The sequence below is a fragment of the Nesoenas mayeri genome (assembly GCF_963082525.1).
Source record: "Nesoenas mayeri genome assembly, chromosome: 16".
Taxonomy (NCBI): Eukaryota; Metazoa; Chordata; class Aves; order Columbiformes; family Columbidae; genus Nesoenas; species Nesoenas mayeri.
In genome coordinates, this window is record NC_137562.1 from 6445898 (window position 1) to 6590076 (window position 144179).

At 42.3% G+C, this 144179-nt stretch overlaps 4 protein-coding genes across 8 annotated transcripts; 2 read left to right on the plus strand and 2 right to left on the minus strand.

Moving 5' to 3' along the window:
- Positions 1-3060: 3060 nt before the first annotated feature.
- LOC308046525 (serine/threonine-protein phosphatase 4 regulatory subunit 1-like) lies at positions 3061-28525 on the minus strand. 3 transcript variants are annotated; one of them, XM_080354424.1, is made up of 22 exons: positions 28415-28525; positions 28254-28298; positions 23566-23698; positions 23099-23205; positions 22401-22543; positions 21767-21913; positions 19016-19123; positions 17804-17869; positions 17087-17245; positions 16423-16616; positions 15658-16082; positions 15114-15346; positions 14041-14133; positions 13334-13519; positions 12887-13048; positions 12352-12452; positions 11079-11199; positions 10801-10935; positions 9890-10031; positions 8883-8999; positions 5250-5354; positions 3061-3109 (listed from the first exon to the last, which is right to left on the minus strand). In XM_080354424.1, the coding sequence occupies exons 1-21, from the start codon at positions 28419-28421 to the stop codon at positions 5323-5325; spliced, it is 2856 nt and encodes a 951-aa protein (XP_080210550.1). In that variant the 5' UTR covers positions 28422-28525; the 3' UTR covers positions 3061-3109; positions 5250-5322. The 3 variants fall into 3 exon arrangements, with proteins under 3 accessions (XP_080210550.1, XP_080210549.1, XP_080210551.1); XM_080354423.1 differs by lacking the exons at positions 3061-3109; positions 5250-5354 and having other exon boundaries at positions 5916-8999; XM_080354425.1 differs by lacking the exons at positions 3061-3109; positions 5250-5354; positions 17804-17869 and having other exon boundaries at positions 5916-8999.
- A 187-nt stretch (positions 28526-28712) lies between these two features.
- On the plus strand, positions 28713-68415 carry RAB22A (RAB22A, member RAS oncogene family). 3 transcript variants are annotated; one of them, XM_080354429.1, is made up of 8 exons: positions 28713-28849; positions 30650-30729; positions 34543-34624; positions 38443-38514; positions 38647-38753; positions 40589-40698; positions 42152-42282; positions 68335-68415. In XM_080354429.1, the coding sequence occupies exons 1-7, from the start codon at positions 28814-28816 to the stop codon at positions 42247-42249; spliced, it is 585 nt and encodes a 194-aa protein (XP_080210555.1). In that variant the 5' UTR covers positions 28713-28813; the 3' UTR covers positions 42250-42282; positions 68335-68415. The 3 variants fall into 3 exon arrangements, with proteins under 3 accessions (XP_080210555.1, XP_080210554.1, XP_080210553.1); XM_080354428.1 differs by lacking the exon at positions 68335-68415 and adding an exon at positions 45465-49269; XM_080354427.1 differs by lacking the exon at positions 68335-68415 and having other exon boundaries at positions 42152-49269.
- Positions 52820-83566, plus strand: VAPB (VAMP associated protein B and C). The gene is made up of 6 exons (XM_080354426.1): positions 52820-53104; positions 68335-68487; positions 76099-76202; positions 78468-78548; positions 79672-79848; positions 81913-83566. The coding sequence occupies exons 1-6, from the start codon at positions 53047-53049 to the stop codon at positions 82069-82071; spliced, it is 732 nt and encodes a 243-aa protein (XP_080210552.1). The 5' UTR covers positions 52820-53046; the 3' UTR covers positions 82072-83566.
- An 8502-nt stretch (positions 83567-92068) lies between these two features.
- On the minus strand, positions 92069-109289 carry APCDD1L (APC down-regulated 1 like; the record flags this gene model as incomplete). The annotated part of the gene is made up of 4 exons (XM_080354884.1): positions 108602-109289; positions 96359-96488; positions 94937-95495; positions 92069-92833 (listed from the first exon to the last, which is right to left on the minus strand). The coding sequence occupies exons 1-4, from the start codon at positions 108636-108638 to the stop codon at positions 92069-92071; spliced, it is 1491 nt and encodes a 496-aa protein (XP_080211010.1). The 5' UTR covers positions 108639-109289.
- Positions 109290-144179: the final 34890 nt, after the last annotated feature.

The following is a 144179-nucleotide window of genomic DNA, read 5'->3' on the forward strand; positions in this document are numbered from 1 at the left end:
TGGAAGCTTGAGTGCAGATTAGACAGTCTAGACAGACAATAGGAAAAAAGAATAAGGGATTTCTAAGGATTTTTCTGTATAATCCTGCTTGCAATATTCAGCTGGTCAGAAAAATGCCAGAAGCATCATATTTTTATATCTTGTCTACTGATCACCGATATAATTTGTGATTTTGTCATTCTCCTAAGCATTTATTAAGAAGCCTATATATTTAAGTCACATAGAATTAATAATCAGCATAAAACCTGTTCAGGTGAACTTTGTTTAAACAATACCATGAATGTGTTGCCTCAAACCAAAGGAATTCTGCACTTATTTGTTCAGGCTGATGTCGGTGTGTGTAAGCGTTGCTACGTGTCCTCCTGCATCACAGTAACCAGCTTCAGAAGTGGTACCTCCTGTAGCCTGAAGTTCTGGACCTTGGTTTATTATGTGATTAAAATAAGGAATGGAAAGAGGTATCTGTCATCTTAGATTTGAGACACTTTACGTACAAATATCAATTCAGAAGGAATACAGGGCTGCTGCCTTTGAAAGGCTGGGTAGGTTGGCTTCACAGCTGGACGCAACTGAGAAGATGAGGCTCAAGAAAAGCAAATAGCAATTTTTAATACAGGAATGGGGAAGAGAGAACACAGGCGTCCCGCTCCCGCAGCGCCCTCTCCTGCCCCCGCACCACCGTCCCACTCCTGCTGTTTCTGTGTGTAACCAGGCAATACCAAACACCAATTGCAACAACGAAGTAAAACAATCACCCCAAAGCCCTTTCAGTTCCCAAAAAAAAGCTGAAGTAAAGGGATATTTTTGTTTGATCGCTCTAGAGATTGAATCTGTGGGTTTCATTTCTCCGTCCCCAGCTCCCGCACGCTGTTCTCAGACCAGCGCAGGGTGCGCCGGCAGGGAACGCCCGAGGCAGGCGCAGAGCCCGGCTTCCAGACTGGGCATCCAGCCAGCTCTACACCCTGCATAAGGCAGGCAAGTGTTTAGGGGATGCAGCTGCATTTCTAAAACATTCCGGGTCAGTATTTTAACATTACTAACATGGAAACTAGGCTTAGGGACTCACTTCCAGGAAGCTGAGGATTGCGAGTGCAGGGAAACAATTCCCTGGACGGACTAAACTATCCATCTCTGAGCTGGGGAGCCACATGCCTGGATACCTGCCACGTCACGTTTGCTGTGCTCACCCCGAGCAACACACCATATTTCTGTCTGGGACTATCTGACAAGAAACATACATGGAAACCCTATTCAGATACTCTTTTTCTGGGAATATAGGGCACCTCTGCTTGGGTACTGCAATGTCCTGCTTTGCAGCCCTTCCTACAGCACTAAGTCTATGTAACTTGCTTCCATTCATTCTGTGCACACGAAGCAAAGCTGTGAGCAGAGCATTTAACTCGATTCTTAGTCCACATCATTAGCCACAAGCTCTCCCTTAAGAGATATAAACTAAAGGTATCCAAGTTCGCAGCCAGCATCTTTTGGATCCACATTTCATCTATTCCTTCGAAACAATGCTGCAGCACAGGACACTGATTTTTACTGCATTCGGGATAGAGCTACTCCCAGGCACTGATCTGGAACATGAACTTTAAGTATTGAGGCCAAAATTCACTAATTACCTAAATATTTATGTAGCAATCCTGGTATCAGTTAAAGAACGTGTTCCAACAGAAGGAAGCAAGACCAACCCACTGGTAGCCTCCTGGCTGTGCATGGGGCTTTGCAAGCGAAAAGGCAGCAGGGCCAAGTTCTCAGGAGTGCTCGGTTCCCACTGGAACCACCACTTCTGTGGTTAATTGGAAGGTAAGTTCTGAGCTCTTTGGAAAAATGTCTCTAAGCAACGCAATGGAAAATGCTCAAGATTGAGCACTGAGTCCTTGACTAAGCCCTCAGGAAACAGACCAGCAGCTTGGCTTCCTTCTACTAATGGTCTCTTCATGCCTCTCTTGAGTACTATTTTTAAAGCATTTAAGGAATCTTTGGTACTACGAAACTTTGAAAGCAGATGAGCAAGTCTCTTCATCCCATCACTGGCTTCAGGAAACCCCAACCTGCGAAGTCCTGAGGCTTAAAATGTTGGAGACACTAAGCAAGCCCTGGGCAATCATAATTAGCCACAAACACACACATCAAATTCGCCTGCACCCTCCCATGGCAGACAAACTGCCCTACTTATAAAACAACCCTTAACTGATCTGCCAGAGGCAATAAAGCCACAACTGGATTAAAGATCTAGGGATTTCCAGTCCCCTGAAATACCCATTAAACGATATCACCCTGGTCTGTTGCCAACTATTTGGAAATTACCTTAGCAAGGAGCATTCCAAAGAGAACCTGCAGACAGGCTTGAGCTCTCCCACAAACTGTATTAACTAAATGGCTACTTTGGCTAGAGAACAATATTATAAATACTTAAGCTACAAATTAAGAGCATGTTTGAGAGCTGTGCTGTCAAGCCAGTTGTCAGCCACAGCATCACCAGTACATGAGCTTGTTTCATAACTAAAACCTGCAAATCACGCCCAGTGACCTATATTTGAAGCGTGGGTCTCTAGGAAAGTTACTGACTGGCCCTTGAACTGTGTGTATTTTAGGATGTGAGACCAGACACCCATTGCAAGGCCCAACTGGCCAGGCTGAGTCTCAATGTGACAAGGCACAGGAGGGGAGGCAATGCCACCTGCGGGCCACAGCGTACAATTCCTTTCTGAAGGCAGCTGCAGTTTGCTCCAGACACATCTAATCAGTGGAATTAACAACCTGCCTACTGAACAAATGCTCCAGCCCTTTGCTCATACACAACTGGACATTCCTTGTTCCATTCAGGGGGACGTTGCTGTGGCCATTCCCTTTGTTCTGGGAATCACTGCAAGATGACACCGTGATTCAGAGACAAGCTCCGAGGAAGCCAGGCTCAAAACGCTGGATTGAAGGGAGCACTGTCAGAGAAGGCAGGATTTCCTCCTCACTCTTCAGTGCTCACTTTGCATGATTTAAAAAAGCAGTTAACCAATGTCCTTTCATTAACAAATGTCCTTTCATTCAGGACAATCGAGTAAGCTCAGCCAGCCCAAAGAACTGCCCATTGTGCAAATGCAGGTTTCTGGGGAAAGAAGAAAGAAGGCTTATTTAGTTACAAAGCAACAAAAAAAGCCCAAATATCAGAGCCACAGAACTGGTGCTCACAACTCCTGTTGTATTTTAGTGGCTGATAAAGCACTGCACAGAACTGGTAAAAATTAAGCTTTTCTAGATACAATAACAATAAATAAAAGAGTGAAATGAAAATCAGAAATCCTGTTTTCCCATATGAATTTCTCCAACACCAGAAGTCATTACACTTAGCAAGAACAGTGGTTTTCATTGTCTCCAAATCTACGTCAGAACCGATGTGTTGAATACACATGGCGAGGCCATTTGGGTAAAATTCTGTGGCCTGAGTAGGCAGAGGGTGGAATGCTGTGCAGTCTCAGCCAGGTAACAATTGTTCTGCCTCAGAATATTACTGTCTCAGGAGAAAACTTGACAGTTTCAACATGACCGGTGTGGCTGGCAACAAACTGCCATGAAAGCTCACTGTGCTACCCACTCCTTTTCCTGCCCCAGTCCCAGTAACTCTGCCTATGGCGCGGTGCCCCAGCTGCAGAATGGACACAAACTCTATCAAAAGAGTAGGCTGATTCTTTATAGGTATTAACATCTCTTATTCATACTCAGAGGATACATAAATCACTCCGAGATCATGTAAATAATACCTACTTGTTCCTTATTCTTCTGCCCCATCTTGATTCTCTAACAATGCTTATTCATAGAATCCCCTTGGATGAAACATTAATTTGGGTTTTCCTTTCATACAGTTATTAAGCACCATAAAAATCTTACAGAAACTGTTTCTCTTTGTAATCCCTGTACTTCTAAGTTTGTTGGAAGAAGACCCAAGTTTTTGGGGAAAACTAACAAAGAGACAGCACTGGCCATGTAAGCCCAGGTTCCTTAGCAGCTAGGTGAGACTTTGGGCCTTAATTCCAGCAGACAACTCATAAACCTAGGCTGCCTCAGGAAACAGTCCTGTACCACATTCTTTTCCAGAAGGAGCGTTGGTTTTTTTTTTTCCTCTTTTTTTGCAATAAAGCCAAACATATGAGTTCTGAAGTGTTGCTGAGAGGCCTCTTAGGAACAATTTTCAGGTGCCTCATGCTGCTGTTCTTCCTGAGAAATCATTTCCATGTTGGGCTACATCTTCCACAGTGCACCATGGTTTTCTCATCTAGTAAGTGGAAGCACTTTATTACAGCAGCTGTACGGTTATTTCTTGATTTTTTTTTTCTCTTTTATTTGAAAAATCAGCAGTGTCAAACTTCTTTCTCTGGAACTCCTACTCCAATATATCTTTCATTTCAAAGGGGACCGCTTGCTTTTGTTGCACATCCTTCTATTTTGTACTCTACACTGAGAAGAATCTTCACCACACAGGGAACTCAAAACATGGAGAAAAAACTACACCAAGCCGCCAGTCCAATTTGCCCAATACCAAAACACAAGCCATTTGTGGCATGAGGCAGAGGAGCTGCTTGCCAACAAACCACAACACTACAAGAGATAATGGAAGGCAGCAAAGAACCCTGCAGTGCCCATTTGCAGTGGCCAGGGAAATGCGGAGGAACAGAATGCGATTAGCCAGGCTGGAGTTTGGCCAGGGAAGCAGAGATAATGGCTCTTCATAAAAGGTGCCAAAGGATATTTCATGACCACATCGGTTCAGGCCTGAAGGTTTACAGTACAAATCAGCTCGAGTACCTCGTGTTTCTGCTGAGACAATACTCCAGCCCTAAATCTAGAAAGCAGCATTACTCTTTATCAAAGCTTTTTCTTCTATACAAATCAAAGCTTTCTTACTAATTGGACTTGAGAGGATCACAAACTCAACGTGTCTGTAAGTGAGCACCATATACAGTGGATGAAACAGGGAACGTCTGCCGATTCGTGACTTTGGTACTGTCACACATCGAGTCCCATTCTTACTCTGGAATCAGTATGGCCAGAGGAGGATGGACTACAGTAAATACCCAAAGTTGCCTGCATTCTATGTTCCTGTTTTCTTTGTTTAAGTCTAGATCTCAATCTACAAGCTTAGTCTAACGTGTTAATAAAAAGATCATATGGCTGTTTGTGTTTCCAGTTTACTACATAGCAGCTTGTGGACAGGCTTTCCTGGGGGTGCAGGGACTGTTTATTCTCCTCACCTTTTCATCAGCCAATATCCTGCAGAGAAGAGAGGGGAGGTCAGGAATTCTTTTGCAGCATCTGGCAGTTGTTCTACAGCACAGGATGGAGCAGCCAGGGAGTGTCTGAAACAGCCAAAAGGGTGATTGCAGCAGCAGAAGATAGAGAAGACTCTTGAGATTAGAAGCAAAACTACCCAGCCAGGTGTTGATTATTCATTCCCATCCCCACTCCCCAGGGCCTAAAAACTACATGGAGTTAATTAATGTAGGATGTCTGAGAGCAACACCACACTGAACAAAACAGTTCAGAATGTCCTCCCAGGCTAAAGTTTGGAGAGGGAGGGATTTAAGATAAAGATCCAATGTCACTCTCACCCAGCATACACAAGTTCCCCTTCATTTAAGTATATGTTGTTAGAGTTCCAGTTCCAACAGAACCATTTCAGTTGTGAAGCACTTTTGGCACACTCACATCAAGGAGAAAGTGCAGGAAGAGCAACTGCAAGTCTCTGCGCATCTAATGGAGTTTTTACTGCCCAGTATGATGAATTTCCACACACAATCCTGGTTTGAGAGATGACAGTGTTTACACCCTGTGGAGGCCCTTCATTACCCAAAAGAATACACTCACACCCAACAAAAGCCAGTTACCACAAAGTTGGTTTATAAAACAGTCACAGGATTTATTGAGATAAATACAAAGTTACATAGATTCTCTCTTCTGACACAGGAATGACACTTCCAGAGTGTCCCCACAGAACTGGGCTCTAAACACCTCTGCACAGACAGAACCGCCGCTACATATCGGTCACACAGACCCCAGCCGCTCCGAATTCCGAGCAACATGACTAACACGCTCTGGCTTCCAAGCGCTTGATCATTTCCTACAGCATCCAAGCAATATTGCACCCACTAACGTTATGTTCATGTTCCTTCACTAGATATGTTTAAAAGTTATATTCTTACTGCTGTTGTGAAAGTGGATCAACTACTTAACTTTGTTCCATCTGGCTTTTAAAATACTTTTTTTTGCATAATTTAAACAACCCAGAGAACTGTACCTGAACACACCGCTCTACTCATCATTGCATACCTTTGGCTAGTACAAGACAAAGTGCGGTCTTTAGTCGTGCTGAAATCATTTCTAGTTTAAAACTAAAAAGACAAACCTTATAGAGGGTAAATGTGTTTAACAGACCTGCACACTGCCTATAAAAAAACCACCCCGAAACTATGATGTCCACCTGTTAGCGCATGCAGCTGTAGAGTTGTAACTAAAGCTTTTAAGCGTTCTACTGAAATCATATAATTTAAACCAGAAATGATTTCTGGAGCCAGAGAAGTACCAAAATAGTGTTCAAACCAAGTAACTTTGTTTAGACTTTTAGTCAACTTTTCTAGCTGGTGGCTTACTGCTTACACATATCCCAATGAAAATCTCTAGTGAACACTAACCAAACATGCTAAAACATACAGAAGCTTGTGTTTTCCAGTGGATTATTGCAAGTAAATGTAACTATTTAAGACTATCTGACAAACAAACCTGCATTGGGTTAAATTTCAAAGTATTTAATTTATATACAGTACATTTCAAACATACTTACATATACACACACTTAAAATTGTTCAGTGCTGAGAAATTTAATAAATTGAGAATAGAAAAACAAAAGTAAAACCTTGTGAAATAGGCCTTAGAAAATCTGAACTGTTAGAAAATATCAGTATAATGCCAGCATTAGAAAAAGATATTAGAACTAGAAAAAATTAATTTCAAAGGTCTTCTTGTTAAGAAATGCAATCATAAAAAGTCTGTACTGAAGAAACATTAGTTTTAAATTATAAAAAAATCGTAAAAAATGAAATGTAGAATGTTGCAGAGTTTACAGAGCTTACACTGCCTGCTCTAACAGCAGTGGTATAATTCTGCCTGGAACTCCCAAAACACATTTTGTGATTTCACAAGGAAACAATTTATTACAAATACTGTACATATTATAATACAAGAACAGTTAAACAAACTTATACAAAACTGAGCCCTCCAAAAATACAGAACCCAGCCGAGGAACCTACCTGCGGTATTGCAGATAAGCCAACTTGGAAACAAAACAAGAACGAAAAAGTGACCTTCCCCATGTGAACCACTTAGTGTAACAGTGAAATACGGGGAAATATTTACACAGGTCTATTTATGATAAAGTATTGTGTTCGCAGACAAAGTAACTGTTATTACACAAAACCATTTCTTTAGTATTTAAACATCAATCTTTGAACGGGACAAAGTTCCAATCCACAATCTAAAAAAGTAAGATCATTTATCCTCCAGGCCACACATTATCTGCAGATCTGGGACACAGCAGCAGACAGGACCCACCAAAAAAATATTAGCTTTATAATTCTTCAAACTGATCACAAGTTATCTGATTTTGCTAACAGAACCATGTTCTAGCTGAATATTCTTTCTCTCTTCCAAAACACCTGCTTAAATACACAGATGTCCTACTTAAGCTTCAGGATCTCCGTAACCTTCATTTACTGTTTGTCCCTGTCCTTACAATCAACACAAGTTATAGAGCAACAAATTGCATCACCACCTTTCCTCTGAACATCCGTTATTTGGGGTTTTTCAGAATTTAGAGGGCCTTTGTTTCTTTGGAACAAACTAGCAGGCTCTTCAGGATTTGGACCAGTTAAAGGATGTTGTTTTTTTTTAAATGAGGTGTGTAAAACAAACAAGTGAAAACTTAAGCCTGTAAAATTCTGTAATATCCTTCTGCAGGTACAGCACCCACTGCAGGAAGTGAATCCCTGAATAGCTTCCATGCAGAGAACTCTGCTGGGGCAGAATAAGCAACTGTCACTTTGGGAAATTCACTCTCTACCTACCAGTACCAGAGCCAGCATAACTAAACCAGACATGGGAACGCCTGTAAGGATACAGCTCAGAAATAACAAATCAATAGAAAAGTCACAGTATACAAAGAACATTGAGCTGTGCTTTGAAAAATATCACATCATGTTAAGTAAAAATGAACCATGCCTTAATTGTAGCAGAGTAACTACTTTATAAAATGAAATGATTTTTGAGCTTTTTTCTGCTGATACAGAATTAAGTTCATAATTTTTCGTTAAAATTCAAAATTATTCACATATATACACTTTTTTCACTTAAAACGCAATACTTGAAACCATACAAAAATGATAGTAAAAATGAAGAAAAGAATCTTTGTGTAAGTTTCCTGTAATCAGGTTTTAAGATTTAGAAACAATTTTAAGCTACAGCAGACTGCTCTACTACTGGAAATTTTTTGTAAAAAATGAAATGTGAATTCAAGTTATACTGGAACATTGTGTACGGTGTAACGCTTTAAGTATTGTATTGTAACACATTAAGTATTATATGCAATACTTAACCCACATTTACAAAAAAAAAACCACCTTAAGTAATTACTCACACATATCAGACAAATAAATGAACATCATAACTTTTCTCACAGACCCTTCCCAGCTCTAGTAGGTAAGAAAAACGTTCTTATTTGTCTACATTATTCGTACTAACCGCGAACATAAGGTGAGTAACCATTCTGATGTTCAGTGTTTACTGCAGAACAAGACATTAGTTTTGTTTTTCAAGGGTAGTATTGTCCATATTACCCTGTTTTAGTTTTATGGTGGCAAAGAAGGACACATCTTGATCTCTGTCAGATTGAAGGGCTAGAATGGTCTCTTCTGCAGCTTCCAGATGAGGATTGCCAACACTTTTAAAATAAGCTAGAATAAGGGGAGAAAAAGACAATATTAATCAAAGCCAAAAGAATAAACCCTAGGAGTTAAGTAGTGCAGAAATACAGAGGATTCCAGAAACATCTGGGGTGGCTCATCTGATTTCTAGGCTCCTTAGAGAAACTACAGCAAGCTAAGGAAGCTCACAGAGAAGGAGAAATATGCTGCTTCTTACTCATCTTATTAGTTACTTAAGTATTTCTAAGATAAACTCTTTTTGCTGAGCCCTAAATAGAAGTGTATCAACCAGTAACAGCGAGCGCAGAAAGCTGCCTCTGTACAATGCTTTACAAAACATTCTCCATACTTCATTCTGAAAAAAAAATAGTAGAGGAGATTTCTGTGCATCTTCCTTTGGATAACCACAGATAAGCTGAATTTTTGCTTTGAAGGAACTGTAATACAGGACACTGCAGCAGCACACAAAATGACATCCCTTCCTGGTACAGCTGGGAGCTTAAGACTAAAACGGCAAAGGAAGACACTTCAGAAAGAACCCAAAGACGATAAATTCATTAACGAAACGGTTTGAAAAGTATCAAAATGATCTCAAGTGACATCACCCGGCCCGCAGCGCCTCGCGCTCAAACCACGGACGCCACCGCCCCCTAGCGGATGAATCAGGACACTCGTTTGGTGCTCGATACCGGTTTGGGCACTTGGAGATGATGCTTCAAGAGCTGCTGCAGCAAACACAGCCCTGCACCTGCACTCCTACACCTGAACTTAAACCCAGCATCCCGAGTTATAATTCTGTTTTGAGTATAGACAGAACCAAAAAGCCTTTCAGCAGCTGGGCCAATTATCAAGATCCGCACCAGCGGCAGAAAGAGCATTCGCCCAACGTTGGTTCTCCCAAAGGAAGCTGCTGCCCGCACCTTTCTCCAGCAGCGTCTGCCGCAGGGCCTTGGCGAGTAGGACCCTCACGTTTGGCACAGGATCAGAAGCCAGACTCAAAAGACTGGGGAGTAAGTGTTCAACAAACTGCTCAACAGGCATACATTCTTCTTCTACTACAGCCTGCAGGAGAAACACAGTACACGAGAAAGCAAGATTTCTGTTAAAAATACAGTATTTGCCATGCCTTTCCATCTTGTCCTTTATTTGACCTAATTAAAACAGTCACTGTTGAACTCTGAACAAATGCACTCTATTGTGGTGAAATAAGCACAACCTTGAAAACACTGGTATGAAAACATGTCTTACCGTTCTGAATTTTGGCTGAGGATGATCCAACAAGAGTAGGTAACTTACTTTCAGCTCTACTTGAGGAAATCCTGCTCTCTTGCCTGTCATCACCCTTTTACCTTCCAACATTCAACCCCTGCTCCTCATTGCTAGTAAAGTAGCAGTTTTGTTTTGGAACAGGGAAGGTAAGTGGAAATAAAGAGGGAAACAGTTCCCGGCATGTAGCACCTGTCGGCAGTTTGAAGAGCTCTTGTGAACCTTTATCTGAGCATGTCAAAGTTCCACCAAATGCATCTCTGTTTAAGGACTTAATTCTTGACTTTTCTACTGGGACAGCAGAAACTACAAGGATCAGCTATTTCAGCTGGAGGCACACAACAAAACAAGGAGCACAGTTTCAAAACTGGATGGTCACATGCCCCTATTGAGACCAGACCAACTCTGCCACTGTCTTTTATCAACCCATAGAACCATGGAACCCAAATAATTACGAAAAAAAACCCCCTTGAGTCCAAATTTTGGTTTTGCCCACGTTGCTGAAAAGCCTCAAAATGGCTCAAAATTAAACGAACACACTGAAACAGAGAGAAAATATTCCAACCTGACAAATGAAGGCAAAAGCTTGTCTTCCAACCCACTTGGAGCAGTGACGAAACCGCACTACAAGTTCATTAATGAAATTTAATCCCAGTGCATTTGCGTTGTTTGCGTAGAACTTCCGTAGTATCGCTACAACCTGTGAAGCACGGGAAGGGGAAAAGGAGGAGAAAAAAAGAAGATAATTTCATTTGTAGCCTTTAGAAAATTCAAAAAGCATCACTGCATTTGAATCCTACAAAAAGAGACCTCTCTTGCCAGGGAGTGAACTAAATCCCCTACCAGTTTGAAGGAGATCCACCGAACTTCTGAAACTTTATCGGAGCACAGGGTTAGTGCAATATGTCGTAAATAGTCATAGACTTCATTGGGACTGTAGAGCTCCAGTATCAGGATCAGCTGCCTGGAATACACAAAGTGATTAACTCCAGCAAGTGCAACACTAACCTGATCTGATTATATCATCTATTAAACATAGGGAAGGATCACTTGGAGCTTCAAAAATACCGTGGTTGTCACAAAGCACGTGAACAGTTTGTTCTTCTCTTTACACACATATTAAAGAGATACATGCTTTAATCCATCAAGAAGACCAAGAGAAACTTTTATCCAAACTAGATGTACCAGTAAATCAAAATTATCCCAAATAATAACAAAAGCTACCAACAGAAGTAGAATGAAAAAAGTTTTCTTAAAACTTCAGACCAATATCCTGCACATTCTCAAAGTAAAAATGAAACATTTACTTCGGTGTAGAAATCTGCATTTCAGAAAATGGTTTGTATCACCAAACTCATTCTATCCCCAGCACTGCCAGTGTGTAACCAGCAACCGCGCGCAAACCAGGCGCAGTGACGGTCTCCACTAGGTGTCAGGGAACCGCTGCACAACGTTCTGCCACCCCAGTGACAACTAGTTTGTTGTGCCAAACTGCAAAGGGAGAGTGAATCCTCCATAGCCCAAACAAAGCATCGAAATAAACATGAAGGTCAGATTTTAGCTGCAAATGATTCCTACAAATATTCTTTGGGTGTTTCGAACATCAACAGGCCTTGAAAAAGAATTGTGGGATGTTACTCTTATCTCCATTATACACCCAGTCATATGAAAATAGCAAATGAATAAACTCATTTTTTGAGAAACGGTTTTTAGTTTGATACACATTAGAAAAATCACTCCGTACATGTATTTCGCCAATTTTTACAAGGCAGTCTAGAAATGAATAAAATTTGAAACCGCACTGCATAGTATCTATCAGATTGTCTTATTTTGTAAGGGGCAAGTGAACCACATCTCCATTTAGTATAATCATGTATAAGTTTCATTCACAGCTGATTACAAGGCAACTTGCCAAATAAAGACCAAAACAAACAAACCCATACCAAACCCCCTCAAAAAAAACTCTCAACAGCCAGTAGCTTTTAAGTTCAATTACTTAATAAAGAACAGTCGTAACCTTTCAGGTCCTAATTAGGGTGTAACCTCTGAATGCAATTACCTATTTCAGAGTTATTAACATAGATTAAAAAAATCAAAAGTTAACAAAATGACATACTCTGCCAGCTCGTAACGAAACCTCCAGTTCCTGCTGTTATCAGTCACCACAAATTCTTGAAGTTGGTAAAGATACTCCCGCCTTTTGTCTGCATGAAGTAACTAAAGAAAAAACATTATTAGTATAAAACTGATAAAATTCAATACTTGCAGTTCTCTGGTGGATTAGTCTATTTACACCTATCTGCATTTTTCTACTTGAAAGCAAGGGATTATTCACAAGAGGCTTACTAAAAATTGCCCGCAATCAATCAAATGCCTGGACACGCAAAACTGATATCCAAAAAATAGATTAAGTCACCACTTCTGCAAGAACACCCGTCAAAGCATTATCTCTGGGCATACGACTGAGCAGTTGTGGTATGAGACAGAAGAGGAAGGACCTTAAACAAGCAATAGACACACACACAAAATGGCAGTATTGCACAAAACTAAACGTGTAAATAGATACTGATCCATGCACTTCTCATAAAAAACTCTTAATGCAATGGAGTCAGAAAAAAATTATCTTAAGAAATTAAATTACACTTTCCTACCTTCAGAAAATCATATAGGTGTTTAAGGACGCCAATACGCACTTCATCCAGATCTTTCAAGAATCCATTGAAAATTGGCACCAGATCAGCAGCCGTTAGCTGATCCCCCAGAATCACGGCTAACTCATGTATGGAGAAAGCGAGTGTCCGACGGACCTTCCACTGCAAACAGTTTGAGAAGGGAACTAGATTAGGGACCATAACTGAAATAAAGAAGCTGTTGAACTACACATGTATGAGGATCGAGAGAGCAAAAGAAGCAGGGCTAGCTACGTAACAGTAGAATACTTAAATCAGAGCTTACAAATAAGATTAAAATCTTGAATTTTATCTTTTTAGTGCACATTTAATCCCTTATAAGAAAGCATATGATGTTATAACTTCAGCGCAACAAACTAAACCGAAAAACTACTCAGAGTTCTGATTTATCAATCTTTTTTTCCTTACCTGTACATCTGAAGCCAGTGTCTCATATGTGTCTTTCAGGCAGTGCCAGTTCTGCCTGCCCAGCGTTAAAGCCACCCCAGGCAGACTATATGCACAGTGTTTGGCGATTTCAGTATCAACCGTCTGGGCTCGAGCTGGGTCAGTCATTGACAGGTACTGGTCTAATAAAGGCTGAGGTATGATATCCTATAGAGAGACAGCACATCAGCAAAACATGCTTTCCTTTATTTTAAGATCAGAAAGAACATAGGCCTTTTGTGCTACAGTATTCTTCTGCTCCTAAGCATCTGGCAGCTAAACAGACAGTGGCAAGACATGGCTTCTGTGGGCTGGCTTTACAACATGTAAACGACCCCTGTGGTTCTCTGTCCTCTCATTAGGACACAGCAGTCAGCAATGAACAGTAACTACTACTTTTCAAGATGTTGCATCAAACCAAACTGAAAATTTCTTCTTTGCTGAAGACAAACAGTAAATCCAGTGAGAAAACAGTATCGTCAGTGCCTACCTTGGTTGCACAGATTGCCTCTAAAGCACCAAAAAGGCAACAGAATTTCTCTAGCTTTCCCATTTAAAATAGGGTTCTCCTCAAATACGCACAACATTTTTTCACCTTCTGCAACTGATCAACTGCAAAAGCTATCACTGCATTAAAGTTTAACTGTATCCAGTATTCCACTAAAGCAGTTAGATGCTATTTTAATCACCTGTAATTTTGACTTGTCATCTTCAAATGGCGGATTATTTTCTTGCTCGCTCTTTAGAAGTACAGTGGTTCCTCCATGTTGTTCCTCTGAGTCCTGTAAAAGTACGTACTGGCTAGTTAAATGAATTAGACTTACTGCTGTTTGGGACATTTCAAAGCATCACACAACAGAACAGCCTTTTACAGGTAAAGCCTTAGTGTGTTCATGCAAGTACACAAAGAGTTGTATAAATACTGTTAAGATTGTAGCAGCAACTAGGGGAATGGTAACTAGATTTCTAAAACATTTAACTTACCACAATAAACCCAATATTCATCTAGATTTTGGATGGTTACTTTTACTACACTCTTAAATAGCATTTCTTCTTGGCATGAATTTAAATGATATTAAACAAGACAGGTTAGCAGTTACACCAAGTCAATCAATACCATAGATAAAAGAAAATTATTTCAGAACATACTGCTAGAAACTCCAGAGCCTACCAAATTATGAAGCATACACCTCTCCCCAGAAGAATTATACGGCTTAAAAGACGACAAACATATAAGGTTAAAGTTCACACAATATTTTACATTTTTGTTTGTTCAAGTTGTGAGATTTTTGTTCCTAGACAAGGAGAGCTTTTCTTTATATTTCACAATAAGCTCCAGCAACATTAAGAATAGTGCAAACAGTTCTTTTTACTCTTATCTATATATTATAATCATGAAATAGTAACCAGGAACTGTCTATGTGTCACCACCTGATTCAGCTTCCTGTTTGGAGATGAAAGACTAATTTTAGATTCATTACGGGAAGAGGTGAGACTGTGCTTGGTACATTTCATATGAAAAAAAAAAAATGACAAGACAACTCCAAAACTTTAATTCTTAAGTAAGTTTTGTGCAAACAGAAATAACAGCCCTCAATGGCTTTTTTTTACTTAAAATGAGTAGCGTATGATCGTTACGGTGTAGTGGTATTCAAAGGCTTTAGATCAGAAGTGGGTCAGTTATGCCAGAAACTACATGAACACACACTGAACTTGAGCTGCTAAGAATTAATTTCAGACATGGAGCACAATGGACACTTACTGTGCTTTTCAGCATACTGGTGGTAGACTGGTCACTGATGTGATCCTGAGAGGGCGGGGATGAAAGTGTGTCTTCTTCCACCTGTTTGCAGGTAGCATCTGAAACAGCCATTTCATCTGAAATAGTTTTGTTCTGAAGTTTGCCACTGCTTTCTTCCATTTTTTTGGTCTCGTAATCACCAACAGAATCAAACTGAGCAGCTCTGAGAGCAGCAGACAACACTTGGACCTGAGCTGTATAAAGCAAAAGATGACAATTTAGTCTCCCTACTGCTCTTAAAAGCATTAGTGAATTAAGCTGAAAAGATAAAGAGAAGCCCAGAGGTTTTTTTTTCTAAGCTGTTTCTTATGCAAACAGGAGCTAGGAACACTTCCCAAACGTTCTAGAAATCATTCCGGTCTTGTGAAAAAGAGGTGTATCATTTACTACTCATGGAGTCTCATCACCTTATGAACACCACGTCAATTGAAACACAGTCAACGGGTTTGTAAAGGCCAGGAAAAAACCTGCTCAAAGGAAAAATGATTTATTGTTGGAGTCTCACCTTGAACATCTGGATCATCCATGTGCTCCTGTAAGCTTTCTAGAACTTTTCTTATTTCACTACTAGCAACACAGTTATTACATGGCCCAGAACAGCTGTCTTTGTGCTTTTCAGTCTTGAACTGAAGCAACTCCAGATCCTGACTTATATCAGGCAGAGGAGGGCGCCAGTACAGAAAAGTATTAAACAGGTCCTCAGAAGACTGTAGCTCTGAGTTTGTTCCAGGAAAACAGTTGTCCTTAGTGACTTCTGTGACACCAGCAGCAACTTTGTCACCCTGAGATAACTGAGACACATCTTCTCCAGGACTGGTGCAACAATCTGAACTTTCTTCATTTATGTTCTCAACTGAGAGCTCTGTATTGACTTCAGCTGAAGCCTCCTCAGTCGCTGGTTCTGGTTTGATTTCCATTGGTTGTTCTGAACTGGTAACAGACACACAGTTATCCAAACAAGACTTGAAGTACTCTGTCACGACAGCTTTCAGTGAAATACTTCATAAAAGATGGCAGCTTATTTTTTCTGCAGAAAGACAATCTACATTATCACTATGCTCTACTTCACCAGTTTTCCCTTTACCCGCCTATGAAACCAAAGTGAATTTTTCAATCACGTGGCTACACTCTGACACGTGTGACCTCACTCTTCATACCTTTTCTGGAACTATATTCTCAAGCTGAGAAGTTTGTTTTTAGCCCTGAACAGCAATCAAAAGAATTATCTTGTTTCTTCCCCTTTCCACCACACCTTTCCCAATGATTTTACCTGGACAACGTAGTGTTTGTACTGGAGGATGTTAAAGTTATACTGCTGCTTAGCTGACAAGAACTGGAATTCACATCTTGTGTTGATGGTCGGATACTCAGTGTCCCATCTTCTCGAATGTAAAGACCAGCACTTGAAGGGTTTGCAAAGGTAGAAATAAATGGGCCAAGAGACTGAAAAGCAGCCTGACGAACCTGTGACAGTACAAAGACAGGATTCATGCTGAAAAATAAAAATCTGGTTCGATTTTTTAGTAAGAATCAATTGATTCTTACTAAGGCAGCTTCATTTAATACTAATTATCAACTACCAAATAAGTGACACCTAAGCAAAGGGTATTAGAGTATTAAGCATGTATCTATACAATCATAGTAAGATTTTTAAAGTTATAAATTTGAAGGACACTGTCTACTTCAATTAATACCTTTAACACAAGCAACCTATTCTCAGAAGAGTGTTTACACTTACAGCAAAGTGTTGACAGAAATTCCAAGTAGTAAGAGAGAAAAAATAAGACACTATCTTATATTAGAAGAAATTGTATTTTAGTAGGTTAGACTCCAATCCCAGCAAATTTACTTCAGAGAACTTCCACAGCACACTTGCCCATTATTTGTGTATGATCTGCCTGGGAAGATCATCAATTACAGAGGGAGTCACTTACCCATCTGCAGGTGTCACTAATGAGACTGATGAACAGCGGGGACAGTTTGCTTCTGCGAACTTCTGGAGATGTGGTGTAAGACACTGCCATAAAGCATTCAGCACACGCTTTTCTCATTCCCCAAACACTATCAGAACAGAGTTCAAAGAACTTGGGGATCTGCCAAAAGTAAGCAAAACCAAGATTAAAGACTAAACAAAGACTGTTGCAACTTTCTATCAAGGTATTTATTTGGAAACTGGAGACAACAGTAACTTGGAATAAAATGAGTGAAGAACAGAAGAAATAGAGAGAGGTTAAAAACATGCATTAACTTAAGAAATGGGGAAAAAAAACCTGTCTGCCACTTAATTCACTAGGATTTTACGTATAACTACAATATATGCACTAGGAAAAGATAGAAGGCATTATTAATGGCCTATTTTTCCCGAAATTGTAAATTGACTGATTATCTAGTGCAGGGGAAAAAGAGTCAGTAATTCTGAAGTGTGTGTGTGTATTTTTATGTATGCCGTCAATTACATTTGCAAAACAAGAACTTTCCATTTCTATCTATTCTTGGGTTTGCTATATAATTGCAACCAAAGCCTCAGCCAAATCAATTTACAAAAAATGTATGCACACTGATTCATTTACAGAGAAGACAAAAGAACTCATTATTAAACTTTGTGAACTGAGAAATACCAGTCTTGTGAATGGATTTTGATATTTACGTACCAGCAGTCTTTCTGTGGCTTCTTGCCCAACTGCATTACAAATGTCACCAAAATTAGCTGCACAAATCTAAGAAATAAATAAAAGCCATAAATAACATTCTGGCTCTTTCAAGTGCATTAGTTTTATTATCAACTTCACCATGCATTATTGATCCCATGTAACAGCTGCACTTGCTTGGCTATTCAAATTTCAGCCATGTAACAACCACCTGTAATATTAACTCATACTGAACAAAGACTCTTTAGAGGAAGCTTCCAGAAGCCACATGCCTTTGAAATCAATAGTAATGAAGGTTTCTGCATGAAGAGCATCATCTACCTCAGCAACCATTAAAAGGCAGTAATAAGCCTACTTGACAGCTTAAATTACTTTGAACAGCAGCTGTCAAAACCAAAGTAGACTAAAATATGATACTAGGGTCAGGACTTAGGTGTACTGACAGAACTATCTTTGCTATGGCTGAGACCGGCTTAAGTACTCTGCTGAAGTAAAGTTTAATTAAGGTCTCAAGTTAGTGTCATTTACAGTACATTGCAAATAATACAAATAAGGCAAAAGGGACATTCCCTCATGTTGGAAAAAAGAGGCTGCCTAAATCAGAAATCAGTTAATATAGGACCATATTAATTTAGTCATTCTATAGGCTTATTTAGAAGGCTATAATGCAGCTCAAATCCCAACAAGTGCAGCTTATGTTAAGGACCAAGCTGAGGCTCTGAATGACCCTTAAGCCTACTAAAATATTTTAAAACTTCTTATGCAACAAGTTCCCTTTTGTACTCAAATATGAACCAAAATAAGTCCTACAATTTTAGGATTTCTCCTTTCAGTACTACCAGATTTTCATTTTTTTTATTAAAGGAACGGTGTCTCAAGTATCTATTGCTTTTGAATTTCTGGCTTTGAAATAAGATGGTGGAGATGAGGTGACTTGTTTGCATCCTATAATCAAGCATGGTAGCTTAAAAAAATGCTGTGCAAAACTATTAATGTGCAAGATCAGTTTAACTGCGAAAACAAAGCTATTCACTAAGGACTGTTATTGATTTCTTTACTGAACTACAGAAACTATAACCACGCCAATAAATTAAAACTACTCTTCCATACTCTTTCAAAGTTAACCAGCTAAAGTTATGACTAAATTATTCAGGAAGGCATTTGAACAGCAACAAAATTCATTTTTAAGTAGTTTAAGGTTGAAAACACACCAACCTTTCGGACTTGGAACAACTTCCCATCACTGCACAGTTCACAGAAACGAGGAAGCAGCATGTGCTCAACTGTTGTTCTGCTCAACATAGAAGCCATTTTACAGATTATCTAAAAAAAAATAAATCAGGAAGTGGATATGCATAATGAAAACAAAACTATAAAGCTTGCACACACAGCCAAATACTCCTAAAAATTACTTCCAAGAGCAAGAGAGCAACGACCATCAAACAGATTTAACCACTACACATTGTCTTTTCATACACTTGTTTTATGTGAAGAATAACCATAATTCTTATTTAAAATCATTCTATGCCATTCTGCCTGAATACAGTATTTCTGATTATTGTATTTTTTTATTCAGTTAAATAGACTTTCATTAATAAGCACATTTTCTAGGTGTTTTACGGTGTGGCATACACTGGTATTTTGTGTGGAGAAGAGACAGAAGTTCCCTTGCACTAGCCAACATACGAAATCACAATCTTTAAGAATATTAGAAATATCTCAGGCTTAAGCATATGAGTCCCTTGGCTTTAACAGGACTGTTCAGACACTTAAAAACATGCACAGTCCCAGCTCTTTATAGGCTTAGACAACATGGTAAAACAAAAGCTTGCAGTACAACAGAAAATTGAGAGGAACACCAACTAGCTATGCATGTGAGCTAATGCAGACTTCACAGGAAGCATCCTCGGAAATTTAATGAAATAACATCACAGAACAATTAATGAAAAGTAGTAACATGATCATGAACTTTGCTTTCTCTGAGGAACTGTCATTTTCAACTACCACTACAAATCACGTTTCTGCTCTGAAAAATCTGGTGCTTTGGATAGTATGTTTCCTTTCAGCTCCCACTTTCTCAAATAATTAGCTATAATTCTTATATTTTCAACACTAAAACAGTGCTCTCATGTACCTTTCTACTCAACTGTTCTGCCTGCAGCATCAGGAGTTTAATGCTTACACTAGTGGTGTCAGATTAACAGTGCTCATTTTGCTATTTTTATTAAAATAAATAAATCAATAAATAACTGAAGCTTCCAACCTCCACAAAAACAAGCTTTACTCCTGAAAACATTTGCCTTCCTAATAGAATGCTAAATAAGAACTAAGAAAGACACCATTCAAGGACTTTCCTACTAATTTTCAGGCTCCTAAAAGGCATCTGCTGCTCAGTGGTCACCCTGGAAAACTGCCTCAGCAACACCCAACTCCCAAACGAGGAAAAGGAAAATCTAGCTGGTCAAACTATTTTACAGGTCAGGTGTCAGATATCCATGCTGAAATGTAATTACACACCAGCACTCTTCTGTGGAGTCAACTGATTTCTTGAAAGTGAGTAGGGAATGTCTTTTTTCAAAACATTTACAAAGTAAGATCAGGTCATCATTCATACTTCTCCAACATTATTGTGCAACCTGGTAGTGCAAACGTAAAGAAACTGTAAAGCACTTCATTGACGCAGAAACCCAAATTTATCTCCTTCTCGCACAAAAGGTACAGGACCTAGAGAAAGCCTACCCAAAGTACCTCCACACTTAGCCAAAGGCATTCATAAGTAGCGCTCAGTACATCAGCAGTCAGGACAACCTTGAATGACCTATTAGAGAGCAGCATAGGGGAAAGGGACCTGGGGGTCCTGGTGGACAGCAGGATGACCATGAGCCAGCACTGGGCCCTTGTGGCCAGGAAGGCCAATGGTACCTGGGGTGGATTAGAAGGGGGGTGTTTAGTAGGTCGAGGGAGGTTCTCCTGCCCCTCTACTCTGCCCTGGTGAGACCACATCTGGAATATTGTGTCCAGTTGTGGCCCCTCAGTTCCAGAAGGACAGGGAAGTGCTGGAGAGAGTCCAGCACAGGGCAACAGAGATGCTGAAGGGAGTGGAGCATCTCCCGTGTGAGGAAAGGCTGAGGGAGCTGGGGCTCTGGAGGTTGGAGAAGAGGAGACTGAGGGGTGACCTCATTAATGTTTACAAGTATGTAAAGGGTGAGTGTCAGGAGGATGGAGCCAGGCTCTTCTTGGTGACAACCAATGATAGGACGAGGGGTAATGGGTTCAAATTGGAACACAAGAGGTTCCACTTAAATTTGAGAAGAAACCTCTTCTCAGTAACAGAACACTGGAACAGGCTGCCAAGAAGGGTTGTGGAGTCTCCTACTCTGGAGACATTCAAAACCCACCTGGACACCTTCCTGTGTAGCCTCATCTAAGTGTTCCTGCTCTGGCAGGGGGATTGGACTAGATGATCTTTTGAGGTCCCTTCCAATCCCTAACATTCTGTGATTCTTCTTCAGTTCAGTTAAGATCATTTTTATCATCTCAATATGGTGCATCAAGTCCTGACCTTGCTCAAATCCTTTGAGAATTCACATTATTTCGGTGGCGCTCAACACTACAAACAACTAAGAAATCTACAGATTCAAGGCTAAACAGATTAGCACCTTTAAGCTTCAATTGTGTCACAACAGCGGTTTCTCAATTCACAACAGAGTGACTAACAAGCAGAGAAGGAATAGACCAAACTGAAATAGTAATGTTCTAGAAAGTTTAAGTTCAATTATTATGTAAAACTCTCAGGACGCTCAGAATGCAAGTTCAATTTTTATTTTCTGGGTTTTATGCTCACGGAAATCTCACACAAAGTCGTTATATTCTAGTAGAGCTATCTAATAGGCACTGCTAAAAGACAGGGAACAAAAGTGACTGAAAAATGGTTTAAAATACAATATTTCTTCCAAATTCACTTACATTCACAGCTTCCACCTTGTATTCATCATCACTGTCAGGAGCAGAGAGGTCCAACAGAATTGGACACACCTTATTTTCAATGTCACTCTGAGAAACGAGATCTTGTTCTAGCAGAATAAGCAGTGCTTCTTGACCTGCCTTTCTAACCTATTCATATGAACAAAGAAAACAAGTATATCATTATAAAAAAATTTAGTGATCTGAGAACCACTAATAGTATGTTTTCAGTGAAGACACAGGTACAAGTTAAAAACAAAGACAGCAGCACAAAAAGCCTCTGGTTTAACAACATAAGGAATTCATAATACTGAAGTTTAATATAACCATTAGATTTCTTTCATCAAATTCTGATTAAAAGCAAAGAAAACGAAGTAGAAGACAACAGTTATAAGTCACGACTCCTGGAACAGACTGTGTCAACATGCTGCCAGATAAATCCTGTAGATTTCCCTTTATCTGCTAACAAAAGTATTTTTATATATATATATATATTCAGGCCTCCCTAGCAAAGTGTGCTGAATCACACATGGTATCAACCAACACAGACTCTCCTATTATCTTCTTCTCATGCCTCAAATTCACTGAACCACACAATTCTTCAGCAATTCAATTCACATAGTCTGATTTTTCTTACCTGATTGTTAACATCTGTGAGGTATCTTACTACTATGGGCATAAGGTATTCAAAAAATGCTGTTGGGAATTTTGGTCGACTTTCTTGCAGAAAAATAGCAATAGGAGGTATTTGTTCCATCAGCTCTGTACGTACAGTTGGCTCTAGTAATAAAAACAAAGTCAAAACTACATCGGTAAATACAAAATTAAGATCAAGAACCTTAAGAAAAAGGCAGTGCTTTTTGTACTTAATCTTTCACCACAGAAAAAAATGAATATACTCAAAACATACAAAATATCACAACTGAGACTTTATTCTTAAAGGAAAGGTGAATAAAAATAGAACAGCATTGTATTCATCATCACAGTCCAGAGACTTGGGATCAGCAGGAATGTATGCACATAAAGCATTAAAGCATACAATTGTTCCATGCAACATACACCACACATTCAGATGTAATGAACTGCTTAAAAATATTACTTCGGGCCTCATGCTAATTAAGAGGCTTTCATTTATACACCTCCCATACAAAAAAGTTCACAGAGAAAAAATTTGTCATTTTCACTGACAGATATTGCTGTTAGATAATTTCATTTCTTTAGTTCAGTCATTGCTTTCTCAAAGTTGAAAGTTATTGCCTTCTATAATGCAGCTTATGTAAAATAAGTTAATAAAACAAAAACAAAACCCCAACAAAACAAAACAAACTTTCAAACCTGCATCTTCAGAGAGTCTGACTACTATTTCCATTACAGTCAGGAAGTCTTCTTCATTACTACTGAAATCTCGAAAGACATCCAAAAGACCTCTGGCAATAATTTGCCTGTGGAGTGAACAACATATTAATTGCCTTAATATCCTGCCAATGACATGGAGATGTGATGCGAGGGGAATTTATCAAATCTAAATGAGAACCTTAAAAAAGATAAAGCTCTTCTTCAACCATTCAGGCATATCAGTTACACAGTTTCTCCACGTCCCAACAAAACAAAGATGGAGTTGAGAAATCTTATTCAGACAACCAGGAATGAAAACCTCTTTTTATGGAAATGTTATATAAAAGCTATTCAAACAGAAATAATACCAGGCGTGCGCTTAGAAGAATGGCAACAGAAGTTATGATACCTTAACATCCACAATGCTATCAGACTCAAGCTACCAAACATAGTTGTTGTGCCCATACCTGTTAAATATGTTATCACTGAATGCATATTTTTCTAGACGAGCCAGTGGAGTTAAATTATCCTGTCCAGGAATATCCAAGAATGCCGTTATCCTCATGCTATCGCAGTCTGGTCCATAATCTTCAAACCCAACTTGAAAGACAAGAAGAGTAGCCCCCAAAAAATATTAAAAAAAATAAATCCAAGAGTCAGCAAGAGTTGTTACAGTATAAAATACATTATATCAATAACTATTTCTTTTTAGAGCTATTCTCCAAAGGAAAATTATCTGTGCATCACTGGAAACTGCTTACAAAAACATCTTAGGTTGTACCTAATGAAGTCAGGAGCAACATTTGCACAAAGATCTGTAAATTCAAGCTTTGAAATTTAATTCAAGTGCCATAAAATCCTTGGCTTTTAACACATTTTACTTCACACTTTGAGCGGACTAACCACATGCACTATGAGTTAAGAGGGCTCAGCTGACAAAATGCATGCCAGAAACTCACAATTTCAAAAGGAAAAATCAGTCCCCTTAAAAGGAACAGAATTTTTAGCAATGCTAAAAAATTCTGAACTATATTGCTTTAAAACAGTAAATTCTTGAGACTGTTTCAGAGTTACCAAGGTATTTTTCTCACTGGAGTTACTGGGTCCTGTACTTCTAACTCAGACTGATAACCCTGGGAAAAAAATTGAACTTTACCTTACTTATGAACATATCGGGAGCTTTCTACTACAGCCCTATCAACTACAGACTTTCCCATGCAAATCTACTCTTTTCTAAAACTTGGTTGTATTTTCAGTTTGAGACTTTTAACCAAATATTACCATATCAAATTTCGCCCCACCAAGTCTTACAGTCACCTACTCCAATAACATGCACTTGATTACAGACTGCAGGCAAGAAGACTGTGAAGAGAAGAGGAAACGGGGTAACTACACTGCCAATTTTTTTGTAATCCTTCATCCTTAAAACAAACGCAGTGAAATAGCCTGCCTGCAACACAAATTCTCTCATTTCAGCAATGGATATACATACAGCAGCCAAAGCCACAGAAAGACTTGCACTAGGGTAGCTGGGTAGCTGATACTCCTGCTCTGGGTTTACAACTTTCCCAACCAAGCACTCCTAGAATTATACACACTCTATTCACATAAACAATATAGCAACTGTGATCATACTGAACTACATACAAATTGAACCAACACTGCTTCTCAGCAGCATGCAGTAGCCTCTCAAACCAGCGTATGTTCTGAGAGTGACATCCACTGAAAACAACAGGCCAGTTTCTGACTTGGCAGGACACAATATTAGATACTTAGATCAGTAAAGAAAGAACAAAACTGATAATAACTTGAAAGCACAACAACAAGCCAAACAGGCTGTATTTGAAACTGCACCTATGAGACTATAATCTGGGTATTGTAGGTTATGCCTCTACATGTAGAGACCCCCTCTCCTGGAGCAACAGAAAGGACATGGTGATTCCATGTGAAGAAACAGCAGAGCTCTGGCTAAGTAACTAAAACCAAAACAGGACTAGTTTCTTTTATAGCACCAGCTTCCCCTATTTGTGAAATGGGAACAACAAGAACACCATCCTCTCCCACTGACACGCTTGCATGTTAAATAAGTTTCTATGTAAAGTGCTATGTAACACCTATGTTCAGCATGCTGCTTTAATTAAAGAAATTAGAGCCCTTCCCAGTGTCACCCCAATCAGTACAAAGCTTTTGCACACCTTAAAGGAAAGCCTGTGTTACTTCATAATGCATTCTGAAACTGCCAGTGGGTTAAATTATGTCTGTATGTAATTCCACGATCTCTGACACTACAATTTCTTCAGAATTGAAGGGGCTGTACCTTAATCAGGATAATTAGGCTTCAGCTCTACCCTCACTCCTACTTCACCAGCTTTATATTACAAACACTCCCCTTTAAAGAACCCCTTAATCTGAGATCTGGCACAATGAACTTTGGCTCTAAACTACATTAATACCCATTATAAATCACTTCTATATTAAAAAGTCCTCATTTACCAAGAGGTACCAAGCCTCAGCTTTTACTCTACAGAAAAAAATTCTTAGATTTTACTACAGATTTTCCCCGAATTCAAAGGAGTCCCCCAGTCTCTCCATTTGTTTCAATGGAACTGATTTTCAATGTGCATAACACTATTTGACCAGTTTAGTTAAGTTAAACTCCAGTTCCAGCTATTTATTTCACTAAGGTTTTCCTAAAATGCACCATGAACTCTTTGCTAGACTAGCCACTGGACTAGCACAACGGTGTCTCAGTCTAGAAGGGACATCTGAACTGCTGTAAATACAAACAGAGAACACCTTTCAGTGAACTTAAATATTTTTAAATCATAAATTTTCAATAGTGCTCTAAAAACGCACATCTATTTACAAGCTTAGCCTGAAACTGATCATTTCTTTTACACAAATTTTAAGTGACCCATATAAAAAGCTTATTAATTACTGCTTATGAGTAAACTTTATCTGAACATTTTTATTAACCTCATGACTCAAACTAGAGTTTTGCCTACAGGCAAACTTCTTAATCAACTTACCAGACAAATCCGTTACTCACAATCTCAAGAGAACAGCCAAAAACTGAACACTACTGGAGAAAGAATACTTAACTCCTAGTGACTCTCACCTCTGGTTCAAGGCCAAGACCGTAACAGAACACTACAGGAAGTTTGCATCTATTTCCGCTGCTTGCACTTTACACACTTGGCAAACAGAGTGCAAATGACCCTAGTTTGGGTGTTTTTTTTCCCTTACTACAGAAAAGAAAAATCAGGAAAGGAACTGGGAGCAATTCGGAAAAACCCAATCAATTAAAATAGCTAAGCATTCATTAGCACCATTTGTTCGGGTTTTTGGGAGCTGTTTTTTAAAATTGGTGCAATGAAAGATATTTTCAACTCTTAAATAAGGTACTACAGCAACAACTGTTGCAGCTCTTTTGCTAGAGCAACCCTCTGCAGAACAGTCTTTAAATCAGCATATGCACATGGATATATATCAGCCAATTTCTTCTCACCTAAATCCTGTTCAACACATCCATACTTTCTGTCACATAAAGTGAAGACATTTACTTACTACAGTTAAGCAATAAATTTTAGTACCTCCTTTTAGGCAACTTCTTACAGTGTTATCAAAATTTTAAACACTTCGATATCAAATACGTGTATTTCAAGTACTATCCTCCACGCTTATTGCATTTTTTTCAGATTTCTAGCTTTTCAAACAGATAAGCCTATTAAGGAAGGAGGATGCTTTTTAATGACAGTTTTACATTCATTCTTTAAAACTCACACAGGTGCAATTTACCTGTATAAGAGAAATATTAAAGATATTACAAAATACAAACATAAACCAAAGAACTCTTACATGCACAATCTCCAAATTTATACATCACTTATATCACAAAATATCCCAACTTTCCTTCTAAAACTTAATCAAATTACAAATGACACACCATTTTTTGATACCTACTAGTGAAATGCAGAATCCTCAAAGACTGAGAGCAACACCTAAGAACTGCCACTAACAAAATCCCACAGAACAACCTCCCACCTGCAGAGGCAATGTCCCTGCACATCTTCCGTACAGAATACTTTAGATGTCACTGGTATCCTAACATTTCCCCTGGCATTCCTGAAGACCACCCTCTTCCTAAATTAGCTTCTTTATGCTAGATATCCACCTGTCACACATTTTCAAGTGCTATTAAACAATGATGGTTTTGTGGTACACATTCAGGTATCTGTTTTCATTTTTGTAATAGAAAAGTCAATCCACCCCATGTGTACAGCTGCTTTCTAAAGCAACACAAGTTCATATAATTATTAGTCAAATATTTATCTCCTTAAGTAACAGCTCTTCCCAAGCTGGCTGACAGGTGTTGAGCTGTGACACAGCTCTGCACTACAGCAGCTTCAGGTGGAACTGCTGTCTGGTCCAGGACCCGCTACACAGTACTTAAAACCTAAAATCACCGGCTTGTATTGGCAACTGGGCTACACGCAACGGCGGGTTTTCTTGTATTCCCACTGCCGAGGAGCAGGACCAGCACAGCAGCGCCCTTACCAGCCTCGACAGATTTAAGTCTTACCCGTTTGCACTACCACAGATAGGAAAACACTCGGCTACTCCAGGCTAATTTCCACGGACAACAACAATAGCGGTGCTAATTCCCTAAACCCCCGCCGGCCAGGCCCCTTTTCCCGCCCCAGCGACCCATCGCTGGCGGTGCTGTTCACACTGAATCCGGTCCAGCGGCCATTGGAAGCAGCGAGAATGGTCTCTGGGAAGGCCGGTTTCCAGACGCCGTCCCGGGCCTGCCCCCCCGTTTCTCCTTCCCCAGCGGGACGGCGGCTGCACCCCCCAAAAACCCCAGGTCAAGGGGCTGCTCGTCCTCGGAGGGCCCGGCCCGCCAGGCGGCAGCTGCGGGCGGGGGAACAAACCCGGTTCCCTGTCAGCACCGCGCTCAGCAGGGACACGAACACACTCCTAACTTGTGAGCCCTGGCGCCCTAGAAGCCTTCACCTACCAATACAAACAGCCTCAAAAATCCTCCCTTCGCCCTAACCCGGATAAAAACGCAGAGAGAAAAAGATAAGAGATAGAAGAATCCCCGAGTGGGAGAGGGCCTGAACAGGGTACAAAATAAAAAACAATTACTCACAATCATCTAAGTCATCCTGCAAATCCACAAAATACAAAGGGATCCCTACAAACAAAAACAGAAGAGAGATAGCGGGGGGTTGGTTTCGGAGGGCTACGGCGAGGACGGTGGCAGCCCCGGGTGAGCCGCCTCAGCGCCCCCCGCCCGCCAGCCCCACTTACCGGCCATCTTGGAATGGACATGGGCGAGGAAGAGGAGGGGAGCGGGAGGGCAAAGGGAGGAGCCGCCGGGACTTCCTGCCCCTGGGTCAACCCCTACGCAGCCGGAACGCCACCGGTTTAATAAACAGCCGCTGCCAGGGGGTGCGAATCGCCCCTCAGCTTTTCCGTGGCCTCCTGAGAGGGCAGACAAACCGCGGGGGGTGCGGTCAGGTGATCCGGCGGGCCGCCCAAGATGGCGCCGCGTCCGCGGAGCCTGAGGAAGGAGGTTTATTGGTAACCAGGGCGTGGGGAGGCGGGGGGCTGCCCCCACAGGCCTCGGCTGGACGCGCGCCCCACGGAGGGCTATGATCGTTCCGGGCTGCGTCTCAGGCGCTCGTTAAAGGTGCAGCTTGCCCGGCCATGGCTCTGAGGGAGCTGAAAGTTTGCCTGCTGGGGGTAAGTGCTCCGCGGCCGGCGCTCTGTGGGGCCCTGGTGCGGGCCGGGGTTGGCGGGACGGAGGGAGCCTGGCTGGAAAGGCTCAGTCTGGGGTTGGAGAGGCTCTGTGTGAGACCGGGAGGCTCTGGGTAGGGGGCTCTCTCCCCGGGCGAAGGGCGGGCCTGGTCCCCGCCGGTTCCCTGAGGAGACCGGGCGGGGAAGCGCCTTCCCCTCCACGGGGGAGGCGGATTCCGGAGCAAATATCGCTCTTATGTTTTTCTGGCTTTTTCTCTTAAAAAAAGAAAAGAGGAAACACGAGCATCCAGCATATGCTTCCCTCTTCCTCGCAAGCTGTTTCGGGCTCGGAGTTCACAAAATAAATAAACGCACCTGAAATCCAACTTGTGAGAGAGGGGGAGGGGCCTGAACTTTTTTTTTTTAAAAACAACATATGTAGGCTTTCAAAGTGCCCCAAGTATTGCAGGTGGTGGAAGGAGGAGATAATGAATAAACTGAAGTAGAAGCTTGAAAAAAATCCAGGCTGTAAAGCTGGTTTGGCTTGGTTTGGTGTGAGGGCTTCACCAGAGGTTCGGGTGGGCAGGTGCAGTTTTCTCCACCTGAACCCAAACCCTCCTGAACAGTGTGACAGGTGGAGTTGTCTCCTGTTTCTAAATGGCCACGTTGCCCTTCAGAGGGAAGGTTATGTGTTTCTGTGCTTTTCATGTCATGAAGGCGTTTGGGGTAACTTCGAGCTACTGTTTGCGTTCATTGGACCTGAGGAAACTTTCATTGTCTAATAGAAGGAGAACGAGCACCCAGCAAAACTGGTCCTTGAACCTGGAGCTGTGTCTATGTTTCTCTTTTCAAGATTTGTTCTGCTTATTCAGACTGCAAATGTTATAAAATACAGAACTGAGATAATATGTTTTTCCTTGGGAAGAAAACAGCTCAAAAAGATAAACACAAGCATACATACTGTGCCCAAATTTACTACAGTATCCAGAAGATTCAAGAAAGTGCGTGAATGGCATAAAACTTCATTTTCATTGAGGCAGTTCCTTTCCTTTTTTCATAAAATTTTAATGACTCTGGAGACGTAAAGCATCTTCACCTGTCTTAATTAGATGACAATTTAAAATGGCCAACTGCTGTTGAGAACAGTTTTACTGGTAATAGTGTATGTTATTTCACTCTTATGTATCTACATGTATTTTTTAACTACGGAGTCAGTGGTGCAAATACACACACAACCCAGGATTTTCATGTTATGTTTCCTCTTTTACCATTTATAGCTCTGTAGAGTTGCATTAGAAACATCAGGTGTGTCCCAGAAGAAATTTCAAGTCTTTCATTAAGCAGGGTGGAACAGTATTAGTCAGAGGTTGAAATGCATGTGTCACAATTGTAGAATTTAATGTGCTCCAAAGATGATGTATCATACTCAATTGCTGTATATTTTACTGGAAGTGGTAGATGGTCTTTCCCTGCTCTTGTCCAAATGCAGTTTGTGCATAACTTTGGGGGGAAAAAGGCAGGTAAAAAGTTTTAATAACTGATAATAAGCATTAATGCAGATTTTTATTGTCCTTTATAAAAACATCTCAACAATTTTATTTGGAAAGCTGTAACTCATCAGAGGTGTTTCATTTTTCTAGTAAACAAATATAATACGTGAAGTATTTCAAAATCTGACTTCTCTGAGATTCTCTGCAGGAATGTGTTTATTATTCGTTCACAGTGTATTGCAAGATTTGAGAACAAAAAGATTCATCTGTTTATAATAAGTAATGTTTCTTTCAACTGTTTCTGTTCTTTTTTTAGGACACTGGTGTGGGCAAATCAAGTATTGTGTGGAGATTTGTAGAAGACAGCTTTGACCCCAACATCAACCCAACAATAGGGTAAGAGACTAAATAAAGTAAATGTGACTTATTCAAGAATAAAACTAAATTGTATGAATATATATTTGTACCTCTGGAATAGATCATTTGAGGATTGTCTATGTGTGGCAGCTCAAAGTGGTAATAAACATTACTGCAGCCTTAATTAGCTCATGAGCTACCTTAGGGAATGTAGGAGTGTATTTGGCACTCCTGCAGCTTCCATTTTCACATGTAAGATCTGTACCCATTTTGAATTGTTAATCTAAGCTAACAAAATCCTGCTAGGAGTCCTGGGTTTATGAATAAATTACACTATAGGTGCTTCTGTTGAAGGAAAAACATGCTTTTCTCATACACTACTGCTAAATTTCAAAGGCTTAATTATTATGCAACTACATTATTTTTTTTGAAGATTAGTTTCTAAAGGGTCAAGTACAATAACAAATCTCCTAGGTTGTTGAAAGTAGTTAACACTAATTCAGGTTGGTTTTTTCATTAATTAGTTCTAATGTTATACAACTGTATGCAGCAACTCATAATGCAATTGGTCTCACCTCAGAGCAGCAATGTTACTGAGCTCAAATCTTCAAATGGATATAATGAAGGGCAAACATCAGGAATTCTTGGAGCGGTTGGATCTTTTTCTGCTTATTTCTTTTGCTCTGAAAGTATCTCATGGGATGCTTTGTTTGGAAGTAATTCTTTACTCACAGGAGAATATGACTTGATGCTGAGACGTGTAGGAGGTGTCACACAGGCTCTGGTACAGCTCTGACCAGAAAAGGTCCTGCTGATAAAGATCAGCCGTGTCTCATCCTGTCCTTGTAAAAAAAAATGTTCTTGTGATCTCTCTGCTGTCTCCCACATCCCACACCTCTTTTTGAGTGTAAATACTCATGTCAAATTGTGAGATAAACAAACAAGCATGCGTCCTACAGATTAAATTTCCCTGTTAACAAAAGTAGACTTCAAGACAAATTGCTAAGTAGTTTACTTAGTTCTTCAAGGGTTGAACATGCTTAGTTACTGTCAAATTAGCTACAGCAGAGGTTCTTTTTTGGAAGGCCTTTAAGGTGTGGATAGTAATCTCATTGCTGCTTGCTGAAGTAGAAGAGCAGGCTATCGTAAATGTTAAAGTTCAGGTTGCATAGAAAGTTCAGACCTACTGCCTATAGTGATATCACGTGTGAGCAAAATTTCTTCTTCAGGTGGACACTATTGAAAGATCTTGTTGTTTTTCATATTGCATGATGTGTTTGAGAAATTGGTTATCAGTTTTCATTCCTAGTCATCCAAATACTTTAAAAAGTGGTGTCTGTTAAATAGTTGGCTCATAATGGGTAGAATCTGCAGTGGCCCAAAGTTAGCCATTGTGTTTGAGCATGCAGTTCCTGAGGAAGAGGGGTGTGGAGAAATTAAAGTCTGCTTAAATAGTAGGTAGCCAGGTATGTTAACACAGGCTTTGCAAACATGAGAGGTGCCTATTTATTTGACTGTGATGCTCTGTTCTGTAGTTAGATGTACATCACCACATATGTGGACTCCATGGGTTAAACATTTGAGTAACCCGATATGGAATTTGCAGTATGTCTCCAATCACAGGCAAACTGCAGCCTCTTCAAGTCTGCTTTCAGATTTTAAATTCTAAAACACTGTTCTGGATGGCTTTAGGCTCTATGTGTCTGCAAGACTGTGTAAAGCTGCAGAGCAAAGATCGTCAGAATTCTGCAACTTTTGTCCTCTCGGGATGCTGAGGACACATTCTGCTTTGCCTGACCCGCAAATATCTCTAGGTACTGTGGAGTACCTGGTCTTTCATCATAGCATCAAAAAGAAACTATGCATGAGCGTAAAACTACTTTCCGGTGCATCTTATTCACGTAGTGACAGTGCTTACTTAGCTGGGAGAATCAGCTAGGAAATTTAGTAGGGATAATACCTGTTTTCTTATGAGAAGTTGTCTGGTATAGCTCTAGTTTGGAGGCTTTTGTGGACTCGAGTGGTTTGTCTGTGAGCTGTGGTTTGTTCGGGTTTTTTTTGACATCTGTCACAATGAAAGCTTCCATTCGTGGAAGAATTTTTAAGAAGCATTTAACCTCTATTGTCAACTACCATTTGGTATGTTTAGTTGTGATTTAAATTAGAGAAACACAGCTGTTCAGTTCAAATTGACTATATAGGAATGGTTTGGTTTATAGAACCAAGTAAGATAAATTTCCAGTGAGAATCTATCCTGTAGGAAATCGTTTCCATATTGGCCAGAGAATTAGAATTCATGCTTAATTTGCATCAGTCTTAAGGAAGTCGAAGTCTTTGTGCTTTACAGCAGATACTGCTATCACTTTATCTTTTGTTACTGATGGCTAAAATACATCATCTAGTTAACTCTGTTCAAATACACTGCAGTTAGACTCTTTCTTTTTAAGGATGCCTTATATTTGGTTTCTTAGAAGAGTAGTCAACTTTGGAGATTGCTGTACTCTTTGGCAAACCATCTGAGCTTAAGGAACAAGCAGAAGGTTACCTATTAATGGTGAAAAGTATTGTGTAGCTGCTCCCTTTCTTTACTTTAGATGTAGATAGCTGGTTTGTCCTCCTATAAAATTGAAACATGTCCAAAGACTGCCATTACGTTAACTATGAAAGTGTTGTGGACATCATTAAAATCTGTGCTGTTTGTGCTTAAGATCCAAGATAAACTGAAGTTCAGAGTCTTGAACTCAGGTGTTTACTGTTGATAATGCTGAAAGACTCGTTCTCTGACTCTGAATCTACAGCAAGGAGCTCCCATATACACAGCATCCAGGATCCTGTCCTCTATCCTGGCCAAAACTGACAGCAGAACAACTTTGGAAGTCTGCAGTGTTCTCAAGTGACAGGAATTAAGCACACAAAATGTGTCCAAGGTTATATTATAGAATCTCCTATGCTTAAAATAATACTGGCATCTGTAGTTCCTATTCTACAAGGATTTTAATTCAGTGTGTGCTTTTTCTAAAAAAAAAAGTGCATACAGTAATAGATACAGCAAAGATGTCCCTTTTGTAAAAGATCAGGTCTCTGAATTCCTGTTCTTGTGGGAAATACAATTCATGTGAAGCAGATCAAGTAAAGCACAAAAGTACTTCATGGTATTTTGCAATATTTTACTGTAAAACATCTAGAAGTTAGGGGGAGCAGCTGGAGCATAGGAAGATGGGTTTTTGTCTTCTTGAAGTCCAAGAGCCTATGCAGACTGAAGTATATAATGACAGACAGGATTTATGAGCTGTACAGAGTGCAGACACCAAGCAAGTTACTCATTATTGATTTCTCTGTCCTCTTAACACCTACCAAAGGTGGTAGGAATCTCCCGTATTTTATTCCCAAGTATGGACTTAACAGCATTTATCTGAATGTTAGTACAGAGATAGAAGATGCTGATACAAAGAGGGAGGATTTTCTCTCTTTCCCTCTGGAAGTTTCCGGTATACACTTCTATGATTTGTTGTGATGACTTCTCCGTTTAGGAAGCATATTGTTAAAAAGGATGACCTTTCTGGTTTTTTTGGGGAATGCATCCTTTATTTTTATCAAAAGTTTATGAACAATAAAAGCTTATTTGCATTTGTGGTCCTTCTGTCATTTTAGTTGAATTTCATCCTCTGAAAGGAATTGTCATCCTCTGAGGCCCTTTGCCTCAATAATTTTAGCCTTTATGTATGAAAATCTTCATCAGTTTGGGGTGGGAAGCACTTTTATTGGAATGTAAACATTTTATAAAGTTCATGGGGATAATGTTCCAAGAACATATTTAGATTCTAAAAAGCATGAGCTGTAATTTTTTTCCAGAGCCTCATTTATGACCAAGACTGTACAGTATCAGAATGAGCTGCATAAATTCCTAATTTGGGATACAGCTGGACAGGAGCGGGTAAGTAGAATCAATATCTGTGATGATAGTTCTGGCCGGAGTTTGAGCTGCTTTTCACCTATGCCTCCAGAAGTCACAGTGTGATCTGGTTTTACAAATATGCATTGGAACATTTATTTATATCAAGATATGGGTGCTGAAAATATGTTTTTGTTGTTCATTGTTACCATGGTTAAAGTACGAAGTAAATTATGATTACCTAAGAAGAGGAGCTTATAAAGCAAAAGACAAGGTTTAGATTCACTGAAAGGGAGTGCCATTTCAAGAGAAAACAAGACGGGGGGAGCCAGCAGCTGTCTCTACTATCATTTCTATAGTTGAGTTTTAAACATTCAGCTGGCGTATTTGCAGCCAGTGCAACCAGCAACATGAGAATCAAAGTTAAATGGAAGATCATGTTTTGTAGTATGTGTAGGGTCCCGATTCTGGAAAAATAGTCAACTGCTAACACATGTTAGCTTCAGTGTTGGGGTTATTAATGTGAGTAGGATGTGGGCTGAGGCTTTCAAAAGCTGCGTTTCAAGCAATGTTATGGGTGATAACTGATCTTTTATTATTTTGTAAGTATTTTCTTCTCAAATGTGATAGTTTTAGAAGCTGTATCAAGAAATCTATTTTGAAATTTATATTTTAATTTGGTAGTTTGAGATTTTGATCTCTGCAGCATGCATAGTTCTAAAGGGAGGCAACACAAATTTTCAAGAAAATGATTAGTCAAATGAAATCCCAGTCAATTAATTGACATGATTTTTACTTAGCTAGCAAAGTCTTCCTTTAAATTCTAACTTGCTTGTTTATGGATTACTAGCAACAGTGGTAGAAATTATAGTAGTCGTATTAACTGTGCATATTCTTGCAGTTTCTTGACTGATAACTACTGGTAACTGTCAATTCCTCATGAGGAGTTTATTTAGGATGTGAGCTGTCTGTAACAAAGGTAGACACCAGACCTGTCCCCAGGAAGAGTCAGTTTGATCAATTAGAATAAGAACTGGCGAATGCAGCTATACTGTTTTTCAGGATTGGCTCAAGAAATAGTGCCCAAACAAAAAACCCTCACCACCAAAACCAACCAACCACAACAAAAAATCCCAACAAGTTCAGAGTCACTTGCCCTTTTGGAGTCCTGGTAGAACTGACTCATTAGCTTTTTATCTTGGTAACAGCCTTGATGGCTAGAAAGTAACTCGAGTATATTTGTATTGCATTTCAGTGCAGTAGATTTTGAATGACAAGTTATTTCCTTCCAGCTAGCACTATCTAAAACAAACTCATGTTGTCAGGGATGTGTCCCAGGGTATGTCCAATAGTATCCATGTTATCAGAAATATCCAAGTCGTTCCATTACGAGCAGTCAGTCAGCATTTGCTGTAAATATTTTGTCTTAAGTGAACATTGTAGCCCATTTTGAAATGCTAATGCTGGAATGTGAGTCTTCTGAGGGGCTGAGTATGAATTTTGAGAGGCTGATACTCTTAAATGCAAAGCTTTATAAACATGCCTGCCACAGCTTGGCAGGAAACATCCATCACATATTAGCATTCCATCCTGTTCACTTGAACTGTGTTTGCAAGCAATGGGTGAACACTGTAATTTGGATTCAGCACACTGCAATCTGAGGAAGCATCTCTGTACATGAATAGCATCTCCTTTGTCTTTCTGTTTTTAAACTGAGTGATACCTCTTTAATTTTCTTCAAAACAAGTCGCATAATATCATTATCAAAATCAAAAAAAAGATGATGTCTTACCTGGGCTCTGACGCAAGAGCTGTGATATCTGTGAAGCCTCTGTTCCACACCTCAGGGAAGTCACTGTGAGCCCCCAGTGTATCCAAAGAAACCAGTGACGTGGAAGCAAGGATATTTACTTTGAAATTATGCCAGTATCACCATAGATGTTTCCTTCTCCAAAGCAGAACAGCACCATCACTTACTATAGTCACAAATGGTCTGTATGCTTGCTCTGCCCTGAAATCCGTAGCACAGTTTTCTTCTGGTCATGCAGCACATCTGAATTATGGAAGGCATCCCCTCCATGGTGATCTGGAATACCAAAAATGTCCACACCATTCTTGCAACTAAAATGTCTCTGCTCAGCTATGATGTGTCATGTTCAGAATTCCAAGTTCTGGCTTCTTGAGGAGCGTTTGCTTTTTTCCACTTCAAAAGCCTAGCAGCAAATAGTTCTACGTTCCACTGGGCAAGCCCTTGTTCTGAGCGGCTGGTGGCGAAGGTGGAAATGTGCCCTAATTCACTTCATACAGCTCATTTCCCTACATGCACACACGCTTTATTTCTTCTCTCATTTCTTTCACACTGAGAAATGTTAATAGGAGATTACTTACAGCAATTAGGATTTCTGCTTCCTTACCTAACAATTTTTACAGTTTCTGTGGATAATTACATTATGTTGTCTTAAATTCTGTCAAAACACAAATTGGAGGCTGGAGGGCAAGTTGAAGGCTTTGGAAAAATAGCAAAAGGAAAATTCGGTGTTGCTAGTAACATCTGTTTTGTTAATGTATTTTATCTGCTGACTGCTCTTAGGTGGAAAAAAGTATCTAAGTGTTAGCAGGCAGGAAATGAGAGTAATACAAAATCAGCAACTGAAAGTTGGTTTATTCCCAATATAAATAGTCAAATAATCAAAAAGCCAGGTTGCAACCAGTCCAAGTGGTGGTTTACCAAATATGTTTCTCTTTACATTTTAGTACTTAGGAAGAAGAGAGGGATTATGTCCCAACATGAACTGCATGCCTGCCCACGTTTCCCTTTCCCACTATTAAATATTTTTATATTCTGAGCTTTGTGTTCAAAATCCTATTTCAAAACAGAATTTGAAAGCCAAAAGTAAGTGGTCTGGAATTCTGCTTTATAGCAAGTTGGTTTTTTTATGATTTATAATATTGCTCTCAGTTGAACTGTAGTAAGCAAAAGGAAATCGGTATTTTATTAGAAGCAAATAAGCCTTTATGAAAAACCATATTCTATTCGTTATTTTTTTACCCAGAGTAGTAAGAATGCACAAAAGCTCTAAATCACATATGCTTACATTAAAGCAGGACATGCAGTTTATTCTCTGCTTTGACTGAGAGTCTTGGTTGCTCAATTAATTGTCTTTTTTTAAATTGTCAGAATATCACACTTTTTAAGAATGCTTGATCAATATCTTTGATGCAGCTTAATCATGTGTCCTATCACTCTTTTTCATTCCTGGATTCATAATACTCTGCCCATGCAAAGGTACAGGCCTGGTGCAAATGCACTACAAACCAAATATGCCTGCTGTAGATTTTATTCTGAAAATTACAAGAAAATTCCAGTACCCTTTACTATTTAGTGTGTTCCTTAAAGCTCTATTTGCAACAGCTCACATAGCTGTGGGCTTTTGCATTTTTTTAGTATTAAACATGCCTCTAATTTTTGAGTTGTGAAGAAAATCGTAAGTTGAATCCTTATATCCCCAAGTTAGATGATGAGGAAACCAACACTTGTAGCATTTGAGAGTTCCATGAGGGATCTGTAGGACTAGAGGTCAACAGCAACTTCTGAACATTTCAGATCAGTGTAAGATTTGCTTATTTTCTTGAGATTACTGCTGCTGATCCCTGCACTATTTATTGGTTGGCCTTTGTAAACAATACTTTGTGGAACTTAAGGTACTCTGCTGCACAGACTCTCTGTAATTGTATATACGAGTTTTCCACTAATGTGAACTTGAAAGCTAATTTCCACTTTATTCAATAATAATAATAATAAGGAGATCCTGGAGATCAGTGGAAGGTCAGATTGATAATATATGGTTTCTTTCTTTCAGTTTCGTGCTTTAGCCCCAATGTATTACAGAGGGTCAGCAGCAGCCATTATAGTGTACGACATCACAAAAGAGGTAAGGGGTTTGATCTTGACCCGACATTATAATTTCTGGTTTGTTGGGGGGGTGGTTTGTGTGTCTTGAGCCAGTTCTGACTCTTAATTACTTCTGGTTTTTTTTCTTTCTTTCTCCCCCCCACCCAATCAGGAAACTTTCTCAACATTAAAGAACTGGGTTAAAGAGCTTCGACAGCATGGACCTCCAAACATTGTTGTAGCCATTGCAGGAAATAAGTGTGATCTTAATGATGTAAGGTAAATAATCATTGACAGCTTGGAGGTTTTCACTTAAGCTTGTAGTGCTAAATGTTTTCAGAGCAGGTGAAAGGTAGAGAGTAATTTAAACTGGTTAGCACTAGTGTTGTGGTTTCAGAAGGGGTCTGAGCTGTTTCTACTGTCAGAAGATTTGCTTAGTCTGCCCTTGGACAGTCTTGCCCAATTCCTCCCCTGTGCTGGTGTCAGTATGTGTGTGATTGCGCAGTAAATCAGGCTGTAAAATGGATCCAGAATTAAAACTAACCATTTTAAAAAAGGAAAACGGATCCAAGTGTATTTGTTTTATTCATACCATGAACACTTACTGGCAGGACAGAGGTGGGATAGCACAGTTAGGAATGAGCAATTTACAAGGAGAGATGGGATTAACCTTTTCTGGTGGCAGTGCCAAGTTACACAAGCCTGGACTGCCTGTGAAACTACAGTGTAATACAAGCTGTTTACCTCACTTTATAAGAAGTACTCCTGTCAGCCTGTAGCACCTCATTTTGTTAGGAAAAACATCAAGCCTGTTGGAAAGCATTGTGTTGGTTTTTCTGACTTGCTTGTTCAGGTGTCTTCCTCCCCTGCTTAAATATTGGAGTGGAATTGGCTGTGGCTGAAATAGTTGCAGGGAGTGGGAAAAGTTCTTGAGAAACTTTATGAACAGCCAAACTTTCAAGAAGGCATGTACTAAAAACAAAAGAAGCCCATTTTTATTGATGTCCTGGTTAAATAAGCCAAAATTCAGAAAGTGTGTGCAAACTTCCTGGTTTTAGATTTCATTAGAGAAGGTACCACAGCTGGTGTCTCAAAGGACACAGATGGTTCTGCATTTAAAGAACCACTGCAAAGCTGCTGCTTAGCACAGTTTTACACATTGTTAATAAATAGCAGTTATCTAGTGAGCTCTAACTTTTTTTAGTAGTAGGTCTGTTGAAGGAAATAGAGCATAAAATGACTTACAAGACAAATACAAGGTATAAGGCATGCAGTATTAAGTCACACACGCTTATTTCTTGGTGCTTGGGTGGCATCATAAATGATGTAAACATTGCTATTGAAGCTAATGAGGAAGATGCCTTGTACTTTAGTCAGAGGCAAAATTGGAGTCACTGATCTGAAGTCTGTGTTTTTGATGTGCTAAGTCCTTGTTACTGAAAGTAGCCTATGTTTTCTAGAAATTGTATATAAAGGGATACAACATATAGTCCAGTCTTCTCTCCACCTATTGGGCTTTGGTTTTGACATGTTGTTTAAGAAAACATACTTCTTTATCCAACTTGCTTAGGAGTGCAGAATAACTTTCTCACTTCTTGGCTGTGGTGTTGTGTGCTCAGTCTAAAGATGTTCCTGTTTACAGCAATGTCTCCATGTGAAGTAAATCTATTCTAATGATCTGTGCAGTCTTGTGACATACTTGGGTTTGTAAACAGCTGGAGGAAATCCACTGGATTAGTAGAACTAGTGCTTCAGGATCGTTTCAGTACATCTAAAACTGGTGTGTGTGTGAAGAATAAAGCACCCTGATGATAGATTGCAGACCTGCACTTAGAGCACTCAAGAAACAAACTGCACTGTAATGCTGTCAGATGGATTAAGGCCTTGTTTAGTTGATGATTGTGCTTCAGTGATGCTCATACCTCAAGGCAGGGAGATGGCGTGGAGTAAAGATTGAGCATCAGCTTCAGGATGAGTGAGCACTGTGATGCCAAACAGGTAAAATACAAGATAGTCATTTAATGAGACACTTTAAAGCTTAATCTGTCCCTTAAGATTTTGAATAATGGAGTTTTTTGCATTCACAATTTTTTTTCTTTGCTTTGTTTTTCCAGAGAAGTCATGGAAAAAGATGCTAAAGACTATGCAGATTCCATTCATGCAATATTTGTAGAGACAAGTGCGAAAAATGCAATAAACATTAATGAACTCTTTATAGAAATTAGTAAGTATTTAAACAGTTAACGTGGTTTCTTCCAAAAGAAGTTAAAGTAGAAATTTGATTACTGTATTGCTTTTTGTACAATTTAGGTCTGTATATACTGACTGAAATTTGTTGCAGTCAGACATGAATAACAAACGGCAAAATGAGCTGTATAAAGTTTTGGTCATCTAACAACCTCTAAGTATTCCTTCTAGATATTTTAAGCCTACTGTGATGCTGCTGGATAAATAGCAAGCGGGGCAGTCATGTCAGAAGTCAGTCTCATTTTACTGTATCTGTTATTGAATGTTTCAATTAGTATTTCCAAGGTTATGGAAGAGAAAGGAAATGGCATGAGGAAGATCCAAACTTTATACAGCTGAGAAAAGGAATTAAGTTCTCACTCTTAGTGTTTGTACTTAATCTAAACCAGTGCATTTTCAATAATATATTTAATTAAATTGCAAGTCTTTTTTGTCTCATTCATGCTGGGGATGCAAATTACTATTTTTTGTGTGAATGAAAAGCAGACAGTATTGCGAAGTGAATTCCATGCGATATTATTTGCAGGATGTTTCAGGCAGCAGCACCAATGTCAGCCTGTTTGTGAAAAGAGGGCAAACAGCCATCTGTGTGTGTGCGTGCACTGCAGTTTAGCTTTGAATAACTACAGAAACATCAGACTTAAGAAAAAAAAAACAAGTCCTGATAAGCAGTTGAATACATTGATGTAAAAACTATGTGCTGTACATGAGCTTCCTGATTCACTGATTTACTATGGCGTGTTTCAAAAAGATGGACCCAATTTGCAATCACTATGTCTCTGCAACCATGACCTGCCCATGAATGAACATAAAACATTTATAAAAAGCTTACTAAAACCTAACTCATTAAACTGTAAATTTTTGTATAGTTGTAACACTTTGCCATTGTGAAATATACTGCTTTGAAATTGGGTCCACCTTTTTGAAACACCCTGTAGTTGCTCCCTAAAGTTGACCTTGAATAAACTCGGCGGGGGGGGAGGGAAATCGTAAATCCTCCTCATAAAAGAATATCTAACCAGGAATGGTGAATTTTAAAGGCTTATCAAATGACTGAAGCATCTTCACAAGCATTTCTGTGCTAAGCCTGATGCAGGTGATCTGTGAAAATTTGGGTCAAGATGATAGTTCTCAGTGAAGATATTCCAGATGGTATTGGATCCTGCAGAGTATATTCTCTGGGTGCTTTTATAGCTTAGCTCTCCAAGTCTAGATTAGCCTGAACTGCAAAATTAACTTAAAACTGCCTCTAGTCATCTTTTGTGGAACTGTACCTCTTATGGGCTGTTAGCTGCCATCCTTCTGTTATGCAGGAATGCTGTCATTAATGACATATGACAAAATGAATACACACCTAACACACACACTGAATGCATAGAATTAGTTTTGAGTATAATGTTTGCTATGAATTTTTTTCTGCCTCCTTGTAGGTCGCAGAATTCCATCAACTGACACTAACCCCCCGTCTAGTGGTAAGGGCTTCAAACTAAGAAGACAACCATCGGTGACAAAGCGCAGCTGCTGTTGACTGATCCCTTAGAAAAACAGACTTGTTTATACAGTAGGTGGTCTTGGAAGTTAATGGTTCACATTGGGTTTATATTATCAGTCTTAGATCTTTATCTGCTGGTGTTCGTACACCCGAGGTCCTGCAAAAATGGACCAGTTCATCTGACATCTGTAAACTTGCAGAAGAGACTGCAATCATAATATCAGCCTGTTTACTTATGAAAAGTGTAGTATCTCTTGCATTCAAAGGGAATCCATCATCACTTTTTTGGCCTTGCTTGAAAGGAAGGTGACTATTATGGATGGTAGAACTGAAATGTTTAATAGTTTTGTAATCAAGATTTTGGGATTTTTCTCGTAAAAAGGGAAATGAGCACTTTGTGGGACTTGGGGTGGGAGGAATCTGGGAGTTAGATGTCATTTCTTCCTTTTCTTCAGTGAGCCTTATTTTAATTGTAGCTAATCCAAAGTATGATGGGACATCTGATGTGAGATGGCTACATAATAAGCAACTGAAGACAATAGGCAAATGAGTCGATCCAGTCCCCAAATCCCATTTGCACTTTTTATTTAAAGACGATATGCGCTGGGGGTGGGGACATAAGCAACAGATCTTGAACCACAGACAATCTTTTTTTCATGCTGACATTAATCACTTTAAGGCAAACTGTTATGCTTATAAGCATCTTTTTGTTCCTATGAGGTTTTTAATATGAAGATGTTGGTTGAAGAAAATCTAGTTGTAGCTCTGACTAAATTAAGTGGTTACTGACTGAAAACAGATGCTGTAAACGGATGCTGCCGGTGGTCATGATAAGACCTGAAAGTTTTTTGGGGAACGACTTTAATTGCTTGGCATGTGTAAAGTGTTCATATTATATTTATGAGACCAGTGTTTAAAGTATTATAAATTATGTAAAAACAGTAAAAAATAATGCAATCTTATACACTCCTGCCATTCCACACCCATGGAAAAACTCCTGGGGAATCTCTATTAGGTTTTTTCCTGCATTTTAGGTATTGTCACTGTGAGTTCACCCAGAGGCAGACTGAAATTCTTACTCTTTTAATCACATTTGAAAGAGCCAATAGAGAATGCTGTTGGTGCCGCATCTGGTCTGTCTGTTGAACAAGTTTTCATCTGTGGTGCACCCAGTCTTGCCTGTTTTGGGCACAAAGATACAAATAGGCTGTAACCTTAAGACATGTGGTAATGTAGATCGTTACCTCTTGGTTCCTGGGCTTTTTCATCTGTGAGGGTTTTTAGCAAATCAGTGTATAGGATTTAGTACACTGTCAATTAAGCTATAGGTTGACCATACCCATTTGTACTATTTTATTTATTTTTACTTTTTGTTTCCTACCAGCACTAGTGAGGAACTTTCTACTTTTGAAGTAAAAGAGCTTAATAGACTTGAGTATATGCTAAAATATGCTGTTTAGCTTTAGTATCAAAATGAGGTCGTGTTGCTGATGCTTATTCTTTTTGTCACCTGGTTTTTCTGTCATCTCGAGTATTGAAGGAAATGTAGAAAAGTTTGTAAGAAATGAAAGGACTTGTACTTCAGATTAGTTTGTATTAGTGAAAATTCTTGTAGGGCTGTTCCAGAGCGAAACAGGTGAACTGTTACAGCAGGATTTTGAATGGGTCAGTATGTTTTAATGAAATTTGGTGACTACATTTTTATCATGCCTTTTACTCACCCTGCATTGTCAATTATGCCTCCTTTGCCACAGTTGTACAGGCTATGTGCTTATAGAGCGCCCAAGAAGTGTATCTTCATCAAATGAAGGCTGTTTGAAACCCCATTAAAACCTTGGTCCTTAACAAAGTGTCTTGTAGTAGAGACAGAGTTGTGTTTGCTGTTCAGCCTGATGTACAATCTTCTTTTTTCTCTGTTGCTTAAAGCAAATAAATTATGAAAAGAAAACTTAAGTACTCTTGCAAAATACTTGAAGAAAATATATTTGGTAAAGAAAGAACAGAGTAAGCTTGCTCTTGGGCATATTTTTAATTATTAAAAAGCAGGTTAGAAATTAAATGTAGAACTTCCACAGTGGTAGTCATGGAAATCCCTAATTTCTTTGAAATATCTTAATTATTACTCCCAGCAAATTTTTTTAAAAGTAAATTGTGTGGTTATCTAATTCAAAAAGGTTTTTAAAACATCCTGTGTTCACAGTGCTCCCAAAGTTTACTCTATACCAAGATACTAAAGCACCTGGTGTCTTAACTGTGATACCGCTAATACTGCTTTTATTAAAGCTGAAAGTAATAAATCTGGAAGTTCTTTAAGTTGGAAAGATCATAGTTGGAGAAGGAAAATCTCATATTGGGAATATATTTCATGTAGATTAATAAAAAAAGGAATTTAATACTTTCTAAATTACCGTTATTGCTTGTTAGCATGTGGTAAAAATTGAGTTTAGATCTGTTTTTTGGTGAGATATCAAAAATGGTTTAACAGCATTTATCCAAGATGTATTGAGTTGAGAAGAAGATATTAGACTTTGGGCAAAAGTGAGAGCCAGGCTAGTATTGAGATTATTCTAGTTCTTCCAGAGGAGAGATCCTTATATCTTGGCAAATCTTTATGAACCGCTTTCTGATCTATCCTCACTTATTTGCTATACACCGAAATTAGACTTTAAAAACAAACAAAAAAAACCCACCCCAAGACACTAAAAAAGCAGCGACAAACTGGCCCTTCTTAAATGCAGCCAAGTCTTAATGCCTCAGACTCCTTGTTTCTGTTTTGGATGTCAGTGGAATGCCAGCTCGCTTCTCATCCTTTTTGCAGTTCTGATCTTGAATTACTGCAGTTAAAGAAAACGTGGAAATAGCCAGTGGTTCAGACTGTCCAAACTACAAACGCTGAAGTGAGGCTGCTTAAGATGTGCCGATTTAAAATGACAGGCTGTTGATGTAAGTTCTTTTGAGCCAAGATAACTGTTTATTGATGAGTTGGCCGTAGCTGAAAGCTGGAATGCAGTCTTCCCTGGATGAGATGCACATGTTCATTGTTTCATTTTTGCTGGTGAGAAATGGTTTCTTCTATATTAATAATTTGTCAGGCCACATGCTTTCATCTTGCACTAGGCTTGCTGCAATGGATTCTGTTTTGTCCCCACATAGATTCTCTGTTTGGAGACACATTAGCCTTTGAGTGTTTGGAGTGCTGATTGGCAACCATTCCAGCTAAATTTTTAATTACTTTTTTTTTTTCTGTTAAGAAGTTGTTGAAAAAGCTGAGGACTGAAGTTCTATGTGTTCCACTCTGACTTTGTCATCATAGAGGCTGGACTTTCAGATACTCTCAAAGGGAATTAGTTGCTGCAGAGCAAGTTTGAAAGGGTAAAGTATCACGTATGTAAAAATGTAAAGAGATGCATGTCATATCATTGATCCAGAGCATTTTTAACTGATGAAGTATGACTATTTCAACTTCTAAACAACGCCAGTTCTTTCCAAGGAAAGTTATAGATTTGTACAAAAATATAATTTGACAGATGTTTAGTTCTTAAGCGTTAGAGCAACTCAAATGTGCTCCTCAAGTTTTGGAGGGTGTCTTCATCCGACCCTTTAAATTACTTAAACAGTCTCTTAGCTGACTTGTCAGGCTCTTCATCTGTGCTATAGGTAGTTTCATAGTATATTTTTAATATGTGCTGAAAACTGGCACACTAAATGCCTAAAATAGGTGAAATCTTGAATCTTATGTTTAATAACAGAAACATCTAGTAGTCAAACTACTTAAAATTGTCATGGGCAGTTTGAAAATTGCTAAGACATTTGTAACGACCTTTGCTGTTGCCAAGAAGGTAAATACTTCATTTGTGTTACTAGATCCATGTTGAAACAAAACAAATCGTTGCACTTGAAATCCCTACTGGTATCAGTGAGACCCTTTAAGTGCTCCAGGATCACAGTAGGTTAGAGGGGTGTTTTGTACAGACTGCAGCCTCTGCGATGTTGGTGCACGTAACACCGACTGAATGCTACCAGCCTGCTCAAGAAAGATTGCTCACATGCTTGGGAAGAGAGGAGACAATGTTTGCTGACTGATTTGGACGTCTAATCCATTGACCTGCTCAAGAGGTATGCAGTTCATTGGGAGCTGGCTATGTTTGTGGTTAGAGCTTCATTGTAATGATCAAAAAATAAATCAGGCTGAATATCTTGAATGGTATAAAAGTTGGCCTCAACAGGATTTTGTTACAAAGTTAATTCTAAATTACTCATCAACTTTAGTGTTAATTTCCGGTATAACATATTGAGTAAGAGTTGGAAGTGAAGCTTTATCAGGGGTGTTTGAAAGACTTCCTTGTGAAACAGTCTTTAGTGTTTATTAAGGATGGTGTAGTCTATTTGTGGTGTGCTATCTCAGCAATCTGCAGGGACTATCTTTGGAATTGATGATTTAGAGGACAGAAGCTGTCTGAACTGGGTAGCTCATCACCTTGTAGCAAACCTCACTTATAAGCAGCAATAGCTACCTAGACGTAGAAAAATATAATTTAAAACATGAGGAAAATCTGAATAATTCACTGACTTAAACTTCTGCACTGCCTGGTCATTTTCTAAAAAGCTTTGTGTATCTCTCTTAAACACTTCAAGCCTCTAAAAGAGAGGCTTTTTTATTCATCAACAAGAAAGGACAAAGTGTCTTAGGTATTTTAGCAGGAAGTTGTTCTCCAGCAATCCAAGACTGTGTTTATGCTATGAGCCATTTATTTGAAGCAGGAGAAATGTGCGCTTGAACTAAGCTGCTGAAAAATCCGCACAAAATTCTCTAAAGAAAACTTAAAATTTTAATGTTCTGATCATGTTCCTAGTGAGAGATCACAGCCCTAGAAATGGTAGGTAACAGAAGATTTATTCTATAAAGACAGTGTGAATTACCAATCTAAGATAGAAATATAGGTTCTAGTATTAAAAAAAAAAGTCATGTCAGCTGTCCTTTTCAGAGTCGTATGGCTCCGGCTTGTCAGAAGAAATAGCTTGAAAACATGTCTTTGTTTCTGATAGAAGAATTCAGGTGCCAAAATGGATTTCCCTAAAATTAATAGGCCTTCTGACACAAGGGTTTGTTTCTGAAAAATTCCTTCTGGTATTGTGAAGGTCTCAGAAGCTTGAATGCAAACCCTTTCTTGGTCAGCTAGACTCAAAAATGCACGACTTGGAAAAATCAAACAAGCATTACCAACTTTATCCATGAAGTGTCACAGATAACAAATCTTTCAAGGGGTATGAAAATGTGCTGAAACCCAAGAGTACTGCTGGGCTTAGTCTCTGACATAACAAAATGATCCTAGGATCAGCTTTTTCTTCCTTCCCCGTCATATTTTTGCCCCACTCAACTCTTGATTTTTATCATAGTGTCACCAGAGCGTACATGCTGTAAACAGCTATTTAAAAATACTTAGAAAAGGTCCAGTGGCCTAGAGTTATTTTGGCCTTCCTATTTTACATGGAAAACCGAGGCAATAGGATGACTTGTCCCCCTGAAAACTGGGACAGCATTTGCTGAAACTGCTCTTATTCTAGAATAAAGACTTCTTGAAAGAAATAATTTTGCTTTTCCCATTACATCATCCTGCAAGTTGGGGTTCTTAGATTTTTTGCTTAGACACTAACAGTGAATTCTGTTCAAGGAGCTAATCACCTTTTGAAGGTACTCTTCTTTGCTTAATTTCTGTTAATGTTTTCACATGTAGTGTTGAACAAACCACCTGCTACTCTTTCAAATGTCCAAGGATACAGACCACTCTTGCTGTCACGCTCTTCATCTGGGTGTGATACTCCAGCCAGTTTTTTTGGGTATGCTGTAACTCTGACACCCACATAAATTCACTGCTACTTTCTTGTTTCTCTTTCCCACGTTATAGTATGTATTTCCAATGAAATCCATTATGTTTTCTTGACACTTTGTTCTTTGTGTCCCTGTGGGATTTAGACAATAGGTGGTGTCTCCTGCTCCTCAGAGGCAGTGAATATTTGTAAACAAAAAGGTAATTCATTAGTACAGCTTTATGACACTGTTATGAAAATACAGCAGCTGAGACATGTACCACTAGTGTATTACAGATAGTGAGGACTAAAAGCATATTCTCCTAAGGGAGCAAATAATCATAAGGTTCTAGTAATGTGACTTAAACTCTTCTCCAGTTTAATTTCCTTTTTCGTACCTTCTATTTCTGAATATTGTGTATCCAACATTGAAATTGTGACACAGATTTAAGACGCAGAAATTGCATTTCTATAGCTGTAAGAAACTTTAGACTTCCTGGCAATCTTCCCCCTTGCTCCCCTCACCCTCAGTGCAGTGAAGACAAGACAGCATTGTGAAGGTTTCTTCTGAACAAGAAACTTGCCATTTGCGTTTGTGTGTTCAGGGCACAAAAATAACCTGATGTGCATATAGCTCTTGCAGTGTGTTATAAATGTTTGCCTGTAAAATTCAGTGTGAAGGTTAACCTTTGTATCGGCATTTCTTGTCCATTTTAAGAACATTTTGCCTTTTTGTTAGAGGATTGGGTTAACCTGTTACAAAGGTTGAAAGGTCTGTGCCTTCTTATAGTATCTCTTATTAAAACAAACTTAAGCCGCTCAAAGTTACAGAGCATCTGCAGCACTGTAAACTGCACAAATTTACAACCATTGCTTCACTGCATGAAATGTAGTTGGATTACTAGTGATGAAATATTGTAGTGATGATTTCCCAAGCTTATGAATGTTTTGAGACTTTTTTTAGTCTTCTCTTGGGCTGGTCCTGAGAGCGTGTACAGGTTTGTCTGTATTGTTGGTTTGTAGATGCTAATGAAGAAAACCAGGCTTTTGTTCTCTCCTTTTGGTTTGAATTGTTACACTCCCATATAGTGCATAGAATGCAAACAAAGAAATGTTGATTTGGCATAATGTAAACAGCCTTTTCAGCTTAAGCATTCGTAATAAACTTTTATAGTGTAATAACATGCTAAATCACTACCAGTCTGATGTATTGTGCAAAAAAAAAAAGGTGTAAACATTTTATTAATAAAAAGCTTTGTTTATAAATGTGCTGGATTCGTTTATAAATGGTCCCAAAACTCATAACATCTTAAAAATAGTCTCTATAGTAATAGTATTATAGAAGAGGAATGTAAGCAATACCATGGCAGAAGTGAACCTGAGTGGCGATTCAAATAGCTGTTTTCCCAAGTACTGACTATGCATCATTCAGAAACTGTAGCTTTTCCCTGGTTTGTCTATACACAAAGGCAGAAGACAAACTTGTACAAAGAAGGGATGGGGAAAAACATCAGCGAGAATGCAGCTTTTGTGTTGCGCTTCCTTTCTTTGCAGCATGATGTCTGAGACACTGCTGGCCACACACAGCCTTGTCAACCAGTGCAAGGCCTGACAAATTCCACCAGGGTCAAGTTATTTAATACGCCGCTTTTAGCTTAGACTGCATAAAATGTAAAATTCTTGACTGCTTAGGCCAGGTTTCTGTCAATCCAAACTGTAAAGGGCTTTTAATATCTGCACAGTGTTGTGGGTTCCTGTCATGATGGAAAGGGATCCTTTCTTATTTGTTAATACAGCCAGCTGCTTGGTAGTTTGCTTTTCTTTTTAAACCACTTTGGTGGTTTTGTAGAGCACAAACATATGGAGCTGGCTGGAGTTATCTAATTTACGTGATGCTTAAAAGATGCAGTTTTCTTGTTTCAATGCGTGATGCAAGTCTAACATGTTCAGTTAATAGCAGCCATCAAAAGCGTAAATAAGAAAAAGAAGTCCTGATACTGCGATCCTGTTATTTCACCTGAAGATGTTGGATACAAATTTCTATTAACTGTGCAGATCATATGCAGGAAACACAGACTGTCCTCTTGTTCATAGAGACCTGGAAGAACTTATTGTTCAGTACCTACTAGTTTTAAGTTAACTTTTTAGATGCGTGTAAACTGCTTTTGAAGAGTGTCAAATGTGTTTGTGTAAGGTGGTATAAACGTGCATCAGAGAGAGAGTATAAGAAGGGTAAACACAAGGAATGTGCTAGAATATAAAGAACAACACGTTTACTTGTGTTTGCGTAGGGAATCTAGATAACGAAATGCAAACCACCTCATTTGCACACACATAGTATTAGATGTTTTACTTTGAGTCTTTCATAGCTTTTAAGGTAAAAGTTTTGTAACAGATGAAACTGTTCTTAAAAATTGCTCTAGGACAAAGCTTTCGGGTACTCTTCAGACTTTCCCTGTAGTGTTTGTCCCTATTTTCCCTTGTTAATCAAGAGCCCACCAGGGCAACAAGTCGACTTCCAGTCTTGTGGCTGAATTTTTAATAAAGTGAGGGTTGTTTTGTCTTTAATAAGGACAGAGTATTGCAGGTGGCCTTCACACATGCCCATTTCAGTGAATCTGATCTGCACAATATTAAATGTACACGTTATTTACATATAACAAAAACCTGGCAACCTGCATTCATTGGACTACCTCATTTTCAACTTGGCATAAACAATGCTGTGCTTTCTAAAAACTTCAGCCTGAATGGAAACACGGGTGAGTCCTTCAAATACAAGCAGGTAAGTTCAGAGCTGCCGTTTGCGGTGAAATGATACAACTTGGCACAACCTTTAAGATGTGGATCATCAAATGCTTAAGGGTGTTACTTTCAGGAAAAGTAGAACTTGGAAATGTCTGGGCAGCAACACTGAGCAGTTGTTTACTTAAGGGTTTTTATTATTATATACGACGATGAGTTGTATAAAGTTTCGTGTGTCTTACTCCTCACTGTTAGTTTCCAGTTAACTTGCAGGTATGTATAAAGCTTGTCTTTTCTACTAATTACTGGACTGAGAATGCCTAGCTCAGTAAGAGAATCTGTTTATAAAAATAAGAGATTATGTGAAAGAAGATAACCTTTCCAGGACATCAGCCAGAGAGTGCTCTACTCCAAAGCGTTGAGTGAACTCAATTCTCTCCTGATTTGAGATTAGTAAAATGCTATGACATAATCTGTAGTTTATGCTATAAATTAACTCCCCCATAGGTAACAAAAAATAATAAACTAAGAACATCCTAGACTCCAAATGAATTAACTAATGAATTAACTATCATGGACAAGAGCAGCTGAAGTGTTGAGATGTGTTTAGAGCATTGAATGTCATCATCCTGTTTAGCGGTGTGAATTTTAACACACACGTCAGTCATTTGCCATTGCTTTTATTGCCAGAAATGAGAACAACCCTCTTGTTAGGATTTCCAGATCTTTTTAGCTACCTTATGCATTTTTGGCAATTACAAAGGAAAACAACATTCATGATACAAAGAACTGGTGTGGAGGTGAGGTAACCTGCATCACACAGATTGTGCTAGTGGGATAAAATGAATTTTCACGGTGTTTTATTATTTACCATATTTGTATTCACCTCTTACCTGTTTCTATTCACTTCTTACCTGTTTGCTAATCAGACTTACTCTACAGTCTGAGTTGCTATTCTTCGGAAGCTGATCGATGTTGATACAGTTGCTTTTTATCTCCGCAAATGGTATCTCCTCCCAAAGTCCCATATTCCTGAAATCTGGTTTCCCAGCAAATACTTCTTAGTGTATAGAAATTACCTGTTTGTGCTGGCAGCATGGGCATCCCAAACTTCTGCTTCTTTCTTAGCCTCCGCTGACTTTAGCAAGCTTTACAATGGCTTGATAAATTATTATGAGCTTTTAGAATGTTAAAACAACCTGAGGAGAAAAAATAAAAAACTACAGTGCTATTGCAACTTCACTTTAAGCCTCTCACTAAAGCAATACATAAAACAAACCCGACTACCCCACCACCCCAAAACAGAAATCCCAAACCCAACAACCCAAAACTTTGGTTACGTTTTACTTAACAATGGGGGGGGGGGTGCCTTGAAATCACTGAGATTACCTCAAGAGTCTCTATTTGTTAAAAAGTTCGTCTTTCCTGCAGCTTGCTGGCAGCTGCCAGGACTCTGCTGCTGTAACGCTGTTGTTCGGCCTTGCAGCCATGCCCGATGGCCTGCGCTGCCACCGCACACAGCGGCTTCCTGATCCCCCCTGCCCGGGATGCGGTTCCCGGCCCCGGTTCCAGCCGCGGGGTCCCCGGCAGCGCTGGGAGCTGGGAAGGGGCGGCCAGTCCCGGCGGGGCTGGAGCTGCCCCGGTAGGGAAGTGACAGCACTAAGGCCATACGGAATCAAGGCCTAAAACATCAGGCTGTTACTAGGGACTAAGGCACTTGTTACAAAAAATGATTTTCCGAGATTATTAAACTTCATTATTAATTAGACATCTTTCTCCGCCATAACGTTGCAAGTGCAGGGACGGAGCCCGAGCCAAACGAGCCCCCAGAGGCAGGTGAGGAGCCCCGCTGCCGGCCGGCAGGGCGGGCCGCGCCGCGCCGCGCCGCGCAGGGAGCCGGGGGCGGCCGGGCCGGGCGGCCCCTCGGCTGCGGCGGGAGGCGGGCGGCGGTGCCAGACGTCAGCGCAGCCGCTCTCGGGGCCGCTCCGTGCTGCATCATCCCGCCTCCCTCCCGCCCTCTCCCCGCGTCCCCGCCAGGGCAGCGTGTGCGCCGGGAGCTGCCGAGCCGCCGCCCGCCCTGCCCGGCTGTGTCCGGCCCGCCGCCGCCCCGCCGCCCGCAGCGCCTCTCCCTTCGCCGCTGCGGGGCCGCTTGGGGGTGAACAAACCAGCCGGGCGCGCCCCGCCTGCCTGCCTCCCCTTCTCCCCTCCCTCTCCCCTTCCTTCCCCTCCCGCCCCGTCCCTTCCTCTCTCCGCCTGGTGCCGCCACCGCCGAGGAGGAGGAACATGGCGAAAGCGGAGCAGGTCCTGAGCCTCGAACCGCAGCACGAGCTCAAATTCAAAGGTACGAGGCGGCCGCCGTGTCCCCGCGCCGGGCCGGCGGTGCGGCCGCTCTCCGGCCCCGCTCCAGCGGCAGCCATTTTCAGGGGGCCAGGGCTGGGCACCAGCCGCTAAAATGTCCTTCAGCGCCGCCGCCGCCCCCCGCCCTGCCGGGCCTCTCCCGCTGCCGCGGGGCGGGGAAGCGTCCCCCAGCCCCCTGGGGGCGCGGGGGTCCCTCCGGGCCGGTCCCCGCCGCGGCTGCGCCGCCGCCTCCACCCGCGCTGCGGGCGCTGCTGCAGGGCCGAGGGCGGCCTGAGGGGAGAGCGCGGGGGGGTCCCGGCCGCCGCCTTCTCCAGCGGGGCAGCGCGTTCCGGAAAAGCGCGTTTCTCCCTCAGGCCGACCTTCCCCGCTGCGGCGGACGGGCCGCCGGGGCTGTGGGCGGAGGGCAGCGCCCGAGCCCCGCGGGGCCGCCCGGGAGGGGCAGACCGGGCGGGAGCGGCCCTGCGCCTCCGCGGGGCGCACGGCGGGAGAGGAGGGCGTTTTTCCAGCTGATGCCGGGGCAGGTGCCGAGACCCCCGGCCCGGGGGTGGGGGGCGAGTCTCCCCGAGCTGTCACGCAGCCAGGGGCACCCGCAACGTGCGTGCGGCTCAGCCCGGGCGTGACAGAAAACACAGGCCCTCCGGCTGCTGGGCAGCGTTTCCTGCCTTTTTCGTGTTATTATGATAATTCCGTGAGCCATTTCGATAAATTCATTGTGAATACTCTGCGCAAAAATCCATCCTTTCTGTTAGAGATCTGTTCCTTAACGTTTCTTTAAATAAAAATCTTGAATGGGTTTGGATTTTTGCTAGCGTTGAAATTGCTGTCTTGTAGCTTGATGGATAGCACTACTGTAATACAATATTCTAGGATTACAAATAAGCATTCAGCAAGTTTATTTATGCTACCAGTGTCAGAGGTGCTTTATAGCTTCATTTGAATATCTGGCGAGTATGCTTTTTTAAAAAATAGTGATTTATTTAGTGACTTCTGGTAAAAATAATGCTCCTTTGGAAAGATTTCAGGTACATTTTCAAATGTAGGGGATGTCTTTAAAATTTTTTATTAGTGAATATATTAGAAGTAATAATATAAAGTGGGCTTACCAAAAAGCATGGTAATAAACACTGGGTGGAATGAATATATCTTTGTTGCAAGCTGAAGTATTTGCATGTTGTTATGGCAGCAGTATTAAACATGCTTAGGAAGGGAACTATTGTTGCTTTAACATTCTTTATGTTAAGTGTGATTAGATGAAAATCGGCTTTTGTTCTGAGTAATATTGCCTTCAACAAGCAAATCCAAACTCAGGTGGGCAAAAAGTGGGGCCTTAATGGGCACGGACTTGCCAATGAGACATAATAGTGATTCAGGGTTTGTTCGGTTGGTTTTTTCACTTCAGCACAGATAGGTATAAACACAGCCAAACTCTTTTGTTGAAACCGAGATACCTTGTCAGGCTGCCTGTACTTTGAGGTTCTGGACTAAATAATTTGTAACCGTTTAAGTTAAATCAACTAACCGTATAGATTTTGGTTACCAGATCTTTAGCCAGCAAGGTATACTCCTTATAGCATAAAACATGACTTGACTGACTGCAGCTAATAAATGGCTTAGTTTAAAAGTGTGCTGAAATATTAATGTTCAGGCTTAGTGCTATGGGTAGCGTGCATATGCCTTGGCAGTAAATTCTGTCTAACAGTCCTTTCTACCGAGCAGCACTGACCGCTGCCCTTCATTCAGGAAAGGCCAGTTTGAAGTATTCATGAAGTAAATCCTGCTCTAAGCGTTTCTTGTCCTACTGGCTTTGTGATGGCAAATGTAATGTGATGGTGATATGGCAGTAATTCTTTTTCTCACATTTGTAAATACTTTTGTTCATTTCCAGAGAGTTGCTTTGCACCGTACAGGTAGATAGGAACTGGCAGAGGTCAGTGCTGCTGACTGGTGTGGCTGTGCTTCCCCACTGGTGTGTGCTAGAATATGTGATGGTTAATGTAGGGCAGCAATGTCAGTGAGGTAGGTCTAAACCAAGTGTCACAGACACTGAAATGGATAAAGACCTTAGTCAAAATGCAGGCAGGTAGAAAAAGCAGAAAATAATTAGCTCTAGTGCTGTTGAAAGTGCTCTGTATAGTTCTTAAGTATAAAATGTAGAGGGAGGTATGGCGTTTGCAAAATGATGCAGGGAATGAGATACCAAAGTGAGGATTTCTTCTGTACCGTGTCCCAATCAATATGAGGTTACAGCCATCTCTCTCCTAGCCAGCACTTTCCCTTATAAAGGATTTATGACGTTTTTTAAGAAGGTTTTGCACCCCCTTGGTTTGCAGTGAATCTTCTAAATTCATTTGGCTCCCTGTTTCAAAATACCGCGTTTCTGACTTGTCTTCAAAAATATCAAAGGAGTTTTTCATGCTAGAGGTTTTTTTTTCACGACGTGTGGACATGAGCAGGACTTGTCTTTCCTCCCTGCATCTCCTACACCATAACACACATGCTCCAAAATAGCAGCGGCGTGTGCTGTGCGGGAATGCAGCGTGAGCAGTGGGAGGCAGGACACTGACACTGCCCCCCGAACGGGGCTGGGGGTGCCTGTTTCCTCACCCTCATCTTTGACACCGTGTGGAATAGGAGCTTCAGTCTTGCCAGTGACTTCCTGCACTTCTTGGTTGGAGTAGATGTGCAGCATAGGTGAGAAAGCATCGAACCGAACCTTTATTGTTCAGACTCTCTTGGTAATGAATGGTGAAGCAGAATGTTGTTATACATGACAATGTTTCCACTTATGTTTCCTTGTTTGTTTGTTGTTTTTTTTTTCAATCCTGGAGACAGCATCCAATTAACTGCCAAAAATTAGATTAAGACATTCAAGAGCCTGACTTCATGAAATATAATATTTACATTTACACAAGGATGCTGAATTCTGGCCCCTCATGCTAGGTGTGTTCTGATACAGCTGATAATTGCAGTGCCACAGCTGTGCCGTAGGGCGCTGCCTCCTGCACATCGCAGGGCGACTACCCAGGGAGGCAGATGGATCATTTCAGCATAATGTGCCTGTCTGGAATAGTGATCATTTGTTTAATGTCAGCAAGTAAAGATTTGTGAGAATGTAACTTATTTTAGAACTTGCCTGGGTTTTTAGGTGTTTGAAGCGCTCTTGCGTGCTTTGCAGATGCAGAGTGTCAAGGGAGTGGTGTTCAGTAGGGGCCACACACAGAAATGGAGGTGGCACAGGCTGAGGTGCATTTCAGCAACGTTTTTAGAGGTTTGCTACAGGTTAGGCTGGACTTATGACTCAGCACTGTGTTGCAGTGCTCCCCAAGTGGCAAATAGCAGTACCGCCAAACGCGGGATTAATTCCTCACAAAACCCTGCAAGTTGCTGCCAATTGGAAACGCTGTTTCCTTGTTCCCAGTATGTGATTTTGCACCTGCGTGTGTTCAATATGTCACCCGTGTAACTTTGCTTTCTGCAAAGGGCACAGTAATAGCCCAGAATAGCCAATATTCTTCAGTCCTAATAGCCCTGATGCAGAGCTGGCCTGAGGCCTGGCAGTGTTGGTTCCAAGCAATCGCGTGTCGCTGGCTCAATTGAATCCCCTGGGTATCCCAGAGCTGCAGTCCCAAGGTGTGGGCTCAGCCCCTATAGATGTGCTCAGCCCGACGTGTATCCGCAGCGCTGCGAGTGGAGTATTTAGTGTTTGGCCACAGTCCCGTGCAGCCTGTGTAACCTGCATTACCATGGGTAAGTGGCTGCCACTCCCAAATAGGATAATTTGAGCTCCTTCAGGTACGTGTGTGTAAACTATAATCAAATCTGTGCCTGGCAGTGTGGGTGTGCAAAGCCTCCTGTATCTGACGTGAATATCCAGTTCTTACCAGATACCAGGCTAAGGATCTTCAACAGTTCAGTGATGTTTGGGATGTAAGGTCAGTCTTTACTGAACCTGCAGTTGTGAAGTCTCAGAAGAGAGATTAAGAACCTAGCTGGACATTGTGACTAAACTAATTATATCTCCATCCCTGTTGTGATTTGTCTGCAACGATTGAAGCTCCCTGCACTGAAGGTATTCAGACGGATTTCACTCTCTGCTCGTCCTGTTCTGTGTTGTATAAACAGGGGTTTCTGCAACAGGCCTTGTTGAAGAATGTAAAATACTGACAGTGTTGTGAGCAGTTGCATCTTTTAAGCTGAATATTTATGAGCTGTTTTCTTAGAGCCCTCCTGGTATCCATAGCAGAAGGGCAGTCAGTACTAGGAGTTCTTTAGTCTTTGAAGGCTGCTGTGTCAGTGGCTATCTGCTTTTTGCTGGAAAACATACCAGTCAGTGCTTCCCTTTGTCTGGGCTGGTTCCCAGTAAAATCATGGTTACTGCATTAAACACGAGTAAACCTTCACAGCTCTCTATATATTTGAATTTGATTATCAAGTTATCCACTTAAAAGAGAACATAGTATTTAAATAACAGGCAGGCTTCCTAAATCTAAAGAAATTCGAGTATGTAGCCCAACTATCAAACAAAATCAGTCATTTTCTGGTGACACTTAAATATTTGCAGTTCATGTTATGCTCGTTATTCTTGCAATTAAGCTAAAATAAATAGCTTGTGCTAACTATTAAATGTTCACTGTAGTTGTACAGGCTTACTGCACGTCACTAAATTACTCTAATTTCATGTGCACTGTTAGTTTTATAATTACTTCATCACTTTGCATAGACTCTTTACTTTAAAAGAGCAGCGTTTGGAGGGAGAGAACTGGAGAGAAAAGCAAGATAGTGATGCATTTTGAGTGTCTCGTGACACATCTCAATTTTTGAAAGGTGGGATAAGTTGAAAATGGTGCTTCTGTTGAGCTTCCTTAATCTGCTGGTGTCCTGCAGGCTGGAGACGTGACACAGCTCCACTGGGAAAGGGGGCAGGAATTGTACATGTAGGGGGCTACAGAAACTCAAAACTTTTAATAGGATAGTTAGAGGACCAAATAACAATTATTTGAGATGTGCAAAGCAGTCAAGGAGGTTTAGCTGTATTTTCAGTTAAATTTAATTAATGTATTTAGGTCTCCCAAGACTATTTCCAAAAATCTCACAATCTGCTTGAAGGCCAATGTGATTTATGGGTTAAGGGCTTTTGAGTAATTTTGTACTGCGTAGATTTTAAGAACTGCAGTTGAAGTCACCAGTATTAATAGGCTCAGAGTATTACTGCTTCAAGGAAAGTCCTAATACAGTGATAAAATCAGCATGAGCAACTGTAATTGGGCAGTTACTCCTCTTAGTTTTATGGAATTTTGTGGTTTTAATACGAGCAACTGCTTGTCTTTATTGTAAGGGATGAGACACATAGATTCATGATTTCCCATTCCTCAGGAATCCCGTGTTTGTGCACCAATTTTCAGCTCACTTTGCTCTATGGAACCATTGCAATGCAAAGCACAAAAGTTTGTGAAGTTTGTTATTGAAAGCTCATCAGAGTGGCGGACTGCCTGCCGGATTTGATTGGTGGGATGTGTCCTCTATTCGTCACTTCAGAAAATCTATCTGATAACAAATTCTATTGAAAATACATATGTAAACATAAGGTTTACATGGTTGTCTTGAGGCCTGGGCGCATGGCTGTCACGTCAAAATAAAGACACGGGTAACGTATCATAGCGGGTGCAGGTTCACGCAGATGCTCGGCAGCAAATTGTATTTGCCATCTGCCACCCCGCTCGCCACGTGCAATGTCTTGTTGCCTGGGGAAGAGGGATACGGAGTAGACATTTGCACAGGAGTTTCTGTTGGTTTGCTCTTATTGGAAATGAAATTAGTGCCTTTTTATTTTTCCTCACTTCACAGGTTTTATAAATTAAAATCTTCCCAGTAGTCATGCAGTGCTTTATTTCTTTTTCAATCAGCTAGCTACCTTTGAATACAAGACTGATTTTTTTTAAATTGCATTCTAATTTGGAACTAGGATTGTAAAAATGAAGAGCACAAACCTTTGAATAGATTGTGAGCTCTGTTTTGAAACTCAGCTGGAAAAAAGGCATCATCACCATAGTGAATGATCCAACTTTATGAGCTCAGGTTAGCTTACATCTGTGAACAAATACCCAATTTTAACAGCAGCTTGATTTGTTACATCCATCCAGCTCTGGAAGGTATTGATTATACCAGATGAGTGAATCAAATTAACAACTTCCACATATGTTATAATACAATTTTTGTAGAAAACTGGCTGACAAAGGGTTGAAGTTGTTGCTGGCTCCTCCTCACACCATGGCTTTGTGCCTCGCTGGAGACAATGCCGGAGTCAAATGACCCTTGCTAATCCTGCCCACGTCTTGCAGTCACACTCATTTTCTGCTATCTTGTTACCCTATTGCTCTTATGTTTGCTCCCTGCAGGGAACAGCTAATAACTACTGAACGCATTTCATAGTTGGTACAATAACAGCCTTTTGACTTTTTCTGTCAGTGTAGTTGGTTGGCTTTGAAAGCTTTGTTGATGATGTTTCCAAATAATTCTGTTTGCAGTAACAGCTGTTGTTTAATCTTCGTAGGGAATGTGATCTTTAACATTATCATCATGCTGCTGCAAGCTATTTGTTGGGTTTTTTTTTACTCCAGGTAAATCCTCACCAATATAAGTGAGAATCTGGCTTGGTCAGGAACTCCTTCCTGGTTAGACCTCACTGTTTGCTCAGAATGAGAGACTCTGGTGTGACAGTTCCTACCATGGGTAACACTGAAGTCTCCTTTCTTCGTGAGGAGCAGAGACAGAAAGAATGCCTATTTTACATATATATATGAATATATAAATACCACTTTATCTAAACTAGGGGCTAGACTCATGCTGAGTCTCTTTGTGTGATGTTAGACCAAATATTTGTTCAATATATAAATCATTTCATACCTGCTTTGTAGACTGAGATGCCTGTAGACACATAGAGGATATTTTTGGGGGTGTCAGGGATGTTGTTCAATGTAAAACTTGGCCTGCTAGGCAACCTCTCATAAAGAGGGATTTGTGCCATCAGTCTGGAACAGCTGTCACAGTCTTGCTGTCATTGAAAAGATGTACAAAGCGAATCACCATTCCCATGTATAATTCAGTGCAGGATTAAAGTGCACATGGATTGCGGTGATTGAGTGTTTACACTAGCAAGACAATCTAGACTGAGAGGAGACTGAGTCTGTCTTCCCTGCATTATAGCTGTTCTGAAAATTGCTTTCTCCAACTGGAATTCTTCTGGCCTCAAAAACATTTGTACAAATTGGGTACTGCTGCCGCCTGCAGTACTTTATCCCACATTATTATAAATACTTTATGAAAATAATCTCTTTACTAAACTACTTTACTGTCTAGTTCTCTGTGCTGTAAGTGACATACCATGGTGCTATGGATTAAAGATTTTATCATTCTAAATTTAATCCTGTTTACTTGGTTGGTTTCCCTGAGGGGTGGAAAAAGTAGAGAAGGAGGAGGAGGTTTGCGTGGTGATCCAGTCACTCACAATGCAAATTACAAAATGGTGTAGGTGTGGGGCTTGCTGTGGATCTTATGTTTTTGCAAACATTTTGTAATGTCTCCTCCTCTGGCCTCCCTACATTTCACCAGACGAGGAGCAAAGGTGTAATGGCAGTAAGATTTGGTTTATTATTATTGTGATATGGGTTTTTTTAAATTGTTTGTTTTTTAATTACTATTATTTAATTTTTAATAGCTGTTTTTACACTGTGCTTGCTGGTGTTATATACTGGCGCAGATAATGCTTCCAGGAGTTTAGGTTTGGACAAAGCAACTTCACATTTGTATCTTGTTCTATGCCAGACCATATACACCATCAGGTATTTTTATTATGTTTTCTTTCTGCTTCTGACTAAATTTCTGATTGGGTTTTGGTTTGGTGTTTTTGTTTTTTCCTTTGATTCTGAAAACATAGTTAATAGACTCATTTTCCACTGGCTCCCCAGAAATGTATCTTGCGAAATTCAGGATTCCTTCCTAATTTGTAGCTATAATAATACATATTTAAGTTTATAACGTACTAGAAAAGCAGCTACTCGTTGTGCATCCCTAAATCTCTAATTGTGCTCATTTCTTCTGGATTTTGCAATTTATGCATAGTTTTGCAGTTAAAATATTTGCTCAGTTGCTATTTAAGTTGCACACCAAATTTGTCTATTTGAAGAGCGTATATGAGCATAAAATTAGAGTAGTTAAGTTGCTCCTTGCCTACCATTTTAATGTGCATCTGAAATGGAAATGAGCGATGAAATTAGACCGGGAAAAAAATGACTTCACAAGAAGTACAAGAAAAAGTGTAGCTTGGGATGGTGATTAAAATCACGATGCTTCTTCCAGGCTGATTCTTCATGTTGACTTCAGCCTTCAGCACCGTTTTTGCCAGGGCAGTTTGCACATCTGGTCCCCTGTGCTCTCTGCCCCCGCATCCCCACGTCTCTGGGGGGCTGTGCTATTTTTTGGGGTCCTTTCAACCCAGCAACCCCCAGGAATGAGGCTTTACATGGAGCGCAAGTGGGTGTCTTTAAGCATGTCTTGCTATGTTATGCTTATTGAAAGAGATGGAGCTACTATTCCACTACCCAAAGAGATTTTCTGAGCTGTTTTCATACCTAGAGAGAGTTGGTACATGCGATATTTGTGAGTGGAATGGACAAAGTAATACGATATGTTTGGCATTCAGTTCTAAAAGGATATGAAAGCACACTTGAAACCGAGATATGCCTATAAGAGCTGGCCAGCTCTGCTATCGGTCTCTTGTTTATGAGATTGTGTGTGGAAAACTGCTTTCAGTTTAGGATGTAGAGAAAATATTTCAGGCCGTGCAATTTTGTTGCTGGTGATTGCTGTAAGTAATGTTTTAGCATAATAAAACTGAAGAAATCGGTTGGAAAAAAAACAAATTACACTGGTACCAATATTCTTTGAAGGGCATATTCTTCTCTTGCTCTTCACAAGCTTATGTGTGGCCTCACAGTTCTTACAACTGTGAAGTCAAACTGTTAATGATCCTCTGAAGAATAAAGGTGACAACAATTATATACCAATAGATACCCTGAAAATAGTTGTCAGTCTCATATTTGTTTTTTCTCATTTTTTTTCTCCATTAAGCATGGTGCATGCTCTGGGAAAAACACTATTTGCCAGAATAGCCCAGAGAAGGACACTGATTAATCCATCCAAGTGGAATAATTTACTGCCGACCTTGCTCCAACTTTGACATCTGGATCATGTAATTTGGTTGGTTTTCTACATCAACTTTTTTTTTTTTTTCATAGATCATTCTATTGATTATATTTGAAAAAGAAAATTACTCCCCTGCGTCAGCTATTGCATGGGGAGTGATTTGGATGGTGCTTCTATTTTTGTGATAGGTTTTTCATCAAGGCTTCTACTGCTTGACACAGCAGAAGTGGAAATGGCCACTTCCCTCCTGTCGTTTTGCTTCAGGGACTCTTTTGGGCGCGGATAGTTGTGATAAGAGTAAAGAAAGTATTCCTATGGGGGCAGGGTTTTCTAGCATTTAAAATCTGAGGCGAGACTGAAAGGTCTGTGAGTGGTTTACAAGAGGATTAAGAGAGGCCCAAGTTTTTCTTAAAAATAATTACCAAATTTGGGATTCTGTGTCCTCTTAGTGAGTTACCATTAAATCAGCCTTTTATGCAACCCAGTCACTTCTTGTTTCTCATTCTTCGACTTCTTTGATTTCAGAAGTTTTGGATGCTCACTTAATTATGAATGTCTCCAGAGCCAGATGATGATGATGATGATTAAAACTTGGCAGACAGTACTTTTTAAAACACTAATCTTCACAAGATTCTCTGTAATTGGATAAGTATTCTCCTCACTTCGCAGAGAGGAAAACTATAAGGGTCCAAACCTGCTTCTGTTTTTGGAGATGCTGTCAACTCTTAAGGCTCTTAATAGCAGAAGATTAAGTCCTTAAGTGATTTGTCTGAAGACAAGTAAGATGGTGGGAGAGTTTGATTAGATCTTGGGTGTTCTTGATTCACAGGCACCTGGCTGATAGCTCAAGATGTCTTGCTTGACATTTCAGCATTTTCATTTTAGTGTTTACCTTCAAAGGTCATCAACTTTATGTATAACTTTAAAAAGAAGAGTACAGTAAGTCAAGTTCTACACCTGCTATTGAGCCCTCTAGTGTTTTTATTTTGGCTGTGGCTCCATTGCTGACAGACACCCCCAAAAATAAAATGGCAGAAATTGTGGAAATGAAATCACTTGGTACTGTAAAGGAACTGAGAAACAATTTGGATATGATGATAAGAAAAGTTATCAGTAGAGAGGCTGAAATATTTGGATGGCGATACAGCTGTGTTCTTGGATGGTGGTTGTTTTGTTGGTGATGCTAATACATACTCACTTGGGGCTCTGCAGGAGGGTCAATGTGGCTTTGTCACTGGATGAATTATTGCTCCGTGTGGACGTCTGCTAGTCGGGACACATCAATGCCTAGGATTTGGGCTCTTGAGAATCGCCACAAAACAATTTAAGTTTCCCCTTTACTGCTTTTGCCATCTCCCTTATTAAAGATTCTTGGGTTACCTTTCTATGGCTGATTAATATGTCAGGTGATTAATGACTTTCACCTGACACATCAATGGGATTAAACCATGATGAAATACGTCTTTCCCCTCCTATTGTTGCATTCTGCTGCTCTCCACAAAGGAAGTACAAGGGGGATTGTCTCACTAGAAGCTCTGCCTCTATTTCTGCCTGTTTCTGATTACTTTGCTTTTGGATACGTGTCTGTGGTGCTGAGTTAGAGTAGCAAAATTTGTTTAGGAAAAGATGATGAAAGTGCATCTAAAATATTCTGGGAAATAACATGGCCAGCTTGATGAGAATTTGTTCTTAGTCTTGTTTAACATGACTCAACTATGATTGTATTGAGTGCTACTGCAGTGCTTTTGCTCTGAAAAGCACCAGCTCAGTACATTTTTTAGGAGATGCCTGACTTTAAGCAGATGAGAATTTGCATTAGATTTAAGCACAAAAAACTAGGCATGTGCCTTAATTACTTTCAATAACTATGGCAAGTCTACAAGGAAACATGTGGCTGCAGGGTGCATGCCTAGAGGTGCTAGCTTTAACCTACAAAATATGAGATGCGGTTTCCTTAATTTGGCAGGGTGCTGTGCAGAAAGCTGCGGTTTCCCTGATGCCAGAGGCTGAGTCCTGCTTGATCTGGCTGGAGACTGACTCTCCTTTTTCGCACTGCCCCCTCCTTCACCCTCTGTCTGGTAAGGGGATTAATTTCCAGCCAGGCTTGGCTGTTCTGCATCCACATGGACCCTGTGCGGCCACCGCCAGCGGTTGATGGAGACGGGAGGTCAGACCATGTCCCCTTGCAGCAGGGAGATAGACTGAGCCAGCAATAGAGCAGACCCAGGACTGTAGCCCTGCTAATGTGTGTAGCTCGTTATGAAGATGTAGCAGTATTTGCAGGGACAAATGTGCAGAGGATTGTGCCCATTTGGTTTGAACGTTCCTGCCTCAGCCTGTGCCATCACAGCTTTGCCTCTGCTGATCCTCACGCTGACTCCTTTCATGTGCCAGTGCTACGGCAGTGTTCTTGCCGCCTTGAATATACATGTGTGCAAGGATCATTTATTTGGAATTTTGGTGAAGGTGAGAGTAATGGTATTAAGATGTGGCTGCGTAACGTGGTTACTGTGAGTAGCGAGTGGCAGGAAGCTTAGAGAAAATGCTGTGCTGATCAAAAAGTCGTCAGCCTGGATTTGCTGGTACAATTACGGGCAATTTTTATTGCAATGAGAGTTATTTAAAATTTAAATAGAGTTGACATCATGTTCTTTTGACCTAATTCTCAGGCTTTTGTATTATTACTGAAGTGATCTGGGATATTTTAATGCAGTATGCTGCAGAATGACACTCTTAGGAAAGATTGATACAGCACTGGTGTTTGAATAGGAAATGGAGCATGGCAAATTCTGAGATAATGCTGTGATCTTCAAATGTGAAGGGTTGTATGTGTAGCTCCTGGGTGGAAAGCCACAGCTGTACTTTGAAACCAACCCTGCTGAAAAGTGACCCAATGAAAACCCATGATACCTCTGTGTTTGTTGTTGCATGAGTATATGAGGTCATGATTTCTTTCCTGCAAGTAGTACCACTCGTTTGCCTATCACTAGATGCCCAGTTTACATTGACTTCATTCTAACTGGCAGGAAAAAGTCATTAAGCCCTTGTGGAATATTCTAAACTTTCACAGCCAAATTTGATTTACTACATTCTTCCTTCTAGACAGCTTGCTCCCATGACAACCCCATGTCAGATGATGCAAGTACAGACCCCACGTTTCCCATAACTTTGTCCTTGGGATGACACCAGTGTCATTTTTCTCATGATCTTTAAAAACAGAGGAGAAAAATAGTTCGTTCTTCTTTTTTTTTTTTTTTGTTTGGTAAGTGGTGCAAATTATCATTCAGAAAGCACCATGCCTTAGTAGAAATTTCACTCATCTAGAAATATTAATAGCAATCAAAAATACAGTGTTTTGGCTTGAACGATATAAAATAAAGGTTGTGGTTTTTAGGAGTGCAGCTTCTGTTGAGGCACTTGGTAAGAGTCAGACTTCACTGCCAAGCCAGCTTGTTGTTGCTTTTAAGGCAAGTACCATCCAGATGCACCAGCCTGAGTGCTTACAGCCCACCTTAGGGGTAGAGACGTCATTCACGTGTTGAATATACTTGTAGAGATAGTCCACCCACTTGTGGTGAGGACAGAGGCATTGGGAAGAGCTGTAGAGCATTTTAGTTACTGTATCTATGGGTATACAGTCCTACTGTTTATCCTGGGATCAGTTCCCCCACATACCCCAACCTCCTCGAAACTGCCTAACCTGGGCTATGATCATCTCACAACAGCCCATCAAGGTTTCCTTTCAGCCTGGGCTGGCAGTCCTTGCTCTTCAAAGGCAGGCCAGCCAAGCTGATAATATTTCTCTGCCATGCCCTAATTACCCCTGAGTAATACTCAGTTGTCTGTTTCTTTTTCTACACACTTCAAAGCAGCTGTAATGACACTATGTTCCTGACTTTGTCTGCTCTGTTTTGCTTTGCTGCAGTATTTTAACAGCAATGCCGTAAGAAGTGTTGCCTGCGCGCAGGTTTGCTGGAAGCAGATATCAGCCTTCTAGTACAGCTGTGCTGGCAGATCCGCAAAACCTGTAATTTGGGGAAAATGTATCTAAAGAATCTGTTTAAAATGTAGTGGACAGAAGATGAAACATCAAGCAGACAAGAAGAAATGAATTCAGGCTGCTGAATGGTTTTGCTTCCAAATATTTTGGTCTGAACTATGTTAGCAATAAGTCAGTCCATTTGGAAATTATTTTGCACACAGAATTGTTGTCGCATTTCTATTGCAAACAGCAGCTCTGTGCTGGGATGCACAAATCCCCCACACATTCAGCCAAGTAGAACTGTGGGATCTCCTGCAGATGTCTCAGCTCAGAGGCTGGTAAAGCGCTATGGGGATGCAGCTGTGCTTGTGGGGATGTGTTTGGGGGACCCTCCCTCTGTGCCAGAATAGCTCAAGCTGTAATTTTTTAGTAAAGGCACATCCTTAATGCTTAGGCATCAAGTAATTGCTCATTAAATGTCAGACTTCTCCCAGCTAGACCTCTCTTGAAGATCTGCTACTGTATTTACACACCCAAATGTTTGCTGGATTTTTCTGATATTTTGGCTTGTTTAACCTTTTTAACAACTCGTGGCTTCTTCTGCCCAGTTATTTTCCATTAGACTTTAAAGTCTCTCTCTGCATGCAGAACACAGAGAAACCCTGACAGCTGTGTTTCATTCTCTTTCCACATCTCAGGGTTTCACCAGGCAGAGGTTTAGTGAAATCTTTGTCATGGGATCTGAAAATGTTATTGCTTCAGTTTTGTTGCTGCCAGGTTGCATTGTAAATGCAAAGCTGGCTTGTTCAGAGCGCAGCCAGAAACGGTGCCACATCGCTGTCTGGTTGCCTTTTTTGTGTGTGTGATTATTTTGGAGTTTTTTCCCCTCGTAATTACTTAAAACAAATTGGATCAAGGCTGCAGGACTGTAATACTTTTACAGCTGTATTAAATGCCATATTAGGAGACAAATTTCTGTGATAAGTTTGTAGAAAAGGAAGCAAACTTAAATTATTTTAAACCAACCATGCTGCAGGATGAGGATGGTGGAATGTTGCCTGCTAGCGGTTTTATTATTATCATCATCATTTACCCCTTTTAAATTTTAGGGCTCTCGTTTCTGCAAGGCAATTGTTCAATGCTTACTTTTTATTCCCCCACCAATTTGCTGTTGCTCCTGAGGCTAGATGAAGATATTTTATTCAGGCATTAAATTAATTACATTTATGCAGAAGACAGTTGATCGAAGCATGGTTATATTTCTTTTCATTTTACTTCTTTATCATCTGAGCAAGCACTGCAGTTGCGTGCTGTCTGATTTATCAGTGCCTTGTTGAATATCAGTAACTTGTCTTTGAGGGGTTTGGGCAGTTTGAACTAAGTAGTGAGCCTGTGAGAAATGGATTTGCCTGCATTGGTGTAGCAGAACTTGGCAGTGGTTCGATTCTGGCTTTGCCAATACAGAAATCTTTGCCACTGTTCTCAGCATCCAAGAATGTTCCTATTTCCACGTGTTTATCTCCTGTCTTAGGTGAGGTGGGCTATTTTATGGAGATTTCTTCTTGTTTGTCATTTCTAGTAGCCAAGAAGGTTATTAAAATAAACTTTAAAACCCCCATACTGTACTGTACTCCCCTATTTACCATCTGTAACAGAGGTATATATGGTATCTGTCAGCCTGGGTTTACTGGGATTCAGTGGTTGGAATGGACTAACTGCGATACAACAAAGAACTTGGCATCATTTGAATGCCATGTTGTTGTGTTGGCACCATAGATAAATGATTTCCCCCTTTTTATTTTGCTATTAATGATCAGCTTCAGCTGTTGCGCGGTGCGTGTTGGAGCTGCACGTCAGGATGCTCAGAGACATCTCAGCTTTGTGTACACCATCATCCGTACGTACCGTAGATGGGAACTGAACATCTAATTACTTTATGAGATTTGTGAACAGAGATTTAGAGCCTGCTTAGCCTTTGCCTGGAAGTACTTTCTGTGTGATTCCAAGCCTGCTTTTGCTCTCCTCCTCAGGTCCTTTCACAGATGTTGTCACTACAAACCTGAAGCTTGGCAACCCTACAGACAGAAATGTGTGCTTCAAAGTTAAGACCACAGCACCACGTAGATACTGTGTAAGGCCTAACAGTGGAATTATTGATGCAGGAACATCAATTAATGTTTCTGGTAAGTCATTCAAGCAGTTTTTTGGTGATTGAAAATATCTTCTTCAAACCCAATTAGTTCTTGGAACGCTTTGCAATCTGAAAGTATTTTGTTGAATGTTTGTAAAAGCAAGAGGTGATTTAATGGAGAAGCAGCCTTTTCATATATGTTTACTTCCCTATTCCTGATCTAGCAGTAATAGATTTGTTTTTACATCTTGTTTGTGGGGAGAGAAGTACATCAATTATTTAAATGGTTCAATAACAGTCTTAGCCAGCCTAGCCCAGCCAGCCCTGCCCTCCCGCTGGGATTATTTTTGTACAGTTAGTTTTTTGCCAGCTTAACTTCCTGAACCAGCTCACCACAGGGTCAAACAAGTGCTTGGACGGGCACGTCGAGGTAAGAATCAAATGGGGTGGACTGCAGCCACACCGGTTTAGCTTGATGTAGGCTGTTGCCCAGCTGCCTAATATAACCAGTAATGAAAACATTGACTTTGCAGCCATGCTCGGTTTATGTTCCTTGAAGATGCGATATGCTCTGGTGTTAGAAATGTCAAGTGACTTAATCTTTACTGTTCCATAGGAAAACTTAGTGATTTTCTCTAATTGAGTCAGTAGCTCTTGACTTGCCTAAGTTCGGTAATGGAAAAGCAAAGAAGTGGCTTATTTTGAAAGTATAAAGAGTTGAGCATTTCCTGTAAACAGAATGTCTGTGTATTATTAATTTGCTGGTGATGCTTGAAAGCAATGTATTTCTCAATGACTTCTCTGATATATCTTCTTAATAAAGAATTCTAACAAAGCATGTAGTAGTGGCATACTACATGAATAAAGTCTGACTTTTTAGTTAAGAAAATTATTTATATAAACATGCAGATATGTTTTACTGTTTTTAATAAATAAAATGTTAAGATTGGCATTATCAGAAGAATTACTTACTGGTAGGTTGTATGGTTTGCCATTAGTCTCTTACCAAACTTTTTTAGCCTGGAATAAAAAAGTTTTGGGAGCTAAAATTACTACTTTTTACTTGAAAAAAAAATAAAAATCAAAACTTCAGGGTTTTTACTTAATAAAATGTAAAAAACACCTCCCCCCTCGGAGAGCTCGCTTCAACAAAATCAAAATTGATCCTGAAAATACTTTGCACTGTAACATTAAGAGACTCTAATCCTGTAAGCCTTCTTGTGCATGCGTGCGTTTGCACCCTCATCGATCTGTTGTCTTTGGGATTTCTGTTGTGTCCAGTTGAGCGTGCCTGTGATGTGATGGCAGAATTGTGCGTTGTGTGTGGTTCATGGCTGGGAAATGTCACGGTGAGGGGACAACCAGTGCGATGCAGGGCAGGCAAAGTGCTTCTGCCTCAGGTGAAGGCCAGAATGGATCTGCTGAGCTCTGAAATGACTCATATGCACATTTAAAAGCTCTCTAAAAAGAAATGGAGATTTTTAAAACTTGGCACAATTGCCGTGTAAAGCTGTCTATCATCTATACTAGCTGCAGGCAACCATATTAAGTGCATACAAATAATGGAGTGATAATGAAAATTAGCATGGTTCCTAGCTACAAATTATCTTCCTACTAAAAAGATGTGGATTCTTTTCATCTTTCAGATGAAGTTCCAAAATTAAGCTTCCTTTGGCACATATCGTGCTTTTTTAAATGTCCTCTTGATCTCAACATTGAGTGTTTTCCTAAACTTCTGCTTACAACAACCCTTTGCTCTACCTTGAGCAGAATATAGTGTGTGCAAGTGTTGTATGAACCATTTCATGTTGTGCTACCAGCTTGCCTGCACCTTACTTGCTTTTGCAGCCCCACTCTCTCAGCAGCGTACCGAATAGGATATGGATTTAGTCCAAGACTTGACTTAAAGTATCGAATTCTGAGAGATTGATGTGCTTACCCTAAGCTGTGCTTTGCTCTTGCTTATGTAGCTTTGACAAATTTCCCTTTTCTGATAACTTTATTTATAGTGATTTATGATTCATTTAATTTTGCACGTGGCTGTGGTATATTTAATCACAAACTCACATTTGTGTTCTACATATTTTCATGCTGATAGTAACTTAGTAATAATAAATAATGATCCTAAATTGGCAGTCCTTATGTTAACATTATACTTTCAAATGCATGTAGTACACATTCATTGTTCTTTAGGTAATATGTAATGTAAATTTATAAGTCAATGTGTTACAGAATTCTGGGATTATAATTCTTTTATTTCCTAAGATGTTTGAAGATGAAGCTGTCTTTATCATGTGCTGTGGTTGAATTTCACTGTATTTATTGAATTCTGGTAGCTTCGTTATACCATGCATGGGACCTAATTGTGGAGTTGAAGGTGCCAGTGTCTTTGGTTCTAATTAGCAGAAGTGATCTCTTGGATCGGGGGGGATCAAAGAGGGAACTTTCATTAACTTAGAGAACAGAATTCCAATTCACAGAAAGGGGGGGATGTGTTTAACCTTTGCTTTGGAGTAATGTTGCTTAAGAGCAGAGGGATGATTTTGGAGTTAATGAAGTGAAAAATAAATAGAACTTGTTTCGTTGTCTCTGAATCAGTTTTCAGACATGTAATTCAAGTCTTGCACAAGGCATAAAAATAGGACTTGAATTCCTCCAAACCTAGTGAAAATACTACTGATGAGAAATTATTAGAATGTGGTTAATTCAGTAATAACTTCCGGACACTTAAACTAATTGGGCTGTATTTACTATATGCAATCTGTCCTCTTGAGAATCGCTGACTGGCGTTAACACAGCTGCTCGGTAGCGCTGCATTGATACTGCACCTCGCCTCCAAAAATCTGTGCCTAAATATAGTGGCGCGAAGCTCCGGAACAGTTCATAAGTTTCTCAGAATGTTACTGACTAAAGCTGAGTTTGGGGCAGCCTTATCTTCCTTGGGCTGCAGTACCAGATGCCTTTCTTAAACCCCTGTGGAATTTTCTGTACTGTTCTGAAGTGAGTGTATGAGAAGGTATTCTGCCCTAAGACACAGGCAGCAATCAAAGCATTATTCCACTGTGTTTCATACTAGTATGATGGCTCATTTAAAACATAAAATGCTAGAAAAGTAAAGCTTGCTTTATTCTAATGGAGCGTCAAATACCAGCTTCTCATGTCATATCACAGCTTTGCTTAAATATCTGTGTTTAAGGCCCTGGTAGCGTGCACTGCTTGCTGCAGTGTCAGGTTTGCAGCCCATGTTCTCACCTGTTACATAATGACATGTAATTTTAACAGCCGAGTTTATGTAACTGTCGGGAAGCGTATGTGTGCGCTGTCATCTCATTTCATTGCGTTTGGTCTGAAATACTTTGTAAAGAAGGTTGTTTGCACACATTCCATTTTGGTTAAACATGTCTTATTTCGACAAAGATACCTCATTTTGTGACCTCCAACAGGTTGAAATCTAAATGAAAGGCATGAATGGATTACGAAGGAAAAGTGAAAAATTAAAAGCAGATGTGGAGGAGTCTGCAGACAGGTGTATAACGGGGGGAGCAAGTACAGATGATACCGGCTGTGCGGTGTCTGGCTGAAGGGAGCAGTCTGAACACGCTTCCTAAAAATGGGGAGAAGCTCACGTTATCCTTGGGTTCTTGCTGAATATGCGTGGGGTGGTTTTTAGTCTTCTGTAAACTTGTCTGACCTTGAAAAGGCAGCTTGCGTTGCCTTTGGGACAGTGTTTCTGCAGCTGCTCTTCCCTTCAGTCGCAGCAGATCTGCCCCTTTCACTAACACTCCCGTCGTGTCCCGTCTGCTGAACCTGGACATCCCAGGAGTACGTAGCGACTGCCAAGTTTTGGTTTTACCCGCTTGCTTTAGAAGAATCTATCTTGATCTTCCACAAATTCAATAGTTTTTAGTATTACTGAAATATCTCCAGAAAGAACTGTGCAAACATGGAGCAAATGTGAGATGGTGCAGTGGCCTCTGCCTGTTTCTGTAGATGTGAGCGTCCTTTGCTCACCCCTAGCAGAGCTGATCCAATGGCACAACGATCTTGAGGCTTGCTGCTTGGGGTATTTTACATATAGGTGATGGAAATGTGGTAGATTTGTTCTGTCCTGACCATGAAGAATTTCATGCAGTGTCATTTGGGAAAATCGTCAGCAAAGCTAGGAAAGAAAAATAGATTCACAGACTATTAAATGGGCTGCTTGAAGAGTAAACAGTGATGTAGTGGATGGAAATGTAATAGCAGGAAGTTACTAGTGACGTTTCTTGAGAATGATTCTTGGTACTAATCTCGTTTAATGCTTTTATAAGCAATTCTGGCACAAAAAGAATACGTGAAAAACCCTGATAATGATGTGAAGTTGGGAGGCTGAAGATATGCGGCAGAACTGTGTGTCCTTGAAGGCTACAGTAAGACAAACAGACGATGAGTTTCATCAGAAAAACTGCAAAATCACATACCCGGAGGATAAAATACTCCTGCTATAGTCACAAGCTTGTTAAACCAAGGGGCTGGATAGGGAGACCAAGGTGCTGACATAATGTGACTATGAAAAAGACAAATGTGTAGTGTGCGCAAACAGGCAGAGTAATGGAGGAGACAGGAGAGTGTAAATGCTGTTGTCCCAAGCACTAGTGAAATTTCCTGGATGTAGATGTAGAGTGGCTTGTGTAGAGGAGTTGAAGCCAGAACAGGTGCAGGGAATGAATGGAGAGCTTGGCCGGGAGCACCACCCCGTCTGGCTGATGGAGTGTACCAGACGCCACGAGTTCCTCTGATTGATGTCTTGGAGTGTACCAGAAGTACACGACTCTTCCCCTTCTTTGATATTTAAGCATAAGGGCAGTATTGGTCTAGGACCAAGTAAACAGGCCATTAATAAATGTAGCTGGAAACTAGAGGAAGGTCGCTGACTATCCGAGCAGGGAGACTTTTCTGTTCCTTCTGCTCTTGGAAGGGAGTGTGAGATCCTGGCTGGCATTAGGGGGGCAGTTGTGCCTCCTTCCATGTTCCTTGCTTCACATTTCCTGTGTTCCTTGGGAAAGCAGCTTTACTCTAGTGAAAACCGCAGGAGTGTAATGCTTGTGACATGGTTCTTGACTTTGTCAGTAAACTGGTTTAGGAAAGAGTATGTTAGGTCACTGCCTCTCCTTTGCTATCTACACAGGGCCTTGTATGGGGGTGTAGCAGGAGTTTGTGAGAAAACTAGTGTCCATTTCTTTGGAAACACTTTAGAACAGGGCGTACATGAGGCCAGTCCTTCATGTTTGAATTGTGAGAGAGACAAGTGGGCTGACAGGTATGACTTGTGTTACTGCTCATCCCATGGATCTCTCAATGACTTCGCGGTTTTTGCCAGTGGTAGAATAAATACATCTGGTGCTGCAGCTGTAGGGTGATCGGTTTAGAAAGTGGGTGAAATGCGTATGTATCTCTGCCTAATGGATGCTCATGCCGGTGAATTTGAAGATTATGTTAATCCTTTTATTTCTTAGAACTCTGGGTTCTGATGGAAGCTGGTCAGAAACATTTGACCAGTTGAGGTGTCTGGCTTGATAAGGCGTTTTGTAGAAACATACGCTTTTCACACAGTAGTTGCATAAGGTATGGAATTTCTGGTCAAAACAAAGGACCCACGTTCCCATCACAGTAGCAAATTCTCCAACAATTGGGGCAGTTACGTGGAACCGATCTTCAACAGAAACCCCCAGCAGCGTGTGACTAAATGTTGAAATGGTTTGGTTTCCTCTTGAACAAAGTATATATTTTTTAGCTTTGCATCTGGCTTACAAGACATTTGCTGAATAATTTGTGTCAATGTGGCCTTTGCGTATTGATCTAAAAATACAAGTGCTAACACTGTGTGTATTGTCAGGCCCGCTCTGGCCGTTGGCTCTTACGATGCACTGAAGGCAATTCAGAGCAGCCAGCGTGTGGTGTTGGAGGATGGCTCCGGCACTGTCGCTTGGGAAATAACCATTTTCAAATGAGCTTATAAAAGCAAACTGAAAAAAAATGCAGATCTGGAGAAGTTCCATAAACTGGAGAGCTTTCACTACCCAGTTGGATCTTACACATTACATAGACTTGAAGTGAGCGAGGTGTCTGCTACAGGGGAGAAAAAATGCTGCTGCTTTCCAGTGATGTATCATGTAATGTTGAAATACATTTGTTTTTGCAGAGCAGCCACTTCTGTTTGGAAAAATGTTTTTTAAAGTAGCTGGTTAATTAGCAAATATATATTTTTGGACTAGGATTTGATTACTGCAAGGTGAGTTTAAAATGTATAATAATTTTTAAAGCGCCTCTAAGAATTGGCCGCCTTCCTTTTCTTATTGCTTTAAAAGGTGTGTGGTTGTTGATAGCCACACTTTGTGTGCATGATGAAGATGGCACGGCCATAATATATTCTTCGCATTGAAGGAGGCAGATTGGTTTGACTTGACTTCATTTGCAATAAATGGGATCTTTGCATATTGCTTTTATACAACAAACCCCTGCAATTAGTCTATGTGAATTTGGGCATGTAATGTTAGTAGCACTAGTACTTGAAAGTAATTCTAATTCTTGAATGGCTTCTCTTCATGGTGTTTGAATCGAGGGGCTGAAGTAGAGTCATGGGTCGTAAAATGTGAATTTTCAAACCATACACCATTTGTTATGTTAGTAGGAATTGCAGTATGTTATATGCAAGCTTCATTGTAAATTTGGGGGCTGGTGGCTTTTTGCAATATCTAATAATATGTTTCTGTAAACTGCTTTGCTTATGTGTTCATTAATGTCACAGTAGCTGAATATCCAGGTGTCATTTGCAAAACGTAGGGGTTCTAAGTGACCACTGTGATTCAAGAATGCTCTCTGTGAAATACATAACTCTCCCTCTTCAAGTTATTTTGACAGATTAGTTCTTTACCAAAAAGGAAAACACATGGGAATTCCTAATATTAAATACATTTTTTTAAAAATACCCCAAACAAACTTGTTCCTTTTTGTCTTCCCCCTGAACATGTTCATTTTCTGCATATGTAAATTTTGGAATGTTTGTGAATTTTTGAGTGAAGAGATATATGTTTCTTGTATTCTTTTCAGAGGCAAAGTTTATATAAATTGTTAACAAAGTTTCAGCAACTTGGTTTTGGAGGAGAAATACCTGTACTTGGTAAAACAAATACCATGTGACTCCTAATCTTTGTAGAGGAAATTTCCATCCTGAGACTTGAACCTGGAGGTTTGAACTGTTTGACTGTGTAGGTTTTCCCAGGAGCGAGCAGCGGAGCTGTGTGCACAGCTGGTGGGAACGCCAGCTCCTCGCTTCTGCCCCGGCGATGGAGGAAGAATGAGAGATGCTTTCTCTGAGAACTTTTCCCCCTGTCCCGGCAGATATGTAAATTATCCTATTTACTATAATTACTACTATTATCTTGCCATAGTTGTATACAGAATAGCATTTCCAAAATCCTCAGACAAAAATCTAGACAGGCTGCCTTCTAAAATTCTTTTTAAAGTGAGGTTCCTGATCACAGCTGCTGCTTTGGAAGTAACAGACATACAACTTGAAACCATTTTAATATTTGTATTTGTCAAATCTGGTAGCAATCTCATCAATTCATGACTGCGCATCAGAGCAATGTTAACATGATGTGTTTTGGGGTTTTTCTTGCAGTGATGCTACAGCCTTTTGACTATGACCCTAATGAGAAAAGTAAACACAAGTTTATGGTTCAGTCTATGTTTGCTCCAGCTGATACTTCAGATATGGAAGCAGTAGTAAGTATTGAAATTAATTTAAATGGATTACTTTCTGATCGTATAACTTTATCAGACCTTTTACTGTGTCGCTTAAGGGCTGTTGTCAAACCACACTGGAATGTTCCTTGAAAGCTTTGCCACGTTTCCATGTCTGTGCATGGCAGGGTATTTTCTTTTTATGTCGAGCCCCAAGAATCTTGTGCTGAAAGACAAAGTGTGGGAGACTGAGTTGGTGTCTGTGGCTGCTTCTTTAGGACGCTGCTGACAGTAATGGGATACCGAGCCATGAAACAAATGTTAAGTAGTTGTAATATTTTTCAATACATCATTTTTTAAAGACCTACTTGAATTGTATGTTTGAAGAATATAAAGAATATATTCTAAGTCTGTGGCATCTTTCATATTTTATGCCTCTGTACTCTGTCTTGAGCCTTCCCTTCAGCAGCTCCTTTTCCCAGCAGGAACCAGGAGGATGATTTACAAGTATTGTGTTTTTCTTTATCCTTACCCATGTCTTTTGTGACCTGGGGAAATGAAAGGCCCTCATACAGCTTGTGCTGTGGATTACAAATCAGAGTAACAGAAGGCATGTAGGTGCTTAAGCAAAGGACAAAAGACATAGAAATAAGGTGTCAGGCTATATTAAGACAACTTGGAAAGGAACGAACCAGAATGTCAACTGGTTGCTTTCCTATAAGAGCAAGATTTACTAGTGCAAGAAGACACAAGGAAGCTTTCTCTGATCTAGTTTTTGTTAGCTTGAGAGAATACTCAGTAGCTATTAAGGACACAATAAAAAAGAAAAAAGACCATTACTCTAAAGTGTACGGCCTGTCTGTGTTTATATATATGTGTATTACTTAAAGCAACAGCAACAAAAACCCCCACAAACACACAACAGCCCCAAAAAACCTCAGAGTACATATCATGGCTTTTTTACAGTAGTCTTTACAATACACTGCTTCTTCGGAATAGCTTTAGAAAGCTGCGGCACTCTGCGGAGCTAAGAATTTCCCTTCTGAAAGAGAATGATGGAACTGTATTTGTTTAATGGCCTCAAAATAAGATCCAATGGGAGAAACAACAATAATAATAAAATGTCTGCATCACTAGGAAGATAAGCCAGCCTGCCTTTTTTCTAACTCTTTAATTTTTATGCGATACTTTATACCATGAAAAATGTTATTCTGCTAGCAGAGAATGCCTTTTAAGACCTAGATGGCCCTTTCAGTTTTCCAGGGCTCTCTGGAGCAATACAATTACTTTTTCTATAACACTCGATCGATTCTCAGTTTTGTTACTGCTCTCCAAATCTCATCCTGTTCTGGATAAACAGGTGAGACAAATGACTGGAGCACTATAAAGCTTTCAGCACTTCCCAGGCAGCCAAAGAGCTGGAAATAGAATTCCGAGTGCAGGCACAGCAGAGCTGAGGTGCAGGTCAGCTGTTTGGGATGAGCCAAATACCTCTTGGGGTTGCCCAGGGGTTGGCCATCATTTGACATCCACTGGAGATCCGCTGAGCAATGCCGTGTGACCCGCAGCCTGCTCAAAGCGAAGAGAAGCATGTGGGAACTCCGGGACATAAATGTGGACAATTCTCGCTGTGTATTGCTGTTATGAATCAGAGTTACAGCTGTGATCTAGTGAAGATTTATAACTGTTGGTCCCTATTAAATGTCTTGGAGGGAAACTTTATTCTAGTAGCCTCCCCAGCTGGCGGGAAGGAGAGAGGGGAAGCCATCGTGCCTGTGTGCAGCGCAGCCTGGCTGTCCAGGCTTTGGTGCTGGAGAACCAGGAGGGGGAAGAGCAGTCCTGGAATTCCTACCAGTCAGGAAGAAAAACCTCCTGTGACTTTTGAAAAGCTTCAATAGGAAGTCTGCTCAACAAAGACTTCAGAACCACTGTTACTGATTGGGGGTTTTATCATCTTTCGCTTCCTTTGAGTGTACCCCCCCGCTTTTTTTTTTTCCCTTTTTTATCAGGACCATAGCTCCCCCTATCTATGGTAATTACTCTTACACAATTTCCCGTTCTCACAGAAATTACCTGTGCTTCAGACTATTTAGAATTATTTTCTTCATCATACCTGGTCTTTCCTTACCATGCCACTCAGTTACGTATTTGGTTTTCATATTTCACCATGTTTGTGGTTAAAGGCAACATGGGAAATACCTATAGAGTTTTTCCTGAGTAAGGTGATATGATTTGTTTACATACTACACCAGCTTTTCCATCTGCCTTGTTATAATAATGTTTAATATTAAATTAATGTTATTTCAGTGGAAAGAAGCAAAACCAGAAGAACTCATGGATTCGAAACTTAGGTGTGTGTTTGAGCTACCAGCGGAAAATGATAAGCCTGTGAGTATTTTCAGATGCCTATTGAGTCTTTTAACTTAATACCGCAGTAAATCATGTATAATGACATGTTTATACAGACAGTTATATAAGCAAAAGACAGAACGTCCTGTTTCACTGCCTGGATGGCATCACCCTTTGAGAACACGATATAAACTATTTTAAACTTTAGTGATGCTTAATGGAACCAGCAGCTAATTTGCAGAGTGTAAATGCAACACAAGCACAAAGAAATCTTTGACTTAATCTGTTTTCATTGAGAGAAAGATCACAGAATAAAGAATATTTAAAAAAAAAAAGGAAAGATGCTGATTGATGTTCCTAGAGCTCAGCGTTTATGCTGAAGCAGTTAGGACCATCAGCAGTATAAATTTGCTTGTCTAACACACCCCTTTGATTCCTTGATACAGCACTGGAAGGAAGTTGGTAGCAAGCTAGTGAGGGAGATACAAATGCATTAAGGGATTATATTGCAATTAGAAGCTGTAATATTGTAGGATCATTTTTTGTTGGTGTTATGAATGCATTAATTTCTAACAGAAGTATTTGGTGTCAAATGTAGAACTGATAATGTATAGAATAAACTGAAATACATTTCCTAGTGTGCGGGTGCTGAAGCCACGTGGATTTTGCCTTGCCCTGGGCAGCTTGTAACTGTGATTGTGTGTTGTTATAATGTCATCGTTGTGGTCTCACTGTGTCTGTTCTACCCTCTCCAAACAGCAATTGTTTGCTGTAAAAGTAGGTGCTTTTGCTTTAGGCCAAAGTACTTGGTGTGTTTCCATTTTAGAGACGTAAAGAGAGGAAGGAAAAATCTGAATTAAATTACATTTAAGAGCTATTCTGTTCAGTTGTGATTGTTTTCTAATAATCCCTAAAATTTATTAGGGGAAAACAAAGAACAAGCAGTAACCAGATCCTATTACTTTTTTCATGTAAATAGCATCTTCATGTAGAGACTTTGGTGGCAGTTTTGGTTGGGAAAGAGTGGTTTGGGTGTTGTGATGTGCAGAACAGGGAGAGCATCGGAAGGGAGGAGGGTTGGAGGTCTGCAACCTGTTTCCTAACAGGAGCATGATGCGGTGTTAATAACTAACCAAATATCACTCTATCCTTTTTATAACAGCATGACATAGAAATAAATAAAATTGTATCCACAACTGCAACAAAGACAGATTCCTCTGTAATGTCTAAATCAATAAGTTCCTCTTTGGATGACACTGAAGTTAAGAAAGTAATGGAAGACTATAAGAGGCTTCAAGTTGAAGTTCAGAGGTTACGGGAGGAAAATAAACAGTTTAAGGTAAAAATACGCCTTTTTTTCAGATTTAGCCCTTTCCTGAAAAAGAAGCTTCCGACTTAAAGGTTTGGTTACCTGACCTTGGCATGTCATTTTAATATTTTCTGTAAATTAAAAGATAATTTAGATTTCTCTCTGTAAACTGAGAAAAAAGTGTTGAAATCAATGCTTCCATTGAAAAGAACATACAAAGTCGTGCACTCAGAGAAACTGATGGGACAGCAACCCAAAGTCATGAATTCTCTCTTTTTATTTCTTTCCCCACCTAGTTTTCTCAGTCCGAATTAAACATTCGCTGTTGGATTTGGCCCCGTTCTCTCAAACTGATGGGAGCTGGAGGGCACTGTTGTGCAGAAGTGTTTTAGTAATTGCACCTATAATATGCAGTTGAAATGATCAGAGTAAGAGAGATTAATAGGAAATAAGCTTCCTGTCATATGCAGCACATCCCTGTGAAATCAAGTAATTGAGAAGCCGTTATCACTGTGCTGAAAAACTATTTCTACAGTAGTTCAGTAGTTTGATTTGTCTAGTTTCATAGATAACTAAACTAATGAAAATGTTGAATTTGTGACTACTGGAGCCCGATGAAAGGAACTCTGTTCCATCAGCTCTGGTGCCGCTTGGCTGGCCAATGCATGAAGAAATTCTTGAAACATTTGTAAACCACTTCTGTTTTGCACATAGAAATAATATATGTATATAGCTGAGACACAACCTGAACTTCTCCTTGTGTTCTTGTTTCGCCAGCGTCTCACAATACTGTAACTGCTATATGAGTTTAGTTTTTGCAAATCAGTCTTGAGTGAGCACTCTACAGGAGATACCTAGAACTGAGCTGAGGGCTTACAGTCATGTCATAAAACGATGAGCTGGTTTTTTGTGGAGTGTTAGAAACGTGTAAAACATCAGAAAACAGTGGTAAATTACTGCCAGGTGCTGGCAGCGTCAGGTTAGAGTCACTGTCAGAAGGAAACGTGTTGTTTCTAGCAGGAAAATGACAATATAGGGTAAACAATATTTCATTGTTTATGAAAGTCAGTTGTCCCCATCCAGACTTAGCGCAGTAGTGGGGTATCAAATAGTCTGTGAGTTTTAATAAACAAATAAAGGAATGAAAAAGTTTTCATCCAGAACTTTAGGTGCCCCTTTAAATTCAAGAATGAGAAACGCCGACTTTTGAATCTCACTTATCTGATGATTTTTAAGGCTGCAGTAACTCCTATTGCAAATTCAGTTCTTGAGTACTTTTTTGTGCATAGACTGGAGGCTTTTGCTATGGTATCTTATACTTTTGCACTGTAATATTGCATCACATGGAGAAGTGTTAACACTATTGCTTCAGCTGTATACAAATTAAGGCACAGAAGGCACGTTTTACAAGTTCCTGAAGCGCGGTGTGTGTGGAATGGAGTGTGCTAACACACCGTTCAGATCGAGATGCGGGTAACACAGGCTCCACCTGAAATGATATCTGGTGTTATGATGTTGTTTTATCAGTTGTCTTACATCTTTAAATCGAGAGAGCTGTCAAATACCAAGAAAATATCCTAATTGCTGCTGTTAGTTTCATGTCAAAATGTCAGCGTTAATATGATGGAGGAAATAGATTTCCCTTCAAATGCTGGTAAAATTTGATTGCAACATCTGACTAGAGGAATGATGAGTATAATTGCCTTAAAGCTGCATATTTTTCACAACCTACCTTAGTTAAATTGGAAAACATTTTCCCCGACAGCACTATATTTTGCCTACAGAGCAGAAAAAGCATCTCCATGGCGTTCCTTCCATGGGTGGTGTTGAGTTTCTGGAGCTGTCTCCAGCCTTGGGATGAGCGGTGCTGCAGGTTGCCTCCTTGCTTCCCCCGTTCCCTTGGCCAGCAGGGGAAAACTCCAGGAGCTTGTGGGGTTTGTTCTGCTGGTCAAGTAGATACCGAATTCTTCTCCTACCTCACTACTCTTCTCGGGATTATTTAGGAAACACAACTCTAAATTAGCTTGCCTATGCTATTTTGCCCACCTAAAATAAGGGTGAATACTTAGAGATAACCCATATATGTTCCTTTAGGAAGAAGACGGACTGCGGATGAGGAAGCCACCCCAGACAAACAACCCAATATCGGCTTCTGCAGCTGCTGTCAAGGACGAAGGGCTCAGCTCCAGACTACTTGCTTTGGTGGTTTTGTTCTTTGTCTTTGGTGTAATTATAGGAAAATTAGCCTTGTAGAGGCAGCATGCTGGAAATTGTAAATTGGTTTGATGGTTCTGCCATATCATTGGATTAAATTTGTTCATAACGATGTTTAAAAAAAAAATTAATGTATGACATCTCACAGGTCTTGCCTTTAAATTACCCCTGCACAAATACTATGTAACATAACCTAGAAAGTTTAAAGTGTACAATGAGTAAATGAATGAGAGAGAACATGCTTCAGTGATGGAAGGGGGGGAGAAAATCATGATTTAACACTACAATGGGATATTGTATATGTCATTTTAAACATTCTTAGACCCTGGTACATGTTGCTGGATTACCTCTTTTTAAAAAGAACAAAAAGAACAAAAAAAAAGAAAAGGGGAAAAAAAGAAGTAGAAGAAACTATTCCTCCAGTGCTGGAGCTGGCCCTGCTGGATGGTTGGAGCTCGGTTAGGCAGGAGGTGTTGATAACTTCTGTAAAATATGTTAATCCACCATTCTGCTCATAAATTTAACAGTTTCTGTCAGTGTCTTCGACTCTGTGCAAGTTACCAATTCCTTGGCACTTAAATGGATAGCGAGAAGCCGAAAAGAATTGTATGTGGCAATGCTGAATGTGCTGGGCATCACGAAGAGGCAAATGGTGACTGGTGTGACGCTCGTTTGGAATAAAGGACGATGCCTTGTTCTCACAAAGGGACCAAGCTACATTGCTGTTGGTTCATTTAGTTGAATTAAAATGTTATTCAGAGATGTTTAATGCATATTTAACTTATTTAATGTATTTCATCTCATGTTTCCTTAGTGTCACAAAATTGACTTAATACGATAGGGTCTGAAAGGGCACCTGTTTAAAGCCAGTGACTAGAACTAAAAATTTGCTGCTGTAGTGATGCGAGATTCCTCTGCCTCCTGGTGTTTTGGGCACTACACAATTGTTGGGAGTTTTGATCATCTGAGCATTGGAGAAACAGTGGTCAGGAAACTGTTTTTGTATGTAAATAAGTCTATCTAGGGGAAAAAATATTAGTAGTAAACTAGTCCTATGACGTAAAAGACCAATCCTGTTTGACTATGTAGCATCTTAAAAAAAAAAAAAAAAAGAAAAAAAAGAAAAAAATAAGAAAAGAAAAATTAAATAAAACCCCCAAATTAATGTTTCCTTTGTTACTTTTGTCATCTTCTCACAGTTTCAGAGGGGGGAGGAAATGGTGTTCTCTGTCAGTTTGTGGATGGCCTAAGGGAACTTGCAGCCTTGCTTCAGGGTCATTTTTCTGCTTTCCAGCCTAAATTTAAAATCAATGCAAACAACCCCGTCGTGAGCCCGACACACAGAAGTGTTGTGGAACGAGGCCACGTCCCCTGTGTCAGCTGAGCTGGCTGCGGTAGCGGGGATGCTTGCAAGCATGCTGAAAGTAAGATTAAGCTAATTTGGTTTCTAAGCATAATTCTATAACAAAATACATCCACTCAACATGTTTTAACATGTTGAACTCCAGCAGGGTTTACTTTTCAGCAGGTAAATTCCCACATATTCTTGGGTGATAGGCCCAGACCCCATCAGTGACAAAAGTTCATGTAACGCCTTTCAGGATTAAGATGTGTCTTTTCAACGCGACTTCTTTCATTCCTTTATTATTTGTGCAATTTCTTGAGAAAGTTGTTGGGGCTGCAGCCTCTCTGCTGCATTCATTGACCTTTATATTTGTTCCACTTGTGTCTCAAGGGTTTCCTGCTTTGCAAATAAGTGAAATTTCATGTGAGGTTTAATAAGGAAATAGGAGGAAGAAAGCTCAGCTAGTGTGTTCAGCTTATGAACACAACTCTGGAAGGACTTCTGGAGGATTCAACAGAATCGGAGGTTTAAAATGCTGGTGCCTTGTCTGCCCGGGCTGGAAGTGACAAAGCTGTGACAGCATCTGCAAATGGCAGAGGAGGCGGGAGGTGAGCTGGGAAGAGCGAAGTGGTGAGTTCAGTGGGACAAACCGGGCAGAGCTGAGCAAGAAAAAGATACTTTCTGGGCAGTAGCAGCTACGGAAAACTTGTACATGAAATGGTTTTAAAGAACCTTTTTCAGAAAGACAAGGCCGTGATGTTGCAAAGTCAGTTTTCCCGGCTTTGAAGAACATATTTGAGAAAGTCTGAAGGGAAACTGAGCTGTGCAGTATGAAGAGGCTGTAAAAATCTTGGTCTCACTAAAAATACGTTATCAGAAGAGCTGAATTCTGAATTTGCTCAAAACTTTTTTGAGAAGTAATAGTGTTCCTGTCATAATGTTCCAGACAAATTTGACAGACACTGTCTGTCCTTCCAGCACTCAGTAGTCACATCATAGTGACCTGGGACGACTCAGAACTTCACATCGTTGGTGAGCAAAGTTGTTCCTGTTGTTTGCAGTCCAGGATTAGAAAGAGGTCCTGGAAATCACTTCCCTGCTTTGCTGGATGCCTTAGAAACGTGTCATCGAGGAGACCAGCAAACGGGACCTTAGTTAGTTAAGGATCTCTTGGGGTTGACCCACCCCATCAATCCTGAACAAGACTCTTAAATTTTAACTGCTCATATTTTGGAACTTAAGAAAATCCTGAGGTCTTTCCTAACTGTTTCTGGGTAAGGCTTTGCTTTTGCTGAGCTTAAAATAGAATGACTGATGAGTGGAATCCTTATTTACCTACCTGTTTGACCAGACCCTTCTTTGATACGCCACAGAAAGAAATCTAAGGATGTTTTTTCTTCCAAGGTTCCTAAAAGGCCAGTCTGTAGATACATTGCAAAAAATACACTGGGTGGATGTTCTTAAGCCACCTGGACCTTTTGTAAGTTGTTCTTTACATGAAGGCAGCAGAGCAAATGTTTTCTTGCAGTATTCATAGAAAGGCAGTGATTCTGGAGGGCATTGTATATCTTTGGAAGTTATGCACCAAATGTAGTGTTTCTAAGTAAGATTATTGTCTGGTGCCTTCACACAACACCAGGGATTAGAAAACTGCAATGGATACATGATAGCAGAAATCAAGTTATTACTTAATCTAATTATTGTACTTACCGTCATTTTAAGATGCCCACTTGCATATACATTTATTGTTGGTTTTTGTAAGAGCCAGTAGGGTTTGCTTAGGTAGTCTTCATTGTGTGGAGTTTTACCTCCTGTCTGCACTCCTTGGGCAAATTTGGTATAAATATGTATCTAAAACGTCGTGAAGCCTAATACTGGGAAATGGGTGGAAAATGGTTTCTACTATTTTTGTGTAATGATCCACATCTTAAAGGAAATACTCTATGCATGGATTATCAGAACTGTTGCTCTGCATTGCAGGTGTCGGCTGTGACAGTGACAGTCACTACCAGCGAGATCATCCTGTGTGTGCCGTGCTCACAGGGGCTCGTGTGCCATCGCGGAATTTCCTAAAAACACAGGATTGTAATAGCTTGATGGGGATATTCCATGTTACTTTTTTGTCCTGAAATAGTGGGATAAAGTTGGAACCTCACTTTGCAAATCACTAGAGTTTCTTCTCACCAGTAAACTGTAAAGGGTTTCTATTTGCTGCACATACAAACTTGCAATTCATACCGCAATCTTGACTTGGCAGTCGGCGTGTTTACGTAGTGGTGTGCACACAGAATTGGGTTGTTAATGTCTTCAGATACTTGATGATGCAGTTGCCTAATGAAAGAAAACTTACCCCTTTTCTTTAGAAAATGTGTATGGCACGTTTTTCTCTTAATTAAAACACCTCCTTGGTGACTTAACTGCAGTTTTCTGAGTTTTTGAAACTATACGTCTCATGCTCTACTTGAAAATATTTGTAAAGTAAAGTTTAGGCATTTTAGAAAGCAAAGCGAGTACCCAGCAGTTCCATAGATCCACTGCATTAGGAGGTGACAATGGGATACAATGCTGCTATAAATCATCTGTTATGGTTAAATAAACAGTGGGATTTATTGTTCAAGCAGGGCAATGCTGATCCTTTGACCACATCCAATTAAGATTTCGTTATATTATGCTCTGTCTAATGGGTGTCAGTGCAAAAGTGACAATACTCATTGTGCTGTTATTAACTTGTAGTTTGATGAGCTTCAGAGGACAAAGCAATTGTGTTGCCACCACTCAAATCTGCTTAACTATAAAATTTGTTTAATTAATGGCTTGACTTTTTTTTTTCCACTGGATAAATGTAGATTGTTTTTTAAAATAACACAAGACCCAGCCAGAAATCTCTTCCATGTAATACTCTAATAAGCATGCACTCGCGCCCTTCCCAAATGATGATATCTCATCATTCGCCCCGCTGTTTCCTGTGGCTCCATCTCCTTTCACAGAACTGCTTCACATTTGTACTTCTGAGAGTGAATTGAAAACTTTACTAAACCTCCATATAGATGTTTTTGCCTCCCAGTCCAGGCCTAAGTTTGTCCTGAGCTTTGTGCGGGAGGGAAAACTCCAGAAAGGAGCTGGATCTGAGCAGAGGAACGAGGCTGCTGCTCTTGAAGCAAACGTCCATTTGGGGTCTTTCCTCTGATCTGTCACTAGAAAATGGCCTTTTCCAGATGGCAAAACAAAAGAAGTAAAGAAAACAAATGAATTAAGAAGAATTAATTGAAGCCGCATATTACAAGTTGACATTATACATCTGGCATTTCTGTTTATGTTTCTGCATCGGTACATTTCATTTCTATTCAATAAGTTCCTAATTTTGTGATTTTTTTGGTCAAGGTTTCAAAGTGCCTGTGAAGAACCGAAGAACAGCCCGCAGTAAAATATTGTTCCCAGTTTAGCCGTACTTCATTTTTTTAATCAAATCTTTTTCTTCAGTGGATAAACTCACAAGATTAGAAAAGCCTCTTGAACTCCCTCATGTTTGAGTTGGCAAAATTCCCACACACAATTATCCACACACAACTGCTTTTAAAAGACCTTTATTAAGGCTACACAAAGTCAGGAGTCAGGAAATGGCAAAAAGGAGCTGGCGCGGGTAGTTTGGGCACCTCTTGTGTGTTCAGCATCCGATGGGTACCAGGGCAGAAAGTTACAGCTGCCCAGGAGCCTGAACCTGCCCGAATTGTGCGCCTGACCTTGCGTGTCTCAGGAACTGCATGCTGAGGTTATTGTGTGTAACCCACGCGTGTGCCGGACACGCGGCCGCTGCCGAGCCAGCGACTCCGAGCTGGAGCCGCGGGTCTGTTCTCACATTTCACCATCAGGCCACACACAAGTGTCACTGGAGCCACAATCTTTCCTGAGCCCAAAAGAGCGTCTCTCTGAAGCCTGTGGACTCTCCAGCCCAGTTTATTTCCCCATCTACTCCGCCTGAGCTGTCAAATCTCACTCCCTTTGCTCCCTCAGCCCTTCGCTTCAATCCAAGTCATCTTGGCTGCTCCTTGGCAAAGAAACCGCCATTCAGCCAGTATCTTCAAGTGGCTTTTCTGCCCTGCTGCCTATTTATCTTCCGTTTCAGGCTCTTTCTCCCACGTCCCAGTGTTGCTGTTGTGACCGCGGGCTGCGTTGGGTGCCGTGTCCAGCTCCGCTCCCAGGGCATCGCTCGCATTGCTCCCTCCTCCTTCATCAAATTTGTTCCTTCTTCCTCTCCGCTCTGCAGAGTTTGGAGCAATCAGTCTTGTCAACCATCTCCAGCTGTTTCAATATAGCATTGTTATGGTAAACAGCGTGTTTCTATATTCAGTGGGGATTGTTTATCAAATGAAGCACCGGCTCAGTGTTGTTAATATATCCAAAAGTGGTTTAGAACTTTTGTGTGTGTTTCAGTTTAAGAATTGTTTGGAAAATCTAGAATGCAAAATACATTCTAAGGTGTTTTAATCAGCGGGGCATGAATGGGAAAAACAAGTTACTGTTAATTGAGCTGTGAACTGATCAGATCCAGTGTCTGGCATTTACATTCTCATACCTGCTAGAGAAGCAGAAAGTTGCAAAGGCAACTTGTCTGAGCAACTTTCCATCTTAAAACAGGTACAAAAGACTCAGTGCAAGAAGCCACTAAATATATCTGCGGTGTTTGAAAATGAGTTTTTTCTTTTTCTCTGCTTTTTGGAGTGATTAAACTCTTGAGAAGTATTATAAAAGAAGTGAATGGGGAAGAGTTTTCCAAGACATGTGCCTGTTACCATTAACTTTAGCTGGTACTAACCTGCCCGTGCATCTCTTAGCTTGGTTTCTCTTCATAGGTACAATAAAAAGGTATAGATGTATTTTACAGTTGAAAGGAATCCAGTAGTCAGGATTAATGTTTGTTGTCTGTGTCCTAGACCTGTTTTTCTAATGCAGTGTTAGACATGAAACATGAAGTGATTTGGTTTTGTCTTGCTTATGTCAGATAAAGATAAATGAATTGCAGAACTAGAGGCTGGTGGTGGCTGTGGAATCCCGATTCCATTGGAGCGAGACATACACCACGCAAATGGTAATAAATGGAACTCGTGCTGCACAAGGGCAGGGCCGAGCAAATTTCACATCGAATCCGGTGGTGAAGAAGAAATTAGATGGAAATCTGAATTAGAATTGGCAGTTTTCTAAGTGAAAGCTATTAAACGGCCAAAAACCCAACAATTTTGCAATCAAGAAGGGCGACGACTTTGGCTGACCGCCCATCCTGTTTCAGTGATGAAATGAAGGGAAAAATCAGATGTAAAGTAATATAAAACACATAGGAGAAGGGGAAGCAGACAGCAATCAACTCAAAATGAGAGTTATGAAGTGTAGAAAATGAATAAGCAACGCAATAGCCAAAGGAAAAGAGAAATGTGTGGGTTGGGGCGCTCGAAGAGGGCGATAGGGAGCTGGAGTTCCAAAGACATCATTGCGGTGGGACAAGGACCATTTGTGGACACAGTTGGTAAAAGGGCTCGTGGTGCTGTGGGGAACTGGAGGAGCGGTGTCATTCTTCAGCAGTGCTCGACATTAAATGTTAACATTGTCGAATTCAGTAGGTCTAGAAAGCTTCTATCAGTATTTCTAAGGCGGGCGCCCGGGGCCAATGAGGATGGAATGGGTGAAGCGCAGAGCTGGCTGGACATCCCAGGAAAGGGATGAAAAAGGAGATGAGTGTTAATGAAGGAGCATGATGTAAGTCATTTCATTACATCATTTCATTCTACCTTTGTTTTTCTATTTTCTTTGGGATTAGAGTGAACTGAATGTTATCCGGGCCCTGCAAAGGTCCGTGTTTTCTGACAATCACACCTTGTAGAAGGTGGTTTGAAAAGAACCACGGTGCATCGGAGATGCTCATGGATGGTTCTGCTGGGATGGGAAACGATTCAGTGGTTACACATCACTGGTGAAAATAGATGTAAAATCATCACCAATTAAATGTTAACGTGACAAAAATATCCATACTTGGGACCAGAGTGAATAAGAGCTCCCAGTGCAGTCCCAGGGTGAAAGACTAATGAATAAGAATGTGTTCTTGTTTTTAATTACCGTTAGCAGTAAGTGATTACACTTCTGTATGTCTCAGCTGTGAGAGTTGGGAATTTTGGATGCCGTTTGGATATTTACATTTTAAAAGAGAAGCTGAGTAATTGGAATGGGTGCAAAAAAAATTCCGAAATTACTGGTGGAGTGTGAAAATGCCTTCGAGAGGGTGACAGAGAAAGCTCAGTGGGCTGAGTTTATCTACCAAAACTGAGAATGTCTGGATTACTGCGCACAAGGACCTTGACGGGGAGAAAATCCTGCACAATGCTGCTCTGACCTTAAAAAGAGCAACACGAGAATCACTGACTGGCAACCAGAGCCAGGCAAACCCAGACTGGAGAAAGGCACCAATTCTTAAGAGAGAATAACACTGTAATTTAGGAATGTTTCTCCAAAAACTGTGAACAATAAAAGTTATGATATTTACGCAAATAGCTTTTTCATGGCTTTTTTTCTTTCAGAGCGTACTGAAAGGGGCAGCAAGGATGGGGAGGCTGTTGTGGGGTGGTGAGTGCGGCCCAGTCGGGGGTGACCTATGATGGAGCTTCCCCACGTGTTCGGTGCATAAGTACATCATGTTGTCCTGTAACTTCTTACATCGTGTTAATCCCATCACCATCTCCAAAGTATCTGTGGTCTTGGGGAAGTCTTTACCTTGTGCGATATCTTAATATTTCTTGAGTTTAATCCATTTCTATACTATATAAAAGAAAAGAGAAGTTACCTACACACCAATCTCTCTTGGGGTTAAACGTAGGGCAGGAATTGCCTTCCCCCACCTCCACCCCCTCTGCAGACAACACAAGGCTGTTTCCTGTTCTCGCCATGGACATCTTTGGGTCCTGTGTAGCTTTGCCGATGTGTCACCCCGAGGCCACGGTGAGTGACGGGAGACAGGTTCACCGAAAACCAAGTTCCACTACGTGTGAGGTTTGCTTGCGCTGCGGCTGTGCCAGCCCAGACCTGCCCTCATTCACAGCAGCTGCACAGGGACAGCCCAAAGGAGATGCCACGTTCTCCAAGATGCGCTTCCAGTTCTTCAAACGCTTGCCCTTGGATCTCCACGCGAGCAACAGAACAACCCGTACACACAGGGAGGTGTTTTGCTGCAGAACTGACCCCAGAGAAATCCTTCTCCGCTGTGGAGGGAACCGCAGGCAAGGCAGCCAAGCGGGGCCTTTTCCATCTTAGAAGTGAAGCTGTTTATGTGCATGATTGATATTTGATCATTCCTGGAACACGCAACCATGATGACAACAGTTATGTCACAATTGTATGCATTTAATAAGCATCTCATTTGAATTATTAGTTAATGTACAGATCCTCCCGAAGTATTTTTATGTTATAAAACCCATAATTTATCTAAATACAAGCTGCAAGTTCGTAAATACAGCCTTAAGAGGGTAGCTATTGCATAGCTGGTTTAACAAAATATCCTTTGTGAGTAAGATATATAGGCTTATTTGGAGAGGATTTAGCTGCTGGGAGGACGTCTTCTCCAAGTTACATGCTTCTTAGCTGCAGCACACAGGGAACGGGATTTCTTAGTTTGTCCTTCTCGTCAGTAGAAATCAGCCTGACCTGACTGGAGTATCATCTCCTCAGCCCACTGTTCACTAGGGGCGGATTTATAAAACATCCTTAGGGGAATGAGGCTGGAAGTGACATTCTGATTGAAAGCAGAGCTGGCTGAACAACGGCTGTTACTGGAGAGGAGACGGTTAATACGTACGGCCCGAGGAGCCCTGGCAGCTCTCCCTCGCTGGACGCAGGAGGCAAAGCGCAGGCCGGTGCGCTGGGAGAGCCAGAACGATGCAGCAAGGACGCAGCGTCTGCAGCCAGGTGATCCTGCGGGCCGCAGCCGCTGCGCACTGAGGCCTTTTCCGTTTGCTGTGTCTTCTTTGATTACAAGGATCGGGCATAACAGTCTGTGGAGGTAAAGCTCTGTCAGGGCTGCTTCTGTGCATACGTAAGCGGAGATGGGATGCGGCATCTCTGCATGTGTGCATACACAAGAAAGCTGCTGGAAATGTCTGTAAACTGAGAAAGGCGTGATTAACCGCGCCCTCATCAAGAGCACTTGCTGCCTGCTTATTGCTGCCTGCTTATTGCTGACTGACTGCTTATTGCTGACTGCCTCTGCAGATTAGATTTGCAAGAGCAGCAGTAAGGAGTATGATGGGAGGGAACTTAAAGAAACGCAGCAGCCGACACTTTGGATGTTTGAATTACATCTGAATCAAGCTCTTGATTAAATTTTAGCAACATCAAAAGCTCAAAGCAGCCATTGCAATTGATGTCACTTTTTCCCCCCCTCATATTGCCGAATTATCTATTGCAACGTGCAGCGCATCAATGTCACTACATTAAATTTGTATGCAAAGAAGAGGGGAGATTAGGCAATAAGGCCAGAGGACAAACAGTACGTAACCAGGCATATCTTCTTGGCTCCATTCACTGTTGTTGGGTGTTCTTAAATTGTGTTTCCAAGCCTGAGTAAAACTGATTCCAGATGGAATATAAAGAAGGATATAAAAGTCACGCTAGCACCAAGACTGTCTGAATTCTGTGCTGCACCTGAATAGATAACTAGTCCCATCTTAAAAACAGAAGTGCTATAAACAACAAAAAGGCCACAGGCAAAGGTTTTAGTGCTTTGTTCCCATTAGCATCCTTTTTTCCCAAGTATTTTAGACTGACATAGTTGGAGAATTCCTCTGAAGCTCCGGCGCACTGAACCAGAGGTGCCTGATACGACGTGGGTCGCTTGTCTGGGCTGTCGGGACTGGATCCGTCCGTGGGCCGTTCGCCAACGTACAGGAGGCTGCGGTCTTGCGTGTCTTGCTCCATTTTGAAAAGTTCGTACTCCATGTGGGGCAGCTTGATCCCCAAAGCCAAACATCCATTTGTGGGTGTGATATCCTGCTCCACGCCAGCGCTCCACGAGCTTGTCAGCCCACAGCTGCCAGGTTCCGAGGAGTTCAGCATCATCACCGTCACCTGGTCCATTGGCGTCACCCGAGCCTGCGTGACTTTAAACGCCAGCTCTGTCCCGCCTCGCACCTTGGAGGAGGGGATGCCTTGGGTGTAATGCCCGGACGCATAGATGGTGAACGTCGGCTGCTTGCAGAGCGGGTCGGAGTAGTGATAGTAATAACCTTCCCAGGTGTGGTTGTTACCGTGGAAGATGAAGTACCTGGTGAGGAAGAGCACGGCGGGGCGGACCTCGCAGTGCGTGCTCACCCAGCTGCCACTGAGCTGCATGGGCAGCTGCGCTCGGGCGGGTAGGATGGGCGGGTGGTGCTCGTCAGCTCTGTATATAATCCCACAGGCCGGGCAAGGATGCACGTGATGCTGCAGGAGACAAAACAAATAAATCATTTCTGTAGCCTGGGAGAAGTCAGCTACACCGCCTGCTTCTGCACGCACTCAGGAACACCCACGCGTTCGTTTTGGCAATCGAAAAGGCCGTGAAACCCTTCCCGTGGGGATGCTGCTGCGGCTGCGCCACGCCGATGGCAGCCTCGCCAGGGCAGCCCAAAGCGCGGGGCGTTCTGCCTCCCCCTTTCCCATTTACTGCACCCTCCTTTATGACGAGGGTCAGGCACGACAGCCCGTCGATGTAAAGCTCTGTCATGGCTGCTTTTTGCACGTACGTAAGTGGAGACTGGACGTCGCATCTTTGCGTGTGTGTGTACACATGCAAACTGCAGCCAATGTCTGCAACCGCTGCATCCGAGACGGAGAAGGGAAGGACCAGCTGCAGAACCAGCCTTGGTGCTGAGCTCAGTTAGACCAGCCCTGCAGCCCATCCAGGGCCAGGAGGGTTTTGTGCAGCTTGGGACTTTTTCTTATACTTCATATATCACAACTGATTTATTTTTAAATAACCAGGGTTTTAACATTGTATGATTTTGAGAACACAAGCTAATCTTCACGGAACTATCGTATGCAACAAGGTTAAATAACTCAGTAGTTAACTGTAGGGTGGGTAATTTACATGCGAGTTGATTGGAGTCTACTGTAATTTAGTCATTTTCAGCTTGCTTTACTGCTACTGTCACGTTAATGAGTGCTGACAGTACACAGTACATTATGGCTAAATAATCCCAGAAGTTGGCAAATATATATGCTCTCCTTAGACAGGAAATTCTTTGATAATGAAGGTAATTTGAGGAGAATGGGTTTCTTTAAAACAGATATAAATTTAAGGGGGGAAAAAGAGTGATATTTTCATAGAGAAAGTTTAAAAATAGCTCCTAACAGGGCAGTGTAACTCACCAGCACAGGGAAACGGGTCTTAGTTCAGGTGAAAAAAATAAGAAAAGAAGAAAAACCCTGTGCCCAATAAAATTATCACTTTAGCCATGGAGCCAAAACTCTTACTTGCTTAAACTAGCCGTGTGAAGTTATTCCTAACGTATGGCAGCTTCTAATTATCGCCAAGTGGTGACATCATGTGCTGGTCCATTGGAGAGCTGTTAGCTGATTAATTACAGTGCTGTATTCGGAGAGTGAATTTCAGTATCTTTAGGTTTGGTATTAAATTAACTTTTAAAAGTGTTTATGTTTACCATCTGGTTTTGCTCATATATATGGTATTGGCCCAAGATAACACAAGTTTAAGCGATGTGCGAATGCTACATTTGTGGGGCAGACGGGTGTTGCTCTGTGTGTTTCAGAGTTCCGCTGCTGCAGTTTGGGGCGCGGGGAAATGTTGCCCCCAAAGGTTTTGGGTTTGTTTTCAATTAATCTATTTAGATCTAGTAAAGCCCAGGGAGGTTTTTTTTCACCCCATCTCACTGCTCAATCACTTGGGAACTGATTAGCTATGATTCAGCTAGAAATGTGCTTTTCTGGAGAAAAACAACCTGCTGCAAAATGAAATAAAATATAAAATGAAATAAAATGCAACTAAGTCAGTTTTATTTCTATCAAAGTGAATGTTTGATTTCTGTATAATAACATAATTGTATTCAGGGCAACTTCCTCTCCTAATGGCATTACAGTGAGGACTAATGATTTAATGGCAGATGTTGCTTCCTTGCTTCTCTCAACACAGAGGACACGACAAAGAGCGAATGGAGGGGAGGGAGCCACTAATGATGTGCAGCCCGAAGCTTTCACTGACATCGCTGCAGGAAACTGCATTTCCTAGGGAGACACAGAGCCAAAGAAAAGCCATTCACTCCAGCCCCATGCCAACGCGGGCTTGTTTCTGGTGTTGCTTTTGCTGAGGTTTCCCCTGGCCCGGTCCCACTCTCTCAGTCCGGGGAACCCCATGTGCCGTGGAGCACCCGGGGAGCACCCGGGAACCCACAGCCCAAACCTGCTCCTCCTCCTGTCCTCGGGACAGAAGGGACCCAGCGCAGGCAGTAATTCAACAGCAAGGAAACCACATGCGCTTGGCAAAGCCCGTGAGCCGATGAGGGGAGCACGTAAAGGCATCGTCCTTACCACAGCGCTCTGCATGGGCCGCTGGTAGCCCGTCGGTCGGTAGTGGAGCCTCTCCAGCCAGTCCGTGTGAATGTCCCCCAGGTACAGCTCCTCCACCAGCCGGCTCCCGCTCTGCTGCGCCCGCGGCAGCGGCTCGTACCGCTGCTCCACCCGCACCAGGCTCAGCTCGTGCATGGCGAAGCCCAGGGCGGCCGTGCAGTCACGCTCGGTCTTGGCGCTCAGCAGTTCGTAGAGGGCTCCGGGAGCCCAGGTGCGCCCCGTGGGCAGGAACCCCCTGCAGCCCTCGCCCGAGGTCTGGTTGATCCAGGCGGCCACCTCCTGCATGGCTTTCTGGCTGTGGAACACGATGCCGACTTTGTGGAGGTGGTAGTCGGCCTCGGTGGCCCCGCGGGTGATCCAGGAGGCCTGGCGCAGCCGGAGCTTGCCCTTGATGACCAGCGAGTAGGACGGGTCGCGGCAGGAGGGGTCCCAGTAGTAGAACTGGTAAGCCTTGAAGAGGCGGTTGGCGTAGAAGAGGTAGGATCGGGTGAGGAACTCGGGTCCCGGCCGCACCTCACACCTGGGGAGGAAGGCAGAGCTGAGCAGCCCACAGCGTGGCCAAGGGTGACATCCCTCCCTGGGGACACCCCAGGTGAGGGGCGAGCACAGGCTGGACCAGCATCATAGGCAAGAGCCTGCTGCACCCAGTGGCCGCCCTCGGGTAATTTTAAGGTCTGGGCATCTGCTACCAAAATGTGACCATGCTGGATACAGGGTCTTAAGCATCGTGTCACATCTCCTGGGAAAAGTGCTGAGAGCAGGGGGATCAAGGCTGCTCTGCCCATTTGAGCCAGGTGTGCTCATCAGCTGCGCCCTAAAGGGGGCAGAGAGCAAGAGGTTCAAAGGGTGCTGGGGGGGACCCCAACACTCCCTCCAGCCGGGGTTGGGTGCTTGGGGCTGGGCTGGGGTTCTGCCCGGGCCTTGGGTGCGTTCCAGGGTCGGGGTCAGCCCGGGGTTTGGGTGCATTCCCGGGATTCAGGTGCGTTCTCGGGTTCAGGTGTGTTACAGGGCTGGGGTCAGCCCAGGGTTCGGGTGCGTTCTCGGGGTTCAGGTGCGTTCCCGGGTTCGGGTGTGTTCCAGGGCTGGGGTCAGCCCGGGGTTCGGGTGCGTTCCCGGGGTTCAGGTGCGTTCCCGGGTTCGGGTGTGTTCCAGGGCCGGGGTCAGCCCGGGGTTCGGGTGCGTTCCCGGGGTTCGGGTGCGTTCCTGGGTTCGGGTGCATTCCAGGGCCGGGGTCGGCCCGGGGTTCAGGTGCGTTCCCGGGTTCGGGTGTGTTCCAGGGCCGGGGTCAGCCCGGGGTTCGGGTGCGTTCCCGGGGTTCGGGTGCGCTCCTGGGTTCGGGTGCGCTCCCGGCCGGGGTTCCTTACCCGGTGGGAGGTTCCTTACCCGGTGGACACCCAGCGACCCTCCAGACGGGGCGGCAGCGGCGCCGCGATCCTCCCGCCGTCCTGCAGGTGGCGCAGCTGCTGGCGGCACCGCGGCTCCCAGCGCAGCGGCGGCTCCGCGGCCGCGCAGACTGCGGGGGAGAGAGAGAGAGAGAGAGGGCGGTGTCAGCCCTGGGGCTGGGGCTGGGGGTCCCGCCGCGGGCCGGTTCTCGCTGCTCCGGGCTCCGCGCCCCCGCAGATGCCGCGCGGAGCCGCGGCCCGTGGCCGGGACGGGACGGTCCCGCGGGGGCGGGCGCTGCCGTTCCTTCCCCGACACCCAAAACATTTCAAACGCTGTTGCCCAGAGAAGCAGGAGAGTCAGCTGGAGAGCCGAACCCCAAGCGGGCGAGCTGAGCAGCAGGCTCTTGGTTAAGGACACAGATCTTTTTTCATTTACTGTTTTCCAACATGAGTCTCATCTGAATCCAGCTATTTTGTAGATGAAATCTTCAAATAAAACTGAGTGCTCTTTGTTCGTGTTCTCTCCCTCTCAAGCTATTGTTGAAGCAGGAACTGAAACAGGGAATTACAGCATGGGAACATTAGACTCGCCTGTCGCCCGCCATAAGGACAGTAATTCTGTCACTTACCTCATTTCCCATAACAACGGATGTTATTGGCTTAGGGAATGTGTGAACACTCAGCTAAATCCTGAAGACCTTTGCATGCACACATATATATGTACATATATTCCTATATATTACTCACTCTTTACTTAAGCAAACTTCTGTTCCACTCATCGTGAGTTTGCCTCAGTAAGAAACTTGGGATTTGCCTCTTTCTACCACCACGGAATGAGTTCTCAGCAAAGCTCCTCCTGAAACTGCACTGATTTTCTGCTGTCATACAACCGTCCCGTTGGGCAGAGCCCAGTCCTGGGCTGGCATGTTCAGCCCAGGGCTGCCAGGGGTTCATCAGCCCAGCCGGGGTTCGTTTGCTCTCGCTGTACTTTGCAATTTACCTAGTAGTGTGCTGGAAATTTTGAAGACAACTTTTAGTGACTGTGTACCCGTGGTTAGGATACAGGTTGCTTTCCAGCCTGCCTACCAGCTGGAAAGAAAGAGATAATGTAAATATGTATAACCTACCCACAGGGTGAGGATGCTGTATGTCTGCATACCCTGTGCCGCAGCCGAGATCAAGAACAGAGTCATAGCTGCTCCTGCGAGTCCCTGTGTGCCACAGAGGTACTTCTATATAACCCGAACCATCCTGTGGTCTTTATAGACCCTTCCCTGGGAAGAGAAACCCAAACCATGTGCCTGCGCATGGGAGAAGTGACGGCTGAGATCGTGAAGGACCCAGGCCCAGCCTGGAGAGCACAATCATCTTCCCAACAAGAAGCGTTTGCAGATGAAGGCAATGCAGATGGGTCTGCCGCAAGCCATGGGCAACACAGGAGCTGTTGAGCAACGTCGGCAAAATTCCCTGGCTCACAAGCTCAGGATGTAACACAAATATAAACATGCGGAGTGAGATTCACAGCTGGGCTCTACCAGCTCCCCCGATTCCCACATCCCACTTATTCTGAGGCAGAAGCCTCATCCCTGGCAGCAATGCATCCCACACACACAGGGTTAAACCCCTCTTACAAATCTTCAGCATCCACGTTTGCCACAAATACAAGCCCTAGACCAAGTTGAATGAGAACTCGATAATTAAAGGTCTGCTGAGCAAGTCAGAGGCTCCTGAACATGTGGCAAAGCAGAGACTTCCACTCAAGTAGTATTTTATTACTAATGTAGTGATATGTGAGTGAAGCCGTACATCTGACGGACAAATCTGGAGTCACTTCACTATGGCACTGCCACTTGCAAAGGGTTTGCGTCACAGTAACAGGGTCCTTGAAATGTATTTGTGTAGATTTAAGCACGCAAAGCCTGAAACTACCACAAGGGAATAAGCAGATGGCAAGCGAAGCCCGCAGCGCAGCAGGGGAGCAATAGCAGCCGCAGCCAACCTACCTAAAGGCCCGTGAAACCGGCCTTGGATTTTCTGTTACCTCACCCTGCACTGCAGTGCAGCTGGAAAGACGCATTATTAGTGTTAAGGGCTCTTTTTGGAGCAGACACACAATCATACTGTTTTAATCATCTTTAAGGGCTGGATGTGGCGAGCAAGGATAGCCAGCTCCTTCACAACTGCTCGCACTAGTGCTTCCTAAACAGCACTTCCTGTGAGTCCTTGTGTGAAAAGGGGAAAATGATGGATGACAAACCCATTGCTATTAGTTGAACCTTTAATCTGGCAGCTGCCTGATGGGCGCCCAGTTAGCAGAGCCCATTAGAAGTCAGGGCTCTGCATCCCCATCCCTATTCTGCCGTGACTTTGCTCTGTGGCCTCAGGCAAGTTCACTCCTGTGTGTTCCTTACTCCTGTGTGTTCCTTACTCCTGTGAGCTCCTTACTCCTGTGAGCTCCTTACTCCTGTGTGCTCCTTACTCCTATGTGTTCCTTACTCCTGTGTGCTCCTTACTCCTGTGTGTTCCTTACTCCTGTGTGCTCCTTACTCCTGTGAGCTCCTTACTCCTGTGTGTTCCTTACTCCTGTGAGCTCCTTACTCCTGTGAGCTCCTTACTCCTGTGAGTTCCTTACTCCTGTGAGCTCCTTACTCCTGTGTCTGTCTTCCTCACCTGCAAAATATGCCAAGTTTCATCCGACTGACCAACCAAGAAGCCTAACTGCTGGCAAAGCTTTTGCAGGGCCTTCAGTACAAGCGTAGTCCAAACTGAATTACACTTAAACATTGAATCATTATCCTAGAGAATAAGGTAAAATAAAAAATAATTGCATTTGTATTAGAGGTGATGGACTATAAAGGTCAAATTTGCTCGTTTGTAACTACAGAAAGACTCTAGAGGTGAAGGTGTAGTCTACAGATACACCAAAATAACAGCTCAGAATACAGCCCCGTTCTGAACGCGCTAACTGCACTCTGTGTGTGTTTATTGCAGCAGAAGCTTCAATATTTTACTAAAAAAAGTCAACATTGTTTGAAAGCACAAACACTTTGGCAATGCAATCAGCTACATTTTGACACATTCGATAGAAAAGGGTATTTTCATAATCAGGATCAAAATCAAAAATTTAAAAAAATTTAAAAGGGGAAAAAAAAAAAAACAAAAGGAAGAGAGAGAAATAAAAAAGCCCCCAGAACGTAAATATTTGACATGATGGGAATTCCTAGGGATTTTGTCTTGCTTAACTGTACACAGAACTCCAAGCTGGATGCATCCTCAAACCAAAAGCTATTGGCTTGTATCCAAATTTTGTGGCTGCTTTTCTCTCTCAAATATTCCAGCCTAGCCCCACCAGATCCAAACATCCTTTCAGGCTGGAAAAGTTTAGTTCCAGACCTAAAATCTGCAGTTAGGGCACATCCCTATTCCAAGAGCAGCATCAAGTGGCTGTCACTCACATGTCATTCCGTTCCTCAGCCCCTGGTGAAGCCCATCAGAGGAGCTCCTCTCTCCATCCTAAGAAATACATGAGTTAACTGCTTTATAGAGTCCTTGGGCAGGAGGAAGGAATTGTTCACAATTCATCTTCAAGACAAAAATACTCATTCATAGGAAAATCTGAAAAAAACAGCGCCCCAACTGTGATCTCTCCCACTCGCTCGTTATCCCGTCTGTCTGTATCGATTAACCACAAGCGTTTCCAGAGAGCTCCTCAGGACAGCAGCTAGACAAAACAGTGGGTTTTTCCAGCTTTCCGGTGTGTGCTGCATCCAAAGCGCTGGCCCGAAGCCTCCGAGCAACGGGGCTATACAGGCGCTCACAAAATTAGGAACACCAGGAACCGCTGCCATCAAACCTGGAGACAACAGCAGCAGCAAACGCCGACCAACTCCTCCATATACTTATTTGTAGTGATTTTCAGAAAAATCAGACCCATGGCATCAAATCACAGAAAGGCAGAACTGGAAACTCTTTGCAAAGTAAATTGTTGGTAAAATTAAGACCAAAGATTCCAAGGCAATGGCCAAACCTGAAAATGAGGGAGCGCCAGCGGGGTTGTGCTACAGCACTGCTGTGTGCTCCAGAGTCCGACCCGCTTCTCGCTTCTGAAGGAAAAATACCAACCAAATGGAAACAAACCTTGTTTGTGTTCCTCCAAGCACATTGACTTCGGAAAAAAGCGAAGTTGAGCCACACATCTGTTTCTTTATAAATGGAGGAGAAAATGCAAACATTACAGTTTGCACCATATTAGTTACTGTGGATAACTCTTCTCCAGAGCTAGCTTGCTTCATCTACTAACTTCATGTTATTGCCTCCTATGGCCAGAATTTATTATTCCCATTTATAATTCTAATGTTTCAGTTAGTCACCCATTCTCAGGGATAAGATCAGTGCCTGAAGTCATGGAGCATTACACATTTCTTCATTTAGAGATGACATAAAACCTTTGATATTCTCTGAGGAATGTTCAGACTGGAATGAAAGGGACAATAAGAAACATATCAGTATATTCTGCATAAGCAAATTACACTTATCCACACAGACTTCATTAACAGAGTAAAATCATTTCTTTAGCATTTTTCTCTCCTGAGAGCATGCAGAATGGATTTTGGGCTGGCCACTAAAGGAATAAGCATTCTTTTAAAAGAAAAGAAAATGTTTAGATTTAGCAAATCAATTTTTATTGCATTGTGTGGAGATTAGGTTAGTGGTGCTTTTAATTCACTCAGAATAAGGCACTCTCAATAGAATAATTCTGTGGGAAGCGATACGTTCTATATTATAATATTATAAAGTTATAAAACTTAAATATAACCCACTGGGGGTGTAAAACTCTATCACTGCAGAACTTTGCATTTTGCCTATCTGCAAACTGTACCCAATTCAGGACAGGACTTACGCACACGCTTAAGTCTAATTGGTTTCACTGAAACTTAAGCATGTGCTTGAAATTAAGCCAGTGCATGAGCACTTTTCCTGATTAGTAATGCCTCCCTGAACTGAAGCCAGAATGTGGTCAAGTGGTTGCGGGAGGATGCCAGCGCTTTCACTGGAGTCCTGTTTGTATTTCTATTATTCATCCCTTCTCTTATTTGCCCATAAAACAGGCATAATTATACATCGCTGTTTCACTAGTCTGACTCGTAGTTCATGCCATTTGTAAAATGCTTCAAATTCACTAGATTTTTCTCAGTTATTCTTTTAAGGATGGCATGATAAACGTATTACGTTAGCTACCGTTGTACAGCATCACCTTGAGTTTCCTGCACACACCACAGCGCAATCATGGATGAAATTCGCCGGATCCTAAGAGGGAACGCAGCTGGCTCAGAATTCCCAAGCACCTCAGGACTTTAGAGAAATTTCCAAAATGTATCTTCACCACATTCTTTCACCGCATTGGCAAACAGGTTCAGATCCCGTATTCTCTGGCTGTTAGCTCAGCTTTATTCTGAGGCTGTGATCATTGCCTAATTTGTCTCATCCACAATTAAAATAGTGAAGCACTTGTGGTGAGTTGACTGGAGGTTTTTAAGGCACTAGAGAAGTAAATATTTTGTTCTCAGAATCATGGAATCATTTATTTCTCTTGTAAGTGTCATGTCCAGCGACAGACGACAAGACAGATGGGATGTGTGGGAGGGAAGGGGAGAAGGGATTCTCTCCTATACCTCAAAAATCTTCTTCATTATAAACTACATTTAAATAAAACGGCTTCTTAAAATCGACCTGTCTAGCCATTTACCTCAAAGAAGAACACCAGGCCTAACATCATAAATGGGTTTGTGGGGCTGGAGCCCAGTTCCACTGGAGAGTGTAAAGAGGAAAGACTGCATGAGCATTGCAACACAGCACCGACCCCCATTCCAAAAACACCCCACCCCATGAACTGAGGGTAAACACTCCATTTGGAGAAAGACGGGATGCAAAGGAGAAACGGGACAGGGGATATTCTCAAATGGAGGGAACCAAGCAAGACATGTCGAGAATAAGGTGACGCTGTGAGCCAAAATCAGGGAAATCACAGGGCTCCCCTACAGCAATTCACTGGCTCCACATTAACCTACAGGGCAGAGTCTGGAGGGAAAGGGATGGTTCATCAGGACAGGTAAGAACTAATAGGATCATTACTACATGCCTTCTTTTCTTTTCAGCATCAGCAAGCACTGAAAAAGGCAAATGGGTTCAGGCTATGGTAATACACCGTGACTGGTGTTAAACTCTGATCAGTATTGCCGCAGAAATTTGGCACAGAGCAATATATGACCAAGAAGCAAATGAAACTGAAGGAGAGAAAGGCAATGCTAGAGCTCTTTTCCTTGAACACCGGTGAAACTTTCCATTTTAATTTGGTGAGATACACACAGTGAGATGATCTCTAACCCTCTGGGTACCTAGACAGTGAGAGATTGGTGAGAACACATGGGGGAAAGCATTTATTTTCAAGAAATAAAGCAAACCAATTCAGTTCTGGGCTGAACAATACACCAGGGTTGTATTGTTGATAATGACTCAGATAAATTCTAACCAGGGTTCATATTCTTACCAAATGGGAAATATTACATCAATCTTCCTCAATTTAGATGAGATGCAAACTCATTAGAAAACATAACACATGGTTTTGAAATTAATGGCACGCCATCATTTCGTATGTGTAGACCATCCATGCAGTTTTGGCAACTCCCTTGAACCCCTGCACAGATACTTTATTAGTGGCTATTGTGGCCATTTTTAATAGCGATGGCTAAGCTCTTTTTCCCCCCGGATGCTTTGAAGAGCAGAAGCAGTGATCGAGCCATGGCTTGGCTCTACAATGCCAACCTCATTTCAAATGTCTAAATCACTCTCACGGACCATGAGTGCAGAGGACCACCCACCACATAATATTAACATAAATATAACATTTACCCAAAGCAAAATGAGCAACTGGAACTGGCAGGAGTTGAGAGCAGAACAACAAAAAAATGATTAGGGGGTGGGAGGGATTGAGTTACAAAGGAAAATTAAAAGAGCGGAGTACATGTAGCCTGGCTGAGCGATGGCTGGGGCACGATGGACATGATAACAGCCTATAAATATTCACAAAGCATAAACACCAAGGAAAGGAAGGAATTCCTTGCAATGAATAAAGAGGTTCTGTTGGGAGCAAATGAAGAGAGGAAAAAAATGTGGCTTGTATATCAGGGTGAACTCCTGGAGACACAGCCCAGTAGGCAGCGCGAGTCCACTTGCTTGGCAGGATTTTGAGGGGTTGAACAAAGCGTAAGCACAGCCAGGAATAACCCACTCTACACAGGGAGTTGGTGGGATATTCGGAGTGGCCTTTCAGCCTCCCATGGCCACGGAGATCCCTGCTCCCCCGGGACAGCTGCTCTCCTGGGTAAGCACATTGTTCACTGTCCTGCTCATCAAAATCACTGCCTGGCCTCCATGGGAACAGAAATACGGGCCAGATGCACAAAGGCATTTGGGTCCGTGAAGACAAAAGTGACTGCAATAGGTACCAACTGCTGGACACAGCTGGGAACGCCAGTAGGTCCCTGCAATGTCAAGTGCTCACCATCGAAAATCTAAGTCCAGGAAATTAGGTCATAAACCCGCTAAAACAAGAACCATCCTTCCATTCTCTCCTTATTTAGTACCTAACATGTTTCTTGGCGCTGCTGCAAGGGTGCTGTTTATAATAATAAAAATAGGGTCTAATAGGATCTAATAGTCTGAGGTTACGTGGCCCCTGCAAAGCCAAGGATGGGAAGGGCATTCACAAGCATAGTGGAAGGTACCCTCAGAAAACAAAGCTCTGCAGAAAGGTGGTAAACTGATACACAGCCCACATCAGAAACACACACACATATTTAACTTCGAGTCACAAGTGACCACAGAAAAAGGTTACTTGTTCAGCTGAAGCACAGAATTAAAGTTACGTCTAACATGTGTTTTGGGGTCTGGGTGTGGTTTCTAGATAGCCTGAAATTTCAGTCTACTGTTTTGCCTGTCAACATTAGCCAAGTTTTGATGTGTTCCAGTTCTCTTAACACTGCCGACAGATGCTAAAATCAAAGTTGACATTCAACCTACGCGCCGCGTAATCTAATAACGGGACTTGCGCTACTCAAAACTAACAAAACTTAGGAGCTTTTGTGCAGCAAAACTTTGCTGCCATTTGTGTTTTCATGCATCTTTTCCAGGGAGTCTAACAGGGAAAAATGATTTTTTTTTATCTGAAAAGCTTTAAAAATCGTGTGTCATTGTGGTTTTGTGTCAACAGGGGAGAAGCGACACTTAAAAGCCATAACCTGCCAGTGTCCAGCACTCGTGGACTGGGTAAGAGTGTGAACAAGGTGAAGCCGACTGTCCCAGTGGGGAGCTCGCTGTGTACATCGATCTCCACGTAGGGGTGAAATCCTGCCTCCAGGGACCTCTGTCTTCAACTCAGACACAGCCAAAATGTCACACGTTTGTCAGTGTTTCCTATTAACCTGGTAGAAACCCTAGGGGACCTTTTCAGTGATCGACCAAAGGGATGCACTGAAGTTTAAAGCATTATTTTATAAACTAAACCCAAGCAAATCTCTTCAAGCACTCAGTGGTGAGACTTCTCCTCTTGATTTATGTCCCATCACACCAGCTGTAAGTTGAGAGCTGTTGTTGCACTGATCCAAGAGTCTGACAGTGCCACGGGAGCTGAGCTTCACTGCAGCATTCTCAGTTTCAGCTGAATTCAAACTGTGATGATTTAATAAGCTATTCGCTGAAAATGAGAAAACATCAGTATGAAAGACATGATTATCACACCATCACCCTGCTAAAACTCAAAAATAACGATGGATTTCAATCCTCTTATCACTTAACACTCTGGAGCTTTGGCATTTCAAATAGACATCAGAGTTTCTTTCCTAATCCACAGAAAAAGAGCTTTCCTAATTTTGCATTTGATTGCATGAGACCTTTTAACTCCTTAAAGGAAAAAAAAAAAACCAACACAGATGGCAGATTACTAACCCCTCAGATCTTACACAATTTAAACTAGATAGGGAAGGAGCTGTTCTATGAATCATATCTTCAGTTTCTGGCAGCACTGTGAGCCTACAAAGAAGGGTTACACATTAAAACTCTCACATTCTCACTGTCACTTTCTTGGTATTATTATATCTGAGATGCACTATCATAAAGTCACAAATTCTCTTTTTTTCATAGCTTTATCTTCCTTGGCAAATAAATAAGAAAACCAAAGGAATTGCATAAAAGCGTTGTATAGGTCCTTCCCAATTTTCAGGTTGATTTTAGCAGTGATTGTAACTCATGCATGAAAGCATTTGTCTTTATAGATGACATATGCTATGTTGTGGGGAAACACAGGATCCCATTGAAAGCAAAATCTCCTTCCAAACTTTGTTCTGCCAGATGCAGCCTCCCCTAGCACTGGATTCCAGCTTTGGTTTTCTTCATAGCAATTTCTGGCTTTTGAAAATCTCCTTACTCAACAGTTTGTGCTTGTGGGGAAAATATAGAAACCACACAGTATTTTTTTCACTTGTGCTTTTTTAACATCTCAGCCCTGTTTTTATCTATATCCATATACTTTGAAACATGGCTAACGTATAATTATGGAAAGAACAAATAGAGTCATATCACACGATCCAGCACAATACATTAGCTGCTGATTTTTTGGCCAGCTTGAGAAATGAGGATTAAAACCCACAAACTTGGTGAAAATCAATTAGCTAAGGAAACATTGCCCAAAAACATATTTGAAACAAAGACAATTATGTTAATTTAATAGTACAAATTCACACACACATATCTATATTGAATGCACTACTATCATTTATGGGATTCTCTTCCTACCCTCATAATTGAATGCAACTGCTGATCTTATCTTACCCCAACACTGTAATTTTCAAACTTAAAAATAAACATTGAAAGCAAGAATAGATCTTTTATGTTAAAGCCATATAGGAGAAGCTACACATGAAAAATATCAGCGTGGTGTTATTGGAATGTGAAAACTTTAATGAAAGCTTAGGTAAAACTCAGCAAGTCTCTGGGGACATTTCCAGGAATGAACGATTCTTTGCCGGAGGAGACTCCAAAATCAGATTCAGTTACCTAACTAAAGTGCTTTTTCAACTAATTATGCACTGGTGTAACGCTCATGCTGTTGTTCAGTTTAATGCAAAATACAGAATGCCATCTTGCTCACAGTGAAGTCACCGGCAGACCTTGCTTTGATTTGACTGAGTTCTGGATCTGACTGAGCTATTTAAACATGTGTTTTAAGTCCCAGCTTCTGTTCTTACTGAAATCAATGGAAATTCTCTCACTGACACTGGATGGAAGAAGCACAGGGTTTAAATTAGATTGGACTAAAATAAATTGTATGAAGATTTAAGAAAGAAGTATTCTAATAAGACTTAAGTGAGTAATCTTATATATTTCAGCATAACAGGTCTCTGAGCTTAGAAACTTGAGCTAATAAAATATATAGAGAAGGAAAATATATATTTCTTAACCTGTTAAGCCTTATCTTTGGGGAACAAATGATGACAAAGACCCCACATACGAACAGAAAAGTAACAGTACAGAAGTATGTTGCTTAGAGATTTCTTTCTGTAGTCTGGTACTTTACACTTAATGCAAATAACGTCCGATAGCTGTCACTGCACAATTCTTTCGCAATGATCCCTAAACTAAGCCCTGAGCTCGAGAGGCAAGTCAGTGTGCTGTTTTGCTGCCCGAAACCTCAGATGAATAAATTAAGCGGTAGAAAGCAAGCCAGCAACAGGAAACCCAGGTGTCTGGATTCTCAGTGTCCAGACTGCCCGGGGGCCTCAGGGGCACCCTCGTCCTTCCTTTCACCTGCCCCTTCGCTTCAGAGGTGCGGAGCCTCAACCAAGGGTCTCCCTTCCATTTCTTAGGAAAAGCCTCCCTCGGGCTCTGCTCCTTGTCGTGAGCACTTTGCCTTTTTTCCCAGCACAGTTGTCTTTGTTCTCTCATATGGTCTCTTAAGCCAGAACCTTTTCTTCTGAAACTGCTCCAAGAACTCTGGGGTTGAAAAGACGCGTTTCTGAACGGGAGCCGCGGAGATGCCGCCTGCGCTGCTCTGAGGCCGCGTCTGTGCAGCTGGGGCTCGGGGACATGTCCCCGCAGCAGGACACCGCTTGGGAAGCTGTCCCTTGCTGGGGCAGGTGCTGGATGCTCCCAGGGGTAATTCCCAGTGAAACACCACTGAGAATCACCTCTGAGACCATCCTGGATCTCAGCTCAAGAGCTCACGGTGCTCTGGGCAAGGACAAGCTGCGATGCGGAAAGCCCGAGGGGGTTTCTAGCGGGGGGACAACGACCGCGACCACTCTGGGAGCCTGGGGTGGGAGGCAGAGGCTGAGCCCCAGCCCAGGACCGCCCTGGCCAGCTCAGCACCGACCTCCAGCCCCTCTGGCATCTCCACAAGCCGCTCTCAAGCGGGGACGGGAAAGGCTCCAGAGGAGAACCTCGGTGGGGGCACTGCACCCCCTGCCCTGCCCCGCAGCTCGGCGGCATCCCCGGGGCTTCGGGCTCCCGTCCCCAGGCAAACGGCGGCAGACGGAGCAGAGCGGCGCGGGGCGCGTTGCCCGGGCTCCTCCGCGGACTCTGCGGCCGGACACTGCCGGGAAACCCGCCCCGGGCCGGGCGGGCATCGAGGGAAGAGCCGGGCAGGGAGCGGACGAGCGCAGCTCCGGGACCCGGTGCCCCCTGACCCGCCGCCAGCACGGCCCGGGGCGGCAGCGGCACCCCGGGGACCCCCTGCCCGGAGCCGGCCCCGGGGAGACCCGCCTTGCAACTTCCTAGCGCCCTCCTTGCCATCTTCTCGCACCCTCTTCGCAGACGCCTTGCAGCCCCTTTGCACCCTCCTTGCAATTTCTTTGCACCCTCTTTGCAATCTCCTTGCGCTCCCCTTACAGCTTTCTTGCTCCCTCCTTGCCATTTCGTTGCACACTCCTTGCACCCTTTTGCACACTCCTTGCACCCTTTTTGCACACTCCTTGCACACTTTTTGCACACTCCTGGCTACTTCTTTGCACTCTCCACACACTCCCCTTGCATCCTAACTCCTCGAACCCTCCTAGCAATCCCCTGCCTTCTCCTGCCCCTTCGCAGCACCTGGGGGAAGAAAGAGGTGGCGGGGAACCCCCCGAAGGGACGACCCCGACTCCTGCACCCACTCCCCCTCCCCAGAATGTCATCGGCCGCCGGTGCCACCTACCTACGAGCAGCCCGACGAGCCACCAGCACCGGACCATGGTGGCCGCTGTGTTTCCTCGCCGAGCCGGCGGCAGAAGAGGCGCGATGGCCGGCGGTGCCCGCGGAGCTCAGCGGGGCGCGGCGCCCGGCGGCGCAGCCATGGGCCGCCTCCGGCGCTCCGGTGCCCGCGGCGGCGGGACCCCGGCTTCGGGCCGCGGGCGGGAGGCTGAGCGCGGCGGGGCAGGCTCGGGAGCAGTCCCTCTGCTCAGCCTCAAGCCTTCCGAAGGGAGAAAAAAATATATATATATATCTAAAAAAAAAAAATCACCACAGCCCACCCCGCCTTCGCTGTGGAGAGCGTCCCCCCGGCTGCTGATAGCTTTAATGGAGCTTGGCAGCCACAGGTTCAAGTTGCCAGAAGAGGTGGAGACTCCGCCGCGTGCGCCCCACATGCGGCCGCGCATCGCACACGCGGGGGAGGAGGCGGCTCCGGCCGCCCCGAGCGGGACGGGCACCCCCAGCCCGGGGACCGGCGCTTGCACCTCAGCGCCCCGCATGTCGCCCTCAGGGACCGGCGCCGACGGCCGCGGGCGCCATGGCTGTGGTGGGCTGCTCGGTGGGCCATGGCGGGTGTCACCCCCGCCTCACCTGTCGCCGTGGGGCTGCGCCCAGGCCCCAACTGCTGCTGTGGGAGCTCGGGCGGCTCTCCTCAGTGGGGTGCTGAGCGGCATCATCCCCGCGTCCCCCTGGCCTGGCCTGCCTGCCCGCCATGGGCCATGGCTCCCTCAGACCCCAGAGCCCTCCCTTGTCTTCAGCCTTGGCTGCTGGGCCCATCAAGAGACACCAGTGTGCCTTTGAAGAGCCTAAAGCACTTAAAAATCCTCTCAACATCCCATGCTGAAAATACATAAGGTCCTTTGAAGATGACTGTGCAGTCCCCACCTCAGGCAGTGCCTGCCCAGGGGCCTTGTGCTCATGCCTGCGTTCTCCATTACCTAAATGAGGCCCATGGGACACAGCCACGACTGACAAAAGGCTTATAACCAGCTGTGGGCACGAAGGTAAGCACAAATCTGAACTTCAAGACATGTCTAGGACAAAACAACACTTTTCCTTGTCTGTATTGATGATTAGCAAAGAACCGGTCTGTCCACTGCCCTTCAAACACAGTAAAACAACATGGGTGTGATAATGTGGGGCTCGGTTGTCTTCGGAAGCAGCGAGGGGAGGAGGCCCAGCCGTGATGGCTCTGATAGTCTAACACTTGTGCCAGTGCTGGCACTGAACGTTGAGGTTTAGTGCGTGTTTTCAAACTGAAAAACTAGGTTTAGTTTTTGCAAATAAGGCAAAAAATCAAAGTACACATGCGCCCTCAGCAGAACCCCACAACCCTGCAAAGTCACTTTTCCTTGTAAAACTGGCTGTTTCACTGAGCAAAGGGAAACTTTAGGGGGAAAAAAGCTGGTGTTGAAGTTCACAGCAGTAATCCCGTCGACTGCAATGAGAAGAAGTGGAGGTCTGATTCTGCAGGCACACATTTGCTGATCAGAGGCTTCAGCGTGCTGGGGTGAGGTCTCAGCGTGGTGGGTTTATTACTTTGTCAAAAATAATGCATAACATCTTTAATGCGAAGTGGGACAAACTTATCTGTCATGGGTGCATAAGGAATTAAAGTTTAATGATACTTGCCAAGATAAAAATAACAAAGTCCATTTGTAATGCAGGCACTCCTTTTTCTAGCTGATGTTTTTATCTCTTTTTGTTTCTCAAATTCCCCAAACTAATCATTCTCGGTAAATGTCCAAACCACTGTGGTTTTATTGTATTTACAAATACATAAATTATCAAATGCATAGGCAAAAAAGTTGTCCTTGATGTTAGGGAGAATGGAATAATTTTGCAAGAAGTTACCTTTACAAAGCAGGACATATTGTTTTCAGACCTAGACAACCAGAACCTAGAAAAATGATAGTGCAGGTAATGTTTTACTGGTAAAAAAATTCCGTTTTGGCTGTGTACTTTTCATATGACACTTCCAACCCCTAATGCTAATTTCCTTCATTTCTTTTGGAGTATTTTAAGAGCAAGCCAAACCGGAGTCATTTTTACACAGGTGTTTGAAAATTTTAATAATCATATGTAAACAATCATGAGCTTTTATCATATCTCAGACCAACAGGGCATAGTGAAGATTTCATTCATATGGCCGCTTTCATCCCTGCAGCTCCCAAGGGACCTTATCAAAGTAACCGAGTCATAAGCGCTTTTTCTCTGGAAGAATTCCTCCTGCCACCCTTGTGTTGCAGAGCTGTCTGAGCGCAGCCATGCAGCTGTTTCGCAGCCCGCCGCCCCGGGAGGATGAGAAGAGGGCCACAGCCTGCTAGAAATACCGTGAGGATTTAGACAGGCGATCGAGTCTTCCAACCTGGAAGTCTGCCAGGACATCAGGCTTAAATTCTCAGCTCGTGTAAAAATTGCTGGGTAATCTTCAGCTCCTGCAGAGGACCAGCAGTGTAAAAATGCCTATAATTTTTATTATCAAATAATTACAGGCTACCTGCTGGGCAAAGCACGTGGAGGGAGACAAATGATTGCAAACAGCCTGTAATTCCAGCAGAACTATGTGGCCTGATTTACACATTCAAAGTGAATATAAGTTGTTCCTATTCTGATTCAGAAGCACTTTACTCACGGTGCTGTAAATACTGACACAGCTGCAGTGTATCTGGGAACCAGACCAAGGTGTTTTTACATTAGCTATGCTTCACTTGCCTGGCACCTTGTGTAATATTCATTCCTGTGCAAAACAGGTACAGAATATTTGAACTCAGAATCATGCACTCTTGTCAGCAATGCAGGGCAATGAGTTGCCTAGCCCCCGAAGGCCAAATATTTTCTCTTCCCCTTGCCAGACTGGCAGGGATAGGCAACCACACATGAAGGCAGCAGGCCAGGAATAAGCCAACAGCTCTGAAAATACTGTTTGTCTGAAGAAAGGGATCCTCTGAGTCGGGTCCCCAAAAAGCCATATCTATAAGCCATAGCAACTCTGCTTCTGAAGTTCTCTCTCTAAGGAGTAATACCAAGGGATATAATGTTTGCAGAGCTGAAAATACTGGGTGACCTGAAAGTGCTGAGTAGGTGCATTTACAACCGATGTTTACCCTCTAGAATCACTTGCACTCCATTTCAGTTTCAGGGAGGTATTTTATGGGGCTATGGGAATTAATATAGTCTAACAACTTTCTAGGATGGCCTATATGTTTAGGCACAAGACAACCTCAAAAATGTTAGTGAAAGTTCAGTATTAAAATACAATTTTTTTTTAACATTCAGACTCTGTTCTCATCCAGGTAATTTCAACTGCTATGGCTGGTCACCTGTAAAATGTTGTTGTGCATCAGGATAGAGTTTAAAGGCACAGCCCACGTCTTTCTCAGTGCATGTGGATGACTTCCAATCTATGGCTTCTTTTGCCAAGTCTCAGCCAAGAGTAAGTGGACTTGAATACATAAATCCTTGTTTTGGGGGGGCTTATGAGAGAAGGGCTAGGCATCCCTCATGGCAAGGACCTCATTGATTCTCACTGGGAAACTCTGGAGGGAGCCATACACATTTAACACTCTTTGAGTCACCAACAGATGGACCATGATGCAGAGTTGGCAGGTGGGGACAGAAAAAAAGATACAAAAAAGCTATAAAAAATAAACAAAGCTGGAAAGGATTCTTGAATTTCTCAGGAAAGAAAAAACCTACTATACACTTATTTCACTCTTAAATAAAAACAGTTAATATGTGCAGAGGATTATTCATCAGAAATACAATGTACAGAGCCTTTATTCGTTAACTCTCATAATGTGGCCAAAGGAAGGTGGTGTTATCTTCCCCGCAGTGACACCAGGGCCAGGGATGATACTTTTTGCTCAAGTAAGTAAGTGGTGTCATCAGTGTGTGTCTCAGGACATCTCCTAGCTATCATGTGCAGTAACGAGTTCCGTTTCTCTCATTCAGCACAGAACAATACTCGCCTGCTGTGCCATGTACTGTAACATTGCCACACTCTTCACAATTAGTAAACAAAGAATAATATTGCCCTCCTTAATCACCTCTTGTTTCTCATGCCAACCTGATCTCAAGCAGGTAATTTTCTCTTGCTTCTTCATGATTCGCAACAGCCACTTTGGGCTCTGCCATTGGAGGCTGCTGGTGGCTATAGACAGAGATTGCTGGTGTTTCGGTTGTCGTTATCAGCCACACTTGAAATGCTGAGATGGGCACCTTCTGACAGTGGAGCAGCGAAGGAAATAACACCTTCCTTTAGCTGGTTTCTTTGAGCTGTTCGCTGAGAAGTAGTAGTAAAAAACAAAAATAAACAACAACACAACTATTGCAGAGTCATACTATGTATACCCAGTGCACTTTACAGAGTAACAATAGGAAAATGTGAATAAGCCTTCCAGGGTACCTGGCTCAGTCTATGTATTTATATGCTAAAAAACACTGAAGTATTATTTACATGCTTAGCTGGGGTTTGTCCTTTCTAGAAAAGTCTGGACTGCTACCTGTTATACTTGGCTCATGATGATTTAAATAAGAATTTATAGACCCTAAACCATCTGCAAAATGTCCCAGTTCTTCAAGGCCAATGTAAATGCAATGAGGGGGGAAAACCACAGAAAGAAAAGGTTAACAAGGTGTCTCCTTGCCTCCCCCTTGGCACATTTTGTAATTAACTTTATAATGTCTGCGAGCAAAGGTTTGAAGTAGATAAAGCTCCCACATCCTTGGAGATAATTGCAACAGTTTGTGTAGCACATTACACCAGAAGCAACTTTGGTTGGATTAATTGCACTGCAAGTTGTTGAGAAGACGTGTACTGCAGGGCACTGCAGAGCACGGGCTTCACATCTCAACATGAAAGCAGCTTGCTGGGATTTATATCGTCATGCTAATCAGGAATGCACATTAATTCAAGGTCCCTTTTGGGGGTAGGAGAAGAAGAAGAATCAAAAATGAACCAGCTTTCCATCTCGTGCAAGGTGCCACTGTTTTCCGAAGTGTGAACAAATTAAGTGTGTCATTAGTTTTTACAGGGACTTTAAAAGGCAGCTTGATAAGAGAACTTGCTGCACACTGCAGTGAGAGACACAGGTGACAGAACCTTCTCTTGCCCCTGGACTCTATCAGCATTAAGGAAATTTAAAATTTAAATAGATCTTGAAACTCTAGCCCACGTTTTCTTATGAATGACAGATCCTTCCTGCCCTCAGTCCACCACATTTCTCCAAGCCTGAAAACTGATGCTTCCTTCTTAACAGCAAAAAGTGGGAAAGATGTTTGTGGTCTGGTGGTTACACCATGGGGTTGGAAGGCAGAAGAAGTGTTGTTTCACTTCTGCGCCAAGTTTCTTGTTCACCATAGACTCGATCCTGCCAGATACTGAGCACCCATTGATTTTTCAAGGCCAAGCCCTCACTCAATTCATGTGAGTCCAAGTTCTTGTTCCAAAGCGAAATCTGGGCCTGTATTCAAAAAGTTGGTGCTGATTCTGTGGTTATGCTGCTTCCTTCGCAATCTCAGCAGCCCAGCATTAATTTCCATTCTCCCTCCTAGTGGCAGGAGATCTGGGACAGTGGTACTCTAACACTTGACACTTCCAAAGCCCTGATTGCTCATTAACATTTCATTTCGCGCCTCTCTGGGGTTTAGCTTTTTCAGTTCAGTGGGAGGTCCTGTTCTCTTCTGTTTCTGCCCGTACCCAGCCAGGAAGAAGAATAAGAATCTGGAAAGCAATTGCTTTTATTGTTATAAATTGCAAAATCACCACTAGCTCTGACTTTCACTAGAGGAGAAGCTACTATAGAGACGGATGTAGTGTGGATTGAAACTGGTTTCTTTAGGGCAGTGTGCGGTTTAGAAACAATAAACAGGCATAACCATATATATAGTCTGTTGGCTAGGCAAGTAATAAGACTTCCTCAAGGTTTATTAGTGTTCGTCCACTAGAACTGTAGGAATTTAGGTGCTGGCATCTTGTAAATACCTTAGGTGCGTGACTTAATGTATGTTTTCCATGGACCTTGTGGTGACTGTGAACTAATTCTAAAGTTCTGCAAAACATAACCAAGAAAAGCAGGTCTATTGTCAGTGACTCCATGGGGGTTCCTGAATCCTAAAAGACTGGAAACCACCACTGAGCTCAATGGGTGGACTGTTTAAATTGGATATGACCCCTTTTCTATATCCTATATGTAATCCAGTTTTCAGTGCAAGATATCAATGTAAGAAGTGCCAACTGCACCGCTGCGTACAGAAAATTGCACAGATGTGGCTGACAGCAAAGGTCTGTGGCTCCAAGCATGGCCTCTGCCACTCTGCAAAGACAGAGGAAAGAAGAGGGAACTTGGGCCATCAATAGAGAAAGGTAAAATAACCATATCTTTGTTCAGTGACTATAGTAACCATAAGCAGCTGTTAAAACAGATGGGAGTGTGTTAAAAATCCAAGCCCTTTCTGTGGTCCCTAGTCCAGGACTGTTATAATAAGGCTTGTTTTCTCCTCATTAAAACAATCATTTACTCTTTACGTTTAGGAAGATAAATGTTCTCAAGGCACATAACGATATCAGCAAAGATAAATTACAAAGGCCACCAGCCAAATTCATGCTACTGTGAGGAACGTATCATAAATCGTTGCAGCAGACACATGTCTACTCTAGAAGCAATGTTAGTATGCACCTGCTCACGGCTTGAGACCAGCTCCTTGCACATTATATTCCTGCTAAGCATAAGAATAATCTGCAAATAGCCCTAATCATGAAAGCGCTTAATCACTTATTTAATTCTTGCTCTACCCAAAAAGTATTTATGGAGATGAAATTTAGTTCACGCTTTACATGTGTAGTGTCCTTCCATGCCCAAAACATTATTCCACCGTGTGCATTTTTCCTAGTTTATTTATGTGCACTTTCCTTGCCAATGTTCAAACCCATCACAAAGTGTTTTGAAAGCTTTTTTTCTTTTAAGGTAGAAGGAAACAATGGAATAAGGGATGTCTTTTGAGTGCCTTGGATTATATAGCACATTTTCATCTGTGAGTGCCCCATGGGCACCTGGCTGTTCTTTGTACTTTCTAGTACCTCTTGTTGCACAAACCCTTCTTGCTACCCCATAACAACCATCAACTGTCCCAGAATGCTGATCTATTAGCCAAACAAACTCTGCTAAATATTGCCATGTGTAAGTGTACTACTATTTTTCTAATTGCTAAAAACATGTCCTTCCTGCATTCAATAGTCTCTAGAAGAGATTGTTAACATCTGGGTATTGAGCACAATAGAGGCTTTAAACTTAAAGGAACATTGTCCAGGTTAGCCAGTGAATTTGGCCATATGTATTTTTTTTAGAGACTATTTTTTTCATGTTATCCATGTTAGATTTGGACCCATGAATTAATGACTCTCCTGAGGATTAAGTCAACAGAGAGCATAGTTCATTATAAAAAGAATAGACCTGAGAGAAGATGGATGTGACCTAGGACAGGTGATGATGGATTGGAATGAGGGGATGAGGGGAATGGGGGAATGAGGTGTGAGGGGAACAACACTTCTCTTGGTATTTTCTGCTGTGGTTCTATGGGATGCCTGTGAGTGTTATGACCCAGTTGTCTTATGGTCCAGTTGTTCCCAGATATTGAAGGATCTGTGTATGAGGAGTACTCCAGACAGAGCTTTGCCTGTGGCTTCAGCAGTGAGGGAGTCTTACATATGGCTGTAATAATTTTGAAAACATAGTTTTATTTTCCACCACTAATTGCAAGAGGTTTTTGCTCCTGCTTTTTGCTTGTCGTGGAGGACAAGTAATTTTTATTCTTGTTTCTAGACAGCTTCAATTCCTGCAGTTGTGAACTGATTTGCTGTTACAGCATTTGTATTTTAAGCATGAAAAACAGATGTCTAGACCGATTAGTGTTGGGGAGAGAGATTTCTTTGGTATTTGAACTATAAATATGGCAAATTTCCTCTCATCTTGTATTTTGTAATTTGTTTTTACAAAAGTATCTAATCTTAAATCACACTGTGTCTATGTTTAGTTATACCAGTCCCTTGGAGCCAATATGGTCTGTCACATCATCAACAGTTTAGGTCTTCTAAAAATAAGATGAATTTAAATCTGAGCTCTGTACCTGTATGTCCCAAAACCTTAGGGAATAAAGAGACCTGCACCCCAAGCCCAGCTCTGCCAGTCACTTCCCAGCCTGACACCCTGGGCTGACAGGGGGACCTTTGATCTTCCGGAAACAGAAAGTGCGATTGATTCTTTTCATTGAGAGGCATGACTGGTGTTACATTTCCCGAGCTGGACAAGGGTGGTCCAGATGTCCATGACAGATTTTTGCATAAGCACTTTACATTTTTGTTTTTCTAGCTGTTTGCTCTTCTTCCCTATTGAAAAAAATAAAAATCTCTTCATGCACAGTTGCTGTTGTTGAAATCACTACCCTAAAAAAGAAGTTACATCAGCCTTCCATAGTTTATTGGATCTCTGGTTGCTAGCCGGTAAAATAGACAAAAATAGGCAGATGGGAAAAACTGTGGGACAGTTATTTATGTGGATTTTGGGTCATTTTTTCTTTCGAATGAGTTAGTAGTACAACCATATGCTGGAAAAAATATGCCAAGTTTTACCCAATCTACTCGCAAGTCAAATAATTGGACATATGAACTGATTATTCAACTGCATGTGCATTCTGAACAATCTGGAACATTATTTTTTATGGACCAGATTCCAAATTATTCGGACAATCTGCAAAGAGTCAAAATGCAATAAAAATGTCTTTATTCCGTCTCCGTCTTTATTCTCCTGTATGTTTATGTGTCCACACCGCAACTGCTGTGTACGCAGAGGTCCCAGTCCTACATGTGGAGAGCTGAACGGAATCAGGGGAGAAACACAGACTAGTTCTAGACTCTGGGGTTTTTGTAAAGGTGGGCAGACCTAAACTGTAGATCCATTCCTGTTCAGTAAAGAAATCAGAATGGCCTGAATGTGTTTACTGCATACCGGTCAGCTACCAGTATGGAAGCACTGCTGTTGGAGCATCCTGCTCTCTGTCCAGACGTACAAGATATATGATCAGCAAAAGCATCTTTATTCATGAAATACAATACAAGAACATGGGCAATGGAAGAAACTATTTTTTTCTGCTTTAACTGGTAAAAATCTCACTGATTTAAGTGTATGATCTAAAGGCACGACCTGCAAGTGAAAGCTGGTCCTCCTTGGTCTGAGCTGGGGTCACGCTCAGTTTAAGATGCAGCAGAATGGGGCCGTTGCTGCAGAGTGCTGGCTGTCTCTGTGTACTCATCCCAGCTTGCTTAGGCGAGAGGAACCTTCTCTGCATCGTCTGAGCCTGAGCTCTGGTTTTGGCCCCTGTAACTGGACATGGAGAGGACGGGCCCCAGCAAACAGCCTTTTGCCACCAGTGAGCGTTCCCATGTGGACTTGACCCAGATTGACTCAAGATGTCCCATGAGCCAGACATAGTTATTGGTAATAAATACCTGTTCAGCTGGGTACCACGTCAGCAATATATTAATTAGAGGTGGATATTCTTGTAAAGAAAACCACCATTGATCCTTTGCCACGGGTCCCTCAAGCAGAAGAAGCAGTGGGCTCTAAGCCTTGCTCATGTCTCTGGTATTTGCTGGATGACCCAGGAAGTGTCTGTACATTTACTGGGACAGTATATGTGGAGATTAGCGTGTTACTGCCAAGCCCAGTGCAACTGTAAGGACACAGCCACCCTTTGAGATCTTTTTAAGCTTGGAGAATGTAAAAACTGCTTAATCCTTTTAGCTAGTTCACTATGGAGGTTTAAAATTAATATTTCTCATTAAACAAATAAAAGTTGCTGGGTGTATAGAAATACACTCCCATAAAAAATACCATTCTTCATCCTGGCAGTGCCAACTTACTTTATGCATCACGATACTCAGTAGCAACATACTTCCTTCTGGAATTTTTACAGGATTGTTTCTTATTATTTCTCCCTGTAAAGCTTCTAGATAAAGAACAACAGAATATAATGGCCTTCATAAATCTCCCCAATGAGTCTTTGAGATAAAAATTTTCTAGTATGCACAGAAATATTTACCTTTTTTAGGCAGCTCCAGGACAGGGACTTGCAGGGTCACAGGGAGGTTAGTGTCAGATAACCATAGTAATAAATAATATGTTAACACTGATCACCATAAGTAATGTTAGAATTTGAATCTCACAGGTTATCACATTTGAATTGCTTCTGTCCTTTAACATCTTAGGAAACACAAAATGCTGAGCGTACAAATATTAGTCCATTTTTCTGACCGTGCCCCATCCCAGGGCCACCGAGTTCAGTGGAGAGGCCGCTGCTTGCTTCGGTGGGCTGCGGTTATTTCTCTGAGAATAAAAATAGGCTAAACCAGCTTCTGAGCGACTTCTGAGTTTGCTTCTGGAATACCAAACATAGGTTTTTATTCTCTTATTTCTTGATTAATGCATTGAACATCAACTCTTTTTGATCACTTCTAAACTTTAATCAAGGAGAAGTGACCCCCCCAATGGGCATTTTAGTCTTGTTTCTGTGTTTTTAAAGGAAATTAAATGTTAATTGCTGCTAGGTAAATTCATCTAAAACAGTGATTTTCAATTCATCCCACAAACAGTAAGAAAATAGAGATAATTGTGTGGCATTTCCTGCTGAATAGAGGGAGCAAGGACTTTTTTCCCCCAAAATAATATTTTTAAAATAAAGTATTTTTGAAGATTACTGTTATTGTATATTTTTAAATGTCTGTTACTTTCAAATGCCCAGCTAAGCTAACTGCAGTAATTGTTAGGAAAATATTTCTCTCCCTGTCTCGGAGGTGACTGTGTAAGAACTATGACTTCAAATAAAGGAGAGATTAAAAAGTGACGAGAAATTACCATTGCATATTCAATAGCAGCCTGCAAATATCAAGCCCAGCTGCACCAGTGCGCTCGGTGTGTGACATCCAGGCTGCCACAGCCCGTGCAGAGTGAGTCTGTAGAAGGAAATAACCAGGCAGCGGTTGCAGCCCAGCCTGTTATCAACTTGCAAGTCCAGACCATTGATTTGGGGATCTCACCGCTTGTACTTGCCCTTTCATTATGTGTTTGGACTGGTACTCAAATGTTCTGACTGCACCATCCCAGGAGGTCAGGAGTTCCAGAAGATGTTGTGGACTTGCTACCCTGAAATCAAGGCGTCCCCAAACACACGCAAATTGGGACCCGCACATCTGGTTTTCCAGAAGTGCTCCCCACAACCATCCAAATTTCAGGATTGAGCTCTTGTGTTGCCAAAGATTTAAACCTTAAAAATGGCTTTAAACTAAAATTTCTGTAAGATTTACCACTGAGAACTGCTCTGTAAGCAGCAAGCAAAATCCTCATGGTTTCAAATATTGCTTTTTGATCTTTTTGACAATAGCGTTGGCATTTTTCTATGAAGCAAAGAAGAAGCTGTGAAGATCACATCTTCCACATAATTTCAATCATAAGAAGAAAAAAAAATAAATTGAAAAATGTCTCTATTATATAATCTACACATTAACAGGTGGAAAAACAGCAACATAATTTAGCTTTCGACACAGAAATGTCTTCCTTGGAGCCAAGCAAATTTACTCTGGTGTTTAATCTGAACAGTTGCCAATTTTCTGTCTGTAATGGGAATCCAGTGGAAACTCTGGGACAGAAAGAATTAAAGATAAATGCCACTTTTAGTACAGAAGCTTTGTCTAAGCACATTTCCTAGGGCCAGCAGAGCACAGTCGTAGGGACTGGTCTCGGGTCAGCGGTAGCATCGCCTGTGGGAGGAGTGTGTGGGTTTGCTTTTGGGAGCGTCTGTTGGAGGACGAGGGTGACTTATCTAGTGTGTAAAATCATCATTATCAGCTAAGGCCTTAGCACAAACAGTGAGTTTGGTCCTCCAAACTCACTTGCTCTCACCCACACATGCTCACACACTTAGTGCTGCTGCCTTGGCCGCGTTCTGGGCCCAACATTTCAGAGATGCTCTGCAGCAACCCCTCATGGGCTCCTTGACTGACCCTGCTGCTCATTTGTCTCTGGAGATGATCAGAGAACCCACCCACTGTGGTCCTGATAGTCTCCTCTTTCAAAGAAACATTGGAAAGTAATAAACAACCCTGAAGACTAAAGAAAGTTGATCACAAGAAAGTTAAATGTGCAGGAAGGGCTTGCGGGTGTGGAGGATGGGTTTGCGTTGGGTCAATATGCCCATTTAAAATCCAGAGGGGGTCAAAATTAATATTTTTTTCTATATTTCACGAATGTTGTTTTATTAATAGGAAACTCTGGGATGTTCAAAGGATACAGGGAGCTAAGCTGCCAGCAGCATTGAATTTTAATGATAGATGTATTCCTTAGGCTCTTTTGAAATCCCAGCTTTAATGTGTTGCTTCATGCAAAGCTAGAAAGCTTGATTCCAAGCAATAATTAAAAGTCTTCTAATCCGAAGAAAAATAGATTAAACCAGAGTTCCCCTTTATAGTGATTAGACTAAAGCTACAAAACCCAAAGCTTTCCCATAGAAATTACGTTCCATTTTTTATTGTTAAGGTTATGCACTCAACACACCGCCTCCCTCTGAATCAAAAGCTGCTAAGTGGGGTAAATGTAATGTTAAACATGCTAACAAGAAAGTTTGCAGTCTAATCAATCTCTCTGTTACTACAGCAAATGTAATTATTTTAATGGAGTGCCAAGATAAGTAAGAAACTGAAAGTAATCTGAAAATTTCTCTAACTGCTTGTTAATGGTGGACTTTCCTTCATTTTCTCCTTTGAAAACATTCCAAGAGTGTTCAGAACTTGAGTGAAATATCTCCTTAAATATTACCTAAGAATGACTTTTGTGTTGGCTGGCTTAAATGAAGGAAAAAAAAAAGACAAAACAATTTCTAAAAATGACTGCAGTCTTTCCTTTTGCAAAGATCATGAAACAAATCTTGAAATTACTTCTCATTTGTTTGCATCAATAGTTGTTTTATTAGGTTACTGGAGCCTAAACAGACATTGATCTTTTTTGCCTTTAGTTTAACAGCGGAGAAAAATTATGAAAAGAAATAAAAGTACAGGAGGGGAAACATAAAAAAAGTTAGTTGGACAGTGAGATAATAATAAAACAAAATGCTTCTTATATCAAAATGACATGGCCATAGTGAAGACTCTGCAGTAACATCACTTTGCTGGATCACCACAAATTATCAAGAATTATTTTTAAAGCTTTCTTGGCTATAGGGTAAGAGGTGAAGCACATGTAAAGATACATGCGTGACAGAGGTACATCCCAGTTGGTAACTGGTGTTCTGCTTTTCTTTTGGATACAACTGGGGCAGACTGTCCTGGCTCTGCTGCTCCCAAATCCCAGGTCAGTCTCTGGGGACAGGGCACAACGCAGAACATTGGGCTCGGGGATCTGGACCGTGTGAAAGTCATGGTTTGATCGACACAATGTTTTAGCACTTCCACAACAACCTGCCTTGACAGAGCATCAAGAGCGCGTGGTGTGAGCTCAGAAATTCTCACCAGCTGCCGCGCTCCCCTCCAGCCCCTCCAAAACCCTTGCGCTGCCGTGCTCCAGGCTTGGCCCTGGAGCCTGATCCTGCAGGACCCGCCCCAGCCTGGGCACAGGGCCAGAATCAGAGCATCAGTGGCTCTGTCAGAGCCCCCCGGCACCGCAGCCTGCCAAATTTTTCTCTTTTCTCTCTTCAAGACCAGTATTCCCCTCCGGTTGTTGTTTGCTGCTCGCAGACCCTCAGAGAGGAAGAGTCAGGAAGAGTCAGGGTAAAGCAGCTTTCCACTAGATTTAAATACCTTGGAAACGCTTTGTCTTGTTTGGAAAAGGACCTCGGTGTGTCTGCCATGTCACGGTGACAAACAGCAAGAAACCTGTTTGCATCATTTGTGCTTCTGAAGGCACTGAGAGACCCCGATGCCAGCCCCGCTGGAAACACCTCAGCAATTTGCAGGGGGATCACTGGAATCCATCAAAGGACGAGAGTCACCGAGCAACGGGCATCACTGCCTGAGCCACTGTGGCGCGAGTGAAAGCCCCGTGTCCTGGAAGTTTGCAGGATCCTCCTGTTCTTTCCCTGCTGGTGCCGTTGGGAGACACGGTTATTGCAGCCTGCGGTAAGTTTTGAATGTTGCTACTGCACTGGCCTCTCGGAAGCAGGCTGCCTCCTGAGCCCTGTCATGCCTTAAATCATCCGTCTGCCGTCATTGCAGTGCTTTGTCCCAGCTTCTGAGAATATTGGCAGTGACAATGGTGGTTCTCAGTGCAAAGCTTATAAAAAGTGCCCATTTATATAGGTTTCTGGTACATAATGCTGTAAAATGTGCCCATTTCTGTGGTTTCCTCCTAGTGAGCAACGGAGTCTCAGCAATCAGAGGAAAATGGACCAGGGTAATTCTCTATCCTAGTTGCTCTTACCTGTCATGTTACTCAAAGCTATTTTCAACATGCCAGCCCTAGGACAGCCATAGCCAGACAGAGCTCAGCCGTATTAATAGTTCCCAGAGCTCCATTTCATACAGCTTCTTCATTTCAGTACGTTTTTTGAAGAGGAAGAATTTCCCCATGGAGAATAATTTCATTGCATTTCTTTGTAAAGAGAGTTTCACCTAAGGCTTTCAGTAAATTGAGAGGCCAGGAAAAAAATATGATATACCTGGTGTTGAGGATATTCTCAATGCAGCCTGAGTGGGAAAACAACTGAGATACCAGTGAGGACAGTTCTGCTGTGTGCTCTTTTACATGGAAAGACTAAACCAAGTTGTTCAACATCACTTGAAGAAGAAAGAAGTAGAAAGGAGGGAAGCTCCAGCACCTAACCATGGTGCAAGAGGAATCCAGGCTTTGGTTTGGTGCTTGGAAAAGCCAGGCTTGAATCCCCTGTTGCAATACAGACACTAGCGGTTCCCCCCGTGGAAGCAGATACTCAGTAATGTGCCCTAATTTACTTGCCATATCCATTTGTCAGTGCTTTTCTTTCATAAAGCTGTGTGAAGTTCAGTCTCACTCGGCCTAAGTATATAGAAAGCATATAGCACTTCGTGATATATGAAGTACACACAGTGCTCACTGCACATCTCAGTGGTGGGCTGGACAATATCCCAGACACCAATGCAGAACTTTTAATCTTAACTCAGTAAACATGTTTTTCCCTAAAGATAGCTTAGTCTACCAAATAACTCTGCTTATTGAAGTCATCCACTGGCTTTTTAACAAGTATGTGTACAGAATAGAGAGTTGCTTTTTTTTTTTTTTTTCCTGCACTAGAAGAATTTAAATAATAAACAGTTTAAAATGAAACTCAAATCCAAAGAACTCCACTTGTGAATGTCATTCAGTTGAAGCGGTCTTTATTTTCTTGCATAGAGTTTTCTTCCTGTAAAATCCTTTTGGCACCTTTTAACTGTTTATCTAAGTCTGTTGACGCCTGATGAGATGAGCTCAGGTTTTTGGAGAGACTGGCTACATCAGACAGCAGAACAGGTCGTTCTTACAGCTTGGATTTTTGGAGAGTTCACATGTCCAAGATTCTCTGAACATTTTCACAGACCAGTATTTCACACCTTTGTAATCTGGAGCATCAGTAAGTGATTCTGTGACCTGCACTGTTTTGATATAGGATGTAAAAGAGTAAAACCACAGAATCTGTTTGATCGGCTGTCCTAGGCAGGAGGCAGGAGAGCAGAAGGCAGAGCCATTCTCATGGGCTGTTGTAAATAGTGCAAAAGATTTGGATGCAGCTCCCTGGCTCTTTGCAACACCTCTCTTTTTATCTGCCCCTCACAGAGATGCAGTTTTCAAGAATAAGATTTTAAGCCCTCCCTGAAGAGCCAATACCATTAAAGGGCACAGAAAATCACTGTCTCTGTCAAGTTCAGACCGGTCTTGATAACAAAGCTCTGTTCCTGCTTTGCATCTGTAACTGCCTGTGCATCCATCCTCTCCTTTGCTGTCTCATTCATATACATATAAGGATCCCTGGCACAGGAATGGATTCTTGTTATACATTTGTGAAATCCTTAGCATACAAAGCCCATATTATTTTTATTTTTTTTAATAAAAGAATAATGAACAGCATAAATACTAATGACTGTGGTCAGCTCTGTACCTGGTTACCCAGTCTGAGCAATCAGCCTGGTTCCTCTTCCATCCCTGGTAGACACACACGTGTGCACACATGCACATATATCTTAAAGATTCAGAAAACTAGTAAAGATCCAATAAAACATCTTTGCAGGCACTTGGTATTGCAATTGAAAAGGAAGTGTTTCCAGTACTTACTTTTCCTTTACTTTTCCTTACTTTCCTTTCTGGCATATTTAGCCAGGTGTGAATTTGAGGCAGGTGCCCTCCAGTGACTGCTACAATTATTTGCTGAATTTTGTAGTGGAAAATAATTCTTTTGCCTTAGTGTGTAATGTGTGTTGTGTACGTATCTATGTAAGCTGAAAGTTAAAATGGATTCCAATGATGATGAAGTCTTGACCCAAATTGCTGTAGTACTCTAATATTATCCAATAATAGAAAACACAATGTTTAATTTGGAAAGAGGAGGTACCAGTTATATGATGAGTTATAAGGATTTATTTACAGAGCAAAATTCTCATTAAATTTGTATGACATAATGTGTGAGTAAAAGTTCTTAGGATTTAATAACCTGGCCTTCCTGCGTTTTTTAGTTCTCCTGTTTACTGAGAAAAGTGATCTCTTTGCTTCATGAGCACAAGGCCAGTGTCAGGGATTTAGGAACTGGAAGTAAAAAGGAGAGGGCAAGCAATTGGAATGACAGGAGAGCCACTGTCCTCCTAAACAAACCACAGCCAAGAAAAATGCAACTGCACTCCCCTCGCTCTATTTTCAAGAGCATACTTTGTTCCTAGAAACTTTCCACTCATGTGTCAGTTAATCTATTGAGCAAAATACTTGACAGTAAAGAATACAGCTTTTGTGGCAAGAATATTCTGGACAAAATTTTGTCTGTCTGCTAGAAAGCCCTGAGCAGGCTGGTTTGCTCCCTCTCTGCTTCTGGCCTGGGTGACGGAGCCAGGGGACGATGGCACGTCACTGCCAGTCCCCTTTCCTTGGCTGTGCCAACACCACTAGAATCACCATGGGCTATAACGTTTTAATTCTCTTTTCATGCGCAAGCATGGAAGGGTCTGACTTGAAATCTGTCCCTTGGTATTTCCAAAGTCTGGAAAAATGCAGCTCAAAGTCTGGGCTTTGGAGTTGTCCCCTCTAGCTGGGGTTGGCAAGGTGACTTGTCACCATGCACCAGATGCAAGGACCTGCTGGCACACGCTGCTTCATGCGGAGCTTTCATGGGCTGACAGCCCAAACACGGGATGTGCCGAAGCCAGTGCAAACTGTAAGCTTTCACTGCTGCGAAGAATCAAATCCTCTTTTTAAAGCGCAGCCTTGCTGGTCTGTAGGACAGAGATAGGAGAAGACGGTGCAGCGCAGTATTTGTGTCAGCTATCGCAGTGTGATAAATGTGCTGTCAGAGTCCTACAGCTCTATCTGTTTGCTGTCTGGTGCTTGCATGATTCAAGATCAGTTTATGAGTTTCTTCTGGAACCAGATGGTTGCAAGGCAACAAAACGAATGCCAGCTACATATAAATGTCAAATGTTCAAACCATTATATGTCAACATCTACAGGGTGTGCAGCCAGCAGTACTGCAGAGCACAAAGCCAGAGACAGGCAGCGGGTCTCATTTAGCCAAAGAAATACAGAATTCAGGAAAACTCTGATTCTAGTACAGATACTTGGTGAAAATAAATCAGCTTCTTATAACAAAAATATGACCAGGTCTGTGTGTCATGAGATAGCCTGCAATATATGTCATGAAAGTGAGTTCTGTCAGATTTAATTACTTTTTTTCTTGCAGCTTTAAACAGAGCTGGCTTCAGAATGAAGGCAGTTCCTTAATAAAATCTAAATATGAAAGATAAGATTACTAACCATGAGGAATTTACCAACAGAGACAGTATCTAATCCTTGCAATATCCTGTGCAATCTTGCAATATCTGTGATATCTGCAGCATTCTGGACAATTATATTTTGGCATTAATTAGTCTTCTTTATTAGTCTCGTCAGACAGAACGTAACTGCCACATCTTTGCGGTTTCCGAGGGCACACTTCAGGGGGTTACATTAGCAGATAAGATGTGCTGCTTTATTCCAGATCAAAGTTTTCTGCCCAGTAGTTCTGCCATTTTATGCCAAATCCTGATCCCACTGACATAAATTTAAAAAAAAATCCCATGGACTTGAGTGGGGCCAGATTTTGGACTTTGCCTGGTTTCTATATGTTCTGGCAGAGGCGAATGCAGTTTTATAATGAACTATTCAAAATCCTTCCAAACAAACTCAATAATAAAAGGATTTCCCCGCTGTCAGAAATGAGGTATTTAGATGATTCGTGATTAATACAACCTTTTCTAATAAGGGCTGGATATATTTTCTTTTGAGCTGCACTTCATTCATTTACTAGAAATCCAGGAAACATTTGAATCGAGTTAGGACCAAACAGTGCGAAGGCTGAAATGTGGTTATCATCATGTCATGCACAAGGCAAAGTCTCAGGCAGAATCCACTCCCTCCAGAATGTTCCCATCAATATTATGGGTGTGAGAAGGAGCCTGCAACCATCTGGCCTTTATTAGCCATGTTTTCAAGTTTGATATACATGAGGAAGAAGCCTAAGAGACAGTCTGTTACAGTCAAAGATTTACACCAAATTCCCAGTCCCTGGATGAGTGATCCCAGGAAACTACCTGCTAATGAACGTAACATGGCATTTTGCACCAAAGATGCTGTCAAACTGATAAGTTTTAAAGCATAGTTTATGATTATCTCTATTTTTAAAATTAAACAGTGTGTACCATCCATTTCAGAGCCTTTATAACGGTTCATTTTTCCCTGCAGGACTTACCAAGAACTAGTCTTTCGGTAATTTTTGTGTCATTCTAAAATTTGTTTCTCACAGGCTGTTGCAAAATTGTTTGTCCTCCCAATACATCAAGTTTTATTGCCATCAGTTACAACTGCACAACAGTGGGATATGGTTATATCCCATAAAAGAGTCAGCCGCATATCACTGGGGGCACCTCTGTGAACATTTTGAGGTAAAGTGCTGCCTCATACATGTGTGTTAAACAGCCCAGACAGCGAGTTAGTGTCTCAATCCCAAAAACTGGGACCAGGATGGATCAAAGTCCGTATTAGCCTTGATCTTACAATTCCTGCTGGTTTCAGTGAGTGGTTGAGTGTGAGAGATATTGGCAAGACAGAGGCGAGGGTTTCACTGCAGGAACCATCAAGGGACATCCCACTGAACATCCAAAAAACTCTTGCAAGGCCTTATTAAAGCTGGGCACCGTCTGGGGCAGCGGTTACAGAGGCTGCGGAGATTTATGTGGAGCTCTCAGAGAAGCGGCAGTCACTCCATCACAGCTGTTCCCCGGGTTTGTTCCCCACAGCAGTTTGCGCAGCATGTGGGGAAACGTCTACCAAATCCATCACCGCGTTCTGCAAAACCCTGCTCCAGCCCTGGGCAGGACAGGCCCCGGTCTGTAATTACCAGGGGTCTCTAATTACTGATGGGGTCCTGGCTCCTCCCTGGAAAAAGCATGAGCTTGCAGAGTCCTGGGTCAAAAAATGACATTTCTGTCAGCATACTGAAAACTGCTGTTCTTCCTAAAAAAAAAGTGCTTATTCTAAGATTGACCTGCAACATAAATCAGAACTAATCCAACTGAGACTGTTAAAATAAAGCTGCTTTTTCTTACCAAACTGAAACATTTTGATGGGACTGAAATGAAAGGGCAAAGGCAGAACTGCTATTATTGACTATTTTAAATGAGATTTCACTTTAATCAATGCGATTCTGCAAAAAGTTTCTGCTTTTTTTTTTCCCCTCGCTATTCTCAAAGCCTTGATGTATTAATATTTATTACCTGTATTTTCACACCTGGAAGATTAGATTGCTCCCTACTGTCAGTGAACTACAATAGCTTTGGATTTCCTATCAGGGCTGTGCTGTCGGGCTGGCTTAGTGCAGGGATGGGATGAGCCTGGCTTTAGCCTTCCGTATGGTTCAAGTTTGTCATCTGCTGCTTCAGATTCTTGGCTGCGAAGCAGGAGGCAATACGTGCAATTCTACTCATCCAGATGTGAAATTATCTTTGAGATGCTCAGCTGAAAAGTGGAGAAATTAGGATGACTTTTGTATCATTCACCCTGATGCAATGGGAGGTTTGTCTACAAAAGACAGAGAGTCTGTGCATCCTGCTGGCGTGCGGCTGACACCCGTGTGCACTGAATTGCCTTTATTGTGGTACTTTAGCTTCTCCTGGAGAGCAGGGTCTCACCCAAATGTAGCATCATCCGGAGTCAGAAGTGCAGCGTCTGTTTTGGGACACTGAGGCAAAATGAGGCTCCTGTGCTCACCACAAGGGAAGCTGTCTTTCTAGAACATGTCCTTCTGTTTCTTCTTCCTCCAAGGACAAGCAGATAAAAGCAGACAGAGTCACAGAAACGAGTGATGACTTCCATGGAACATTCTCGCAGAGAAATTTTCGTACTCAAAAAGATGAAGAAATGAGACTAAAGAAACTTCAGTTCTCAGAAAGCTGAGAAGGTATCTTCTGTCCTTAAAATAATACTGCCCCTGGTGTGAAGGTGCCAAGCGGTGCTGGCGGTGTCAAGCAGTGCCAAGCGGTGCTGGCGGCATGACTGGGACATGCTGGGGAGATGGAGCTGCTCCTCGTCCCCTCTGCTCATCCCAAAGGGTCAGAGCAGGGGCACGTGCGAGGAGGCTGCTCTGGGGCAAGCGGAGGGGCTTTATCACTCTGCCGTCTTTCACGACTGCTGCCTTCCCGCTGATAAATCCTCCACTTTGTCCTTGTGCTCAGGGAAAGGCTTTTCAGATTGCTTGTGCAGTTAATTTTATCTCCGCCGCCTGTCTCCTCGTTTCTCTTCCCACACAAAACGAGCAGCCTGACAGCAGAAAGCTAATCAGGAGGAGAGCCAGAAGCAGTGCGTGCCAGCAGCCTGTAGCATGTGAACAGCCACCGCCTGAACTGTGTCAAAGCACCTCCGTTCACTGCAGGGAAGAATTTTTGATGCCCCAGACAGATACCTGAGACAAGACAGCACTTATATACTTCATTATCTGTCAGACAGAGATGGAAAATCTCTGATAAGGGGAAGAGGTGGGGTGGGAAAAGCTCTGTTGACATTGGTAGTGAGGAGGTGAGCATGGAGGCTCCTGGGTGGCCTTGGGGAAGCCACCATTGCAGGTCCTGGCTCTCCAAGAGCAGCAAGGCTTGTTTCTCCTCAGCCCAGTGACACGTATGGAAGGGACTCAGAGGACTGCTAAAGAAAAGCTGTTGTACAGCAGGGAAAAAGATTTTCTTTGTTTACCAAAGCAAGTTAAGTCAGTTAATGTAGAGGCCCAGCCCAGTTCAGTTTGCCAGGAAAAAGACTGGAAAGAGCAGGGACCAGGATGGGAAATGTTTGCCCTGGCCTGTGGGCCATGGACATGGTGTCTGCTCCTTGCTGTGATGGTGCAAAAGGCTTATCCATTACTTTTGTCTTGTTAGTGCTCAGCCACTGTCCTTACTCAAGGAGAGGGGCTCAAACCATTTTTCCATCATAACAGGAGCTCAGCCTATGGATGAGCCTGGGCAGCTCTGCTTTATCCCATTCTCCTGAAGTCCTCAAGATCCACATCAGCGCCCCATGGCTTGATGAGGTCAGTATTGCAAGACAGTCACAGACTTACTAACCTGGTGCCAGGCCAGCGCTGTGTCTGGGTGTCTCCAGCACAGGTTCCCATGGGAGAAACCCATGGATGTGATGCCTGAGTGGGGTTTTGCTTAGCAGACGCTCGCTGACCGTAATGGTGTTCCCCAGAGGGAACTGGGCTGACTCATGCTCAAAATTTTAATACAACATTTGGGATGGGCAGTGTTTCTGCTCTGAGTCACACCAAGCCATTCCTCTTCATGACAGGAAAGATGCTACCGCCGGGTTTCAGCTCAGCGCTGTGGTGCAGATTTCAGGCAGTTCTCATGGGCCTTTATGGAGGTCACTTTGTTCTCAGGAGGATCCAAGTCCCTTCACCACTGCAGCCATTCCCATGGCAAGCTCCAGGAGTTCAGTTTTGCACAGGAAACGCTCAAAACAGTCACTTAGCAATTGCAAGTAAATATGTAATTGGAGCTCAACACTCAAAAGTGTCAGGAGCCAATATCACCACCCTTCCAAGTCATTCTTGCATTTAAAGATCCCGAGGTGGCCCTTGCTGTCCTTATTATAGTCCCGGATGAAGACTGAGCCTCTCTTTCTCTCTCTGAGGACAGCAGCTGCTCCTCCGATGCTGGTGGAGAAACTGCTGCGGAGCTCGGCCGCTCAGGAGGACCCCAGCACGCTGCCTGAAACTCCGGCCAAAAACAACATTACAGTACAATGTAGTGAGTTTGTTTTTCACAAGGTTCTCCTAGCTTCCATGGGCTGGGCGCATGACTCAAAATTAATGGAATGCAATAATTAATTTCACTTGTCAAGCCAGCATTACCCTATCTTCTGTGCTGAAAGTGGTGTTGCATCACACCGACTCTCGGCTTAGGGTGGAATCCTGGAGGAAATTGTACACGGAGAAGTCATGAACAGTCCTAACCTGGGACTGGATACAGCATATCTAAGAGGGTTACTTTTAGGTCTGATAGTTTCCTTTTAATTAAATGTAAGCGTGCCTAAGAAAATAGAACTTAAGGTCAGGGGTTTTGGATGGAAAACCAAATGACCGGGCCACATGTCGTGTTTCACAGAGAGGAGCAGTGTGAGGGATTTTTTTATTCTGTATGTAGAGATTAGTTGGCTTTCCATGTTTTTTCAAAAAGAAATCTTTCAAGTGCAAATAGCCAAAGGATAAAAGCAAATGGTCTCTCTCCTTCAACAGCACCTGAACTGAAGCACTGCTAGTGCTGCAGGATGTCCTCCCATCTGCAGGGAGCAGCGCTCGGTCCTGGGTGAGCAAAGGGATGGTGCAAACCATGGGGCTGCTCCCCAGCACCTGCCTTTCCTCGCTCTTCTTCTCGCAAACCCCAGCTGGCTCTCCACGTGGAGGACCTGGACTCAAATGTGAGCTCAGAAAAGAAAAAACCAAATACTTAATACCTGGGTCTCAGTGACTATACTGCAGATTTGCCAGCCAGGGTGAAGAGAAGCACCTGTACCATGGTGGCGAGCCACGGCCTCCAAGGAAGTATCGCTTCCCTCTGTGTAGCGGCATGCAGAGGCTGGAAGGGTTGGAGTTGTATGAGGCACTCTTGCAATTACTGGTGTCACTGGATGAATGTTTTCCTCAGTGCTGTGCAAAGCTGTATGCTTTGGGGAAAAAAAAAAAACCAAACTAAATCTCCTTAGAAACCACTTAAGACCTGAGATGCAGAGAAAGATTAATGATAGGAATGAATATAATGCAGTTTCTGAGACTGAGGACATAGCTTGGTTCAGCTGCACTAAAACGCAGGCTCAGATGTGTCCTCGAGGGCTCTGGGATCTCAGCCTTCTGCACGGGGGTTCACAGCACGTCTGTGGTTTCTCTCCCTGCAGCTTGTGCTCATCGTGGCCAGAGAGCAGGTGAGGCACTGGCTTGTGTCACTTGCACACTTTCCTCCTAACTTCAGATCAGATTTAGCTTTTTCTTTTGGCCAAGTCCATCCTTCACTTCTAGGAAAGAAAACTAAATTCCAGACCAACTTGGTTTTCCCTCCCTTTATTGCTGAAAATTGTTTGCTTCAGGGGTGAAGAATCATGAAACCCAGACTTAGAAAATGTATTTTATTTGAAGGAAACAATCTTACACTGGTGAGTTTTCTTCATGAACAGTCGCTTGCTTCCCTCATTTGTTGCGCTCTGAGTTCAGCCTGTAGTGACAGCATGAGGGGTAATGGCTTTAAACTGAAAGAGGGTAGATTTAGGTTAGATATAAGGAAGAAATTATTCACCATGAGGATGGTGAGGCACTGAAACGTGTTGCCCAGCAAAGCTGTGGATGCCCTGTCCCTGGAAGTGTTCAAGGCCGGGTTGAATGGGGTGAAGGTGTCCCTGCCCATGGCAGGGGGTGGAACTACATGAGCTTTAGGGTCCTTTCCAAGCCAAACCACTCTATGATTCTATGATCCCTTTATTCTCAGTCACTCTGGGAAAAATATGTTCATTGGTATATTGCGTCCAACACAAACCTAAATTACTAAGCTGATTGTATAAAATTACACAATCACTAACTTTCTGCTTGGCTTTATGAATTTCCTGTTGTTTAATCACTTATGTTTTAGTGTGGCATATAATTCCTTCCAGGGAAATGCTGTGATCTGCTTTATTAAAATCTCTGCATACCTAGGGAATTCAGCTTCTTTCAGATAATTTATCAGGCAAATGTGTATATTTTTTTATCATCCTTTTAAATTTTGTGCTAATTTTGACCCCAATTTGAGATTATTGACATTGAGATTGACCCTCTACGGACCTTGAAATTCCAGGCTCATGAAAACCATTTGATCTCTAGGAACTGATTTCAGTCCTTGAAAGGCTAGCACACGCCATGGGGTCATATTTATTTTATGAGATGATTTTTTCCTAGTGAGATCAGTTAATGGAGCAGCCAGTGTTGCAAAATGTGGAATACATTTCCAATAATATACCGCAATACCCAGAAAAGATCTCACCTGCCATTTAGTAGTCAGTAATAGGTGCATTTTAATTGCTTGCATTTTACATATCTCTGGTTTCATAACTCCCTTGCCCTACTGTATCTCATATATATATATATATATATATATATATATATATATATATATAATGGTTTCCTGCTTTCTTACTGAACACTGGGGAATTAAAAGTCAACTCTGCTTCCTTGAGTTGCTGAAAGATTGCTTTCAGGTGCTATAGGAGTTCTTCCTAGGTTTTACTATAAATCAAGGCAGCATCCACGCAGGCCACTGCATACCCCAAATGTTTGCATAGCAGCAGGCGAGTTACTTGAAAGACACTAAGGAGCAACCCACACAAACCACAGTTTTATGCCGAAAAAAATCCAGTAAGCACTGAAAATTTTATTGTGGTCTTGGAAGGTGTTGCCAATATCTGTTACAGAAATCCAGAGAGTGGGTTTTTTCCTTGTCACTAACATCAGCTCGTACCCAAGACATTTACACAGCTTGCAGGAATCATTTGTTAGCCTTGGAGCTGCAGCACTAAATGATTTAGTGTCAACCCCCCACATCAGGTGGAAGTCTCCTTCTGAAATGTTGCCTTCTGTCACCAGCAGTCCCTTGTTCCCAGCGTAGTTATCCAGTGTCCAAACACACCAGAATTTCAGGAAAAGGAGTATGGCAATTTAAAGGCTGGTGTTAGACGCTGACTGCAGGAGAACTGTTAAAAACTGTGCGCTGGATCCGTATCACTCTTAAACCCGCTGGAAACCTTCGTAGCACAAGTAACGCCATTCACCCTCCCCACTGCGGCAAGAGACCCCGGTTCCACCCGCCAAGGAAAGGTCTTTGCATGCTGGTGCAGGCAGAGCCAAACACTGCTCCTGTTCACACCTTTCTCACTGATCTGACGCTCCAAAAAATGTGTTTTCCCCCTAATAAAGTTTTTTAAATGCTAGGACGCTCCCAGGCAGGTGATACATGTGCATGTTGAGGGGGTTGGGAAGGGATGGGGCAGTGTGGATGTTCACATTTTCTAGTTTTAGGTGCCTAATTCGATTATGATCTTGTCTGGTTACATGGTCAAAGAGATTCACCTTCCGATGAGGGTTGCTCAGAGCTCTTAAATGCGGAGCCTGCTGCTCACCGTGAGCCTGGAGTCAGGCAGTGTTTGTACATCCTACACGCTTTAGTTCATTTGACTCTCTCTCCACTGTGGCATATTGAAATACGCTCTTCTTATTTTGTCTCAAAAAAGGCTTTATTGGCTTAGCCTTATGCCCCACTTTAACCTCTCCTTCCCGTTTGTTATTTGTGAAGAGTCAGCCCTGATTAAAACCAGCCCCATCTTTTATACTGTGTGATGGCTGTTGCTTCCTCTCCATGGATTTCTTCCACAGGATTCAGAATTTCCCCAGCCCGGCACGTAGGAAGCCAGCACACAGAGCAGGCCAGAGAACGAGATTTCCTTTGTAGCTTTACTTTAGTTTTCCTTCTGTTTGATTTCCAGGAGAGAGATTTTATGTTGCCTGGTTTTTAATATTTAAAAAAATACTTAGAGCCTGGCTTGCTCAGTCAGGGTGCCCGGCAGCCCGACGAGGCACTTCTTAACTCTTAGTGCTCTGGCACCACTCGCAGACATTTCAGCAAAAGTTTCTTTGTCCTTCATCTTTCCTCACCTTCCTCCTCCAGTGTAAAGTGATTGTGGATGAACTAATATTAATTTTTTCTATTATTTCAAGCAGAAAAAGTATTTGGTCACATTCCGAGCACTATGATGTGAGAGATTAAAGTGACCAGAACAAAAGTGCTTTTTCAACCCTTCAGCTATTTACCAATAATTATAAAAATCCCCCTTACTCTCCCATTGGTTTTGCAAAGCTGAGGTTAGACTGGAGGTGGCCCAGACACCAGTTCAGTGCTGGTTTCCTCATGGCCAGCAGATGATGGGAACACACCTCCACCTCAGGACAGGAACCAAATTAAACCGTGTTGACCAACTCGTTGGTTTCAATTCACTTTACATTCTTCTGTCTCTTAAACCAGCATGTGCACGAATGTGGGTTTGTCAGGTACGGAAATAATTAGAAGTCTGCCTCTTGACTCCACTGCTCATTGAGCTGAAAAAGTCCTCTCTTCAGCCATGGCAATCTTCCACGAGCCTGAAGAGGCAGGAGTCGTACACCGGGCATAGTGTACCAGCAAGAGTTTCCTGATGCTTTGAGCAATTCCTTTTAAAATTATGCATAGGAAACCCAGGCTGTAACCCTAAGTCATGCCAAAACAATCTCCCCCTTCTAGATTTATAAAGTTTGCCCAGCTTTCTACCACTGCCACCCAGGTGGTACTTCACCCTACTACAGAAAAACACCTATAATTTTATTTCTTTGAAAAACATGTGAAAGTTTTGGCTCAAAGGCTGGGTGGGAAAAAAGTACATTTCTTAGTGGTTTATTGCCCTTAGGAAAACATACTTCAGTTATGAAGTATTCCCCCCTGAAAACTTACTCGACATTTTGTTGAGAAAATAGTAACATTTCTAAAAAGTTAGCCAAACTACTTAATATCGTAGCTGTAAAGCAAAGACCTATAGAAATGTCAGTGTGTGGATGAGGCCAGTGACCTGGAGTGTTTTTATTCCACCTTTATGAGCATGCACTTCTGCTAAGGGACCCATCCTGTGCAGATTTACCCGCGGTAGCAGCAGTTGCTGCTGTTAGAGCAGCTGTACAGTTGATTCCCTGCAGCAGCACCATTGCTGTCTTGCCGAGGGGCTGTTTCACAGTCCACACAAGGCTGGAGGGCGGGAGGTGAGGGCAAGAGAAGTTTGGGCATCGTGGTGAAGTTCCCAAGGGGCCGGACAGGGTCCCTGCAGGTCCACGCAGGCTCAGGACCCTTTTCCATGGACAGACCTCAGCACAGACCAGCTTTGCTCTATAGCTTGGGAGCCTCAAACCACCCCAGACCTTCTGTCCTCCTGGACACATGCCATAAGCAGCTCAAAACAGGTACGAGGACACACTTCTGCCAGTGTTCACTTACATTTTAAAGAAATAAGCCTAGCTTAGCTCGAACAAGTTATTTAATTAGAATCCATCCGTCTGTCTGCCTGTTATCCATCTCTTCAGCTTGGGTGAAATTCTGGCTATTCTGAAATCAATGAAAGTTTTGCTGTTTATGTATATGGCACCAGAATTTCACGGCTTATCTCTCTGCCCCTCAGTCTCAGAGCACACACCAGCAAGTCAAACCCTGTCTCAGCTGCCACCGCTTCAGCTCCCTTGTGAACAGGCACATCTCACTGTGCCTACACTAGAGCTGCAGTACCACCATGCACACCCAAACTTTGCAGTTGATCCCGTCTTTCAGGAGCAAGAGAGTTAAATGCTGCGTCTGAATAAATCTGAACTGCAGGAAAGTTCAGACCCATGCTGGGATGTGAACTTTGTGTCTTGAGCCCATTTCTAGTTTTGTTGTAAACAATTCCAGAATGTGATTAGATTTTAGGGGAAACTTGTAATAGAGCTGTAATAAGATATGATGTAATAGGTAATAATAATAATATATAGCAGCTGTTAAGCAAAGCTTTTTCTACGTTTATCCCAGAAGGATACAGGGAGTCAGCTGCAACTTCATATTTTGAAAGAGGGAATATTAAACTCTAGGACCATGATGCAATGATGTTATTGTAAACGGTAACAGGAAAGCCCAAAGTGTGAGAGTTAAGACCAGAAGAAGATGCACGCAAACAGCTGCTGTGACGTAAATTCCCTCAAGTTTGGTCCATTTTCTTTTATTTAATTCAGAGTTAATACACTGGACTCACAGACACTGCTTTCAATAGGTTCTGGGCTGCCGAGGACAGGGGGATTTTTGCTCTTGCTTTCTACTGTGGCCCAAATGAAGCCACAGAGTGCACCTAAAGAGATTAATGTGAGGTGTCTCTCCAAAGCAGTGTCACTCAGCTTCAAGCGACACCCTATCCTCAATTCCTGCCTTTGAGAAAAAAGCAATATAAAGTCAACAGAAGTTAGGACTGGAACATCAACTTCAAAACGGAATTTCCTGGCATTTTTTGCAGTGTGCTATAACTTAAGTGTTAACTAATATTGCTCCGTGTATTTAATCTCCATGTGTTGAAGGAAAAAGATATTTCATGGAAAGACTAGAACAGATAAACCTATATTTAGCTTTCTATAAACACCTCTTAGGGTCACGTTTCTTAAATGCAGAAGCCAAGGACTGCACAGAGAAAGTGTATGAACACAGTTATATTTGAATCAAAAAATGAGCATTGCTGTGTATGATGGGCAGAGCCCATTATAAATTAGGCAATGTATTAAAATAAACCTTTCCGTTGTTGGCCATAACAAGAAATGATCCAACTGAGGAGAAAAGGAAACACAGTTTTTGGGTCATTAACCTGGCAGAAGGTTTCCAGGGTGAAGTTACAGAGCAGCAACACCAAGCAGACGGAGGGGCTGATTCTGCTGGACATGGCTCTTCTTCTCCACCTGCCCTTGGCAGACAGCACTGCCAGCCTATTTCTGACACCAGCTTTGCTTTCCACTTCGCTGCTTTGGCTCCTGCAGCCCAGGACGGAGCTCTGGATCCCGTCCCTCCTGCCGCTGATCAGGGAGGTTGGGACCTCTTGCTAAGAAGAGGACCCCAGTTCAGCATCTGCGGCCGCAATGAAATGGCAGGTTTTTTCCTTCCAAACTGAAGGACACACCGCGATGCTCGTGGTGTCAGTGTCAGAGAAGAGAAACAGAACGGAGTGTCCCGTTACGCCGGCTTTCAGCTGTGTTTGGGAACAGCCGTTCCGTGAGAGGCGCTGCCTACTGCCTGCTCTAAGTAATCCAGGCCTGGTCCAAAGCCCCAAACCATCTGCCCTGCCAACAAAAGCATGTTAAATAGCTTACCAGAAAGTACATTAAAACAGTCTCCCGTCCTTGGTGTTATTTTGGTATTTTGCTGCCTGGGCAATGTTACCACGTTGTGCTTGCTGCTCAACTGTATTTTTAGCATGATAGAACTAGGAAAACAGTTGTCCTTTCACCGGAATTTCAGCAGTTGATTAATTTTTAATATTTGAAGATGTCCCGAATTCAAATTGAGATTTGATTTTTCTGTAGATTTTGCTCCGAAGCTGAGGGGAATTTTCAATAAGATCTGCGATCTTGTTTTACTGTCTTTTAAGAACTGAAGGTCTTTGTGTCACAGTACATTGCCAACTTAAGCAAGAAAAAACAGGTATTGGGAAGTGTGCTGATGAACACAGAAATATCTGAGTGATTAACTTCAAACAAAGAAGCTAGGTTGTTTTAATGACGAGATTGTTATCTGAGTTGAATGCATTTAAATGTGTATTTTACAGTCCGGTGGTCAAGTCGTAAAAATACTATAAACCTTAAAAGAAAAACTGAAGGTTAATAGGTCAGAAATCAGCTCCAGAATGTAATGGGTCAGGAAACAGTAGGGGTTTATTCTTTTCAAGGTACCCTGCAAGCCAAGGTGGACAGAGGTCAGAGTGTCGGCTGTGCGGGGTTGGACCTTCAGCGACCGCCTCACAGGAGCGGGGAGGATCTCGTCACAAAACCCCGGCTGTCACACTGAAGCGAACACTGGTGCCAAGTGGCATCACCAGCCAGTGTCCGGTGTCGTTTCCCAATGACACAACACTTGGTCGGTGCTGGCTCGATGGCATTTTGTCCTTTGAAATCTCCGTGGAAGACCAGGGTGGGAGCGCTGGGGGCAGTGGAGGAACCACCGCCCCACGGCCGCTGCGTGCGCCGGGGCTGTGCCAAGACTTCGCTGAGCACATTTCCCATCTGCAGCGCAGCAGATTTCCCCTTTTGTACCAGGGAATGTTGTTCTTCTACGATTGTTGTGTTTATTTTACGAGTTGTGCTAAGAATGTTGTGTGGCACTCTCTTGGCCGCTCTTGCCTATGATTTACAGTAGTTATAAACATTCCAAAGTATACATGTAAGTTAAATGATACATTAATATTATAAAGTTACAATTCTGGTATAAATGTGTCATCAGTTTGAAAATTCAGTTTTTCCTTTGCCCAGCTTTGTGATTGGGCTGACTGGAATCAGCTCGATGCAAAAGCACCTCGGTCATGAATTCAGTGTGTCTGTGTCCCCAAAATAAAATGCTGCGAAGACAAGGAGAATGTTGTGCCAGGCTGAAACAGTTCGGAATATTTAAGTGCTTACATGCATTTTTATCATATTCTTCAATGAATAGAGTGAGGGGGGGAAAAGTAATTGAACCTCAAGCCCATGACAGGAAGACAAATTAGACTCTGGGCAATATCCTCCAAGGTCCAGCTCTTCCCGTGAGTTCTCGCCATTGGAGTCATTTCTGCAGTGCCAGAAACCACAGAGCTGGATGAGCTGCTGGAAGGGCCTGTCTGCAGCACAGCCCTTTGCAGCCCGGCCTCCTGTATTCGCAGAATATCTGCCACATAGCAAAATCAGATGATTAGTTCAAGATCACTCAGGAAATCAATATCACTAGGAGGAATCAAATATAACACTTAAAAAGATCTATACCCAGACTCTAACACTGAGAAACTCACCTGATAGGTATCCAGTAAAGTATAATCTGGCTATGCAAATAAGAATAAGAATAATCATTATATAATGAATGCAATAGAATAAATTAAGATGAAAGAGACTATCAAAGGAAAAGGAAATTTGTGGCATTAATAATTCACAGGGTCAGTCTCAAAGTCTGGGGAGATGGCTTTGTTCAGGAAGAAATTAAGTGACTCTGTTTGGTATCTCCAGCTATGTACCATTAGTCTGAAAAACCCCTCGGAATGGTAATTTTCAGAATAAAATGTATTAATTAACTATTCAATAAAAGAAGGTGACATAACTCTTTGCACTCACACCACAACTCAGTTTCAGCCTGATTAAGGTGACTAGTTTAGCTGCTTCATGGGCAGGGTGGGATGTCCCTAAATTCCTGAAAATGTCACCTGCGTTGTCTTAATGGTCAGTTCTTCGTCTGTCATTCCATAAGGAAGTTTTTCCTTTGTAAGAAGTTTGTGAGAAAACAGCTTAGAATTCAGAAGTACGGCTCTTGAGGAACATTTCTCCCTCCTGCTAGAGCAGTGAAGGGAGCCGGGTGAGCTATCAGATCAAACAAGCCTACCACAGAGCAGCCTCAGCTTTCATTGTTGCAATATGAAAATATTTTATGATGTCTCATAACTCATGCATGAGGCTCTGATAATGGTCACGTCAGCCCCCACATTTCACACTGCGTTTAAAAATACGGCTTGTTTAAACAGCACATGGGCTGCAGCCTGCGATCAGATTTACAGCACCCGCACGCAGTCGCAGAGACTCTTACAAAAAGCACCTTGAAACTACAAAATCATTATCCTCTGAATTATAATTAATATTTGAGAACTTTTGAGAATATTTGAGAACTTTTTTTTTTTGTCTTTGGGTTTGGAGACAAATTGAGCCAAATCCATACTCTGTGCTTTCAGGAAATGCATTTAGGAAAATTGCACGTCCCTGTTGCCCTGTATCCCAAAGAAACTGTGTGAACAGGGTGGGTGGGTGGGCAGGATGGGGCAGAGCCACAGTGTGACTCTGGCCAGGGCTCCTCCTCATTTAGTTGTGTTTGGGTGCATTTAACATTTTACTTACAGTCTGAATTTTACAGACAATTGTGAGAGGATCCCTGCTCTCAGCAACAAAAAAATAGCCTTGTAGCCAATACGGCTACACTGAAAATCTGCAATAAAGCAATTGAGATGAATCTTTGGGTCTTGAGGCAAATGCAGTGAACCTCAAGCATGCATTTAAACATACAAACAGATAAAAATAAAACAATGTAATGAGTCCTAAGCCAATTTCACAATTATGCTGCCTGAGTCACAAAACTAAATTGCTTGGAGTTGGCAGCAACAAATGAATTTTTATTTGGGTCTGTGCTCTCTATATTACATTACTCTATTAGCTCCTTAAATAGCAAAATAATGTATGACTTAGCATTCAGCAGTAAATCCTTTCCTTTTTTTCGTGTCCTGTGCTGCAGTAGCATAGTTTAAGCTAAAATAATTTTTCACCATGACAATAAGTGTAAGATATTGCCTGACTGTAAAAATGAGGTGGTGTTTCAGTTAACTATATATTTCTTAATGCAGGGTATTAAATGTCAACCAGAGGCATTAGCCAGTGGTTTAAAGGAGCCTGTTGATGATTTTAAATATTCAAGCGGTGTTTTCCTGCCTTGTTTGTGTAGCCGTTGGGCAGCTGACAAGTAGTTTTGCAGAGCATAACGGTTGCACTGTGTCACACCAGAGCCTGGAGAGAGCCGGGAGCTGCAATGGAAGGGCTGGGGGCTTCGAGCATGCCAGCACACCTTGTTCAAAGTGTGGAGGCTGCTGTGTTTATCATTAATTCATGTGTATTCAGCATGTGTAACCTCCTCCTGTGTCCCCAGCTGGCCCGTTCCCCCAGCATCCCCGCTCCGCACCATGCCCAAACTGCCTCCATTGCTGCCTCTATCTCCTCGCTGGCTGACACTCGCTGCGCGCTGCACAGCGTCTCTTTAATCTTTGCAAACTGGATTCCCGGCCAGAAAAATCTCTGCGTTCTAGAATGAATTTGGGAGGGATGGCAGAGACGAGCAGCGAGAGGCTGCGTGGCAGAGGAACTGGCATAGGGGCCTCAGGGTTAATTTCTGGTCAAACACCTCCTTTCACAAGGCAGAGCAGGCGACAGAGAATTAGTAAAAGCCCCTTGGAGGTTTTTCCACTGATTATGACACTGATCTAACCTGTATTCTGAGGCCTAAAATCACACAAAACCACCCTGGTGCGACCTGAATTTCAGCCCTGAAATGTCTGTTCCTGGCCCCCGGTTCCTTTTTGGGTGTGATTTCACGCAGGAGGGCAGGTTGTTCTGCAAAAGCTCAGCCTGGGTGCGGGGAACAACAGGCTTTCGGGAAAAGCTTATTCTAAAAAAAATATTGTATATTGTATTTGGAAGCACATGGGGGGTTATCCACACAAGCCAAGTGTTATGTTTTCCAATTGTCCAATAAAATAGATTTACATAGGAGCAAGGAAGAAATAAGGCGTTTTATAAGACTGTTCCTAACCTCCATGAACTAAGACATCTTGATTTAAAACTGCTGAGTGCCCAGCAAGAGGAAATAGTTTAGACTATATGTGAAAAGAGAATAATGGTTCCATCAGGTAGTCTGTCAGCTTGTGTAAATAGGGCCAGGTTGGTGTGTAGGAAAGCAGGGTGCATGATCTACTCTCCCAGGAAAGGGCTTCAGTGAGGCATTTAATGAAACTAGAACAGACTTATTGTTCTATGGGACTCTTACGGCATTTCCCCCGGGTCCCTTTGAGAATCACAGTCTGAATAGACACAACAGGAAAAATAAAGACTGTATTTATAGAGGAAAAGTTGAGTCCCAAAGCATTTACAAGCTCGATCTAAGGCCTTTCAGAAGTACAAGCTGAATACGTATTTCTTAAAATCTGGCACCTTTTCTACAGGAACATCTCCCCGTTCAGTAGAAGCAGCACAAAATGTACCATTTGCTGGTAATGCTGCACCCTGTGCAAAATCTTACTGAATTTATTTTTCAGGATGTCTCTTTCCTACTTCATTTCAGGCAAAACTCCACATTGCCAAGAAACTTATGTGCAGAACGAAGTTTTACGAACCTAAAGACCAAGGTCAATTGAAAATCAGGAATCATTCACAGAAAATTAGCAAATGTGACACATGCAGAGTGAAATCTGCATTAGGAATCGCCTCCAACTGGCAAGGGCCTAACCTACCGGACAGCTTTATTGTATCTCCCAGGATTACAGCATAATTTTGTCTGACAACTCATTCATGATCCAAGCTAAGCAGAAACCCTTTTGGGGGGTCTGCTCTGAGCCTGCCTACTACAGCGGGATGTGTGAAAACTAGCAGGACAAAATCAAGCAGGAGGGGGTTTTTTGCTTTGTTGTGCGCAAGAAAGAAACAGACCTTGAAATGGTGAGAGCTTCCATGTGCCAAGGTGTTGTTTCAGACTGTCGTTTGTCTGTCCAGATGCGCATGTGACTCTGATTACCATCAGCTGGAGCCGCACATGCCACGGCGGAGGAGCAGAGCCTGGAGCAGACGTTACCGCAGGACCAGGCGCGTGTGTTTCCAGACACCGTCACACCTCAGGTACATCCAAGGCACCAGGCCAGGGCCGAGCCCTTCCCACACCTCTCCAGCGCTCCTTGCTTCGTTTGGCTTTTTAACCAAAATCCTGGACACAAAGAGATCGGAGCTTTTCCAGGGTGAGCGAAAAAGCCTGGGAGAGCCTGTTCACCCTCTGGAAAAATCTTTGGGCTCTGGGGCATCTCCTCAGTGATCCTGTTCCCACAAAGGGGAAGCCTGGTTGCTGAGGGCAGGACAAAGTTCCTCATGCAGGTACCAGGTGAGCAGGGAGGACCAGGAGCGGGCCAGCTTGTGGAGAGCACCATCCCCACAGTTTAACAAAGTCTTTGTTGATTTTGGTGGGGGGTTGGAGCCTCCTCCAAGTGAATGAAGGTCCCCAGGATCCACCATCCCTACTGCGGGTGCTGGTGGGGCCACACACGTGCTGGGTTATTAGGGAGAAGGCAGCAGCGGTCACCACATAAATGAGAGGTGTTTTTTGAAAGGAAAGCACAGAAAGCAGTGATGCGTGGAAGGTGTGACAGGGGAAGGTGCTGGGATCTGCGTGCTCTGCTGAGATCAGC

Excerpts from the sequence above, each read along its gene's own strand:
- VAPB (XM_080354426.1), top strand. The coding sequence starts at position 53,047 with ATGGCGAAAGCGGAGCAGGTCCTGAGCCTCGAACCGCAGCACGAGCTC. Across the intron at positions 53,105-68,334 it reads GCACGAGCTCAAATTCAAAG|GTCCTTTCACAGATGTTGTC; the intron begins GTACGAGGCGGC and ends TCTCCTCCTCAG. Across the intron at positions 76,203-78,467 it reads CTTCAGATATGGAAGCAGTA|TGGAAAGAAGCAAAACCAGA; the intron begins GTAAGTATTGAA and ends ATGTTATTTCAG.
- RAB22A (XM_080354429.1), top strand. The coding sequence starts at position 28,814 with ATGGCTCTGAGGGAGCTGAAAGTTTGCCTGCTGGGG. Across the intron at positions 28,850-30,649 it reads TGAAAGTTTGCCTGCTGGGG|GACACTGGTGTGGGCAAATC; the intron begins GTAAGTGCTCCG and ends TTCTTTTTTTAG. Across the intron at positions 38,754-40,588 it reads TGTGATCTTAATGATGTAAG|AGAAGTCATGGAAAAAGATG; the intron begins GTAAATAATCAT and ends TTGTTTTTCCAG.
- LOC308046525 (XM_080354423.1), bottom strand. Across the intron at positions 19,124-21,766 it reads ACAAGGTGGAAGCTGTGAAT|ATAATCTGTAAAATGGCTTC; the intron begins GTAAGTGAATTT and ends ATTTTTTTTTAG. Across the intron at positions 10,032-10,800 it reads CTTTTGCCTTCATTTGTCAG|GCTGTAGTAGAAGAAGAATG; the intron begins GTTGGAATATTT and ends TTTCTCCTGCAG.